A 121,896-nucleotide genomic window follows, 5' to 3' on the forward strand; every position below is an offset into this window, starting at 1 on the left:
ATTTTTAGCGTGTGTGAAAATGCTATGCCTGACCGGGATTCGAACCCGGGACCTCCGGATGAAAGGCCGAGACACTACTACTCAGGCCAAGTTATAGTCTGTCTCGTTGTCTTGTAGGCAAAAACTCCTTTTGGACAATGTCATTACTACCGAAGAAACAAATTAGCATGGTTTTGATTTTTGATTTGCTCATTTTTGCTTCTTTGGGTGGTGGTGAGTTTGATGTATGCCACTCCTTGCTCTGGCGTATCGTTTCTGGTTCGTAGTCAAATATCCAAGATTCATCACCAGTAATAATATTTTTTTAGAAAATCAGATCAGTTTCAATTCTCCTTGGAAGATTCGGCACACTTCCATCCTGTTGTTTTTCTGTTCAATAGCGACGTTTTTTGGGACCAATTTTGCACAAACCTTTTTCATTTCCAATTCGTTTGTCAAAATTTTATGGACTGTGGTATGTTCAAATTCAGTTGTACTGCAATCATTCTGACAGTTAATCGCCGGTCGTACCGTATCAAGTCTCTGATCATTCAACATTATTGTCACTTTTTGACGTTAACGGTATTCCAAAGCGTGGATGCCGGCAACTAATTACCAGCCATCTGAAAATGCTTTAAACCACCTAAAAGCTTGGGCTTCTGACAAAGCGTCATCTTCATACGCCCTTTTCAATTTTGAAAAAGTTTCAGTAGCATTCTCACTGAGTTTAACATAAAACTTGATTGCACAACGTTGCTCATAATTATTATCACTCATTTTTGTAACGCAAAACAAGAACTCGTTTCACAAAAACTTTGTTTACGTCTCACGTGGCAAAAATAGACAAAAAATATTAATACCTAATATAAATCAATGTGTATATATATATATATATATATATGTCGGAGAATAAAGTACAGTGGAGTATCTTCCGACAAAACGATGAGAATATTCTTTAGAATATCTGTATTTTTAGTAGTTTTAAGAAATGTACTATTACTTGTAATATTTTGTAGAATAAGGTTTAAATTGTTTTATTGCGGTAGGCTTAGGCCTAGGTAGGCACATGGTTGTCAACGTAGTCGGGATCCCAGGACGATAGGGGTATCATAAAATTAATAAGGAAAAGGAAATATGCAGTAGGTATATTATTTGAGAATATTGAGAAAGGGTAGTCTTGCTTTGGAACCCAGATCGAACAGACGTCCTGGTGATCGCGAATTCGTTATTTCCCTGAGCCTCGGTCTATCGCAAGTTGTTTTAATATTATTTGAATTCTAAATTAAATTAATCTTATATTATAATTCGTGTACTACTGAGTTATTGATAAGTGATAATCATCATTTGTAATTATTTCATTGTACGAGTTATCTACTCATTTTTATTAATTGAACTTTATTATAATCTTATATATTCTCCACTTGTAATAATAGAAATGAGTGAAACACAAAACGTTGAATCCCTGACAAATCTCCTCGCCTCTCCGACATATATATATACATATATTTGTTTCTTTCATTAATCACTCATTAAAATGACTATTAGGATAAGTATTCTATGTATAAATTAGTTTTTTTGGAATATAACACTTTTTTTTATATCAATACTTCCATATAAAAAAATTCTACATTTGAATTTGAGTGAGAATTCAGTTATTTTAACTAGTAAATATTGCATATTTTTTTAAAGAAAAAAATTGGCTTCTCCATACCTGATGACTTAGTAATTAGAAGACGTTAGATAGTAACTGATATTGTACCGGTCAGAACATATAAACATTTTTTTATGTTTAGTTCGTGCCCGCGCGCGCACACACACACAAACAAACACAGAGTACATTCTATAAGATACTTTTAGTTTCTTGTTTTTATTTAATTTCGTTTCGTTTTTTGTTGATTTAATAATTAATAATTTTTTTTAAATTTCCATAAAATACTTGAAAAATATTTTGCCTGTAGTAAATTTAACTTAACAAAATATTAGACGGTTGCTGAATATGACAGAATATTTGGTTTTTTTTATCGAGTGAGATGTAGATAGATTTAAATTTCTATATTTCCTATTTGTCATGAAATAATTACATTTTTATTTTCAGTAAAGCATATATGCATATGTTTATGCATATGTGTATATATATCTGTGAGAAGATGATCTGAAAATCAGGATGATTTTGTTGAAGTGTATGAAAGTCTTTGACATTTTGAAACTCGTTACTATATTCAATCAATGTATGAACTTCCGCACAGGTTGCCTTGAAAATTTTTGCAGAGTCAGAAGACGGAGTAGCAACTGAATTGCAGGAAATAGTATCAACCCTCGTACACTTCCGAACCTCTGTAAAGCCCTAAAATGCTACAAGAATATTGATTGCCTTTGCATTTTTATATCAAATTCCTATAGGAATTGAGAAGAAACTCCTTTTAAAAGTCCAAAATAAATAAACTGAATTATTAAGAGTAAAATGAAATTTTATTTTATTTCCATAAATTTTGATACTCTAATCATTTTTTTTTTTTTTTGAAAAATATTCTAGGTAAAATATTAAATAAACAATTATATAAACATTATTAAATTTTCTTTTGATTAATTTTAATAATATCTATATAAAATAATTCTTTACCTGAAAGTTTTTGAATCAGTTATCAACTGAAATATACTTGTGCGAATCTTCCCGAGAGGCAAGATTTGAGCGACTAATTTTCATCGCACCATTGAGGTGCCGGGTTATCAAATGAATGTATAAATTTTTATATAATTAGATAATGTATATTTTAATATTTAGCTCATTGTTTTATTATTGTTATTTAATATTCGACATATCAAATGATTTAACTTCAATGTTCGTATTAACTTTATGTAACGTTATATGAATATTACTTAATCATTTCTAAATTGCTCTATTACGTGTTTAAGTTGACTCGTTAAAGATTATATTTTAATTAACTAGACAATATGTTCTTAAGATAAAGAGTAACAGTTAAGAAGAAGAAGCGATTTAATTATAGCAAACCAATTAGATAAGAAGAAATTACGTCTATTATTCCATGATCGAATACTAAAACTTAGAAAAATAAAACCATTCTATTTTTTAATAACTATTATTTTCTTAGAACAGTCGTCAAATGACTATTTTGAAGTATATGATTTATAAGCCCTCGTCTCAGATCATTTGAGAAATATAATCCAGATTTAAATATGTACTTAAAAGTGATATTTTTGTATTATTTTCTTACTGTAATTTTTTATTTTCTAGTGTTTTTCATAGAAAATAATATAACATTATTTTCCTCATCATTCTGATTACAGTATTTATGTATAAAATTATCATAATGTAAGTGTGGTACGTTGGCTTAACTGTATTAAAACAAATAATTACAAATTCATTATACAGATAATACAAAACTAATTAACAATTAGATACAGGAACCCAAAAGTAATTTCTGTAATTCTAAAAAAAAATGTAATAAATAGTTTTTTTCAAATTCATCGCAATATTTAAAAATTAAATATTTCAACTAATTCTGTTGACACTATTTTCATATTTTTATACATTTATGCGAATTAATTCAATAAAAAGAACATTCCGAATAGTATGTTTATTTTTAAGCATAACATATTTTCTGAACGTTTAGAATTATATTTTTATACGAATTTTAAAACTTGATTAATGGTTGCTGTTTTGGTAGTGATTAGCATATTTACCTGCTTTTAGATAAGCTAATTTCATGTTCAATTCCGGGTAAATACTGGTATTCTTTTCTATTTTTATTTTCAGTAAAGCATAAATGTATACATATACGTTCATGCATGTGTCTATATATATATATATATATATATATATATCTGTGACATTTTGTTACCCATTTCGTCTTCACCATTAAAATACCTGAACATTGTGTGGTTAAATTGTAGCAATCTAATTGTCTTAAAGATTAAATTGTAACACTACTGTGATTTTTAGTCCTGAAACAAAAAATTCCCCAGCTATTGGTAAGTACCTACGGTTTCTATCATTTATTTTTTACAATTAATTTTTTAATATTTTTATAATGTTACTAACTTTTTTTATTCTATTAAAGTTACGTTTAAATTTGTTTTATTTTTCGAATTGATCAGAGGAATAATTTTTTAACATAATACAACAGAATCGATTGTTTCCATAATGATTTTTCAAATTATTCTATTTTATAAAGTAATAGTTTTATCATCTATTATCTTACAATTTAAATATGAATTTTTAAACCTATTGTCATAAACATTACTAAATCTTAATATTATTAGTATTTGCGTTTGATTTTTCATTAAAATTGCTCGCTCGTGTACAAAAACATACTTGTATAATTTTTTTTCTAAACATCACAAAGAAAATTGGATAATTTAAAAAAAAAATAAACAGGATATTAAAATTATTATTAAACAATTTTTTTGGGCGGGAGAGAATTTTATACATAGCTCATTAAAGAAAATTCATATTTTAGATTATGCAATGCAATAAAATCGTATATAACAGTACTGTTTACTTTGATCAAAAGGTACACTGATAACTAATAATAGATTTTGTGTCATTATTATTACAGTTATGTTTACTATTACTATGATTATTAATAATACCAAATTGTTCTATTATTTTCAATTTCAATTCAAGCGATGTAAACGAAAATCCATTAACATTTAAAATAGACTGTACATCAAACAGGACGTTGAATAAATTGCATACCTTACCCCTTACAGTAAAAAAAATTATTATTTATGTAATTTTTTTATCAACTTTTCGAAGAAAAGTACGTTAATATGTTCGGTCGCACGGTGAGAGTTGGAGGTGAAGATTAATTTTCTTTACGTTTAGAGGTATGAGGATTATGAAAATACCATTTACTTAAAATATATTTTCCTTTTATATAAAATTACTTGCATAGGCCTACGTGTAGAATTTGTGCCTCGAAAATCTCCAAAACTACTTGATCAATCCACTGAGATTTAGATATGCTGTAGTAGTGTATCTGAAGTTGTGCATGTGAGAATTTGATGAAAATCGCTTGAATCATTCTTGAGTTGCGCTCAATTTAAGGTTGACAACAGACAACATAATCTCAATTTGATTTGTAGTGGTTTATTTTTCATACGCGCTTATGCAGTGAATCACAGTGGTGAGGGAGTTGAAACTGGATGCTTGTGTGTGGGGTCTACTCGTTAATCAAACGTATGTAGTTCGTTGTAATTTGAAGATCAGTGCTTTTTTGACTGCGAAATAATGAGGGCGTCGGAAACGAAAAGTTGCTCTTGTACAAAACTGCACAAGGGCTTTATAGATTCAATAATGAAAATTATTATACACAAAATTGATTTAATTGGAAATGAAAAGCAATCAAATTCATTGACTACTTTAAAGCCCAAAAAAATTATCGGTTTACATGTTTTTTTTTAATGTTTATATTGAATTTTAATTATTGGATCTTATTAAGTTTTCTCTGCATTAAAAATATAGTAAAGTTTTGTAATTAGTTTATTTCTCTCATGTTAAGAATTTTTGTATAATGTAAATTTTTTTTAGGTTATCCTTTATTTTATTTTAATTACACAAAGCTCCTTCGGGTATCGATACTTATCTGCTACCAAAAAGAAGACCATAAAAAAAAATAACAGTTTATTTTATCTAAATTTGATTTCTTTTTTAATCTTTTATTCCTATAGTCTTTATTAAATTTCATCCTCTCCAAGAAAAAATAGTAATAACTTTCTTGCAAGATTGTAAAAGAATCCTTATTTGAAATTTAAAAATATTTCTTATAAAAGTGGCTCAAAATTTTACTTCTATATTGATCGTTTGAAATTTATCACTAAAAATGCTTCCTCACCTAACAAATCATGAAAAATTCTGTTACCAAAAAGATGACAAACTTCTCTTTTCTGTCTCAAATTAAAAGATCCGCTGGATCGCGATCCAATCCATTGGACTAGTCGAGGTAGACCTCAACTATGGCCGACTAGATCACCTGATATGAATCCCTTGGATTTCTTCTTGTAGAGATATATGAAAGCGTTTGTGTATGCACAAAAATCAGCAAATGCTAATGAAATTTTAGAAAAAATCACGTTGGCCATTGAATAAATCAAAAAGAACCCAAGAGTGCTAGAAATTTTATCTCATCTATAACTCGCCGTGCTGAAATGTTTTCAGGTGGATGGCGATCGCGGGTTGGTCCAGTGGATCCCATCGGGTTGGTCTAGAGGTGAACGCGATATCGCGAATCAACTGATTTCAAAGTCGAGAGTTCTAAGGTTCAAATCCTAGTAAAGGCAGTTACTTTTATACTGACCTGTGTACTAGATCGTGGATACCGGTGTTCTTTGGTGGTTGGGTTTCAATTAACCACACGTCTCAGGAATGGTTGACGTGCGACTATACAAGATTTAATCTACATTCATACATGTAATCTTCATTCATCCTCTAAAGTAATACCTTATGGTGGTTTGGAGGCTAAACAGAAAAAGAGAGAGGTGGATAGCACACATTTTGAAAAGTTGATTTAATATAAGAATAACTTATGCTATTTTATTTGGTTTTAGAAGTTTAGTTCGTTTTTATACATAGAAAGCTGTTTGTTTTAGTCTAAAATTATATTTAAGTATTTTTCATGTAGGTACTTAATGTTCTGTGTTAAAGAATTCAATATTTTCTTGCATTATTATTTATTTTTTATTCACTTGATTTACATAATTTTTTCAAACTTAAATTCTCTATCAATTTAACGAATAATTTTTATTTTTTTTTTGACAATTTAACAAAGTTATTTTACGCCAAACCTTAAAAATTGTGATTTCCAACTCAATTTTTTTGTTTATTACACTCTGTTACGTAGAAAATAAAGGCGATTCAGTTCAGGGATCCATTTTTAAAAATTTTTCATGTCAAAAACCATAAGAAGCCACTAAAATTGTGTTTAATTTACCTTTCCAGAATTTCAGTAAGGCTTCATTTCAGTGGAGGAGCAGAAATAGGGGTGAAATCTTTCATTAGCCGTAACTCACTAACGGAGCATTTTCAGATCTATGTTTATATAAACTTTTTTTCATTATTTTGATAAGAGAAATACGCCTATGATGTTTAACAGAATACTTCTTTTGTGCGCGCGTGTGTTTAAATATCAATTTAAAAGTAATACTGTTCTGATTTATATAAAAATGATTGTAATAAATAATAATAATATTATTATTTATTTATTTATTACAGCAATAGCCATGATACTCTGTGTTAACTATATAATGAGGTAGCTCAGAGTATATAATGCTGGCAATTTTTTTATTCAACAACCAGTACATGTACAATCGGCTCCTTAAGTGGAACCATAAGTAAGTCGCTTGATAAGAAGCACATGATAAGAGCTTCTTAAGGAACTCCCACAATAAGTAAATCATAATAATAGTTATCAGTAATCTTAAAGTCCATCAGAAAAAATAATTCTTCCAACACTTCATCGTCCACAAAAACAAATTATTAATAAATAAAAATAATATAACTAGATTTGGCGTTGTGATTTATCAAACTGTCATGCAGTAGCTACTAAGTCAAGCACATGGAGATGTTTCAACCATCGGACGTCTCTGCTGTTATCAAGTAGATCGATTGCTAAGTAGTTAACAAAGTTATGGATAATGTGATTTTCAAGTCGTTTCTGGTACTTAACACTGCGCTGCTTCACAACCTCACGAACCGTCGGAAGCTGTAGAACTTCGTAAATTTCATCATTTCTTGTGAATCATGGTGCATCTGCAATTGCTCTCGTTACTTTGTTTTGGAAGCGTTGTATAATACCTATCTTACTGTTACTTGCTGTTCCCCGCAACACCACACCATAAGTCCAGATTGGTTGTAGGATAAACCTGTAAATCAGAACTTTATTGGATAACGTGAAGCCTGAGTTTCTCTGTAGTAGCCAATTCTGGCAATTTAACAATAATTACAAACATTTAGATTATATACAACGATAGAACTTGTCTTATTTTACACGAAATTGAAATTTAAAAAATAATCATCGAAAAGTCCGATTCAGATGATTTAAAGTACCATGAAATTGTTTCCATTGCTTGCCGTATGAATCACTAGTTAAATTTAACTTTTACGTAAAACAATATAGGCTCTAACTAAGCATACCATGAATTCATCGCATCCAAAACTCTACTTATATAATTTCATACGTATAAAATCATTTGCATCCATTTCTTATACCATTCCAATTTTTAATTGATCATCTTCCGTAACATAATACGCGGAAAATTAAATCTATGAACATTACACGTCTTTAAAAAATCAAGCTAATATGTATTCACATAACCCGCCAGGTTGCTCTAGTGGAGAACGCGTCTTCCTAAATCAGCTGATTTAGAAGTCGATAGTTCCAGCGTTCAAGTCCTAGTAAAGTCAGTTATTTTTATACGGATTTGAATACTAGATCGCGGATACCGGTGTTCTTTGTTGATTGAGTTTCAATTGACCACAAATCTCAGGAATGGTCGAACTGAGACTGTACACGACTACACTTCATTTACACTCATGTATATCATCCTCATTCATCCTCTGAAGTATTATTTGAACGGTAATTAGGAGGCTAAACAGGCAAAAGAAAGAGAATATTCACATAAAAGAGAATATTCACATATAATATTCAAGAGAATATTCACATATAAGAGAGTATTCACATAAAAAACAGTAAAAGAACTAAACGTGAAGATAATAACTGGGTTGCTAAAATCATTGAGACGGGACCATATGTTAATATTAATGGGTCCGTTTCTTGTTTCATTTTTGTGAACAAAACGGTTTATTAGTATTTTAACAATAAATTTTTGAGTTTAGAGGAGAAATGAAAGCTAATTATCTCTGTAAAAAAATATGCAGTCTTAAATTTTAAGTAACATTCATATTTTTCTGACAATTTCTTATTTTACAATTAATAACCTTTCTTTGTTATAAGCGTGCGTACAGATTAGCGTCAATAAAAATTTGTAGGTAGTAAGTTTTTAAGAAAAGTTTAGGGCATTATTTTATGATTGGCTAAAAAAGAGGTTTTTATTTCATTAATCTTTGTTTCTCTTTAATTTTAATTGTTTTTTTTTTTTCAAGTAGAATGTTTTCCAAATATTAACCTTAAAACAGTCTGTAATGTAGAATTGACAAACTGATGTATCAGATAAAATTGGAAGATGTTCTAGGATATGAACAAAATATATTTAGGTTGAAGTTAGGTTAATTGTTGTTTTCGAGTTTTTCAGTTAGCTTTTTAGTTAGTTCAAATGGTGGTTGCATTGTTAGCATGGTATAGTTAGAACAATCAGAAGTATACAGAATTATCTTTATCTTCATAGAATGAGATGGTTATCAATGGTTGAAATAGAAATAGGTAAGTGTAAGGAAAATATTTCTATAACTCCAGACGTTGTACAAAAGTGGAGATATAACTAAACCTTGCGGTACATCAGCCCTAAAGAGATAAATGGAATGTATATCGAAATATAAACGGAATAGTTTTAGAATAAAAATTTTGAAATAGTTTTAGAAAACAATAAAGACAAAAATGTTAAAAAAGCCTGATTTCATTTTTTGTAAAGAAACCTTAGTGTCATAAATACACCATCGAATTCTTGGTTTGTGTCCTTAAATTCGCCGTTTTATATAACATTTTCTTTAAATGTAGAATAATATAATCAAGTATCCTGAATGCTCCTGATGTACCGTGGACAAGTATCCCGGTTAGGCACTTTCACACACGCTACAAATCATTCATCTCATTCTCTGAAGCAATACGTAATGGTGGTCCGGAGGTTAAAAAAAAGTATCCTGATGTACCGTGTACATGGAATGCTCAGCCCTAAATTTAAATCGATGAAGGGGCACAAAAAGATTTTAAATAATAGAAATAATTCCAAGGAAGAAAATTCAGTTTATTCAAATCTTATTTGTCTTACTACTGATGTTAATCATTATTTAATGAAAATTTTTATATTTTCAGATATTTTATAATATTAATTTGACAACTTTTTTAAAATATATTGCGGTCACTCGGTGTAGTAGCTTCTCATTAACTGATTCCATATTTTATTCTTAGTACATCTGGAATTTTTATTTAACATTCATTCTGTCATCCAAAAACCAATTTACAAATTGATACCGGTTTGCAGTGATTAAGTTAATACATAAATAAATAAATGGTGATATTATTTTATCATTATAAGTACATACACGTGAAAATTGTTTTAGAGAAAATATAAAATTACCGTATATAAAGAGAAAAACAGTAGTTCCGGTAATAAAATCAATGACATTTAAAAATTATTATTTTTCCTAGAATGAAAAATAACTCAACAGTATTTGACAACCTTGTAGGATATATTACTGATTAAGTTCCCTTTATATAAAGGCCAGTACGATACATGAGTTAATAAATCATTGGAATTCAAATCATAACAGCTTTTGTTCAACAACTAACAAGTAGGCTTTATTACTTTAACACTACGAGGCGATATGCATTTTGTTTTTGAACATTTTATTTGTAACTCTACACTTATGCTCACTATTTTAAAATAAATTATTTCTAAACTATTTTCTTAATTTAAAGTACGATTTTATTATGTAACTTCCTACTAAGAAATTAATTTCATAAAAATAAAGCTTTCAGAAAGTATAAAATAGGTAATAAAATGTAATAAATTTCTAAAATTTTTAACAAAAAAAGCGTTATTAAATTACATTAATTTTTACTTAAAATTTTTAAGAAAATGTGCCTAAATTTCTAATCATTTCATAATTTTGAGCAGACATAAAGACACATTTCGTTATGTCTAATGAAAGGTAAAACCCCATTTTTATATATTAAAATCAAAAATAAACTTTCCTTCTCTCAGCATTACCCTGCTTAACTCTGTATGATTTATTTTTATTTCTTAGCCACCCATCAATACCATCCCCTAAACATAGCCATCAAATCTGCTCAAGAATGAATAATGTTTAAAAAAACAGTAATATTTTTCCCCCTTCACTAACAGGAACATGTATTACGAACAATTTACTCAGCAGGAGATGTTATGAGTCATTCGTAACAGTGATAATACTCAATCGCAAAAACTAGAAAAATATTAAAATCGAATATTCATATTTAACTAAACCAACGTAAGTTGGTTACATCACACTTATTATTGTAAGGTTTTATATACAAAATTTGCAGCTTTTTCTATTATTCATGAAAGAACGTAAAACAGAAAAAGTTTTATTGTATTATTTATATTTGTGAATAGATAAATACTCTTTCTTCGCTCGTAGAAACTTAAATTTTTAAGTTTCCCTTTTGTTTATCTTTTGAACTTTGTAGCACCAGAAAAATATTCTGGCTACAAATTAATATGCAATTTATATATCTAAGTTAATTCGAATCGATTCTTGGACGAGTGTATAGACGACTATCTCAGTTTTATTCTTTAAAAGATGATTTTTTTTTTTTGTTGTTTCGATCACTTTTGGAACATAAGAAACATAACACTGAGAAATTCATTCCTCAATTTTAGCTTTTTAAGAAACTTTAAAATAAAAATCCTGTGTTTTTTGTTCTTTTTACTTATTCGTAAAATTGCTTCATTTTCTTCTGCGCCAAATTTTACTTTTCCTTCTAATATATTAGAAATATTCTCGGAGATTCGAAAATTCAAGCTTATCTTTCAGTTCTTTTACAGGCGGTTAAAAAAAGTGCAATTTTTTTCAGGTGTACTTAGCGTTAATTACAAATAAAACTTTACATTATATTCTGAATATTTTATCAAAAATCATACTGAAACTATAAAATTTACCTTTTATTCATCTTCAAATTTTTAAAAATTTAAAGAAAGAACCATGTTATGGGTTTATAGAATGTTGAAACTATCATTTCTGAGAATAGTTTCAAGCTCCTATCGCAACTGGATTAGAACGTCAATGTACATCATAAAATGTAACTTTAGTTTCGTTTAACCTCTATGATTGGTTTAAAGGTAAATTCGTAACCTTACAATAAATATAACAGTGGAAATTTTTAAAGTAAATATTTCAGTATTGCATCTCAAGCGAGGAAAATTAAAATTCGGTTCCCCCTCTACTGGTGGGTGAGGAAATAAAATATCGTTAACGATACTTGCTGTGTAAGGAAAATTTCCCCGTCTGCTTTCAAACTCTTCAGGTGTCAGCACTCTCTTTAATTAACTTCTTAGGAAAAATTTGCGCATATTAATTCTTTTTTTACCCTTCCTAAAGAATCCTCTTAAGAATAACTTTGCCAAATTTTAACATTCTAACTTTTCGGAAAATGGGAGAATTAGCAATCAAGTGAGTATTAAGTACGATATCCAGAATGTTCCAGGATGTATCTGTTAAACGTTACAGGCCCATTCCTCTGATTAAAATAATAATATTCTAGATGGGTCCAGAAATGCATTGTTTTTGAGTGACAAATAGCAAAATATTTTGATTTCTGTTCTAAAATTTGCCAATAATTTTAAATAAAAATAGGTGGAAAGTTTTTCATTAGCTAAAACTTGAAACAAAGCGTTTCGGTACGGTATGAACATTTTTTCATTATTTAATCAAATACACTTTTAAAGTTCCTTCTGGAACACTTTTTGTATGCACGTATATGTATACATATATATAGCACTGTGCATACGTATGCACAGTGCTTTCAAAACCTTCCTACGAATTAGATTATTTATTTTGTCATGAAACAAAAAAATTGTATTTGAAGAGTTGTAATACTGTATTGAAAAAGATTCATTTTTTGGATTGTAAGTTTTGAATTTGAATTTTCTTTTTTAAATTAAGGAAAATTTTACGCGTATATATCTTAAAATGTAGCTCAAAATATTTGCCCCTTTATTCCGATATTCATTTCAATATTTATTTATAAATTATTTATTTATTTATTTATTTATTCATTTCAAGTTCATATTATTATTAACAGAATATTTTTTAAAATAATCGTTTAAGTATATTTAAAAAGAGATATTTACATGTCATTTAAGTTTTTTTTTCTGATGGATGACTTTAGTAAAGCAGCTTATAAAAAAAGATTTCTATTCCGGTATTCAGTAAAGATAGGAAATATTTTATCCTATTGAATCATGTATTTTAACAACACAGTTACTACAGTACGTATGCATTTTCATCATTTTCATTAAAAACAGGATGGCAAAAGCATTGTGAATGAATGAAGAGTACCCATTAAAACTGCTGCTGGCAATTGCAATCTCGACTCACGTAGGCTATGTGTAGAATATATTACATACCTCCTACTTGTGTGTAATCGTGTTTCGCTGTCTAGCACTTTAAATCTACTATAATCGTTTTTTATTATAAAAATTTCATTATTTTAAACCAATAATTTTCTTTTAGATAATAATTTGAAAATTATTTCATATGTTTTTATTTTTTATTTTATAGGTTGTTTTTTTTAATATGTATGTAGACCAAGTAAATTACGTATACATGCTCTATTAAAATATATAATTCAATGAGATGAAAATAACTTTATTTTTCTTTACTTTAACAAACTAAATCCTCGTAAAACAAAGATAAAACAAAAACCGAATGAAAAGTGTCATGTAACTTGTAATTTTTTCATAATGAAAGAGAAAATTCCAGTTCAATTCAAAATTATTTCAATTTAACAGAAACGCACATACATTTTAAAACAATTTTCCCTCTTTTTTATTTCATTGTATTCAGAAGTTCAGTAGTAATTCAAAGTTAGTTATTTTTATAAAATAAAGTTTTCTTGAATTTAATAAGATCATTTATTATTATAAGTAAAATTAAAATAATTAAATCTGGTTGAAATAACAAATAAAGCGTCGATCGATGAACATAAGAAAGTTTTAAAGTAGAATAAAACAGGTGGAAAAATTATAAAATAATAAGCTAAAAGAAATATTTATAAAAAAAATGTTTAGATGAAAAGATGAATTATATAAGCGTAAGAAATGTATAAAGAAACGAAAACGAAGCCATAAGAAAGTCGACGATCCCCGCATTAAAACATTACCAGAAATAAAAAAAAAGCAAAATAAACATATACTGTGTCAGAGAATGAAACCATCTGGACAGTTTTCTTTAACCTTTCTTTGAATATAAAAACACTTTTTTTTATACATTTTCTTAGAATAAATTTAGAATTCATTCAAACAGAAAAAATATTAAACAAAAATTAATACATCGAAAATTATAAAATAATATGCTTTTCTTACCCAGTATTTATTTTATAAATTTTACACACCTACAGTAAAGTTTTATATATTTTTTTTAATCAACGAAATATAAATGTTATAATAATTTTTTTTAAGTTAGAATTATAGGTATTTAATTCCTTATCTTGAATTTTAATTATGAAACATGTTTAATATCTTTGTCCTCGTATAATTAAAGTTTTCATTTGGGAAAGCTACCACCGCCAACTTTTCCCACTTCTCTTAACCAGTATAACCACAAATTTTTCTTCTAGGATTACTTACTTAAGCCGGATAAACCTTGCTTTTAGAGTCCAAATATTTCTTTCTACCATAGAATTACTTTTTATTATTCTTGATTATATGAATCTCTAGGTCGAGTTTACTCCAGACATGATACCACAGCTAACGAAGATTTTTAGTAGAATAATAACTAATCTTAATGAAACACATAATATTAATTATCTTGTCAAACAAAGGTATATCTGAATTACAGCTTTGTCACACACACACACACACACACACACACACACACACACACACACACACACACACACACACACACACACACACACACACACACACACACACACACACACACACGCGCACACACACACACACACACACACACACACACACACACAGCGAGAGAGAGAGAGAGAGAGATACTCGTATATATATTTACTCATTTTATTTATCTTCTAAAAATCCTTGTTAGCAAATAATTGCTAGAATTTTGTCCTCTCAATTGATTTTCGCTCTCTCTCTCTCTTAAGAAAGTTCATTGTTTTATTGTAGTATTTTATTTTTATAACACAATATTTGTTTATTACTTCTCTAAAAATAAAACGAATTGAGAGTATGAAATACTATTACTATTAGAAGTATTTTCATTGTTTTAGGTATTTTGAAACTGATTTGCAATTTTTATTACTATATTATTAAATTTTAACATGAAACTACGGCTGTAAATTCTTTGAAATCAAAAATATTTTAAATTGACCGATCGTATAAAGAGAAATTAAGCGTTAAGGACAACTTAAAATGTGGAACGAGAGTAGAGATTATTTAAAAATATAAAATGATTGATTGATTCGTATCTGAGGTCTCTTGATATATAGTGCAGCTTTTTTTGGTTTTGAGCAGGTAAACTACTGCGTCTCTTATTTTTGTACATATAGGTTATTACATTTATGGATTGCTACGACAAATTTTTTTATTAATTAAAAGATAACTCCCGTTAGATTGCTTTAAGATTGTGTATTCTAGTAATATAACAACACTTGTACTCTTTTAAAGGTCACATATGATTGAGTATTTTTAGAAACTTTGTGATTATATTAGTTAATATGTTTATTTAAAAGTTATTATGTACTGAAAATGAATGAAAATATAGAAATTTGAATATTAAAAGATATCTTGATATTACAAAAAAAGGGAACAATGCGACGAAGGCTGCTAAAAAATTTTTAATGTTTATGGAGATGATGCAGTATCAGTACGTGTGGCACAAAACTAGTTCCAACGTTTTCAAACTTGAAATGTTTATGTTGTTAATGATGCCCTTCACTCTGGTCGGCCAATGACTGAAAAATTCGATGATGGCAAAAATTGATCAATACTGGCAGATTATCAGTAACGAACTAAAAATCGACCAAAAACCAGTTTTAAATTATTTGATAAAGGTTGGAAAGAAAAAGCTCAATGTTTGGGTGTCGTATTATTTAATAATGAAGAATTTAATCGATCGAATTTTCATCTGCGAATCATTGCTAAAACGAAACGAAATCGAACCATTTTTGAAACAGCTCATTTTATGTGATGAAAATAGATTTTCCGATAATAATATACGGAAAAGATAGTGGTCGAAGCAAGATGAAGTTCGACAAACGGTAGAAAACCCGGAATTGACGTCAAGAAAGGCGATGCTCTGTGTTTGTGATGGGTAGAGGAGGGATAGGAAAGGAATTACTTAATATGAGCTGCTGCCGTCCTGTCAAACGACTGAGTCTAACCTTTATTTACAACAACTGGTAAGATGAACCCCAGCAATCATAAATAAAGTGACCAAAATTGATCGAAGGAAAGGTGTCGTTTTTCACCACAACAACGCCTGAGATCGTACATACTTGGTTACTCATCAAAAATTGAGAAAACCTAACTGGGAGGTTTTGATGTATCCGCCATATAAACCATATTGATCGTTTATTGACGGTTTTTTATATTTTTTTCGGTTTTACATAACTGTCTTAACGGGCTAAAAAATTTGGTTTTAAAAAACCTGTCAAAATCACTTATCACAGTTTTTCATCCAGAAACACAGAAATTCTACAGTGACGGGATAATGATTTTAGATTAAAAGTGGCAGAAGATGGTCGATCAAAATGGCACATATTGGGTTTAATAAACTTCAGTTGAAATTTAAAAAAATCTTTTTTTACTCTTTCACTTTAAACTACGAAGAAACTTTTTAACCCAACCCATATTTAGTATTTCAATATATATATATATATATATATATATATATATATATATATATATATATATATGTGTGTGTGTGTGTGTGTGTGTGTTGTAATAACGTACGCATTTTGTTTTTATTTTTTTCTAGTTTTAAAAAATTATGATTTATAATTTGATTAATTAAATTTTAACAAAAATTGTGTACATAATTTTGAAAACTAATCAACTGTAACTAATTTTTTTCCTTTTTTAACAGATTTCAATAAAAGGAGGAAAATATGTTTCTTTATATGTTCGTTTGAGCCTTAAAATTTACCAAAAGGATGGATTTTAATAATTTTATTTTAATATTTCATTAGAAATTAAGTGATTTTAATGTAATTTTTTCCTGATAACCTAAATAGAAAATGTATTAAATAAAAAATTACATTATCTGTAAAGGCCATTTTTAAATATCTTCTGTTTTTCCCCTCATTTTTGCTTGGTATTGGACATATAATTTAGTAATTAACATCATTTTAATATTCAAAATATTTTTTGAAAAAAAGTAGTTGGAAAAGTTTAAATAAAATAATAATTCGTATTCCTGTACTCTAGAGAGTGCTTGTTCACTCTTGATAACAGTCTATTTATGCTGTTTCTCCACATTCATATTTTTATCAAGATACAGAGGTTTCCCTCTTTCGCGTAGCTTTGTTGTCACACACAGACCTATCATAATTTAAATGAAAATAAAACTAAAAACTTTTAAAAAAATACAACAAACTTCAAAAACTTTACTAAAAAAAAATAAAAAATAGCAATATTTATTCAATTAATTTTTCAAGCATGGTACCGCTGATATGTTAAATGAATAAATTATTGTAATCCACCTTACCATCACGTTGATATGTACTCTAGATCTTTCGGCCTACCCGGAAGCCTTCATCAGGCATTAAAATTATTATACTAATAGAACCGTCCCGGTTCTATCTGTATAAGCTTCACTCTTAGCCAAATAAATTGACTTTTTATAATTCAGGAACAGTATCAAAACCAGTTGCGACCATTCTCTTGGACAGTAGTCGCGACATATAATTATTTCATTGTTTTGTGACATATGATTATCTCGTATTTTTGGATAATAAATTTTTATTTTGTGTGAGAAGATTGATAAATAATTTTTTTTTTGTGTTTTGATTGTGTTATATAATTTATTATGAAGCCCATTATTATGTCCGAAGTAGTGGACTTTGGACATTATTTGTTATGGCATTCACTTGATAGCTTGTGTTTCGCGTATGGCATATACGCTCTCTATTTTCGGTAACCCGATGCCTGGACAATAGTACTTGTGCCTACAAGTCATACAGCCAATCACCATACGCCTCGATTGCTCTACTCATGCGTTTTATATGTATATATATACATATACTTAAATATGCGAAAACTATGAGTTATACTCGTGTACATATATATATGCGCACCTAATCACACACACACAAACTAATGTGTTATAATAATATGTTTTGATAATAATTAATATTATCAAAAGTTTTGATAATATTAATGTACGAAAAAACTTGAATTGTACTCGTACGTACAAAACTGTCTCTAATTTACTTTTTTTTAAATGGAATAAACCCTCTTCTTAAAAAAAAAAAAAGAAAAAACATTATGCAATGATGTCACTGCTTAATCCACCAAATAAACGCTCTATTTTTCTTGGTTTAATTTAATTAAAACTGATTAAAATTGTAAACTATTATAACAATTTTTATAAAGTATTTCACAATCCATCGCACTAACTCTATATTTGTAATGAAAAATATCGTGCATCCCATATCCATTAGCAATATTACAAATAAAAAAAAAAAAATTTAATTAATTGACCTACCTTACATCCTGTGTAACTCCCTCGGGTTAAATTCAAAAGCAATCGATACAAAAGCTTTTACAGAATAAAAATATCTATAAGTATTCAAATAATACATTAAAATTTTTACGTTTTAAATAAAGAATTCAATCTAACCCATACCACTTATAACAGAGTAAAATAAAAAAATATATTTATTTGTTAAAGATTCTTGATATTCATCCAACACACAAGCAGTTAATGTTTAAAGTTGTTCATTAACTCTTAGTGAGGTTCGTTGAAAAGTATAACTTCTGTTATACAGTTTATATTGTTTTAAATTGTTAACTTGGTATATTTATACCGATTTTAAGTTATTAATCAAAATTATCACGAAAATATGAATTAATTAATGTAATGAAAGTACATTTATTTAACGTTACAATTTTCGCTATTATTTATTTTTTATCTAAACTTAGTATGATTGCTGTAAGAAGTTATAATTTCAACCTCAGTCATCAATTATAAAATATTGATAACAGTTAACTTATTTTCAGTACTTATTAATAAAAATTACTTTGTAGTAACTAATACATTTTTTTTATCTTTTATTTTATAATTACAATAATTTTTAATATATCTTATTCAACTTATACTTTTTTTTTAATTTCTTACGGAATTTTCATAGGACGTAATGGAACAATTTACTATTTTAATTAAAACAAATTTGTAAATAATTTAGTGATCTTTTCAAAGAAAAGTATTCGGAATGGTCTGATTCAAGTAGACTACTTATATATATATAAACAACCTCTAATTTACTGATTGATAAGATTCCGATATTAAAATGCCAATCATAAATATTTCATGCAAAAATAAACAAGAAAAGGATACAAAATTACAACTTGTATTATTAAGTAGTTTAGTTTTGATGACTCCTGATTCGTGAACTGTTGCAGATTACTGGATGGTGAAAGCAATTGAAGTTTTGTGGTGGGAGAGAAGCCTAAACCACATCATCATGGGCATACTGTCCTACACTTTATATATGATCTCGTTACTGGAAGGAAAATTTAGTACTATCCCACCACACTAAACGACTTACTGTAAACAACAAATATTACAACTGAATTAGTCAGACAATTAATAAAATATTGTAGCATGACAGGAGAGCAACAGATGTCGTCAATTGAAACAGCTGCATCAACACAGTAAACATTAATACCTTACCCCTTCGTAGCTTATTTGGTGAATCATAAATCGCAGCAGACAGTAAACATGCATGCGCTCACACACACATATTTATATATATATTATATTTTCAGAACTGTCTGTGTGTGCATGTGTGCACTCGTGTTTACTTCTATTTTTATATAAGTAATATAAATTGCTACCTTGTTACAGAACAATGTTAACAGGAATATGTTGCGCTTTGTAGCTAATTTTCTGAGTAAACGGACGATCCGTGTTAGAGATAAGGAAGTAATTTCAAAGGTCTTCGAAATTAAAAACGGAGTCCCACAGGAATCTATCCTAAGTGTAATGTTCTTCTTGGCTATTAATGGGGTGGCTGATGTGATCACACTGCCAGTTAAGGAATGTATCTCCGCCGATGATATCACTATCACCTGCAGATGTAAGGAAATTGGAACTACTAGGGAAATAATGTAGAATTCGTTGAACTCTGTGCACGATGGGCACAATGTAGTGGTTTCAAATTGTAGGTATCAAGTTTAAATTTATTGTTTTCTCTAGGCAACCAGTCCGACACAAAGACATGATGAGATTACAATTAAGTGAAAACGAGATAAAGGGAAAAAACGAGTTAAGCTTCTTAGTGTCACTTTTGATGAGAAACTGATCTTTTTGAGCCACATTAAGTACCCTAAGACTAAATGTCTAAGGAGAATGAATGTCCTTAAACTCATTTCATATTGCAACTGGGGTGCGGATAAATCCATCACCCTGAACACGCATTGTTCTTTCGAAGCTAGAATACGGGTTATTATATAATTCTGCGAAAGAGATAATCAAGGGCATACTTGACCCTTTGCACAACACCTGCATCCGCATGTCAGTAGGGGCGTTCGCCACTTCTCCTATACCAAGCTTACTGGTGGAATCTGATGAACTCCCATTGAGGAAACACATGAAGAAATACCAGACTATCAAACATGCGATCAAATACTCACGGCAAATGACCAGACACGCTCGCACTTCAGTACTTGAAAGAAGGACGCAGTCTTTCAGGCTCAGGCTGGTTCACTATCTCCAAAAACTAGATCTGCCTGCCCCGAAGATCCTTGGAAAGGAAATAGGATGCGGCGTCCCTTGGTTACGCGCATCTTCAGAGATCATATGCTTACCATCTGGAAGTCGTAAACGGGGCTCACGTTTCCAGTCGACTAGAGACCAATTTAAAAAATGGCTAAGAAGTACAATAGGTACACTCTCATATATACAGACGGCTCTGTCTCGGCCGACTAATGTGGCTGTTCTATTGAACTTCCTTACACTGAGATATTATATAAGCTTAATGCCTGTTCCTCTGCGTTCTTTTCCGAGCCCTTTGCAATTTACTCCGCCTTAAAATTTATCAAAACCCGTAGTGACGACAGCTTTCTAGTAATTACCGACTCTAGGAATACTTGAGAGCTTTAGCTGCAGACGTTCTGAATCCATCGTCCAGATTACTCATGATATCCTTTCAAGGATAAATAAGACTGCGGTATTGGAATGAGTCCCTGGCAATTGTGTCATCCTCGGAAACGAACGGGCTGATGCAGCTGCCAAGAAAATGGCAATAAATGGACTCCAAGTACAATCGACATGTGAGAGAGACTTCATAAGATCTGTCCGTGTAAAATTGCGAATTCAGTGGAATAAGTTCTGACTGCTGAGTTCTCCCACGGCATTCCGTAACATCCGGGAAAGTTTGCTTGAGAATCCTCTTTCTCTGAGCAACAGAAGAGACCAAGTCATCAACTCGGCTAAGGATTGGACATACCAGGCTTACCCAAGCTCATCTATTTGGTTCTCCTCAGCAGATCTATGAGGTGTGTAAGGTCAAACGGATCGTGCACCATCTGCTCTTTGATTGCCTAATCTTTGGAACCATCCGAAAAAACATACACTTGGGTTCAGATATGAAATCTCTACTAAACCGGAAAGAAGGTATAAAACGTCTGTTGCGGTTCCTCTCCTTCAGCGGAATGATTACAATTTACTGGGTTTTTTTCTGATCTATGTAATTTAATTTGTGTTTGTAGTTACTTGTATTTGTTTATTCTTTATTGTTTCTGTTCCTTTATTGTTTAGTTTTGTTATTTATGATCATTCAGTGTTATTTTAGTCGTTAATGACTGTAATTGTTGATGCGACTGTAAATAATAGCATTAAACAATTTAAAACAATAATAAAATTACTTATTTTTAATGACTTATTTTTTATATAAGTAATTTTTTAACTGATGACATCGTTCATAATAATATAACTTACTGATTTCTTTAAGTATAGTTCAGTTGATTATTGTTAGACTATTACAGCAGAGAGAGATAGTTCTGATCTTGAGAGTATAATGTAAAATCAACCTACGTGTTTGATTTATCTACCTAATAATGTTTTAATGGAAATATTTCAATTTCAATGAGCAATTCGTTTTGTGTTTGTTTTTTTCATAACTACAATGAGAAGTAAGGAATCTTTATTAATTAATTAATCTTTATATTATTCTAATTAACTGGATAATATTGTTAAAACTCAGTACAGTTTTAAATGGGTTCTATTGAATCTATTTACTGATGTAGTTTGTCAGCTGGTATATAATATAATCCAGATTTCATAATTTTATACATCGATATAGTTCTGAAATCATTTATCATAAATTAAAAAATAAAATTTATGTCTCACGGTGGTTTAAAATTTAAATGGAAAGATTTTAAGATGACTACAGCATAATTTATATTTGAATGTGAAATTTATAAAAAAAATTTCCCTGTAACGTTAAGTATCTTTTCTGATACATAAAGAATTTCTCTGATACATTTTCTTCAGAGTCTGTCAATTGGAGTGCTAAATGCCGTTGAATGTGGTGCCAATGATTATAATAATTGTTGTTATGATGTATCGAAAGTGTGTGCAATTTAAATTTTTGTTTATTTTTTGTTGTTATTGGGTAAGATTTTCGTAATATTGATGTTTGAGCATATATGGTGTTATGGCCTTTGCAAAACCTTTGTAGTATGTTTTAGAGCGAGTATAAACTGTAGATGCATAGGTGATGAATTAAAACAAGGCCTTGTTGCTTATTGAATTGTTATTTAATTGCTTGTCGTCTTGACATTTCGATAGTAAATAATTAAACATTTAATATATAACGTTACACATATAATTAAACTTAATAACGTATAAGAATACTAATAAACAAAGCGTTTATTCGAACATGTCTGACTGAATGTACAACATGACCGCTCTGGGTCAGATTCTGGCACCGAATGAATACTGGTCGCTACATCACAATAATCACTCTTTGCGGTATTATGACGTAGGACTCGCTAGTAGCAGCACCCAACGGCAAAAGCGGAACATATATAGTTTATTTTAATGAACTGATTTGCAAAAGTTAATTCAGCGTTGATATTAATTGTTTATACGAGTATGTTTTCTCAGTATGATATGAAAAGCTACATCCTGTTTTTCCTATATGTATATAGAACAACTATAAGCATATATCTTTATATATAAATATTTCTTGTATGCGTATGTATGTCACTGAACTCCTCCTAAATGGCTGGACCGATTTTGATGAAATTTTTTGTGTGTTCAAGGGGATTCGAGAATGATTTAGATTCACAATTTGGTCCACTGGAAAATGTTTTTTTAATTAATTTTTTATTTATAAGTAGTTATTGATTTTGCGATGGTTAAGGTTCATAATTAAATCCGGTAGGCAGCGCTGCGATCGCGTTTTAGAATTTTTTTAATTTTTGGCATATCAGTCAGAACCGGTAGTTGGTGGTGCGATCGGATTCTAGGAAATTTTTTTATTTTGTTGCTTTTTCGCATATCAGTTACTTGCGTCGTAGCTTAATGTTGTTATTATATTAAAATTCATATTTTTAACAGTCTACTGTGTTTAGAGAGTAGTTTGAATTAAATCCGATAGGTAGTGCTGTTCTGACAATTGGATTAATTTACAGTCTGACTTTTATAGTGATGGTTAAATTTTATGAAGTTCCGTAATGTTTTGTAAGTTTCTTAATGTTGAGTATTAATTGTAATGATTTTGCAGCCACAACCCTTTTCGTTAAAAAATTATTTGCCACCGAATACTGTGATTAGAGAGTGGTGTGAATTAAATCCGATAGGTAGTGCTGTTGTTTTGCCATTTGGATTTATTTACCTACTGACTTTTGTAAAGTGAAAGGTTACATTTTGTGAAGTTCCTAATGTTCATTGTTTTTAAGGTTTTATGAAACTTTCAATTGTGTTCATTTAATTTTTATATATACTCAAATCTAGCAATAGCGAAGCATTCCCGAGTCTGCTAGAATTGCACGCTTATTGAGAATATTATTTATTTAAATAACGTTTTAAAGTGTAATTAAAAAATATACATTGTGCAAATTTTTAAGATGCAGTATTGACTTGAGTATTTTACATGATTTTTCATGAATTTTAATGATGTATACACCTGCATTCAATAACAATAAACTTAACCTACAAATTTAAATTGTCAGTTCTCATTTGATTCTATGCAACTTATGAAGTATTGAACGGCTCTTTGAAAATAAAAATGTCAGTTTGTGAAATAAATTATAACAATTATAAAATTAAAATATAATTTACGTATAATAATTATAGTTTAAATATATTTAAAAAATTGAAGTTATAATTTTTGTAGCTGATTAATTTTATAAAAAATTTTATAAAATTGTTTTTAATTTACAATTATTATTATCATTTACAAATACTAACGGTACCACAATACTAAATGCTCCAAGCGGCAGTTTCTGAAATAACGTAACATAGTGAGAAAACTAGCAGAAGCGCAAGTTTTTCGAAAATTACATTGGAACTCTTACATTAACAACCGTTAATATTTATCAAGAAAAAAAATTTTGTATGCAAAGACAAGAATTATATTGGTCACTTTTTGAAATTATTAATGAAAATTTTTTGGGATAATAAAATTAATAGCCTCTTTTTGATTGATTTAATTAATTTCTAAGGCAAAATAGATTATATTATAATACCAAGATAAAATCTTAACAAATGAAATTTTATTTAGTTTATTTATTTTACGTAACAGAAATGAAATTGAATTAAATGTAAAAGCTTAGTTGTTACCACAATGGAAAGGTTTTTTTTATTTATTTGGTTTTTATATGAATTTTTATCACAATGAAACTTCAGGAATTGTTTTTTATTTAACGAAGAATGAAATAGGATTTTAAACGCACGAATAATTTCAACGTCTTTCCGATATAGGTCAGCCGCTCATAAAACCAGCTGTAAAAGGCATAGAATTGCGTAAAAAGGCTTTACGAATTTTAGAGTTTTTTACCGATGCAGTAATCTAAAGAAAGAAAAAAGTCACAGCTACAACGATAACAAAATACACTGAACCGAGGTTTGACCTACAAATAAAATGCCAGATACTGTTTTTTCTACAACTGTAAATTTTCAGTATTATTACTTTAGCGTTTCCCTTTGGAAAATAAAATAAATAATAAATAATGAACTTAAGTTTTAATAATATTTTACTTTATATACTACAACAATTAATTGTTCGCTACCTTAAAATAACATTCATAGTAATTAATTATATATTTAATATGTAATCAATTAATGTAGTCTTCCTTAATTAATTATCCGATCTCTTGGTAAATTTTTCATTACGATCAGATCAGTTTAGTGTTTAGCAGTATAAAAGTTGTAAAATAAAAGTAGATTTATAAATAAAGCATAAACTATCCACTACTTTCATCGAATTAAAACCTGCTGATTCTACAACACCTGGAAATGTCTTAAAGAGTGTAGTATCTTGGGAATTAAATGATTTTAAAGTAAGGATAAATACCAACAGTCGAGGCCAAGTTTGATAAAACAGATAATTTTGGTAAGTCAGCTGGATTTAGTTTTCATTTGGATGGGCAATTGCAATATACTGTTGACATAAAGTTTTTTTAGAAGTGAATATTTAAAATATTAAATATTTTAAAATTGTCAATGCCATGCTATTCGATCAATAAACCATTTACAGTAATTACTTTAAAATAAGTTTCACTTGCATATTTATTTTATTTAATTATTAAACAATTTTCTAAAAACGAAATAAAAATCAAACAAACACCAGATGAATGAAAGAAAAAAAATAATTAACTAACATGAAAACATAATTTGGTGCTAGAGGAGAATAGAATAAGTCCCATGATGCGCTATAATTACAAACGAAAAAATTCTTAGAACAAAAAACCTTTAAAAAGACAATAAAGAAAAGGAAAAATCAGTTTTGGGGAAACTTCACCATCGCAGATTCTTTTGTTTCCTCCCCGCAATCTAAGAAAAATAGTGGTCACCGTTTTGAAATCGAAATTATTATAAAGTATCATTCCGCCTAAAGCCTAAGAACCGTACTGCAAAATTTCATAAAAATGGTAAAATATGTTAGATTGTAATTGCATCACAAATGGGCGAAATACCAAAAGATCAAGTTAGAATGTGAAAATCTTTCTTTACTTAAACCAATTTAACTGAAAATTAATTTTGAGATGTAAAGTAAAAAAATATCTTCTAAATGAAGAAGCATATTATCCTAAAACATTTTGTTAGTATTGATAAATTACTATAATATTCAACCACTCATAAATGTCAATATTATATAATGATATAAAAATCAGCATTGTATAACTTTGGTGATCTAAGGAAGCCAATTTTCTTCTTTTTTTTGAGTGGCTTTAGCTTATAGCATTTATCTTTTTTTATTCACAACCATTAATTTCTAGGATGCTGCGAATTGATGAAATTCTTATAATCAAAATTTTTTTCTTTGCCTCTCATCTATTTAAAATAAGTGTATTAGATATATTTTGAATAACAATTTTATATGAAATTCTTTTAAACTGTTTTCAAATAATGATTTTATACCCATAAATTGTAGCAGCTTTAATTTAAGGTTAATTTTCACTTAAAAAATATTATAACAATTTTTCCCCTATTGAATAATACGTAAAGGTTTAGTTTTTATTTATATACATATTTAACATTTTCACAACTAATATCTTATTAAATCCAACAGAGTAAAATTAATTTTCTTTTATCATTGCTATAGAAGATGTAAAGATTTTCTTGGATTCTTGCTATCTAACTTCCCAGTAGTAACCCAATTTTTTATTACTTCCTTATACGAAGTAAAGGAAGTGTTGTGATTGCAAATATTTTCGGTTTTCAGATTTCAACGGAAATATCCATTTTGACGATCCCTGAATCCATTTTGACAGTTTTGCCGTGACGTCTGTACGAATGTATCTCGCATAACTCAAAAATGATTAGCCGTAGGATGTTGAAATTTTGGAAATAGGACTGTTGTAACATCTAGTTGTGTACCACCCCTTTTGATTGCAATCACCAAACCAAAACTATCCAAAAAAGCTCAAAATCCAAAAAATTTAATTTTGGACTTTTTCTTAACTTCAGTAATAAGTTCTCACTGAGATCTTTTCAACGATATATTATAAGTGGCACTTATTCTCAATGGTTCCAGAGTTATAGCAAAATCAAATTTTAATTAATGATATATTTGGATCTTACAAAAGGAAGGCACATCGGTTTGAATCAGACTTCATCTCCTTTTTTTAAATTTAAATATGTTGATTTATTAATAATTATTAACCTCTCATTGTAAAAAATTTTTACGATAAATATAATTCAATAATAACAATAAAAAAAAAAAAAATGAAAAAAATATCAGAAGTTATTAATGAAATAAAATTTTATGTACTTTTCATTTAAAAAAAAAAAAATGTGTATATGTAATTTAATAGGCGTACAAGGATATGAGATGTCCACATCAGATTTTTGTCCTACAGTTTTAATCTCACACTCTTTTTAATAAGTCACAAATTAAAAAAAAAAAAAAAAACAGTATAAATGTAACTTAAAATCACTGTAAATATACTTTTTGTTTAGGAAAAATTAGTATCGAATTTAATACTTTACACAATATCAGAATTAATTAATTCATTCTCTTTCTCTCCTCTCAACTGTGTGTGTGTGTGTGTGTGTGTGTGTGTGTGTGTGTGTGTGTGTGTGTGTGTGTGTGTCTGTGTGTGTGTATGTGTGTGTGTGTGTGTGTGTGTGTGTGTGTGTGTGTGTGTGTGTGTGTCTATGTATGTGTGTGTGTGTGTGTGTTTTATAATGCTAGTTGAAAACCCTCAAACAGACACTAAATCATTCGTGTATCTTAGTATTATGGGATTTTACCTTTCAAAATACCTTATTTATTATTCTATTTTGATGTATGCTAGTTAATATACTTTGGGAATAAGTTTTTATGTTCCTTTTTATATTAAACTTTGAATGGACTGGATAAATGAAAAGAAAAAATGTCATACCTATGTTTGGAATTGAACACCGAACCAAATTAACCAGTCAGTTGTTATTGTACATTAGTTGAAATTAATTTAGCCTACTAGCAGCTAACAACAAAGCTTTGATAATATTAGAGTGCTATACTTGTATTGGTAAGTGACTGACTATTCTTAAAATAGCAAGCAACTTACCGAAAAATTCATAAAAATTGGAAAATGTGTTTGAATGTTTACTATTTCATAAACATATAAAAAACATAAACGAAATATCAAAACATCAAGTTAAAACAGGTATATGTCGAATGCAATATCTCTTTACAAACACGCTTACCAATAGATATTATTTATGAAACACTAATCAAGTGGTAACAACTTATTGAGACAGTAAACTGTATTCCTTAATATTTGTTGGATCTGCAACATCTGGAACAACTATCTCAAGAAATAACAACCTGAAAAGTGAAGAAGTAAAGACAAAATGTCAACAGTTGAAGCTACATTCAATAAACCGTTTCATGTAGAACAAAAATTACGAATGCTGATTGATGCGTAATTTATTGAATTCTGTTGTATTTAATTAGTGTCTAACAACCATAGCATTCGTTGCTATTAGATTTAAATAAAAACAAAAAATCGTATTTTCCGTACGAGTAATGAATAGAACTCTCTCATCGAAGTATATGTTACAAATTAATGACGTATTTTCACAAGATAAAATAATATGCTACAGAATTAACAACTTCCACCTCACTTTCTAACTAATAATAATCATTAGTAAGGTTCACAGATGAAGAGAATTGGCGAATTTAATATTACTATAAAAGGCATAAAAAATTTACTTGGATTTACTGCTACGTACCTTGCCAGTAGTAACCTTAATGTTTTTAATTTTTTTTACAAATTTAATCTCACTGACTCTTTTAATATATGTCATAAATTAATAAAAATAGAAAAATAAAACTTAAAATCATTGTAAATATACTTTTTCACAATAGGAAAGATTAATATCGAATTGAGTAATACTTAACATTCATTCATTTTCTCTCTCTCTCTCTCTCTCTCTCTCTCTCTCTCTCTCCCTGTTAATCTCTCTTTGTGTGGGTGTGTGTGTTTTTTTATAACGCCAGATGAAACCCTTCAAAACACCTTCCTAAGTACCAAATTTAGGCAAAAATTTTCAGGGAAGATCACAGCTTGACATCTTTTTCTAGCCAATGAATCAGAATCCCACATTCCTCATTTTCAACCCAGAGAGATTATTGGTTAACTCTCCTGATACTTCTGTTTGTTCCAAATGCCTTATATCTAAATTATTCTTCTGAAATCATTGATAACATTTCATCTCTAGATAAATTCAATTTTTTCTCACTTATCATCACTTTAAGACAGTGTGATTTTAATTTTTTTTTTTTTTTTTTTTTCCTAAAAGGAGCTCTATAATTTACCGAAAACATTTGCGAGACTTTAATAATTCTATACAGTTTTTAGTTCTATAATTTTGTTTAATAAAATAATCTTTGAATGGAATAAAATCTTTTTTTAAATCTAAACCGCAATATTTGGTCTTTCCATTCAAACACCATTTATAGTATATGTAAAATCTAAAGGCAGGTCCTCCCTCCAAGCTGACTCTACTTCCCTCCGCTTCGTCACTTTCATAACCTGGCATGCGTAACACGTGCTACTGGTTACAACAAAAGTAATGGGTACGTACTATTAAAAAATTATTTTCGTAAATAACAACGCCACGTCAAAGAAAATCGTAACATTATACCCTATAATAAATAAAGAACTCATTTTATATACTCTGTATCGTGTCATTGTTACTGTTTATTTATAACAAAACCTTATTTTAACATATTGAAGAAAAAAAACATATTGTTTCATGAAATTAATAAATTGCTTCATATACATCTTTAAAAAAATATTATGCATAAATAATTTTATTTTTAATAACAAATTATCAGAATATATTTCGTTACTATAATAGTGACGTCAGAATTAGATACATGTCATTGCAAATTAATTGATGTGACTTTTGGGATATACTACTATGGCTTCTGGTGTGAGTAGAAGTCGGTGAGTGATGTAAAGAGCAGTAGAGGGGATGGCATAGATTACTACTGACCCGCCTTCAGATATTTCATAGGCTGTAGCTAGATACATTTAATATAACTATATAACATATAAATACGTCGCCAATTTTAATACATAGTCAATATGCGTGTGACAGTCTATATATGCGCTGCCAATTACTTTCCTTTTATTATTATTATTCATAAACTTTACACTGTTGTAAATCTAATTATTGGTCAGAGACGTTTTCAATTAGATGCTAATGATTAAATAACTGGACGGAACGGAACGCAAGGGCGGCAGGAGTTTATTATTTCTCCTTACTGATCGCAGAACCTGGACAAAGTCCCTTGCTGCTGTATCTTTCTGTTATCGGGTGGGTTATTGGTTATTTAGTGGCGGTTATAATTTTTTCATGTTTTATTTATGGACACATTTTGTGATTTGCGTTCCTATCCTATAGACCAGTGTGAAATGATTTACTGGGGCTGATCGTGGGAGACTAAGCGTGTTTGAGTCTCGTACTCCCGGCGTAATTCCCCTACAGTCTGTCCGTTTAAGTCCTTTCGGTGCTAGCGCCTTTCGAGTTAGCAGGAATACGCCTACCGGGGCCTTTGTTTTTAGAGGAAGCAATACTCTCCCTTCTCCGGAAGGAGTCGCATGTGCTGGTTGAAGTAAATTGTAAGTTTGGAAAGGATGGTGAGTAGTTGTTAAGCAGAATTTTAGAACTTCTTCTTCTTTTCTGGCTGCCCTTCGTGCTGCTTCTCTGCTGGGCTCTTTTACCGGACTCCGTGGCGTTGAGTCAAATAACTGTAACATGAGAATTTTGATATATATTATAGCTAGCAGCATTTTACATTTTTTTTAATTTATTTGAATCTTCTACAAAACATTTCTATTAACACTTGATATTAGCAAAGCTTATTCTTACACTTATAATATTTACCAATAATTTCAGTTTTTTAAAAGTACAGTAAACTGACATTTTTAAAAAATATCTGTTAATTTAAAAAAAGGATTGTCCTTAACCATATAAAAAAGAGATTGCAATGTCTCTTGGTCATTAAAAACAATACTGTCTCAGATAATCATACATAATTTTTTAGTAATATTTCTTTTCATCTTTTTAAAATTATTTGTAAGCATCAATTGCATTAGTTATATGAAAGCAAATAAATGAAAGGACTTATGGCCATTAAAAACAAATACTGTCGTAGATAATCATCATAAATAATTTTTCAGTTGTAGTATTTTTTTCATCTATTTAAAATTATTTATATTCATGTTATTCACTTATTAATAATAATATTAAACTTAGTTTTTATTAGTTCTAAGTTTTTTTTTATATAAAAACTTAGTTTGTACATGTTTAATGAATAAAAAAAAAATATTACGGTTCATTTTGTTTTATTTTTTTTTACGAGAGTTTTAGAAAATAAACTATAGGTTGGTCCTCAAGTTAAGTGGAGTATAATGCCAGGTAAAGAAATACAAGAATACTGCACGGAAATATACAAATACGAAGATCGTAAAACGTCTTCTGGGCACAGCAATGAAACCCCTACATAAATCTTCTCGCTGCTTCTTTTATGAGACTTGTGACATTTCCCGGGAATAAGGAGACAAGTATTGGCAACAGAACTACTTCAAACAGGATGCATAAAAAACGCGTTGAAATTTGAATGTTCACTTTTGTTATTTCTAACTACATAATTTTCTAGCTGAAATTGCAAAACGGATCTGATTTTCAGAATGATGAAATCGTATCGTGTAAATATTTTGTCTGTTGAATGTGTAATTATTTAAAATTATTTGATTTTGTTCTCCTACTAACTTTGCGATTAAATAAAATTTTGTTACGTTTTAATAACACTGTTAAAATTTTAATTTAGATATTTAATTATTTAAAAATATAATGAAAATTATTATACAATTTAATCTGGAATGAGAAAGGAAAATATTGTTCTCGTGTAAAAAATTACCCGTTAAAATATTTATACTTTTTGACTCAAGAGACCCTGAAATGTCGAGATCCGACAAAAAACTGCTTACAAGAAATTATGTGTGTGTGCGCGTTTATACTTGATATGATTGTCTGTATTTCGTTTAAAATCTCAGTAACGGGTTGACGTAGAAACTTAAAATGTGGTAGGATGATCTCTGTGTCTATTCATACCTATATCTCTACTAATTCATTTTTTTTTTTATCCTTTGAGGAAATGGAAAATTAAAAAAATTCAGTAAAAATCTTCAATGTTTTACCTCAATAAAGGATATCCTATGAAGGATATATTTTGGGTAATTTTATATGTTAACTTTTTATTACATTTTTTTATTCAATAATATTTACTTAAATTTTTTTCCCCATAAAATCATCGCTTTCTAAAAAATATTTTGAATGTTTCAACATCTAAAAACGCTAGATTTTCTTAATATTTTATCATTTAATAATTAATTACTTATGTAAACTAAGTATGTATTAAGATAATATGTATAAGTCTCACTTTGATAAATTTTTCAAACAGACTTGGTTGAGTAACGAAATGCAGTTAAACTTTTATTTTAAAGCAAACTGCTTTAAAGTAGATACTACTTTAAATTTATTAATATAGATTTCACTTGTACATGAGATATTTAACATTAATATATATTTGAAAATATCGTTTTGAATAGAGGAAATAAAGACTAAGGGTAAATAACATAGCTTTCTACTGGTTTTGTGAAGAATGAATGTAATACACAGTGTACTTGACTTTTGATTAGTTTACACGTTATTCCTTAATTTCTTAATATAATTTGTTTTTTCATTAAAAATTTTACGGAAGTAACTTTGTTTCCTCGCTTATTTTATTACCTCTTTGATGTAAGTAATATTTGTGGAAAAACGTTTTTCAGAAATCCCTCTACCCAAATTTATAAATATCAATTTAGCTGGTTGGTTTCCACTAGTCATATAACAATAATTTAATAATTAGTTATTGGTATAAAATATGATTTCTGGGAGCTAAAATATTTATTTAATGAATATTTCTAAAGAAAGGATAACGAAATTTAGTTTCTCGTATTGCTTCTATCTCCGAATTTTGTTATATAAAAATTGGAAATTTAGTAAAATGACTTCTTTCAATAAAAGACAATGATGCCAATAAATTTTTAATTTAAAAATGATTTCTTAATTGGCTCCAAAAAGGTAAGCCATTCGATGCCGCTTTTTTATTATTAACTTTTATACAGAAATTTTATTTTTGCTGGTTAACGCTTTGTTATTTTAACTTGTAACTTTCTACTTATTTTGTGGAAAATTACTTTACGCATTGAACCTGAAATTTTCATCAATTTACATATTTTAAACATTCTTTAATCCATCTTAAGTAATTTTATTGAATTTTAGCGCCTACAAGAAATAAATACATTTTTAACTGTAGAGAATACATTGTGCAGAACCAAAATGTTTGACTACCGAATACGCCTGATCTATTTATTTACCTGAGTTTCCCGTCGCGGTCAATTTTTTTTTTTAATCAAGTATCCAGAGGTAAGTGTAGCCAGTCGCGTCGTACATACAGTAACAATGGCTGTGGCTGTGTTGGTTGGCCTCGCTGTATACCGTCGCAACCCTTAAAAAATAAAAAACCTCGAAAATGCTTTTTAGATATTTATCTAAAAATATCTAAAAACGAGCCCAAGGGTCGTGTGAATATCTCGTTTATTATAGTCGGAAATGAGGAAAATTTGCAATCATCCTTCAAAATCTTTACACATTTCTTTACCGCTTTCAAGATCGAATTTCGAAAAACTTAAAATTTTTTTTAGATATTCATATAGAGATTACAATTACCAAAAATCAAGTTTTATTAACTTCATTTGTTTCCAAGAAATTAAAAAAAAAAAAATAGTAAATTTTACTTTTACTGCATTTTAACCCTTTAAATTCGGAATTTCAAAAAATCTTTCTTAATGTGTACTTACACCATAAGAAGAACACGTATACAGATTTTCATCTATTTATCTTTAGTAAATTTGCTGGTTGTTGATTATGAATCGATCACGTGTTGTTTTATATATAGACTACTACCCTCGTCGCTGCTTCGCACGCGCTAAATGATTACTTGCGTTTCCCCTCGTATTCAGGGGATATTTAGCCGGTCATGGCTCGCTTCACTCGTCTTTTCCGTCTAGTCAGAGGGCTCTGCCCCTTGGACCCCACTTTGTTTATCAAACTCATGTTTGTGAGAATAATAATAATAAATAGAAATTAATACCTGATAAAATAAATCAGTGTATTGCAATTTCTTTAGAGCAACTATTTGGTGAGTACAGGACGGAAACTTTGAGTAATATAAGAATATAGGTTTCAAAAGAATCGGTCTTCATCATAAAAATATAAGTTATAACTGATAACTCGTACGAAGTACCTATTAATAAAAAATGTATTTGCTCGGTTCTTAGCGTTACCTAACAAATACCACTAACAGGTGACCGTACTTTTCTCATTTTTAAAAAATGTTTTAATTACTTTTATTTTATGTTTTTTTTAGTCAAGTAATCGAAGGCAGATACAACCAGACGCGTCACACCCCTAAAAAATGGCTATGTGTTGATTAAGCCGACACACCATACATCGTCACACCCCTTAAAAAGTCGAATTCAAAAAACCAGAAAATTGTTTTTAGATATTTATTTAAAGAGAATCTTCAAGCCCAAATCTACTGAATATCTCGTATAGTATAGTCAAAAATGGGGGAAATTTGCAATCATTATTCAAAATTTGTTTACCTTTCTTCACTCCTTTCAAGATTGAATTACAGAAAATCTATAAATTCATTTTTAGATATTCGCATGAAAATTAAACACACCAAAATTCAAGTTGATATCTTCATTTGTTACCGAGAAATTAAAAAAATAGCCGGGTTTCAAACAAAATTGAAACATCCATTTTAATCCTTTAAAGTCGTAATTTCAAAAAATCTGGAAAATAGTGTTTAGATATTTACATGAAGTTTAGATACACCAAAAATCAAGTTTAAATCTTCATTTGTTACCAGAAATTAAGAAAATAGTAAATTTTATTTTTACTTCATTTTAATCCTTTAAACTCGGAATTTCAAAAAATCCATATTTAGTTAGCACTTCACCATAAGAATAACATTTATAGAAATTTTCATCAAATTTACCTTCAGTAATTTTTGCTGGGTATTAATTAATCAGTCAGTCAGGACAAGTTGCTTTATAAGTACAGATATTGGAAATGTATTTTTCATAAGTTTTAATGAGCGTATTGTAACGATAATATAGTATATTTTTATATCAAACAATACCTATGTCATTACCTAATATGATATGATATACTTCTTGATAATGTCATGTTATAACCATATAATTATGATTTTGTATTTCGATATCAATAATTTGCCATTAGTTTAACAATAGACCCTGATATGTTTCACACTTAGAAAAATGTAAATGACAGAATATATTAAACATGTTTTTGAACTTTATTATTATAAACTAATGTGTGTGTGTGTGTGTGTGTGTGTGTGTGTGTGTTCGTGCGCGCGCGCGCGCAAGTTTTATACATTTGTACAACAGTTATTGTTATATTTCACTATACTTGTTCAATAAGTTTATCGTTCATTATTAACTGTGCTCAGTTTTAAATAAAAAAAAGAAAAGTGAGATTTTCATTTTCTGTTTCCGTCTTTTATCAAAAAAGTTTTGAACAGTAATTTGTTTTTAGCAGTCCAGTGAATTTGTGTAGGAAATTGAAAAATACTGGAAAATTAAAAATCTTCCATCATATCATATCAGATCAACTTTGTTTGCAGATACGAAACAACAATGTAAACTTTAAACTTTCATAATAAACTAATCACGCGCGTGCACACATCGTCTGTGAACGTGTATTCGTAACACAAACATTCGCATTCATATGATATATTTACTTCATAATTTAACTACTAAGGTTTTGCAAGAAATTATTTTAATTAAAATTTTCCTTGTAATTAGAAAATCAATAAATACAGATTATCATGCAGCAGTTCATTCATTGTTTGTAATTTTTTGTTTATTCTAATGAAGGAATTCAATTTGATAATTTTGTTTTTAAGTTGCACTTACGATCGATTCGTTTTACAAAAAGCTGGCTTTCCCGGCTATTGACAATAAAAATTAAAAGTTTTAGAACCAAAAAAAAAAAATATACTTTAGAGGTAGGGAATACATTTTAAGAAAACTTTCTAAAAATTTTCATATATAGGATAGGTTAAGCTTAATAGTTTTGATTAAGTAAAGTTTTCTTTAAATCTAATACCCCTTTTAATAAAAGCTAAAGTAACAATAAGAAAAAGAAAATTTTCTAAGAAACCTTTTTACATTTTAGGTTTGGGATCTACAATTTTAAAAAATTGTAGACGTTTCTTTGATAACTCTGTAAAGCAATGATATAAAGAATAAACTTTCAAAGAATTTTGACCAATATTTAAACCGAAGGGTGAAAGTGTAGAAGAATAAAAATTTATATTTCAATTTTTTAGATTGGTGGTTGAATTTTTGGAAAGAATTTTTGGCTTCTTTATATATGCATTATAGGTATCAAATTCTTTTTAATTGTTTTCTCTAAATTGCTTCTGAAGAAAATCGAAAATGGTTTTTTTCGTGAAATCCTCCTCCTTTACCGAATTTTTTTTAAAAATTAATATACTAATGCCTCATATATAGAAATATTTGAGCCAAATTTGAAGAAAATCAGTTTAATCCTGAGATATACTAAGTTCCAGAGCAGTGCAACACTCACGTACATACAAACATACAAATGGTTTTTTTGTCTAGATGGTTGGACCCCAAAACGTAAAGACTTTAAAAAAAAACCCGTACTTCATTTTTGACATGATCAACATACTTTCCCCTTTAATGCAGATAGTAACAGCATAGCTATAATGACGGGAAAGTAAAAATTAAGTAAATTAATTTGTCTGGCTTTATCTTGCAAATTTATTTGATTAGATTATTTAACTATGCATTTAGAAGTTGTAACTCGCATCATCAAGTTAAATTAATCTTTTTAAATTTAACTGATTACGGAATGATAGCCTTGAAGCATATCATAAAATAATAATTATATAAACTTTCTAGATGGGATTCAAAATAATATTCAATTTTTCTTTTATTGTTATAATAATGCAAATTATATATTTTAATTTCTAAATAGGAAAATCAAAAAACGTAAATCAAAATTGGCAGAACCATTCCCAAGAATAACTACCTCATACCATGCTTAGAAGTAGAAGTCGTCGTCTTCTTCAAGCTTTAGGGTTTTCGACCTTATTTGAGATTAAATAATGTAAACCATTTTCTACCCCATCGCTTTAAACTGCTTTAATTTCTTTTTTTTAGGACGACTGATTTCCATTGTTTCTTATTTCTCTCCTCAGTAAGTTTTTCTTTTGAATTAAATATATTTAGCTGTTGCCGCACCACTTCATTGGAAATTATGTTGGTTGTATAACTGTGTTGACAGATCGAATAAAACGCATCTTTACCGCCTAAAAACGATTTTTATCAGAAGATTTCAAAATGCAAGTCTCATTTAGGGCTCGCTAACAGGTTCCGCAAGATGTTATTAAATGCGTATGTGTTCCTGCGCACTGCCGACTAAAACTCCAAACCTCCACCCCTGCCTACTCATCCTTCCTTGTACAGCTGGTGTGCATTACCTCAGAAAGGGGGGAATACGCCCTCACACACATTCAGACACCACAGACAACAGACAACGACCTCACTTCAAACTAAAATCACACCACACGCTTCATAACATCCAATCATCACTCCAGAATATACCTCACGCCGCACACTCCACACATCACATCACATCAATCAGTCACATCCAATCATCCCCCTAGGCTTTGAGCCGCGCCCCTGTCCAACTCCGTACCCTTCGACGACCCCTTCTTGGCCTACGATTTTCCTCGATCGTGCGAAATTTCGTCATTACCGTACTTATAAATCCGAAAACGGCAGACCAATATTTATCACCATACAGCATAATCCCCATTACTATCTTATAAATTAATCCCCACTACCTTATAGATTTACAGCTACCTTGATGATTTTATAAATTTAATCATTTTTTTCTTACTTTACTTCCTAGGATTCTTTTAACAGACTCACATATTTAACTTCTCAGTTAGTCAACTTTTTAGTTTAATTTTCCAATATCTTTAATTAACTTCTAAATTTTTTATGGTCATTTCCTTGATATTAAGGGAAGCAGATATTACCTTAACAATTGCTTCTGCTAATGGTGATATATATTTATATATATATATATATATATATATATATATATATACATATATATACTGTATATAGAACCTGAAAGTTAATTCAAATCTGAAACATAATATGTTTAAGTTTATAAAATATTTAAGTTTTTAGATTCTAATAAAATTAAGGAATGAAACTGTTGCTATACGTAAATTGAACATCAATATACCAAATCGACCGAATTGCAAGTGATGTTCATACATACAAATGAACTCTTTTTCTGTAAACCAAAAGATTTCTCTCAGAAAAAATTACTCGAGTAGTATTTTTTTAAATTCAGTTGTTTACATTGCTGAAAGCCATTAATAGTCTCTTTTCTGTGAGAAAAAATGCATGTATTCTCAAAGGATCCCAAGAGAGGATGTTTAATCCTCTGTTTTTTTTTAACCTCCGGGACCACCGTTAGGTGTTGCTTCAGAAGATGAGATGAATGATTTTATAGCCTGTGTGAAAATGCCATGCCTGACCGGGGTTCTAACTAGGGACCTGAGGATGAAAGGCCGAGACGCTACCACGGAAGCCGGCGTAAACAATCCTCTGCTTAAACAATGTTATCTCTACATAGTCTAAATAGCTTGTCATCAGATCGAACTTTCTTCTTTCATTTTTTCTACTATCAGTTGTTTTACAAAGCCTTGATAGCAGTGATTCCATTTTGGTGCACATAATTGTGGTCATCTCTTCTTAGTCAAAACCATAAACTAACAAAGAATAATCCATTATGTAGTTTAATGATCAATTAACTATAAATATTACAGTTTCGGTTAGTAATGCTCTTTATTAATTATATTATATTCCGTATGTCTGGTACAACTTTGCTGATCATGGTCCCATAAGTCAACATATAATCAACATTCTTTGTTGATTTACTGGATATACCTGTAATTAAATCTCTAAGTTACATCTTTAGATCGCCATATCCAAATTCCTTGTTAATTAAAATCCAAAAACAGAGTTGTTGGAGAAACAGTAAAAGTAGTAATTAGCATAAAATATAACTGGTTCGGCTGACTTCAAACTACCTTTCTCCACCACGTGAATGCAGGAGTTGTTAATCTCTGCAATACTCTGATATAATCAGTGGTCAGGACTAGTTTGACATGTTTTTAATGGTCAGGGTTCCTCAATTTTTATAGTTTAATTTTTATTAATTCATTTCTACTTTTCCTTGATTTTTCTGACTTATGCAGGAAAAGGGAGGTTGTATTTTACCCTTAATTATCTTCCTGACATTTGTTTTAGAAATTATAGTTCTTATTGTATATTATTCAGTTGTACCTCCCCCCCCCCCAAATTGTTATATTTGATCGTTAAATAGAATTAATAACATTAAAACATTGAATAGCGTATAGTATTGTTAAATTACACGTACGATACTTTTTAAAAAATAATTTACATAAATCAATGAATTATTTTAGTGTTATTTTATTATGTACATATTCATTAAATATTTACTTCTTTTTTTGTAGAAATTCCTACTACATAAAATTATAGAAGAATTTTAAACACAAACTCCTAAAAAAAAAATTAAAAAGGGAAAATTCATCTGCTAGTGATTGTTAAGTTAAAAGTGGGTCCTAATATGTACGGAGAAAAAGAATAAAGCATATACTGTAATAAGTTTTTGGTTGCAAATGAAATGTAATTTTGTAAAGGTCGATGAAAAAAGAGAGAGAAATATGATGCAAACCAGCTAAGCTTGGTTGTTGACTTCCACTGTGACGTCAGGTCTTGTGAATAGCGGATGATTCATAAGAATGGAAAGACTTTTTTATTCATAGGAGGCCGGAATATACACAGATTTAAAACAAGCTGCTCTTTTCATCTCTCCGACCTTTACTCTTACAAAACTGTACTAAATTCATACTATGCTTTGACCATTTCTACTGAAACCATACAAAACTGCAGTCCACACAACCAACCCTTCTTTAAATACAGTAGCCTACGCGAGATAAAATATATGACCTTGCTTGTTTAATTTTTCAGACGTTCATGAATTACTGTGTTTTTTCCTTCTAGTAATGGTTTGACATAGTTCTCCTATTGTTACTTATGTAGAAGCACAAGAATGTATTGTTACATTAAATATACAGAAGCTTCCACCAACTACGCGAATTTTTAAAATTCATTAAAAATGCATTCTGGATTTAGCCAAAACATGTTGTTCATTTTTTATTTTAAAACAGGAAAATAAAAATACCTAAAACAAATAGAAGATATTTTAATTTACTATTTACCTTAAAACACGCTATATATGCCTCGTAAAACTTTTGGTCTTTCCTAATTTACCCTTTATTTATTACATGTTACTTGTATTCATAACGATTTTTATTTAATTTTACAATTTTATATGGCAGTTTTTTTTTATAAGAGCATCTCATACAGTGGAATGAATAAAAATATAAAAACTACTATTTACATCATATTATATAATATAAAAAAGTTCAGTTCTGTGATTTAATCTGTTTATGGAGAATAAAAATGAAAGTAAAATTTTAAAAATTTTAACGAAGTGCATTTAACAAAAAGTAATTTTTAACTCGGTACTTCCTTAATAAAATTTAGTTACAAAATAAAATATTTATTAATATATAAGTAAATAATTATGAATTTCAATACCCAATTAACAAGAAATAATAAAATATTAAAAAATAAGCAGAGAAAAGAAGCTATAATAACCATCAATTTATCTGAGCATTTAAATGTAAATTATTATTGATTACTAGAAAAAGTTGGTTTATTCATAGGCCTGTCTACACATCAGCTTCGATGAAGATACAAAACTAAAGAGAGTAGAATAATAACTATTTTTTAAATTTCGACTCCAAAAGAATTCATAATACGTATCTCGTATGCTCATAATTCGTTTAAAATTGGTGTTGACTTCAAAAAATAGGTTTCAAAGATTGTATTTAATGTATTGGAAAAATTTGTTTTTCCTTCTCAGTGTGATTGTTTTATTTTTCTGGAGTAGGTTCAATTATACAAAAAAAAAGGTTTTATTATCCACTTAAAGCATACGTTATGTATAACACAATTTAAAAGACACGTAAAAACTAAAAAAAAATAACTTATATCGATCGAGCTTTGCTAAAAACATTATAGAGAATTGACATTACAAGCCAAACGAATTTTTGAAGTATTGGAATACACTAATAACATTCATAAAAACTAGTATATTGGAGGAATTTCATATATATATATATATATATATATATATATATATATGTATATATATGCATGTTTATTCCATCATTGCAGCTCGACGGCTGAACCGATTTAGATGTATGATCCCGCGTTGGAATATATATATATATATATATATATACACACATCCTAAATACAATACACTCCTATTTGGGCAGTCGTGTAAATTAAATTATATGTTTGGTATTGTGCTTTACAAAAAAATGTACAATATAAAAGCACTTAATAGTAATAATATTTCAATAGAACTATACAACTCATTTTAATTGAATTTTTTATTTAGTTAAAAACGTTAGTGAAAAAATTGATTTCTACTTTTATTAAGGAATAAATTTCAACTACTAGATGGAAAGCGGACTTAAAATGTGGAAATAGTGAACTGGACAGGCTGGAAAGAATGACCGGTCTTATATAAATTGACAGTTCTGGCTTGAATTCTTGTTTCGCTGTTTAAATATAATTAGCTTAAGCAGTTATCGTGAAAATGACAAATGTCTTTTGGTTACATTCGTCTTTTGGTCATTTTACTGTTATTGAATTAACATCAGAACTGGAGGGAAATGTTAATTCAAAAAAATGGAATTTTGTGAAGCATTCTATATACAAAAAAAAATTGTTCCGTTTTTTTTAATTTAATCGAAGAAAAACTAATTATTATTACTAACAATAGTAATTCAAAGATTTATATTTTATGATTACAAGTTTTGTATTTGTAAGAATTTCTGTTAATAAGAACTACCATGTGACACGATCGAGAACATAATTTAAATCGATATAAATATAATTATTTATTATTATAATTTTCTTAATTACGTCTTTTTTATCATCACAAAATCTATGAATATAATTTTAAATAAGAATATGCTTTCACATTAATTTCTAATAACAGATGTAGCTTTGTAAACAGTACATTCGTATGCTGTGCAGCATTAAATAAGGTCCTCTTCTGAGTATATCAGTTGATATATGAGTATATCAGTGAGTATATGAGTATGTTCTGAGTATATCAGTTTGATTCCATCGTAATTTTGTATTATACTAGAAAACATCCCACTTGAATATTGAAAGTCGAAAGATTGGTGGCGAAGATATAACATTTCCGAGTAATTGTGACATGTTAGATCGAGAGTGTACCTGATGCATCCAAAAGATAGCCTTCAACCTACTAACAAATATCCCGTTTGAATTTTGAAAATCGGAGGATTGTTTGCAGACATATTACGAGTATAAGAAACACTATTATACTCCAAAAACAGCACCCCAGGGGCACCCCGTTTGTTGCCAGTTGAATCTCTGGTGATTATTGTTCTCGCCTCGTACGAAGTACTTGCGTCACTTCATCACTCTAGCCTCACACGCAGTCCCCACGGGAAGCCCATTATTACTAAAGAGAAATGTTTTTCATTTATCTAATATTATTTTATTTAACGTAAATTTAACTCTATTATATTTGTAATATTATTCAATCGATTGATTCGAATCATTCAGTTCAAGCCCAGGTCACACAGTGATACAGACTCACAGTTCACAGTACATTAATTCAATTCATTAAAGTTTGCGCTACAACCGGCAAATCTCCACTACTACATAAATATATATAGCCTATGACACTTCCGGTAACATAAGGATTCCAGTGCGAAGTCATACATCTAAATCGGTTCAGCCGTTGGGCTGCTACGCTGGAACAAAGATACACTCGCACATACACTCAAAGATACATACACTCGCACATTACAATAGTTTTTGAGCTATCGTGTAATTATTTAATATATATTACCTTTTTATTTCAGGTTTTCTAAATATTTTTTTATTTTGAATTACTTTAAATATCAGAGTGATAATATCTGTTAGTATTTTATTATGCTTTAACAGTCTAATAAAATTTAGTAAATAATGAGACAGGAAAATGGAAGCTACTTTCAAATTTTCTTCATATGACTTGCATGTGACCATATATGATTTTTCTTTGTAACATCAAAGTTACGTAGAAAAACTTGTAATGGGGTTATTCTCTACAAAATAAAATATAATAATCAAAATCGATACCTTTGGAAAATATTAAGGCATTCAGAAGAATAATAAATGAAAATTACTAAAAGAAACAATAATAACTGAAAATAATTAAACAAACAGTAAATTCATCCGTTTATTTCGTTTCTTAGAATCAAAAATCGATGGTAAACTAAAAGTAAAATTCAAACTTATCTAGTGTAATATCTGTTTACGCAACTTAAGCAAACAATGAATATAATTTCAGGAATGTTTAATACATGCGTTTGTAGTTCTTAATCTAGCTTCATGATGCCTACTCTTGCTTCCCTGACTACAATTATATTTATCACTAAATCATACTGATAACTTAAGCTCAATTTATACAATATATTTGTTATTAATAATAATCCAAAATTTCAATTAAAATGAAAACCTTCTTAAATCCTGGTTCGAATTGTAATCTGGAATTTACTGCAAAATTATTTTTCATTCCTGTTTTATCCAACAGAAATAAAAAACGGTAATCGTATTCTTGATTCTAACATCTTAATTCTTTTAACCATGGAAAAAAACGTACTTTATAATATTGTTGACTATTAATCAAATCATTTGGATCAACTTTTATTGATTTTTTTGATGAATTTCCAGAAATACAAAAACATTTCTCCCATATCCATCCGTATGTTATCTAGATATCATAAACAGGACCTCTACTTATACCTTTTTTATAATGAGATTATATCTAAGAAAGAATTTTTTATATTCTGAATTTCTTTATTCCTTCTTATATATATAATTTTTTTTTTCTCCGACCAGTTTTCTAGCTTTTTTCAGGTTTAGGTTTAGGTTTATTTATGTGTGTGAGTGTGTGTGTGTATATGTGTGTATGTGTATATGTGTGTATGTGTGTATGTGTATATGTGTGTATGTGTGTATATATATATATATATATATATATATATATATATATATATATATATATATATATATATATATATGTGTGTGTGTGTGTGTGTGTGTGTGTGTGTGTGTGTATGTGTGTGTGTGTGTGTGTGTGTGTGTGTGTGTGTGTGTGTGTGTGTGTGTGTGTGTGTAGGCAAACGTATTTAATGCACCGGCTAGCCAGGCCGACGTAGCTCCAGTGTAAGTATAAATGTACCGGTAAACATATAGTCTGGAACTAACTCTTGACTTAGATCGACCACTCCTGAGACGTGTGGTTAATTGAAACCCAACCACAAAAGAACAGCGGTATCCACAGTCTTACATTCAAATCCATATAAAATCAGCTACCTTTACAAGGACTCAACCCTTAAAACTCTCGACTTATTTCTACATAATAATGAAATATAAAATCGTTTTGATTTTGTTACTTCTGTCTTTTATTAAATTTATTTAAATATATACATTCCGATATTCCCTTATTGAGTAGGGGCAGTAAATATAATGTATTATTTCTTCATATTATGACTACATTTTTTGTTGTTTTAAGGTGACTATCCCGTTTTTCTTATGGTTGTGGGACAAATAGTCATCTGACGTACTACTGGCGGGATAGCGTCATAATCCCTTTGATGAACAGAATGGTGACGACACTTATACACCAGAACGTTTGCATTTCGTTTGGAATGGTATATCTATATGCAAAAGGATGTTTGATTCACATTTAATAGAAAATCACGTAACTTCTCAGTTTCCTGTAGTATCTCTGGCATGGAATGTTTAATAATTTTAAAATAGCTACGCCAATCTCAACCGCCAATTCTTGGGGTGATTGTTCAATCCTTGGCCAATTACAAGGAATAACTTCCATGGTCTTGTCAGGTGACCTACACATGTCTAGTCATCGTACGTGATATATACAACCTGGACTACTAGAACACTGTAAATTTAGTACTGTATAAAAACGTTTTTCGTTAAAAATTCGTGCATTTCTTTTAAAGATAATAGTTGATCATTTTCGTACCAATAATTTAATGGAAAAATATAGTTGTAACTTATTAAAGCTGATAAATTTTAGCTTTTCATTATTTTTTGGAAAAGTTTTTTTTGTTTTCGTTAATTTTTATTTATAATTTTCATTTAATTTATTTTTTCTGACTATTTTTCCCATTTATATTAGATTTTTTTTTTTTAACATAAATTATCAGCTTCTTTAACCGTAGTATTAATTTTACGCTCTCATGCACACACGTGCGTGCATGCACACATATATATACATACATACTCACACTTCACTTACAATCAATCTATTCGTATCTTAAATTTATTTCCCATAGCTCCATTGCTACTGCAGAAATAAAGCTATAAAGGGAAAATATAATAAGCGGCTAAAATTTTGGTTTTCGGATTTTTTGTAAAAGTTAGAGAAATTTCCGTATTTCCATAAATGTATGTACGTTTGTTGACCTGTATTGTGATATCTCCGAACTAGTTCAACATAAATTCCTTGAAAATGGTTCAGAAAGATTTTATTTTTTGGAGATTAATTCTGTTAAATTTAAAAAAAAATTAAAATAGGGTAGGGCGGCAGTTTCCGCAATCTTTATTTTTTTACTCTTTGTATAGTTGTCGTAGAAAATTAAGCTTTAATATGATGAAAGTATTTTTAAATTACTTAAAATTCCAAAGTATTAAGACAATCGAATTTAAGGGTGGGGAATATTTAACATTATTTCTAATTTTCGCTTCATACATTAAAACCTGTTGAAACAAAAAACCAAAAGAATTGAAATTTGGCAAAAATATTTGATTACATGCATTATAGTTTTGGCCAAAACTATAATGTATGTAAAGATTGCATTACAGTACGCATAATCTTTTTAGTAAACTGTAATTTTTTCACCCTAGTTGAATCAGATCGGGGACATCAGTTGTATCAAATCGGGCCAACTTATCAAGTAAATAATTGCACAAATAAATAAACTTTTAAACGCCAAGAAAACGAACTGTGTGGGACCTGTACTTAGAATTTGTCTTTTTTTAAACTTTAATTTTCAAGACTGAAAATCCAATTTTATCTAGTATTAATCTAGACAACATGGGAAATTTTTATAAACAGAAAATGTGTTTCATGGGACCAGATTAAATTTTTTTTCATTTTTTATGATTTCTGATAGCTTATCTGTTTTATAATTTGTGACCGTTATTAAAAATGTTATTTTATGTAGCTGTCGACCAAGATCAAGTGGTACTATCCAAATATTTTTTTTTCTAAAAATGTTATTTTTGTTACGAATTATACTCCAAATACAGTATAGTTTTGATGAATTAAAACCGTCATTTGATCACAACTTGACCTTGATATTTTTTTTACTAAGAATTTTGATTTTTTTTCTCAGTTATATTTTTGTAATATTGCATAATTTTTATGATAAAGTAATTTGATCAAGGAGTCAAATCGAACCCAAATTTTGTTAATTGAATCTTCTAATCTTTTTTTTTGTGCAGTTTTACGCTAAATATTGAGCAATATGTCACTAATTTTTTAAAATGTTATGGCGTATTTGAAATAAAACTCTGTCAGGGAAAATTAAGTAACGCTTTGCCGGTTTTTTTCATTTTTAATCCCTTTTTATTTAAATTTTCTTCATTTAGAGGTATGTTATTAAAAATTATGACTATAAAAATTCCTAAGTAGGATTTTTTTCCTTGAGATTGTGGGCATCGACTACAACGATCATTAGCCCTTGGTCTCAATCAAAAAAAGAAAAAAGTAAAATAATTCTTCATCTTAATAATAAAAACTAGCGACCTAGTCAAAAGACTAGTCAAACAGAACATCCAGAAATAGACTTGTCACAAACATTAAAACCCTAAAAAATACCAGATGACATGGGTGTATAGGGCACATGCCGCTTAAAACATACACCCATGTCTAAAGAAATGTTATCTCTGTCAAAAACTGATGTAATAATCCCGCATTTCTTAAAAACTCATCCTTAATTAAAATTTGTCAAAAATAAAAACTAATTACTTTCATGTTACCTATTGCCTAGGCTTGCCCTTAGACTACCCTTTTGTGCTTTTTCTTCCATCTTCCTGACGGCCTCTATCTCAAATTCCAGGATGTCTGAAGTCACGGAGATGGAGTCTTCCAATCCTCCGCAGTAAATCACGGAGAAAGTTTTGCTGTCGGCATCAAGAGGATACCGGCCAGATAGTGCGGTGAACAACGCATCAGAGTAGAAACTAATGTACTCCCCGCAAAAGTGTGTGGACTGAAATGCTCGCCCTCTCACTTAAAGTTCTCTGAGCTTTCGGGGGCTTCGTTGTTGATCATCCAATATCCTCTTTTTCCAATATTTTTATCTTTTGCCTTCAGTTCCCTGAATGGGGATTTTTCCAATTTGTACTTTTAACTATTCTGAATTCACGTTCTTCACCTTAGTCCTCGGTGAAGAACTCTTTTGTTTGCTCACATCTGTGTCTTCCTTACAGGTTTTGGGCTGTCTTCTCTGGTTGATCATTTATTAAATTTCTCATTAACAGTACACTGAATCATACTGGCTAAAGCGTAAGCTAATTCTACAAACAACTTCGTAAGAAATTCTTTGAGAAATTCTACGCATACTATCCAATTAAGAATAAGCAGAATCATATGACCTAAGAAATAATTTCATCAAACTTACTGTTGCGTATTGGCATACCATCCCACCAAAATTCAGTGATTTTCAACGCTCCATGTGACATTCTCATTCTACGGAGAACTGCCTATATAGTAGAACATTATCACTTTCAGGAAAAGCAACTAAATACCTCTTGTACCTTATTTGCGCACTAATTGGTTTAAATAGTCACAATAATAAGAAATATCGGAATAAATAGTGGAAAGTAACAAATTAATATGTCCTTTTTGTCTAGAAAAAATGATTTGAACGTTGTATTTTAAATAAAAGAAAATAACAGTTTTTTTTTTTTTTTGTCTTCAGTCATTTGACTGGTTTGATGCAGCTCTCCAAGATTCCCTATCTAGTGCTAGTCGTTTCATTTCAGTATACCCTCTACATCCTACATCCCCAACAATTTGTTTTACATACTCCAAACGTGGCCTGCCTATACAATTTTTCCCTTCTACCTGTCCTTCCAATATTAAAGCGACTATTCCAGGATGCCTTAGTATGTGGCCTATAAGTCTGTCTCTTCTTTTAACTATATTTTTCCAAATGCTTCTTTCTTCATCTATTTGCCGCAATACCTCTTCATTTGTCACTTTATCCACCCATCTGATTTTTAACATTCTCCTATAGCACCACATTTCAAAAGCTTCTAATCTTTTCTTCTCAGATACTCCGATTGTCCAAGTTTCACTTCCATATAAAGCGACACTCCAAACATACACTTTCAAAAATCTTTTCCTGAGATTTAAATTAATTTTTGATGTAAACAAATTATATTTCTTACTGAAGGCTCGTTTAGCTTGTGCAATTCGGCATTTTATATCGCTCCTGCTTCGTCCATCTTTAGTAATTTTACTTCCCAAATAACAAAATTCTTCTACCTCCATAATCTTTTCTCTTCCTATTTTCACATTCAGCGGTCCATCTTTGTTATTTCTACTACATTTCATTACTTTTGTTTTGTTCTTGTTTATTTTCATGCGATAGTTCTTGCGTAGGACTTCATCTATGCCGTTCATTGTTTCTTCTAAATCCTTTTTACTCTCGGCTACAATTACTATATCATCAGCAAATCGTAGCATCTTTATCTTTTCACCTTGTACTGTTACTCCGAATCTAAATTGTTCTTTAACATCATTAACTGCTAGTTCTATGTAAAGATTAAAAAGTAACGGAGATAGGGAACATCCTTGTCGGACTCCCTTTCTTATTAGGGCTTCTTTCTTATGTTCTTCAATTGTTATTGTTGCTGTTTGGTTCCTGTACATGTTAGCAATTGTTCTTCTATCTCTGTATTTGAACCCTAATTTTTTTAAAATGCTGAACATTTTATTCCAGTCTACGTTATCGAAAGCCTTTTCTAGGTCTATAAACGCCAAGTATGTTGGTTTGTTTTTCTTTAATCTTCCTTCTACTATTAATCTGAGGCCTATAATTGCTTCCCTTGTCCCTATACTTTTCCTGAAACCAAATTGGTCTTCTCCTAACACTTCTTCCACTCTCCTCTCAATTCTTCTGTATAAAATTCTAGTTAAGATTTTTGATGCATGACTAGTTAAACTAATTGTTCTGTATTCTTCACATTTATCTGCCCCTGCTTTCTTTGGTATCATAACTATAACACTTTTTTTGAAGTCTGATGGAAATTTTCATAATATTACACACCAGTTTGTATAATCTATCAATCGCTTCCTCACCTGCACTGCGCAGTAATTCTACAGGTACTCCGTCTATTCCAGGAGCCTTTCTTCCATTTAAATCTTTTAATGCTCTCTTAAATTCAGATCTCAGTATTGTTTCTCCCATTTCATCCTCCTCAACTTCCTCTTCTTCCTCTATAACACCATTTTCTAATTCATTTCCTCCGTATAACTCTTCAATATATTCCATCTATCTATCGACTTTACCTTTCGTATTATATATTGGTGTACCATCTTTGTTTAACACATTATTAGATTTTAATTTATGTACCCCAAAATTTTCTTTAACTTTCCTGTATGCTCCGTCTATTTTAAAAATGTTCATTTCTCTTTCCACTTCTGAACACTTTTCTTTAATCTACTCTTCTATCGCCAGTTTGCACTTCCTGTTTATAGCATTTCTTAATTGCCGATAGTTCCTTTTACTTTCTTCATCACTAGCATTCTTATATTTTCTACGTTCATCCATCAGCTGCAATATATCGTCTGAAACCCAAGGTTTTCTACCAGTTCTCTTTATTCCGCCTAAATTTGCTTCTGCTGATTTAAGAATTTCCTTTTTAACATTCTCCCATTCTTCTTCTACATTTTCTACCTTATCTTTTTTACTCAGACCTCTTGCGATGTCCTTCTCAAAAATCTTCTTTACCTCCTCTTCGTCAAGCTTCTCTAAATTCCACCGATTCATTTGACACCTTTTCTTCAGGTTTTTAAACCCCAATCTACATTTCATTATCACCAAATTATGGTCGCTATCAATGTCTGCTCCAGGGTAAGTTTTGCAGTCAACGAGTTAATTTCTAAATCTTTGCTTAACCATGATATAATCTATCTGATACCTTCCATAACAAAATAACAGTAATAATTCAAAATTCCCTAAATGTTAGTTTCAATGAAGGTATATTGTAATTAAAAAACTTCATTTTTATTATTAGAAACTGCATGGTCTACACAGATGAAATAAAGATAATTTTATTTTTTCTCATTATTATGTAACACTGGATTGTTACAGCGTAATTATAATCTACCCCGATCTCCAAAGTTTTTTCCATATGAAAATTAAAAATTAATCTATATACCATATTCCGCAGATCCTTATTACATACACGGTAGTAATCTCTTTACATCCTTTCTTTAAATCCCTTATCTTATTTTTTTCAAGACAGGTTGTTTTTAGCCGTAGTCATGTTTTATATAAAACTAAAAATTTTGAAATAAAATGTCATTGATTTTTAAAAAAAATTATCACACTACAGCATAAAAAGTATCGTAATCGTTCTGTTATTATTTAAATTATTGGACTCTGAAATTAGCACCAAATTAAGTGTCACTAAGTTGTTATTATTATTTTGGGGGAGAAGAGAAGTAATGGCATCGGCAAGGGAGTATTGGCTGAAAAACTAGAGAGCTGCCCGTAACATTATTCATTACAAAATTATTAACAATGATTCTAGGGACATGCACAAAGATAGCCAGAGGGGATATCAGTGGTCAATTTTGACAAATTTGCAATTCTTTGTATTTGTTGTTTTTAATCTGTTGCCGACTTAAAAATTCTAATATACAAAAAAAGTAATAAGTGTTGTCTTAATTTTTACTGCGTTTTTGTTGACGTTGGTTTTATTTTTTAAGTTTATTTTTTACAAATATCCTCTTCAGTTAATTAATAATTAATTATTAACAAATTAGTTAATTTTTTTTTTAATTTTATATTCCTCAGCTCTTTTTTTTTTTTAAAGGGTTTGTTCATCATAATTTTTTTAGCAGTAATAATTTAATGTTTAATCTCCTTTCACTTCTTTAAAATCAATTCTAAAAAATCTTTAATATTAGGGAGGATATTCTTACCGGGAACTGAATCCTAGACCACTAATTATACAGAGTGGATTACGTTCATTATTGTTTTAATTCATATTTATAATTTAATATGTATTTTAATAGATTATAAATTATTCACCAAAAATCCTAAACGACCGAAACACTGAATTTTGTACTTAAAAGACAGTAGATAACCAAAAAATAAAATAATGTTATTCAATTAATAGTTTTTAAAGAAAAATAAACTTTTACAGTACAAAAACAAACAAAATAAACGTAGTTTATTTCATGTTATTGGAAAGCGTTAAACATTAATTTTAAGAATCGTAACTCCAGTTCGACAACTAAAGGAACAAACAAACGGTTTTTCTTAGTATAATAAGTGTAGTGTAAGGCACGTGTATTGTTTAAATTCATTTTATTACTGTTCATATTTTTTTATAAACGTTCTTTGTGCACGAAATCGAAATTGGAAACTTGCTGAAAGAAGAGATTTTCTGACACGTAACTTCTAATATTACATTCAATAAATAACATGTGTAATAAACAGCAATACTCTTTATACTGTATAGACGTTTTATAAAATAATTTTTTTTAAGTATCATTATATGTTTCTTAATAAAGTTTTCTTTTAATATAATGTAATTATTTACAGTTTGAATTATTGATGTAAATTAAACACACAATTATAATTACTTTTCATACGTATATGAAGTCAATTTATTTTTCATATTAAAGATTATTGAGTTTTTTATTTTCACTTTCTAATCATGAAACATTCCTTAATAATTATATCTTTATAGTATGGCGTATAGATGTGCTGTGTTTATGATATTAAAACTAAACATTCAAACAAGTATAATAGCAAATCTATATACATAGTGTTTCTAAAATGGTGGGCTGGCTATACTGGTACAACTAATTCTACTTATAAAAACTAAAAAAAAAATATCCTTAGGAAAAATAGTAATTCCTCCTTCGTTCTCCCACTGTCCGCCATTTTTCTATTTTTATATAAAAATTTATATCTCAAGTTCAGAGAGACGAATCACATTAATATTTGGTAAGCATCTTGGTAATAACATGTTTAAATTAGCAAAAAATCACGACAAAAAACCTTCGCAAATTACAAAATGACGGCCATGTTTATTTTTCAATCCGTTATATATCGATAAATATTAGTTTTATCAAAATTTATATTATTTTCTAAAATATTAAGACTTTTATTTTCAACAAAATTATATTTTATTTCTATAAATCGGTTAAAAAATAATCAAATTATAGGAGAAAATTGATGTCGTAATTATGTGTCATAATTATTAGGGCTATTATTGTAAGAAAATTATTACTTAATTTGATACTAATTTACAATACTAGAATTAACAATAAAAAAAAACAATATTTCATCGAATTGAACGTAAAGTAGAGGACATGAAAACAGACACATAATTACATCAATTTTCAGCCACAACTCGGCTATTTGTTAACTGATATTCTAAAATGAAATGTTATTTTATTCAAAATAAAAGGTTTAATATTTTAATATGTAACATAAATTTTTATGAAACTAATATTTATGGAGATACAACGGATTAAAAATAAACATGGCCGCCATTTTGTAAGTTGAAAAGATATTTAATTTCTGATTTTTTGCTAATTTTAAAACTTTATTACCAAGACGCTTACCAAATATTAATCTGATTCGTCTATCCGAACTTGAGATGTAAATTACTAAATAAAAATAGGAAAATGGTGGACAGGGGGAGAAAGAAGGAGAAATTGCCATTTTTTCTAAGGATATTTTTTTTTTAGTTTTACAAGTAGAATCCTAAAAAGTATGGCCAGCCCACCATTTTAGAAACTTTCTGTATAATATTTACATAAGTATAATTACAAATTTCAATATAGCTACAAATTGATATCCAGTTTTTTTTCAGCCATTAGACTCCAGGTGTGGTAGCACGGTATACATTTTGTGGTGATCGCTGTGGGTAGACCTTAATTAGATATTCAACAGTTTGGAGTGGCTCACCACACTTGTGAGTGTGGTTGTGACTGGTTGTGACCAGTCATAGGTGACAAGCCCCATTTGTTAATAAGATAATTGTATATACCATGTCCAATTCTTATGTGATTAAGTCTGTTCCACAATTGTCTTGGCAGACTTAAGCTCACCACTTGCGCATGCACCGCTCAATCCATTGGCAGTCGCAGTTTTCGTCCCATGAGATCTGTCATTGTTGTTTGATATTAAAACCCTTCTCTATAAGCTTTTGGGCCGGCTCCCACGCAGTTTTCCGAGATTTCAAGCCCAAATTAGTTGATCCACCCAGGGACATGTGGTTGTTGGCACTGCATAGATAATCTTTTTCCAGAGAAGTATCAAGACATTCTGGCGCCTGAGATGTGGTGAGGTAGGTTAGACAGTATTGGTAGCCATCTAATTGGTGTAGAGGAGACTGTATCAGTTAATTGTTTATATACCTTTATACAAACGTAGATATCTGTTGAATTATTGCCTTATTAAGACTAAACGAGGTTCTAGGCACTTCACAGTGAAAAAGGGCCCCCACATATAATTACGTAGTCAGGAAAAAGTAAAAATCTAAGGATTCAATTTTTTCAATAATTTTTTTTTAATAATAAACAGAATTAAAATTTAAACTAAAATATGAAACTAATCATAACTTTCATAGAACATCTTTTTTTCTAAATTTTTCTTCGCTAAACTTTTCAATTATATCATCAAACTGAATTTGTCGCAGAATATCTGATTGAACATATAGAAGGCTCAACGTATCTAAAAGCTATTTCCGCATATTTGCTGTTTGAACAGCCTTAATTTTTTTTAAGTGAGAAAGTGAATGCGCTCTGCAGAGAAATGCGTTATCATCAAGGTCAAGAAAATCCGAAGAGCAATTTCAACAATCCAAAAAACATTGACTATATGGTCTTTCATCTCTATCACATAAAGTTTACCATGTGAAAATTGTTGGTTTTCATATCTTGATTTGATATAAAAGTGCATTTTCTTTAGTTCATAATAGAAATCTTCCAGATCATTGGAGTACACATCAATTAAGATAGAAATCGCCTTTTGATAATTTTCTGCAGTTAATGAGAAATCATTAAAAACTGCCAGTTTTTCGAAAATTTCAAAATAAACCCTTTGTCTCCTCTTGATCGTTTTGAAGGGTGTCCAGTAATAACTCAAAAAATTATCTCGAGACGATAATCTGTCTCTGGTTCATTACCGTCATCGGGTTTTACTCTTCGACTGTGCTTCGTGTTTCGGATTAGCATAGTCAATATTAGGCAAGACTTGTTTACCTTTTTCTTCAAAACCATCAAATTTATTTAGTGCTATTTCTCTTAACATTTGGTCTAGTGATTCGTATGAAAGAGCACATGTTTTTAAATTTATTTCTTCGGTTTGTAAAGCCATACTTTTGCGCGAAAACATCCAAAACTGTGTTCCATAAAGTAAACATGAACGCAAATTTGAATGTTTGCAGTCTATCTGCAATGCTCATAGTTTACGTTGTATTCGTTTTTTTGAGATGTATAATCATCTTTCATGTCATCACATGCTTTCTAAAGCCGCTGTTGTTTGAGGAAATCATAAAATGTTTGTATCGCATAACACGTGCCTCCCAGCGTGTCTCGCACAAAAGCTTAACGCTTTCTTTATTGTTGATGGACTTTCTTAAAGCCACCCAACGGTGGGTTGATTGAGAAAAAAGTATGTAATTACTGATCAGTAGAGAAAAAATCGATAACATGGAAGCAACAACTAAAAACAAAATTGAATGTTATACGGTATTTAATTTTTTTTCCAATTCGAATTTCCAAATATCTGGCTCCCTAAAATCTGTTAATTTTCATAATTAATAGATATTTTTTTATTTCTTACTTTTTATTTCAGTTTTTTAACGGCCAGTTTTAATCTCGGAGTTTTTACGACTACATATGTTGGGGATAAATTTTTTTTTCATTTATATAATTTTTTGAATTTACAGATTTTAATTGAAAATAAAAAAATAATTTTTATTCCAATTGTTTTAATTATAATCTTTTACATAATTTTTAATTTAGTAACCTTGAAATCCAAGTACCTTAGGCAGCTGCTTAGTCCTGCCTATTGGTAATGCATCATTGTGTTGAATATAAAAATTATGTGGGCCTAGAATTTTAAAAATAACTTAAAAATTATTATTACTTGTATTTTCTTACATAAAAAAAATTTTGTTAACTGTATTATGACTTTCCCGTTTCATAATCGTAGTAATAAAATGATCCTTATCTGAATAAATCTTTAAAACTAAATAATAAATATACTATTTATTCTAGATTCAGTACAGAATCTTTATAAAAAAAAACTAACATAGATTGTTTATTATTGTAGCTGGAGTTATATAAATGAATAACATATCTTCACAGAAATTTAGTAACAGATAAAATAATTTAAAATCAAAATAAATTGCAGCTCCTCTTTTTATTCAACTGCTATTAATTATAAATAAATTTAGCGATATAATTTTCATAATTATTACTTCCTTGTACGAAGTAAAGGAAGTAATGTGATCGCGAAAAATTTTGATTTTCAGATTTCAACGGAAATATCCGTTTTGACCATCCCTTAATCCATTTTGATTAGTTTCGGCATGACGTCTATACGTACGTATGTAAGTATATGTACGTACGTATCTCCGCATAATTCAAAAACGATTAGCCGTAGGATGTTGAAATTTTGGATTTAGGACTGTTGTAACATCTAGTTGTGCACCTTCCACTTTTGATTGCAATCGACTACCCAAAAGTGTGCAAAAAGCCCAAAATCCAAAAAGATTTTTAATTTTGGACTTTTTCTTAACTGCAGTGTAGTAAGTCCTTATTGAGAGCTTTTCAACGATATATCATAAGTGATACTTATTTTCATTGGTTCCAGAGTTATAACCAAATTAAATTTTAATTAATGAATGGATCTTATAAGGGGAAGGCACATTGATTCGAATCAGACTTCATCTCCTTTTTTTAATTTAAATATAATGATTTATTAATAATTATTAACCTCTTGTAAAAAAAAATTACAATAAATAATAATTCAATTATAACAATAAAAAAAATATGTAAAAATATCAGAAGTTATTAAAAAATAAAATTTTATATACTTTTCATTTAAAAAAAATGTGTTTATGTAATTTAATAGGCATACAAGTAAGTCACGTGGTGTTCACATCAGACTTGATGAAACATCTGATTATTTGTGTTTTTTTTTCATTTTGTTGATGGTTACATAATAATTTAAAAATCATAGTATTAGATAGATATAAGACATAAATGTATTTAAAGACTAATAAAGGGACTTTTACTCTATCCTAATATTTCAGGTAAGATTGTTGAATAAATAATTATATAAATATTTGATATTAATAACTAATATTTTACCAATTGTGTAACTGTCCACTCTATTAAAAAATTGGAGGATTGTATCTCACTTTCAAATGAAATAAGTTTTAATGAAGTGCAGCAAAAAGGAGTGACAGACTTAAAGGCCACATACTAAGGCAACCTGGAATAGTCGCTTTAATATTGGAAGGACAGGTAGAAGGGAAAAATTGTGTAGGCAGGCCACGTTTGGAATATGTAAAACAAATTGTTAGGGATGTAGGATGTAGAGGGTATACTGAAATGAAACAACTAGCACTAGATAGGGAATCTTGGAGAGCTGCATCAAACCAGTCAAATAACTGAAGACAAAAAAAAAAAAACAGGAAAAAATGTGTTTATGTAATTTAATAGGTGTACAAGGAAGTCGTGTGGTATCCTCATCAGATTTTTTTGTTTTCTATTAAACCGATAATTAATCAATCTTATCAAGGTAGTGAAAACATGTGTACTAACAAATACTCCTTGCTTTGTTATACGCATATTGTATTAAAAAATCATACAAGAAATTCTAACTATGTGCACCACTCCACTGTTTCACTCATATTACATTGTACTGCATGTAGATTACATTATCTGCAGAACATCAGAAAAGAATGATGATTGGGAATCATTTTAAATTTTATCACATTATTGTTCAAATCGGGTGGCTAACAATGATTTTAAACTGAACAAACTTAAGCTGATGATTTAATTTTCAGCTTATATTGTCACTGTCAGTATTTTTTAATAATTCTGTTTTACTCCTTATCAATGGTATATATAGTGATATATAGTGGTGTACCTGCATTAAAGTTATGAAAAACAAATGTAATTGAGGAAGTTTATAAATATTATTAGACAAAATATTAAATTAATAACTAAAAAAGAATAGAGTCAAATTCCATATAATTCATTAAATTACAGGCTGTAACATTGTCTAACTGTATAAATTTTTTTTATGAGAATAAAATATTTCAACCGGTATTCATTTTTCAATAGAAATAAATAAATCAGACCATTTATCACTTGAATTAATACATTTCATTTATTTGTTACTTTATTTTTCTCAGTATCAATACTGAGTGAATACTCGGTATCAATTCCATGTTGTGATGTTTGTGAAAATGTTGATGCCATATTACAATTTATTGTGGTTTGAGGCTGCTTTCTTGTTTATATAAGAAAATGATTATAATGTATTAAGTAAATCTTGTAACTTAATAAAATTTTTTTAATTTTCAGATTTATAAAGAAAAGTTTTAAGTTTGTTAATTCAAAGTGCGATTCTTTACTTTACATTTTGATTAATCCTAAGCTCATTTGTTATTAAAGTATACACATTTGTAAGCATATAATTTATATTATACCCATATCACATTGTATATGAATTTTGAATTTTTCCTAGTATAACATTAATATATCCACCTGGACTTCATATATTTATATGTTTATAAACCACCTCACCTATAGAACAGTAATTGAAAGGAATAGTATGTTTAGCTTTAAAGCTTCATAAACTCATCTTGACTTTATATCTCATCCTTCATGGTTTAAACTTCAGTTTACCAGAATCATTTTATATTTATTTATTTACTTTTTATCAAAAAATTTCCTTATTATTTATATGAATTATCATATTATGTATTTATTTTGTTTGACATTCATTGGTGGCTGATTATTAGGGTAATAACAAAATTTATAGAATTAATACATTTCAACAATTTCACTCTAGTTTATACTGAGAGACTAGATACATTTAAAGCATTCTCAGTTTACATAAAACATGTGCATTCCCTTCATGTATATTTCAAAATGAATGAATATAGGACACCGATGTTGGTTAACTTGCTGTTATACATTTACATCTTCTATGTACATATATAAATGTTTATTGTGTCTGTGTTCTAGAGCTCGATCATTCAACTAAATCAAAATTTCATGATGTAACAATTAATAATTTCATCAGCTATATCTTTGCGTATAAAGTGACCAGAAATTGTATGTCTAATGAATGAATTACTCTTAACTTAATAGTTTCATTGTAAACAATATATCAGTTTTCTATAGAAATAAAAAATTATACATTTAATAATGGAAAATAAGTGCATAAAGTGTGATCAATATTAAATAAAATACAAGCCATAAAACTTTATACTTAATCATAAATAATTACAAGTATTGAATTGATTACAGAAAAAAATGTATGATAAAGTACATATAAGTTTATTTACATTTACACACTTCCTTTTTTCACGTTATCTTCTTCTTTTCCTGTATTTCTTTTCTTCTACCCATTAACTTCTACCCACAAGTATCTGTAGATGTTGAAATGGTGAAATCAACATAAAGGTTAAGATTCAAACTACTCATTTAACTGGTATTGCCTTCAATTTCACAGGGATCTCTAGTTTTTCTCCATACCACTATTATTAAAAATAAGTTGTTTAAGTGCTTGTTATTACTAAAATAATAAGATTAACATAAACTATTAAAAAGGAATTACATAACACCTAAACTTAAATTTTAAAATATAGATTTTTATTACAGAACAGAAACATATTTTATATAATGCTATAATATATGGAGGGTTAAGAGTAATTATAGAAGAAGTGCTTTGAAAAATGGAAAAGAGATATGAAATAGCAAAAATTATTAAAGGAAGGACATTAAGAACTTCTATGATCATATTATATGGAGAAAAATACTGAGAGGTTCATAATACAATGGAAAATTAAGAGGAATAAGAACTGTGGTTCAAAAAAGAATGTCCTGATATTGTAATCTGAGAGACTGATATAGCTGTTGTTCAAATGTTGTTTAAAGGTATAGTCGATAAAATGAAAAGTGACTAGTTGATTGTCAAATCTCTGATAGGAAGTGGAATAGAGACATCAATTTTAGTATTAAAACTAATAAAAAAAGTTAATTTTTCTTTTTTATGAAACAACAGAAAATTATGTTTTCCTTCATTCTGTTTTGCAGAACCTTTTTTTACATTATCTTTAACCCCCTCACTCATTTTTAATATCATAGTTATTAGATATCACTATCTTTGTAAAAAAGAAGAAGCTATGAGTAAAAAAAGTGTATGCTATGAAGAAATAGTTTAATTAATTTTATACATCATCTTAACATATTTTTATTAAAACTAATATGTAATTACAATTTAAGAACTTTGTAAGAAGTTATCTCCTATAACACATATAATTTCTTTTTTTTAATATTTTTTAAAATTTTTTTTAAATTTCTTGAGCATTTTCTTTTAATTATTTTACTTCAATAATGATTTAATATAGTGCACTCTTTATACTTATATTTTTTTATTTTTATAATTAGCAAATGACAATTTAGTTATTTTTATTTACACCATTTGTTTATTTGTAGTTTTCAAATTTTTTAATAAATCAACTGTAATAATTTTGTCATTCCAATAGCAGACCACATTCGCTATGAAGTGCAAGTACATTTATTTAAAAAATTATTTTATATATTCCTTCTGCACTGATCAAGATTTTGCCAAGAGAACAATTTATTGAAGAATGGAAAATAATCTAGTTCACTTCTATAATAGGCAGATACACAATTATATTATTACATCTATTTTTTTTATGATCAAATAGATAATAATCTGGAATTTTAATTAATTCCAGATTCTTGCTGGCAATCAGTGTGAGAACTACCTGATTAGAACCAGTATTTGATTGTCAAATCTCTGATAGGAAGTGGAATAGAGACATCAATTTTAGTATTAAAACTAATAAAAAAAGTTATTTTTTCTTTTTTATGAAACAACAGAAAATTATGTTTTCCTTCAATGGATGTCAAGTTACTTGATTCATGATTCAATGTAATCAGTTCACTCCTCCCAACCACTTTTTTAAATTTCTCCATTCTTAACAAATTCTTCCATTAATACTCCCATAATTCGAAAACTCACCATTATCAATTTACAGAATTTGTTTTAAACAATAAAATGAAAAGTTTCTCCATATCCTGCAGTCCTTGATTTTTCCAATAGTTAATCATTGCATTCTATTTCTTTAGAGATTAATTTTATATCTTAAATTATAAACACAATACTACTTTGTAATAGTACTTTGTATAAAAACATTTAAAGAACTTCTTTAGTGATTTTTAGGTATCATTAATAATTTTATAAATATCAAAGCAGATCTTGTAAACATACATAAGTCAGTTCTACAGAATTTTCTTTCAGCACAGTTTGCCTCTCATCAAATCTTTCACTCTGAAAAAATTGTGTTATCTTTCTTATTATTGATGAATAATAAAGCTGCTGCTGCTTTTTATCTTCTCTTCGCGGATTAGCTGAACAAACTTGTTTTGGTAAAATTTTCCATGGTTTTACCAGATCTCTTTTTCCAACTAATTTAAAATGAAAACTTGAATGACATTCTGTTGCTTCATTCATAACATTTATACAAGTATTTAATTTATTTATAGAATAAAGGTATTTTTCATTTAAACTTGAATAGCCACTTTTCTTTTAATGTTTTATAACTTTCTTTGTTTTATAACTATTTTCTAAATTATTTTTTAATTTAATAAGATTTCATGATAATATTAAAAAAACTAGATCAAGAGAATTCAAGATTTTAGCTATTATTTTGAAAATTAATCATGTTTTATCTGTTTGCACATTTTAGTCTTCTTCGGTCTCAAATTTATACCTCCTTTTTGTTGTTTAGTTGATGAAGAACTATCCAGTAGTTGCTATTCAGATAACATATGTACAAAAATATTGTTAAAATTTGTATCATATAAATGTGCATAATTATATCCTATAATTAATAAAAATTGTTCAATTTAATAATTAAATGAAGTAATTGATAAACAAAATTAAAAATTTAATAACAAAAAAAAGCATAAAAATATATTTGACACTGTTAATGCGATGGTGAACTCTTTACTTTAAGAGTGAGTTATAGGGATATAAAGTAAGGTAAGAAAAGACCTGAAATATATAGGCTGTTAGCTGTTGAGGTGACAAGTTTGTCGATGCCTTCCTCCCACAGTTTACTGTTTTCTATTACTCTACTCTCTAAACTTTATCGTTCTTTAAAATTCTTATTCCTATTTTTATTCATTAGATTTATTACATTTACTGCCATACTGGTAGCATTTTCTTTTTCCATTTTTTGATTATAATTAATAATTATCGTTTGGTTTAATAATTACTTTAAGTTTGGAAGAGTAACTCGAGTAATTGTGTCTAAAACCCAAGAAATTTATTTTCTCATGATATTTTTTTAAAATTCACCTAGTGAGTTGAAACAGCTTGTATATTTAATGCATTTTTTTATGGATAGATTATTTTGTTGCTTTGCATTATCTAGCCTGTTCTGTATTATAACTGTGATGTATATAAAGCTACTGAGATACAAAAGGCACCAGTCAAAGTGTATTTTTCCAAAAGTACTTCATTATACAACCATTGCCTACAGTGAACAGAATGAAGGTGTTATTTCAAATATCTTCTTCATTTTTGTGGGGTATATATTGACAATAAATTTGGGTTGATGAAAATGTAAAAAAAACACTTCACTTCCACTTTTCTTAGTAAGCCTGTTATGTAATACTTGTTATACTTGGAAATAGCTATTTTTTTACTTTGTAACAACTTTCAATTCACATCAGGTCTCCTAAAAGGGTATTTTGGTAATGCCATTTTATGTTTTTTTAATTTTAAAAACCCTGCTTATGGTTACTTTTCAATCTTACCACTTTTTAAACCACTTGACAAAATTTTTCAACAATGTGATCAAAATTAATGAGTTAATATAAACAATTTAAAAAAAGAATAGTTTTTTTAATAATTTCCGAAAATTAAAAAATACTTTTTTTACAACTTTTCTATTTAGGTTGGTCTCAAATTTGATTTTTTTTTTAAAATAACTTTCAATAACTTGCTATCTTTAATTAGTGCCAAATTAAAAATCAACATTTAAACAAGTACTAAAATTTTTTTTATTTAAGTTTTAGTCATTTTAATATTTTTTTTTTTTAATTTTATTTCTATTTAAAATATGATTAGTACTAAAGAACTGACTGTGATAAAACATTGCATTTACACAATGGCAAATAAATTTGTATCTTGAAAAAATATGACATCAGGAAATTATATATCATTATCCTGAGCAATTCAATGATTAAAAAAGAATTAAAGATTCATGAAATTTCCTTTGTAGAAAGTGTAACTTTTTTCTTTACCAAAATTATCTGGGGAAAAAACTTTCAATACAACCATGATTGGAATGTCTTCTACAAGATAAAAAAAATATTTTTAATCTATTGATTTAAAGAGCAATAAAAACATGCATGCTGGTCAAATTCAGAAACTTCCCCTTTTTGTTAAAATGTAAGATTTACCATTTTATTCCAATATTTTTTATTAAAAATTTTCCTAAAACTAATATTTATAGTTTTATGCATTAATAAATTTGATTCTATACCTCTTGTTTTTTTCTAGGTGTGAGTAGTTTGAAGTTGACAACATTACATATAGAGAAACACACCGTTAGAGGGAATGACTCATTACTGGAATGCAGATTTGATCTTGAAGGTGAATCATTATATTCAGTAAAATGGTACAAAGATGGCCATGAATTTTTCCGTTACATTCCTCGTGATTATCCATCAATTCAGATCTTCCCAGTTCCAGGTGTTAATATTGATGTAAGTAAATTCTTAAAAAATACTTACTAACAATAATTATATAAGCTTAGAATGTATTTAGCAGGTTTGCAGATTGACAATAATTAAAATATAATTAGCTAACAGATTAAAATATTTGTTATCTGGATAAAATTTTGGTTACATAGATCAGATTTAACATTTATTCTTGATACCCATTAATGCCAGATACTGTAAAGACTAGTCTGAAATGAACTTTTATTATTTATAGTTTCTGCTAAATAGAATTTTCACAATTTAAATTATAAATATAATTCAGACACCAGTACTGTGAAATTATTACAATAATAAAAATAGCTTTTTACCATATTACATATTTTACATAGTTAATATTTGTAAATAATAATCTGTTATATTTTTTACACTTCAGAAAATCAATTTAAAATGTAAAAAGAAAATTTTTTAATGTTTTAAAAATAATAATCCTAAAAAAGAGTAAATTATTTTTAAACCAACATTATAAATACAATTTTCATTAGTAAAGGTAAATTTTCTTGGTTTAGAAAAACAACCCCCAAACAGAAGCAGCCATTCTTAGATTAATTTTTTATCTTTCTTCTACTGTACTTTTTTTATTTTTATTTATTTGGATAAATATTAAAGGAATTATATGAGCTGCTAGCCTGGATGTATGATTCCTTCTAATAGCCAGAGGAACAAGTTCTTCTTTATTGGGATTCAATGAAATAGCAATACTGCTCAGCTTACTGTAACTTTTCAAAGACATTGTTTATTGCCAGGAGGTTGTACAAAACTAATGGTTGAAAAGCCAGCTTATTGTGTTAAGTGTAGCCACTCCCTAAATAGTTTTGTTTTGCTTTATATAAAGATTATATCAATTATATTGTTATGAGAGTCATTCAATAATTAGACACAAATTGCTCTGGAGCTAAAACTCTTAAAAATCAATGTATCATTTTTTTCCACTTGTTAACATAATCTCCAGCAACATTAATATAATTGTCCTATCATTGAATCAGGTTATGTATGTCTGCTGCAAAGAAATCTTTATATTTACATCAGAGCCAATTTAGCACATTTTCTTTGACATTAACACTGCCATAAAATTCTTAGCATGTACATCCTTCTTGAGTGGACCAAACAAGTGGATATCTGATGAGCCAAGTCAGGACACTATGGAGGGATAAGATAGTACTTCCCGATGAAATTTTTCGATGGGTTCTCGAGTTTCCTGAGTTGTGTGAGGCCAGGCATTATCCTGAAGTAGATTAATGCTTTTACACTGAGATCAAGGGTATTTTTTCAACACTGCTGGCTTCACTTTGTTGATAAATACGTTACAGTAGTACGTGTTGTTTATTGTTAGCTGATCTAAAAATAAACAAAATCTGGGCCTTTTGCATCCCAAAAGATTGTCATCATGATTTTTCTTACTGATGGTTGGGTTAGGAATTTTTCTTGATATTTGATCTCATGAGCTTCCCCACTCCATGCTCTGTATTTGAATCCACTTCATAATGATGTCACAGGTTAGAATATTGTGCAAAAAAGCATTACCTTCCTGCTAATATCAGTTTCAGCACTGTGAACATGCAAAGTCTTGTGTCCTTATGGTAATCTATCAACTCTTAGAACCCATCTTCCACTTGTTTTATGGCACTTAAGCTTGTTAGTGATAATGTTATGAACTGCATTGTCACTTACTTTCAATTTTCACTGAAGTTCAACCATTTTAAAATGTTTTACCCATTTATAAAAATGTCTGCAGTTCATAAAACTTTGTCCATATTGTTTGATCATACAAGAGTAAATATTCCACTTTTTCACCTTCAGAAACCAAAATCAGACCACTGCACGCTATTCAACTAATTTGCAAATTTCAAGAGGCCTTGCCATTGTAAAATAAGATTTTGAGATTGTAAACCAAACAATTTTACTCAAATATCTAATCAAAAGTCATCGCAGGGCTACCAATTTACTGTTGTAAAAGTATCATAACTCTCTTACAAACTGTTTTGCCCTCACAGCCATTAGTACCTTTAATTATTGAATGACCTCATATACAGATTACGTTATATTAATAAGAAATACAAGGAAAACTAAGAAAATATTTTTAAGTAATATACAGTCTTTGTTCTATTTGTTTTATTATGTTATACATTCATCTATTTTTATTTGTTTAATTACATGTTGTATATTTGTTATTGTATACAATATTAATTATTTTTATGGTATTGCAGTATTACTATAGTATTAACCCTTAAAGCCTCAAAGTAACGATATATCGTACATAAGTGCTTGTGCTAAAGGTCTCACCCGTACTATATATCGGTATGTAGTTTTTTTGTTCATATATTTCTTTACGTTACTGCTAGATCGCTCATTTAGTATCTTTTCTTAAAGCTTACAATTCGTAGATATCGGTAGTGTAGATTGTTTTCATTTTACGATACGTATTTTAGAGAATAATCGATTTCAAAATTCCGATAATCTCTAATGTAAACAGAAGTTTTTTCCGTGCATTCATGGTTATGTTTTGGTTACTCCGTGCGTTTATAAGGGATTTTTTATAGGTATTATATTATTATTTTATGAAATTAGAGTTTCAATTACAGTGTTAGTTGTAGTTTTAGTTACCGTTATCCGTAAAATATTCAGATTTATTCGTTAGTTCGGTGTTTTTTTTCTACAATGTCTTACCGATGCAGAAATTAATAACTTTTTTGATGATGATACTGATAGCGATTTCGAATTATCTAGTGACAATGGGGCTGAAGAAGACGATGAATTAATCACAAGCGATAGTGATGGGGATTCAGAAGAAGATGAGACGTACAGAAACATCATTGAACCGGAAGATAATGTCCTTCCACATCAATTTTTGGAACTCCCCGGCCCAAAACAAATGCCTAATCCAGGTTCCACACCTATAACCCACCGGGTTGGTCTAGTGGTTAACGCGTCTTCCCAAATCAGCTGATTTGGAAGTCGAGAGTTACAGCGTTCAAGTCCTAGTAAAGCCAGCTATTTTTACACGGACTTGAATACTAGATCGTGGATACCGGTGTTCTTTGGTGGTTGGGTTTTAATTAACCACACATCTCAGGTATTGTCGAACTGAGAATGTACAAGAGTGACGACTACACTTCATTCACACTCATAAATATCATCCTCTGAAGTATTATCTAAACGGTAGTTACCGGGGAGGCTAAACAGGAAAAAGAAAGAAAGGTTCACATCTATAATTTATTTTTATTTATTATTTACACATGCAAATAGAGGTAGGCTGTCTGAACCATACCGAAAATGGAAAAATATTACCATTTCTGTAATGAAAGGTTTTATTTATTAGCTTGCATACTCTATATGGGGATAATTAGAAAACCTACTCTTAAGAGTTAATGGAGTACAGTATCATCACAGGTAACCCCTTGGTTTGGTAAAATGTTTTCAGCGCACCATTTTAGAATTATTTTGAAATTTCAAAGCAAAAATGTTATAAAAGAATGGTAACACAAAAATTTCAATAACTCTGTAAATAATATGAATTTTTAAGTGAATTTTTTTTTTTTAATTTTGTTCACAAATAATTTTAGTTTTTAGAAAAACTGATAGATTAGATATAAATAGCAAGGATTTTTTTCAAATAAAGAAAAAATTCAGTATTTTTTTTTTTAAATGAAAAAAAGTTGAATTTTATTTTTTAAATAATTAATCAAGGGTGTAACAGCATTTTGGATCGCAGAATCACAATCTTCATAGTTTAAGAAGTAATTACAATTTTTTTCATAATTTTATCGTGTATATTGTTATTTCTGTGGCATTTCTACCAAACATCTACTTTTTCTGAAAAACATGCTTGAGGCTTTTAACTAGTACTTACAATATATGCTTGAGGCAGTAAGGGTTAATAATTTATTTACACTTAAAAACACAATGAATATCTTTAACAACTCAATGATAACTGGTATTCTTATAATAATCACTACATAAGGTTTGATGATATTAATCATTAGCTGAAAATTAATAAACCAATTAATTAGTCATAAACCTGCATTATCTACTATTTCTCAGATTGCTTTACAAAACAAAAACAATTATTTTTCAAATATTATTAGAATATTCATGATACTAGCATTAAATCTAAACCAATGTTCATACATTAAATCTAAACCAATGTAAAAGCTATACATATGTTTGTCTTACATCTCCTTACTAAATAGAGTTTTAAAATGTTGTTAAGTATTTTTACTTTACAGCAGTTATCTAGCACACACTCTCTTTAGATATTATAGAAACAAATAATTTACAAAATTACAGTTATTAATTTTGTTTTAATGTGTTTAATTTTTTTGTATCTTTTAGATGAAACATTCTAATGAAAGCCAAGTACTTTTAACTGGTCTTAAACTTCAGTCAAGTGGTCGTTATCGCTGTGAAGTTTCAGCAGAAGCACCTTCATTTCAAACAGTATCTGAACATGGTGATATGGTTACTGTAGGTCAGTTCTAAAGAGTTATTTACTTTTAATTCTTTCAGTTATGTTGCAACTTAATTTATTTTTTAAGTAATTTTCTTAATTTTAAGATAGTAAAATATTTATTGAATTTTAAACCTATTTCTAATAACAGATTTAAATTGATAAATAAAAGGGAAGAAATCATATTTGTGTATGCGTGTGTTTGTATTTATTTATGTTTTATTTTAAATTCTTATGTATTATAATTTAATTTTAATGAGAGCGTGGTCAGATTACAGAAAAGGCAGATAGTGCTTGTTAAGTTAGGAAAGAAAGGTTAGAAATAATTATATTCTTAAATGGGAAACGTTTGATAGTTTCCAACATCTAAGAGAAAAAAAACTTAAATAAAAAATGTCAATTCTACTATCAAATTAAATTTGTTAAAATAATCATTCTAAAAATTGATTTTATAAAGTTAATTTACTTATACAACAGATTGAAGGAAAAATATTTAACATTCTATGAATATTTTTTATTCTAATGTCAAAAGTGTGGGGTTGTACCCTAACCAAATTTTACTGTTATGTATATGGATGAAATAAAAATGAATCTTTCTATGAGCAGTGTTTTTAGAACAAAAAATAAACTATTGTTATGCATCCTGCTGTTTATGTTTTGTTCTAACTTAATCTATTTTAATCAAATGGTAAAATTCCTTAAAAAATCACAAAGGACAAGTTTTAACATTGAGCGTCACAATTATAACTCATTACTATTCATTATTAAGTTCTTTTATAATTGCCATTAGGGAACACCTGTAAGAGACTGTTTATTTCAAAAAGTATAATCTTTTATTTTTTACAATTCGTACCATATGTAACAAATGTTATAATAATTTCACTATAAAAATATTTTAGAATTTTTTTTTAAATTTCATGAAATATTTAACACAACTTTAAAAAGGAACCTCAAATATACATTTCATTATAAAGTTAAAATATTTATTATAATAAACCTCTCTTCTAAGAAATAAAATTATACACTGTTAAATAGCCATTTTTACTCACAAAAGAAGAAAGTTCTCAATCCAATCTGTTGATGTATTTTATATACATTCAAGTCTTACTGCACCTTTTTTCATGTACTGCTATTGAAAAAGCATACTAGTATACAGCCAAATGAATACTAATATTCAAAGTAGTTTTGCTTGAAAATTGTAGAAAATTAGTTGAAAATTCTAAAGTTCATAGTTGAAGTAATGTTAAAGTTGAAATACAAATTACTGCAATCTGGACAGCCTTAGCTTTTAGCTTACATTTGCTTTTAATTTTTTTCATTGTTTCTCAACATTATTTTTCTCACATAGGATTTCTTACCTTAAAATTTCCTCCAAGTGGATTGTCTCATAGAAGTATTTTTTGAAGATGTTCCAATTAAAAAAAATTAAAAAATGTAAAATGAATAACATTTTTTAAATAAATCCTTTAAAAAAAAATATCACTTAAACAGAATAAAAATAATTTTCCTACTCTTCTTTAAACGTTGACTTTAGAAGTGGAACCAAATATAGGTTATTAAGCTGCTATTAATTATTTTTAACTAGGCACCAACTTCTCAAAGTCAAAATTTTTGAATCTTTTTAAAGGTTTTTTTTTAATTTTTAGGGTTTTTGTCAAGGTAATTAATTTTTTTTCAAGATTTATTTTATCTTGAACAATAAAGTTATGACCAATGTTTTAGTTAGTCAGTATCGCATAAAAAATTGTTATAGAAGATATTTAGTAACTTGCATTTCTTTATAAAAAGTATTCATTTTTTACTTAACAAAATTTATTTATCTTCACAAATATATTACTTTTTGAGTATTATTTGTCTTTTTCTAATGCACTTTACCCTTATATTAGAATTTAAGTATATTTTAGTAAAATGGATGACTGTTTAATCAGACAATATCCCCATCAGAACTGATAATATTCAAAACAAAAATACAATATATATACAGAGTTATACACTTTATTTGTCATTAAATATATAAATCATACAGTAAAATATTTTTATAGAAATTTTGAAATCTATTGTAGCCATTTAATGTAAAAATATATAAAATAAGTAATACAAGAATACTGATAAAGAGTAATAGCATGTATTTCTGCTTGTTTTTTTTTTTTTTATTTTTTTTATTGTTTCCTTTCTTTTGGTAAATTTTTTCATGATGAGATGTCAGTAATTCAGACACTAGTTAATCTATAAAATTGATCTAAAAAACCAGTTTGTGTACTATTTATTTCTTGTATTTGTGAGTCCGTGAGGCCTGCATGGACAAGTAGTGTGGTATCATTTGTGGAAACACTTATTACATAAATGGGGATAAAGACTTTTTTCTGTTAAAATACACCCTAATGTACAATTCATTAGTTCTATTTAACATGAAATCGGTATAAATTACTGCATATATTTTGGCTACTGACCATCTAGTGGAATCTCTAGGCAATCTTATGTATACATATTTACAATTAATGGTGATTTCTACATTATTTTTTAATGGTGTTTTAATCAATTGTAATCAGACCTATTTTAAAGAAATTTAGGCAAGAAATGGAACAAGTAGATTTGTGGCGGTCGATAGAACGTGACTTGAATTTACAATATTTTATGAGAATATAGGTCAAAATTCTTGGAGAACTTACTATATGACATCTGTAGATATGATAGAAAGATTTTTATAAAAAGCCTAAGTAGTTTTAAACTAAAAAATAATTTTTACTCTACTGAATAGTCATTTTCCCTTGCCAACAATAAATTAGGTAGTGATGAACTTGTAACTAGTATGAACCTAACCATAAGTTTAAGAATAGATTTAAGTTCAGTACCTGACGTATCCAGTTGCCTATTATCCAGGTAATGGCAGAACTTAAAAAAATATATAATACAATCAAATTTTTACCTAAGATCAGAATTGAAATAAAACATACTGTTTTATAAAATAAAAATTTAATCATTTTTGAAACGAATATAATAAAAATTACAAAATTAAAAGTTTATATTTCTCCCATGAAAAATTATGCTACTTTTTATTATTTTAGTTGAAAGATGATCTCCTCAGGCAAATAGATTCATATTCTGAAGGATGAAACAGTAAATAGAAAATTAAAATTCTCTCCTCTTTGTAGCAGTTACTGTAGTATGTTTATTTAAATATGTGAATACATACCCTAGGCGTATGTGCTTGATAATAACATATTTATAAAGGTAGCCATGCAATGAACATAAATTATTAACTTTTGAAAAGATAAAAAATAAGATTAAATTTTCAATTTTGTTTTTTTATTAAATAATAGCAAAAATAATAAATAATTAAGAAAAATTTGTTATCTTTACAAAAAAAAAAGAAACATTGTACTACTGGACACATCAGAGTAGTACCAGTTGAATGTTTAATATTTTTAAACATAAATAATAAAAAAATAATTTAAAAAATAAGGATTATTAATTTAATTTTTTTGTAAAATATCAGCAAATTTTTTATACATGGTTTGATTACACCTAGTAAATTAAAAAAAAAAAAAGAAAAACCATACCTCATGTATTGCAAACTCTTACTGTACGTTACTTGAAAAAAATACTTCTCTCTTGCATATATTAATTCAATGATAAATAATATTAAAATAAACATATTAATAGGCTGTCAATGCATTTAGATAAATCTGAAATTTCTGTCTTATATAGAAAAATAATGTCTTCATGAGTCTTGTTTCATTCTTGGAGTAGATCTGATAGTTATAAATTATAATAAATGACCTTCTGCAAAAAATTTATGCAGCTTGGGTATGTCATGTCATGAAAGTGATGCAGTCATGATGTTGAAAATTTTAAATATGTGAGAAGAATGGATAAAGAAATCTATCTCAGAACCAAACAGTAGTAAAGGAAAATGTGTAACCCCAGTAAATCAGATTTAACATTTTTTAATAAATTACATTTATTTAGTTAATTATTGCCATCATTATTCTGACCTCCATGGTAGAAGGGTAGCACATCTCAGCCTTTCATTCAGAAGGCCTATTTTCAAACACTACAAAATTTTCATTTTATATCCTCATGCAAAAGCTTCAATCTTGATGTGGTGAATCAATTAATAACAAAAATCTTTTTATAATTGTAGCTTTTAAGTTTTAAATATGAATTATCTATTATATGCTCACTTATTATCCAGTTATTTTATTGTTAGGTCAAGAATAGCACAGTAAACTGTATTTCTTACTACCTGATAGTTACACAACATCTGAAATAATTCAGGGAAAAATATCCTGTAGAATGAAGGGCATGAAGTAAGGATAAAATGGCAACAGCTGAAAATACATTTTTTTAAATATCTCCCATAGATCACTGAACTTAAATAAAACTAGGTGCATTTTCACTACATGCAAAAATTGATAATGATTACAGAACCACTTGAAAATTATTATAATATTATTCATTTATTTATAGAAGTAAATAAAATGTTAAGTAACAAAACATTAATATTGTACTCATTTATTTTTAATTACAACATGCAGGTTAATTCAAAATTACATCTGCACGAGTAATAAACGTTCTATTAACGTGGATGTACATTTTAAAGAAAAACACTTCCAAGAGATATGTAGATGAGAAAGTTACAAAACACTAATCTGTTATGTAATTAGTCTATCATAGACTGCTAGATTTAATCTGTGGTCACAGTCCAGCACTCTTCATAAAAGACATGCTGTATGATGTAACATTAACATTCCAAAATACTCACTGGTTATTCATAAAATTGCACTCTTTATATTTTCATCCAGTACATTATTATTTTAACGTATAGATATACTTTTAAAATCCATTTTCACTTGATACTTTTTTTATATTTTGTGAAATAATAAAATATATTAAAAACTTTCATAACTGGAATAATGTGGGTATGGCTGGTTTTGAGCACAGGAAAATTCCAGAAAAGTTTTAATGATTTTGTTTTAGAATTAATGCACGTGTGCATATTACATAGTGTATAATTGTATGTATTACAGTTGTATAAATAACATACCAATGTATGTTGAATAGCACCCCATTAAAACCAACTTTAGTGAGATTTTCACCATTTAAACCACCCAGAAATATTTATAATTATCATCTAGGTTACTTGCTGAAACAATTTTCCTTCTCCTCCACAATCACAGCAGACACACACCTCTTCCTCACAGATAAAGAAACCAGAAACACATAGTTTCATTTATTTATACTTGAGAGTATTACATTTGTTATACAAGTCGCAATACATATTAAAATACACAGATTACAGTAGTACATTATCTATACAAAAATATATTAATTATTTTATGATTAATAGTAATGGCAACAAAGATTGTTGTATTTCAATATTTTACAGCAAGGTTGACGGATTTTGGGTTTTGCAGGTACTTAAAATTATTTTTTCATCACATAAAGTTTATTAACAGTAGGTGTTCTAACATTAGATTAGCCACAACAGTAACAAAATTTATCTTTATTTTTAATGAAATAACTGTTTCTGTTTTTGTTGATTTGATAGCTGATTTAACATCCTGAACCAGCAGGTTCAGTAGGTTTTAGTCTTCTCAGTTTGCTGAATACGAAACTGTAGTTTCTTAAAAATAAAAACTTATGCTCAGATTTCAGGATTTAACTGTTCATGTACCAACTTGGTAGAAACTGATATAAAGTCTGTAAATGACTGCTTCCCTTGTTTGTGTAGTGAGTTTATCTATACCTTGTACATCTGTAGATTGAGAGCCCCTGACATGAAGTTAATTAAAGCCCAGCAGCAGGTTGGTGGCCAGGAGAAAGTAGTATTAAAGTCATTAAGTGTTTTTGATTTCTTTATCAATGAGAAGAGGTGTCTGGCCTGATTGTGCAGGAGAAGGAAAATTGTTTCAACTAATAACCTAAATGATAATCATAAGTATTTCTAGAAATTAAATTTTTGAAATCTCATTAATGCTAGTTTTTAATGGGGTGCATTAGTGTTAAATTGTATATGGTCTTATCTTAAAATGTGTATTCTTCAAACATGAAAAAGTGTTAATTCTTCACACTACTTCCAACATTAACTGCATATACGTTTAGTACATGTACTGACATTATTAACCATTACATTGTTTGAAGTTTATTGAAATTACTTTCAAAAACTGTTTTAAATCTCTTTATAAAAAAAAATCTGTGTATACTTATAGTTTAAGAGGAAAGCCTTATACCTGAAAAGATATAATTATAAATATTCATTTTATGTCAGTCTAAAGTCAAATGCAGATGCAATATATCTTCACAAGTTAATTCTCTTTTTTAGTATTCCTTCCTTTAAATTTGCTTCCTTGCTCAATTAACTTGTTTCTATACAAATACAGATGTTCTAGATTAAAGCATATTCAAAAGCATGCACACACGCGTGCGTGCACGCATGCATGCTCAACACAAACAAAATTTACTAAAATTACAGCTTTATATATTTATATCTTTTTCTGTATGAATTTATAACAGTAATAGAATTCTATAATCAGAACACTGTGGATTAAGAAAAATTCAATCCAATGTTATACATTTCACAATAATATTTTGATAAAGCATGAATAAGATCATTCTCAAGACAGCATTTCACCACTTTCCTATCATGAGTATGTTTAGAAATTTTATTTGTATTCTACTTCTAATTAAAGGGAAGCATGGCGAGGCCTGAATTTATATATATATATACTGATGTTACAACAAAACCTTGCCCATCATATAAATTGAGTTTCTTAACTTAATTATATATATATAAATATATATTATCATTTATATTGACAACTATTATACACAATAAATTTTTTTTATTTCAAATTTAATACAGAGTAACCTACCAATTCAGTTTGGGTGAATTCAGACTATTTACTCTCCAGGTTTAGAAACCTGATTCAGGTTCTCCATCAAAAATTAGGGGATGTCTTCAGGAAATCTTGATTGAAACATCAGGGCTCTCCAAAGCTGGTTGAATTTTAAAAACTGCATATTTGACACAGAGTATGTATAAGAATAGTACAGAAATATAATGTAGTGTATAATATTGGATAATAGTGTAGAATATATGTTTATAAAGGAGCTCTTGTTCTGTCGATTCATACAATTTGAGAAAGAGAGAGCAAATGAAAAGAGAGGGAGAGAAAGGGAGCGGATGAGAGAGAGGTAGAAACAGAGAAAGAGAAAGAAAATACGCTTATCTAAATTAGGTAGATTACTCAATCGCCCATCCACTTGTTTTATGAATGAAAAAAGTTTAGTAGACAATATAAATAATCTTATACAGTGAGATCTGAAACTGTTTAAAAATAAATACATAATGAGAACACCTCCATAGAAGATAAGTTACTTACCTTTTCAACCAGAAGAGTCTGGGTTTGAATCCTGATCAGGAAGTGTCTTTTTTCATAAACTCCATTTTTTCATAAAATTTCCATTCCATATTCCCATGCCCAAAAATCTTTCAAGCTAATGTGGAGCATTAAACATCACTCCTTAAAATAAGGCACTCTTACAGGATTTATAAGTAAGAATGTTTCAACAAAAAAAATATATTCTAGTACTTTAATTACCTACATATAAAATTTAGCAATAAAGTTTATTTTATTTTTATAGATTGTATAAACTTAATATAAAATTTATATTATGCTTTGTATAGATTGAATAAATACTCATAATCATAATTAATATTTTTATTGCAACTAACAAAATAGATTTTAAAAATATTGTGTAGTAGACTGTAGTTTATAATTTCTAGTATATCTGTTAAATTTTTTTTATATAGTTTAATATGAAAATATTTTTTTTTAATTAAACTAACATGTTCATTAATTGTAATTTTTCTGTGCGTTTAATCAAAATGCTGATATACCATTAACAATTTTTATTACATCTTAGAATAAAGAAACATTAATTTTATTATTTATTACAGTCTTCATCATTGTCAACATTGATTCTTCATCATTGCTAATTTGAATCACATCCTTTATTAATTCTCTGTTAATTATTATTTAATGTACTGGTTCATTAGTGTCATGTTTCAATAATTGTCCGCAAGAGTTATGTGTCAAATTTATTTCTTAAAGTGTATATTTCACTGACTAAAATTATCAATGTGTTCAAATAAACCAGAAGCTGATAATTCCTCATCTAGTTACATATTTTTTTTTTTACAATTTCCACACAATTCTGATCCTACCTTCTGAAGTTTTTTGTTTCTAAATAATAATAAAGTAACATTTCTTGAAAATGGCAGTGACATAATTTAATCTGTAGTATAACAAGGCAACACTATAAATAAAATTGTTTTTGGCCATTTTTTTATACCTTCTTATTAAAACTCTTGTATCTCTAATTAAAACATTTTAAAGTAATTCAATTTTCAATATTAGAATCAGTATTATTTTATAAAATGATTAATATATTATTTCATTTGGCTAAACAACTTATGATTCTAATTTCTATTTTATTAACACCACTTTAATCAGGTCATTATGATTATATATATTACTAAAAAATAATTAATTATACTTAATTATTTTTACTACTTACATATATGATTGAATATTTTTTCAAAATAAATTTTTTATAATTAGTACATTTTTATTTTTAAATAAAGTACTTTTTTAATGGCTGTTCATGTATTATTCCTTAATACAAATAATATTTTTGTATTGCTTGTTTTTTATAATTTAATTTTTAAAATTCATTGAAATAAATTTCCAAATAAATTTTTTCAAATTATTGTGCAGCTCCTTCATTAGTAGTGTTAGTAACCATATCTGTAACACTACTGAAGAAGATAATACACTATAATTGCAATGAAAAAGTCTTTTAGATGTATAATTATGATTTGGAAGTCGAGAGTTCCAGCGTTCAAGTCCTAGTAAAGTCAGTTACATTTACATGGATTTGAATTCTAGATCGTTGATACTACCGATGTTCTTTAATGGTTGGGTTTCAATTAACCACATATCTCAGGAATGGTCAAACTGAGACTGTACAAGATTACACTTCATTTACACTCATACATATCATCCTCATTCATCCTCTGAAGTATTATCTGAAAGGTAATTACTGGAGGCTAAACAGGAAAAGAAAAAAAAGATGTATAATTATGCACATTTTGAAAATAATTTTTTTAATATATTTTTGACATTTTAAATATAAGTCATGATTTTGAAATTAGTTCAATTTTGAATTCGTTTACAATATAAAGTTACTTAATTTCCATCATAATATAATTTTTTTTTAATATGGTAATTAATTAAAAATTGTTTTTACTTGTAATGGTAATGCTAAACACTTCTGAGTCAAAGTCAATTTGAATAATAATGCTATATTCAATTCTGTACTTTTCTAATAAGAAATAATATTCACATTTCAGTTATATAAACAAATTAAAAAGTAAATTGTGTAAAATTAAAATGTTCAAATATTTATGATTTTTAACAGTTAATTAGTAAGTATGGTGTAAAAAAAAGTTTATACAACAAAGTTAAAAGTCCTTGAACTCTTTTCCAATGGGAGTACTTCAGTTCTGAATTCCAGTCTGTTTTGTCATTCATAACTTTGTCTCCTCAAACTTACTTTTTTATGAGCTTTTATAAAACTTTTCTAATGACTTTTCTGTTTTAGTTTAGTTTTATGGTAACAACATTTTTAAGATCATTAATTAATTATTATATCCTAAAATTGTTTCTTAGGGTTGTTTTATTCATCAATTTTTTATGTTGTTTATTTTTAAAAGTTTTACAGAACTATTACCTCTATAAAAAATCTATAGTATTCAGAATACACATTAAATAAAATTCTAAAATGATTTTGTTAATGGAATAATAAAAATTAACCGAAGTTCTATATAAACAAATAAAAGTACACTAGTATTTTATTAGATTAGATTGTTTTCTACAGAAATTCATTCATTAAAATATTTACCAAATTTGCTAAAATTAACATATTTTTGTTAAATCCACCTTCATCAGAGGAATAATTTCAAATAACAATTAAAAATAAAAATTAATAAAAAATAAAAGAAAATATTGTTTCTCTTTGGTCAGATATATAAAAATAGTTGATAAAGTATGTATGATATATTTATATCAAAGTATATAAATATTGTCAATCTCTGTGGCAGTGTAGAACCTTTTAACTATAAGGTTCTGGGTAGAAATCTCAATCAATTTTTTACATTCTTCAATAATTTAATAGTTTCTTAAATGCTATGAAATTCATTTCGCATTATAAAAACATCCCTTTCAGCACGTCGGAAAGCAGAGCTAGATTTCACCGGTGCTCAGTAAGGGATAAAAAATTTTCCACCTTAAAGTTAAGAAAAACTTCAAATTTACTCAATACAACAATGGTTGCATGTGAAAAAATTTCACATGTTTAGCATACAAACCCCATCTTCTTACAACTCCATCAAGTTTTGTTCATCCCTTGCCATAAGGGTTGGTCATATCAAAAATTGTTTCAGACAAAAGTTTTAGGTGATGTTTAGAGGACTAACAACCATTTTAAACCAATTCAATTCTGTGCCTATTAAGGAAGGTATGATTTTTTGCCTTTAAAACCCCCATTTTTTCCACCCCCTGGGACAGTGATTGGTGATATCAAAAAGCTTTACTTAGATAAGGTTTAGGCCCCAACCTTTCTGTAAACATTATTATTAGAATAATTTATTAATACTTTCAAGTACCTACAAGTAGTTAACTTATTATAGTTTCTGATGATGATGATGAGATTGTCAAACAATTAGTTCAAGTGATTAGCTGACTTACTCATCAGCTGGCTTCAATTTTATTTCTTCCATTTCATGTTCATTGTTTAAATTTATACATTGCATATTCCAAGGTTGTAATAATAAAAATAATTAAAAGTGACATCATGAATAGCTCAAAGTTACATACATATAGCTAATTGAAAGAAATAATCTGAAAAAAGATCATTGAAAAAATAATTGAGGCACTATTTTAAATAAAAGAATAAAAATTTACTCCAGTGACTTTTCCAAGTACTATACACCTCCACACAATATGTACAGACTGTTTGTAGTTGACCCCAGATCAAAAGACAAACACAAGCTTTAATCAAATGAAACTTAAGTTGATGTAAAATTCTAACTTTACTTATATTTTGCTGGCTACATTATTTCATCAAAATTTTTTTTTGTAACAATTAATTCACCACAGAAGCTTTTGAAGCTTGTTGTGGCAGTATAAAAATATAAAAATAGAATTTTGTAGCGCATGAAAAATGCCATGCCTGACCAGGATTTGAACCTGGTAATGCAACCCTAGATAAAAGTCCATCACAGATCGACAATTTCAAAATTGGATTTACTTTTTTTTATCACTTTGTGATTCAGATCTGATATGTTGGATATCTTCAATGAATAATTTTTGAAGAATCTCCATTATCACAATTTTTGGCTGTAAATTATTCAAAACTATTTTTATTTTTTTAGTAAAGTGCCTTATTTTCAGTATAATTTCCATAACATAGCCACTTATTTTTTTTAATTTATTACACAGATTTCTGAAAAACAAACTCATTTGTTTGCTCCTAAATAATCATTTATATAACATCTAAATTAAGCTGCAGTGTACAGCATTCACAATTTTTTGTCATTTTCCATACTTATATAATAAATTATATTTCCTTTAAGAAGTTCCATTTTATGAAAATACTTTAATGTTACATGAATGTAAAATGTTTTAATTTATAATATACAGGTGATTTTCTTTTTATAAATGGCCCTGCCCCTATTTTTGACAAAATAATGTTCATCCAAATATAACTAAATATACAAATAAATATTATTTTTATTTATATTTATAATAAATAGCAGTTTCATAAGTACAATAAGTTATGACTTAACACACAATATAAAGAAGTAACCTAAATCATGTTTTATTTATTTTAATTTTGTGGAGTGTTTTAAAAAATAATCTTTCAGAATGGAGTAAAACATTTGTGAATTATTCCAAATTGATCTTATGAGGTTTAATAAGTGTAATATGTTGGAAATTAATATTTAATTAAATATGACAGCCCAATATACACAAGAATTTTGCTTCACACATTAACATAAAAATATGATGTATATAAGGTTGCACTTTAAAATTCCTTTCAGCTTAATAAGTAATTAAACATTTTTTTTTTTGCCAATTTCCACACCACCTTCAAGGTACAGCAAATGGCATGGTTTTTTAGTACTGACCCCTGTAGGCCTAGTGCACTGTTTTTTTATTTGTACAACAATTACATCAACAAAAAAATAAATATATAAATAAAAATTAAATTACACATTAATATACCTGTTAATAGACAGTAATCATTAAATTAAAATGTATAAGTTCTTATATCTATAATCCACTGTTGAACATTAAAAGCAAGTTTTTAATTGAATAAAATTAATTTTTAATAACGCTTACATCACTGTTAACTGATTTATAGAAAAGCAGTTAGTTTACCTAAAAGTTTACAGGTTTTCTCCCCACTGATAATTTCTTCATTATTTTTTTCCTGAATTTACTCTATTTTTAATATTCAGTTTACTCTTTACATAAAAATAAGAGAAAATAAATTAACTAGATAAATAGATAAACCCTGAACAATATCAAGGACAAAGAAAAAATTAATATTTCTGTTTTTCTTGAACTGTTTAGTTTATATTGTTTTCTTGGTTAAAAAATAAGTTTTTCATAAGTATTTTTTGCTGCATTTTTCACTCATGGGTTTATTTCTTATTTAATAATTTTTTTTTATTCTCTAAACTTAAGCAATTTCTCTTCTATCACCTTAAATTTCCCTTTCTTCTTAATTCTTTCATTCTGAAAAACTAAATTGAATCCAGATATTAACATTATATTAATTTTTCACTTATAAAAAAATCATTTAGTCATCAAGCATCATAGTTATGAAGTATGTATGAAATTTTTATTAACACTAAAATTTGTACCTTATAAGATTAATGAAAACTTCAGTTTGTCATAAGATCTCTTAGTCTATTAAGATTTTATGAAATCAAAAAAATGATATAAAACATTCCAAAAAAATGTACATAATTTTGAGTATAAAAGTTTCATCACTGACCCCAAAAGTTTGTATGATCAGCATGTATCAAAGGAAAACAATTTGTAATGTTACTGTCTTTGCCTATAGATTTCTTTTAATTTTATTTACTCATCAAAATGAATTTTAATATTTTGTAATATTACAACTTTCACTGAGTAAATTTTAACTACTTTTTTAAGTTTTCATACCATATCTTCACAGTTCTCATGACTTTCCATTTAACTGATAATAAATTTGTACTTTCAACATCCATATTTTGATATCTAATAATCCCTTTTAGATTAAATACTTTGTTTTCTCTTTTCAACAGATAAAATGACAAAATCATGATAATTTTATGTAAAAAGTCTTGTTTGATGATCCAGAAGTACTCTCTCTAAGTTAATGCTCTTTCTTTTAATCTCCCCTCTATTTCCTGTTCTAACGTTATCTGAAGTTTGGTTCTAGCCACTGAAGTATTGCTCTCTCTCCTTAATGAAATGGTGGAAGAGAATTGGCTCTGGTCATAGCAACACGTACATACTTCATTTCATTGTTATCAGAGATGTATTGTTATCCGTTGCTCTACGAGGGCAGTGCCATGAAGTAGGGAAGACATCTAAGGATTTTTTCCAAGGCAGTGTGTTGGGTCCTCTCGTATGGGTGGTGGAGTTTGACTCTCTTCTGCAGCTGAGGTTGCTCAGGGGGTATCTTGTTGTGGCCTATGCAGACGACAGGCTCAGGAGGTTGAGCTCAGGGCCACTCGAGCATGCAGGGTGCTTGAGCTATGGACTAACACAGGATGACTTTCAGCCTGGAGAAGACCATGATGATGCTCCCCAAAGGCGGTTTGGTGGAGAGTCGGCAAGTTCTAGTCTGATGTCAGGCTGTCGAATAAAGTACGTTTAGATTCAGAAGTACCTCGATGTGTATCTTGAGAAATTTCAGTTCAAGAGGCACCTTCAATACATTGCAAAAAAGGCTTGTTAGTATCTTTTCTGGAATCTGACATGTGGTCAATCCAGATTGGGGTCTCAATTTTAGGACCCTAAGTATCCTGTACAAGGGCGTGTGCGAAGCAATTATGTAGTATGCTGCACCAGTTTCAGTGGATAGGATGAAATTTTGTAGTTATAGAGATATATTATTGAGGACCCAACGACTATTACTGTTGACAGTAACAGGTAGTTATCAGACAATTTCACGGGAGGTGATCTTGGTGATTGCGAGAATGAAATCAATTGATATTCTAGCCCAAACCGGAGCAGTATGTTGCTAGGAAGTTGGATGAGCTGACTTCCGAAAATATTTGGGATATCGAGCAACATGGTTATGATATATATATATTATATATTTATTATTTATAATATCTATTTTATACATATATATAATAAACCCGTGCTCATTGGCCAGCAAGATATGCTCTGCTGTTCAACAGATCTGTGCCAATTCGGCATCAATGTAGTTGATTAGATGCTGATTCAATTATTTAAATAAAAAGCCTTAAATTAATTATGAATAGATGTATTTATTATAGTTTTTTGTTTATGTAACTCATAAATATATCAGTGATGAATAATGAGTTATAACAAGATAATGTGACGATGTCAGATCGTCACATGTGTGTGTGATAATGTGAGCGATGTGCCGAGACTACCAGATTGTAGGACGGAGCCGGCTAATATAGAATGGATGGAGCCAAGTGAACCGCTAGAAATTGTGTGCATCATACGGATCCGATAGAATCGTCAGGAAAAAATAATATAATGATTTTTTTTGTAGTATTAAAATGGAATGTTACAGTAAAAAATATGAAAATAATAATAATAATGCTATAATTGTAAATGAATCTATTATATAATGATTTTTTTTTAACAATGTAAATGATGTTATCACCAATATATTACAGTTAATAACATGATTAGAAATTACAAATAAGTTATATTCATAAATATAATATAAATGTGAAATACAAATATGTAAATTAAATTATAAATGTTAATACAGTATTTATTAGTATGTTAACAATCATATAATAAGAAAATAAATCAAATGAAATTGTAATAAAATGAATGAAAATGATTACATCAGTAAAAAATATTATTTAAATAAACCACTTGAAATTGTTAACAGGTTTAATTTAAGCAGGGCTTAAACCTTTCCCCACCATGACGAATCATAATTGAAAGAATTTTTGTTTGCGGTAGTGGTAGTATGTCATTAAAACTGATGTAGCTCTGTTCTTCGTTTGAATGTTTTGTTAGTGTCTTAAATCTTGATAACGATTACGTTTATTATTATTATCAATATTAATATCGTTATATTTTTAATACTATTTTGATAATCAGGATTTTGTTGTCCTTGTGAATAAGGTAACACATTTAAAATTATATTAATGTTAAGATTGGTTTTTGGTAACCCGATTCCTTTGTTGTGAACTGAAGGTTTTTGTTGGCGTCCGTAGGTTTTTTGTAAAGTCAAATCGTTTGGTTTTTAGGGTGTATAAAAGAGTTTTCTCCTTTCAGGTACCGTATATGTTTGTTTCGATTGAGGAATATTCTCTTGAGATAACTTACACAATCTATTTTGATAAATACTGTCACCTCGTTGCAACAGATAGTTATGATTATCATTGATATTTAAATGAAGTAGTTTATTCTTAGAATAATGTGAATATTGTTATTGTAAAACCGTTTGATCGATATGTTAGGTTGTGGTTTCTCAGTAACAAAATGTCTTTCGATATTCACCTTTGTTGTGTCATCTGGATTTGTTGATGTCCATAACAGCATGAATCATGTTTTTTTAACTTTCCTTCGATTATTTTTTTCTTCATTACATCGCCAACACATGATATGTATGATTGAACTCTACTAATTTTTCTCTGTGACGGATTCTTAGGTAAACAATAAGTATTAATTTCAGACTTATTTCTTTTGAATTTAGGATCATTAATTTTGTCCATATGGATGAGTGTATTGTGTTTCTTAGCACAAATCTTACATCGATTTTTTGAATAACATTGATTAATCTTTATAGAATGGCCTTTCTGCAGACGATTAGAACAACAATTGTCTCCCAAAAAGTCTTCAAGATCATTAATGAACAAATTTAAAAATTCTTTACACTGGTACAAATATTGAATTGAGTTACAGAACAAACATTTATTAAAGTTAAATTTTGAATAAAAACTGACATTATTTTTTTTATATTGTTTGTTAGCAGTTTAGGTAAAGCATTTAGTAAAAGTTTTGTTTGAAGTATTGTAGTGCTTTACTTTGACATTGTTTCCTGTATTCACTTGCATTTTTGAAGTGACTATGTTAATGTTTTCAAGAAGTTGTCATCTCGTGTTGGGAAATTCTATAAAGTCTTTAAAGGTGGGAAACCTTTGATTTGACAATTTCTCATTCCATTGTCTTAAAGTGTTATAATCCAATTTAAGTGTTAGAATGGACCCCGATAAATTCATATGTATTAAGAGGAAGTTGCATTGCGTCAAGTGAATTTACATATGAGGATATTTCATTAATAAATTTGGATAAATTATCTAAGGATTGTCTTTTTATAGAATCTGACCTTATAATCCACTCATCGTTATGAGATGCAATTAAATATTTGTTGTCAAACTGTGATTTTAACAATTCTAGAGCTATTATATAATTTTCATTTGTCAATGGTAAATTTTTAAGGGCTTCATCCCTCAAAGAAGGAAGTAAATAATGTAACTTTTGGATATTAGATAAATCATTTCTATTATGTACTAGATTATGATATATTAAAACAGTGCTGCCACTTAACACATTATCTCTGAATACAGGTATATTAATTGGTTGTAATCCTGTTACAATTAAACAAACTTCTTGATTAATGATTTTTGGCTATTATTTATTAAATGTTGCAATTTGGACTTTTTCATACACAAGTCTACCTCGACTTGTGTATTATCCAATGACAAAACATCATCATCAAATTCCATTTCAATTTCTGATTGAATGGTGTCCTATTTGCTTCACAATTCAAGATTCCTTATTTTAATCTGTAAGGTGAGAATACCACTCTGTGAAGGATCATAATTTTGAGTAAACATGCCAATCCTATTTATAGAAGCCTTTACTGATCCTCTTTGTCTAATTAATTACTCTATTTCCAAAATGGTATTAAATAACTTAAATTAACAATGTGAAATATTAACAAAGTAAATTAGATGTGAGTTGAATCAATCATATTATAATAATGATGAAACATTGTAAATTATACATAAAATAAATTAAAAAATATTATGATAAGTAATGATGTAGATATAATTATTGTGATCCCTGGTCGTATGAAGTTTGCTGTATATGAAAATTTTTGAAAAGTTGCAGATTATATTTGCGATGCTGGACGACCAAGATGATGATTCTTGAAAATTGCATATATTTGCAGTCAGAGGACCAAAAATATATCAAATAACTGCCACCTTGGTGAAGTACCTTGGTTAGATTGAATTATTCATGTTATTCATCTGAATTATTCTTCAGATTAGGTGCTGGTTCAGTTATTTAAATAAAAAGCCTTGAGTTAATTATGAATAGAAATTGTATTTATTATATATAGTTTTTATTTATATAATTCACAAATATATCAGTGGTGAATGATAAGTTATAACAAGATAATGTGAGTCTTCAAGCAATCTACCGAGACTACCAGATTGTAGGGAGGAGCTTGCTTATATAGTGTGGATGGAGCCAAGTGAACTGCTAGGAGCTAGGAGCTGTGTGCATCATACAGAGCCGAGTGAATCGTCAAGAGCTATGTCTCAACATATAGTAGCCACAATCTCCTAATGCAGTATATGCCAAATAAACACCATAGATTTGGCATTAAACTGTGGATGGTGTGCGATGCTGTTTCACATTACTGTTTAAACCTTTTTACTTACAGAGGAGCAAAAGGTTAGTACTTTTTGATAAAGATATTATCAAAAACAAGGTCTTGCATACTCTGTGGTCATGAAGCATTTAGAATTGGCGGGATACCTGAATAAAGAGTACCATCTGTTGGTCGATAAATTTTTTTCTTCTGTAAAACTGGCTAACCATTTATATTCAAAATGTATGATTTTAACTGGAACACTGCAAAGGGACAGAAAATGCAGGAGGTCAGAAAAAATATAATAGAAAAGATTGTATGCTAATATTGGGTTATAGGCAGAAGCAATCACATAAAAAACCAAGTATTTTTACTTTCAACTGATGCAGTAACTTCAAATGAGGAGAGGTTAAAAAAAAAGAGGAACAGAATATTCATTTCAAATAAGCCTAAAATTATAAGAAAATATAATGACTACATGGGAGTGATAGATGTAAGTGATCAAATACTGTACCAGTACCTGGAAGATTGAAAAACCCTTAACTTCTGGAAGAAAATTACATTCAATATATTTGTAAGAATGGTATTAAATGCCTACCATTTGTATGAATACCACAAACTGATTATCTAGACTAAGATTTACGGTAGCATTGGTAGATAAGCTGAGCAGAGAATGGTTGGATAAAAAAGATAACAGATCTACTGATGATAACGACCAAGATGATGTACTTGCTGGTGGTAGTGGTGAGCCTCTATTCATAAATTTTTCAAAAAATTACAAAGTAGAAAAAAAAAGTTGCTGTGTGTGCAATGCAGCCAGTACTAGAATGGTAAGAAAAAGAAAAAAGTCAACATATGTTTACAAAAAATCCAATAAAGAATTGCACACACAATGTTATTCTTTACATAAGTGTTAAAAAAATTTCTGCCTATTTCATTGTATACATTATATTTTATTTAAAAACTACTTATTATTTGTTTGAAAACATAATATTGATAAATTCAGTAGTAAAAGCTATTAGTATAACAGATACAGTGATATAAATGCGATAACTGAAAAATACATTGAATTATTTAAGAAATTTGGAACACTTGGTTATTTTGAAATGCTCATTTATGTAATGTTTGTTTTTGGATGAAAACTATTTTTTTTTAATATACGTTTAACAGAAGTTTGAAAATTTGATTTTTTGTGAGCAAGATCATTTTTTTAGATTAAAATTTTTTAAAGCATGTATGCCTGTATCTATATAGATATTATTATAAAGAATTTTTTTACAAATAAAAGTTTTAAAAATCATGAAAATTGGTTCATAAATAATTTGGATATTAATTTTTTTGTGATGTACAGCAAACTGGCCAAACTAGTGCTGGAATTTTTAGCATAAACTTTAGGACTAATGGCTGGTAGTTTTGGATAGACTTTTACAAGAATAGCAGGACTTGAAAGGGTTAAGATGTAGGATATATATATACGTTGAAGTTAAAAGATTAGTACAAAGGAACAGTGAATGGAAGTCATAATAAGATTAGTTAAATGATTGATGACCCAAAAAAGTTTTACTACTGTAATTTCTGGGGAGAGTAGAACAGTAATAAAATAAGTAAGAGAAAATTCTATTTTTTTTTTTTTTTTCTTAAATAAAGAGAATGTTTGAAAAAATTATGATTCAATTTGCTTAAATGGAAATTCATCGGTTTTTATGAAATTAAAATAAGATTCTTTCCGAATTATATCAAAACCATGATTATATGAGGTTTATGTGGTCTATTCATGATAAACTTTCTTAGATGTACAATATGATTCTTGCAATAAATTAATTCTCTACAATTAATTCAGTACTACATCTAGCAAAAATGGAAAAATGTGTAACAAACCATTCTTTTCGGGTTGTTGAGGAGCAGGGATGACACAGAGGCCAAGGCCATTATCCTGTTTCAGAGGGGTGGTAAAACTACTCTACAAAATGTAATCAGATTCTTTTCATTTCATGTAGTACTAACTTCCAAGTAATCCATGCAGTAAAGGATTGAATTTTCCACTTACTTTTTATTAATTAACGTACTGCCTGATACAGTAAAATAAAATTAAGCTTAACATTTACTTGAAAAGTACATATAAAATTAAACTGTGTCATCCTACCTAGTTGAAATGCAGGAATTATGTTAGTTTTTCTGAGATACCAGAATGTAACACAAAATTCACAACTGTTCCAGAAAATTTAGGACATGTGGTCACCATGGTAATAAATCGCAACATTCATAAATCATGCCTCCATTTAAGTAAGAATATAACAAGTGAACAACACTTCATTTAATTTATTACCACGCAATAAAAACCAGTATAATTAATATCAAAACTAATTCAAATTATTAACACATACAGTATTAAAAATCACCTGTGATTCAATGAACATACCTTGTTTATTTCTCAGTTGGCTTAACATCTCTCAGTTAATACATTTTTTCAGGTTTTACTAAAGCTGGACCCACAACATTCTTCTTTTCTACAGTTAGTCTTTTGGCTCTTTTTTAACATAATGATTCTTTCTATCTGTGCTGTCCACTTACACAAGAAGCAACAAAATTTAGTACACCCAAGTTTTAAACCAAGTAACAATGCTATTTTTTTCAGGTCTCCATAAATGTTTCTCGTATTGAATCACATCCAACACAAGTTTCATAATTTCATATGACTCCTTCATGTAAACTGCATGAGCTAAAGGGATTGATGGGATAATATTTAACATTTTCAACATGAACACGGACTGCTTTCAAACTGCACTTTGAGGAGTCTACAAAAAAATACCATCCATCAGGATGGTGCATATGTCCCAAAGCTTCTAGTAAAGTTTCCACATCATTGCAGTAAAGTAACCCTTCGTACTAGAAAAAGAAACAATCAAATTCCTACTGCCTGTCATGGAAAGTACTTATTTTAATATTGTGTTGTAAGAGATTCCATCCTTTCAGTTGTGAAGCAAGAATTTCTGTTCGATTCTTGGATAATTTGGATCAAGAATGAGAATGAGAAATTGGAAACTGTGGACTATGAAGTACTTGTGTTACATGAATTGTAACAAGTATGAGGAGCTCAAGACCCTGTCCTGATCATGTACCTTACATCTAAAATGTTTTTTTTTTTTTTTTGTCTTCAGTCAATTGACTGGTTTGATGCAGCTCTCCAAGATTCCCTATCTAGTGCTAGTCGTTTCATTTCAGTATACCCTCTACATCCTACATCCCCAACAATTTGTTTTACATACTCCAAACGTGGCCTGCCTACACAATTTTTCCCTTCTACCTGTCCTTCCAATATTAAAGCGACTATTCCAGGATGCCTTAGTATGTGGCCTATAAGTCTGTCTCTTCTTTTAACTATATTCTTCCAAATGCTTCTTTCTTCATCTATTTGCCGCAATACCTCTTCATTTGTCACTTTATCCACCCATCTGATTTTTAACATTCTCCTATAGCACCACATTTCAAAAGCTTCTAATCTTTTCTTCTCAGATACTCCGATTGTCCAAGTTTCACTTCCATATAAAGCGACACTCCAAACATACACTTTCAAAAATCTTTTCCTGAGATTTAAATTAATTTTTGATGTAAACAAATTATATTTCTTACTGAAGGCTCGTTTAGCTTGTGCTATTCGGCATTTTATATCGCTCCTGCTTCGTCCATCTTTAGTAATTTTACTTCCCAAATAACAAAATTCTTCTACCTCCATAATCTTTTCTCCTCCTATTTTCACATTCAGCGGTCCATCTTTGTTATTTCTACTACATTTCATTACTTTTGTTTTGTTCTTGTTTATTTTCATGCGATAGTTCTTGCGTAGGACTTCATCTATGCCGTTCATTGTTTCTTCTAAATCCTTTTTACTCTCGGCTAGAATTACTATATCATCAGCAAATCGTAGCATCTTTATCTTTTCACCTTGTACTGTTACTCCGAATCTAAATTGTTCTTTAACATCATTAACTGCTAGTTCCATGTAAAGATTAAAAAGTAACGGAGATAGGGAACATCCTTGTCGGACTCCCTTTCTTATTAGGGCTTCTTTCTTATGTTCTTCAATTGTTATTGTTGCTGTTTGGTTCCTGTACATGTTAGCAATTGTTCTTCTATCTCTGTATTTGAACCCTAATTTTTTTAAAATGCTGAACATTTTATTCCAATCTACGTTATCGAAAGCCTTTTCTAGGTCTATAAACGCCAAGTATGTTGGTTTGTTTTTCTTTAATCTTCCTTCTACTATTAATCTGAGGCCTAAAATTGCTTCCCTTGTCCCTATACTTTTCCTGAAACCAAATTGGTCTTCTCCTAACACTTCTTCCACTCTCCTCTCAATTCTTCTGTATAAAATTCTAGTTAAGATTTTTGATGCATGACTAGTTAAACTAATTGTTCTGTATTCTTCACATTTATCTGCCCCTGCTTTCTTTGGTATCATAACTATAACACTTTTTTTGAAGTCTGACGGAAATTCCCCTTTTTCATAAATATTACACACCAGTTTGTATAATCTATCAATCGCTTCCTCACCTGCACTGCGCAGTAATTCTACAGGTATTCGGTCTATTCCAGGAGCCTTTCTGCCATTTAAATCTTTTAATGCTCTCTTAAATTCAGATCTCAGTATTGTTTCTCCCATTTCATCCTCCTCAACTTCCTCTTCTTCCTCTATAACACCATTTTCTAATTCATTTCCTCCGTATAACTCTTCAATATATTCCACCCATCTATCGACTTTACCTTTCGTATTATATATTGGTGTACCATCTTTGTTTAACACATTATTAGATTTTAATTTATGTACCCCAAAATTTTCCTTAACTTTCCTGTATGCTCCGTCAATTTTACCAATGTTCATTTCTCTTTCCACTTCTGAACACTTTTCTTTAATCCACTCTTCTTTCGCCAGTTTGCATTTCCTATTTATAGCATTTCTTAATTGCCGATAGTTCCTTTTACTTTCTTCATCATTAGCATTCTTATATTTTCTACGTTCATCCATCAGCTGCAATATATCGTCTGAAACCCAAGGTTTTCTACCAGTTCTCTTTATTCCGCCTAAGTTTGCTTCTGCTGATTTAAGAATTTCCTTTTTAACATTCTCCCATTCTTCTTCTACATTTTCTACCATATCTTTTTTACTCAGACCTCTTGCGATGTCCTCCTCAAAAATCTTCTTTACCTCCTCTTCCTCAAGCTTCTCTAAATTCCACCGATTCATCTGACAACTTTTCTTCAGGTTTTTAAACCCCAATCTACATTTCATTATCACCAAATTATGGTCGCTATCAATGTCTGCTCCAGGGTAAGTTTTGCAGTCAACGAGTTGATTTCTAAATCTTTGCTTAACCATGATATAATCTATCTGATACCTTCCAGTATCGCCTGGCTTTTTCCAAGTGTATATTCTTCTATTATGATTTTTAAATTGGGTGTTGGCAATTACTAAATTATACTTCGTGCAAAACTCTATAAGTCGGTCCCCTCTTTCATTCCTTTTGCCCAGCCCGTATTCACCCACTATATTTCCTTCCTTGCCTTTTCCAATGCTTGCATTCCAATCTCCAACTATTATTAAATTTTCATCTCCCTTTACGTGTTTAATTGCTTCATCAATCTCTTCGTATACACACTCTACCTCATCATCATCATGGGCGCTTGTAGGCATATAAACGTTAACAATCGTTGTCGGTTTAGGTTTTGATTTTATCCTTATTACAATGATTCTATCGCTATGCGTTTTGAAATACTCCACTCTCCTCCCTATCTTCTTGTTCATCACGAAACCTACTCCTGCCTGCCCATTATTTGACGCTGAGTTAATTACTCTAAAATCACCTGACCAAAAGTCGCCTTCCTCTTCCCACCGAACCTCACTAATTCCTACTATATCCACATTCACCCTATCCATTTCCCTTTTTAAATTTTCTAGCCTACCAACCTTTTTTAAGCTTCTAACATTCCACGCTCCGACTCGTAGAATGTTATTTCTTAATTTTCTGGTGACCCCTTCCTTAGTAGTCCCCACCCGGAGATCCGAACGGGGGACTATTTTACCTCCGGAATATTTTACCAAGGAAGGCGCCTCCATTGTTGCTATGTGAAAATGCAGAGAGCCACATTTTCTTGGAAAAAAAGCAGCTGTAGTTTTCCATTGCTTTCAGCTGCGCAGTACTCAGAGGACTGAGTGATGTTGATACGGCCGTTTAAGTCATTGTGACTCACGCCCCTAACAACTACTGAAAGAGCTGCTGCCCTCTTTCAGGAATCATTCCTTAGTCTGGCTCTCAACAGATACCTCTCCGATATGGTTGCACCTTCGGTCCAGCTACTCTGTATCCCTGAGCACTGAAGCCCCCTCACCAACGGCAAGTTGGTAGTAGTTCATAGGATTTTTTTATCAGTGGAGTTATTTCTTTTCTGAGATTTTAATCTTACTCGCCACAAGTCTAGCAGAAACCATCTGGATGGTTATTGCAACTGCATGGCATTTTTATTAAAAAGTTCACTGCATTACCCTTACAAACATGTATTACAAAACTTTATTTACACATTGATGTAGAATATACACTGACTTTACAGGAAAAAATAAAATCACAAATTGGAAGGAAAAATAACTGCACCACCAAATGTTTTACACACGAGAGCTCATACTTAACTGATCTAGTTGAAATTTTTCTTAGCCAGCATGATACATTGTTTATTGTTTACAGTATTACATCCATTACTAAGTCACCAAAACAAAATTCATATATGCTGCGCAATGTGTGACTGAGTTACATTAAATTTAGAAAAAATTATGACATGAATTATATATGTAACATTTGTAATTACTGTTTATCGTTTTAATTACTGTTTAAATAATAATAATATTATTTTTCTTGGCTGTTTATCAACTCAAATTAATAATCTATGTAACAACTTAATTGCCGTAATAAATAAAATAATATATTGCACTTGTATTGTTCACACACATGTACATGCTGGAAAATAGGAAGGGCAATTGCAAAAAAATCTGAGGCTGATAGGGAAATCATGACTTCATGTTTGGAATCAGCACCCAAAAATACATAAAATTCAGCAAATAATTGACCATGTAACAAAATCATTATTGACCAGTTTTATTTAAAAGAATAACGAAAAGAAAATTTCAAAGATTTTGAAGTTCTATATAAAGCCAGCCTCATTTTCACTAAAACATAATTTATTTTTTTGTTTATGAAGGAATGCAACATTTGAGATTAAAATATTCATAATAATTTACTAACCGGAAATTTATTTACAGCTTTACCAACTGAAGGACCTGTTATAACAGGAGGTCGACCTCGTTATCAAGTAGGTGATTGGGTTCATGTTAATTGTACATCAGGTTCTTCTAAGCCACCTGCTCATCTTACGTGGTTCATCAATGGTGACCAAGTAAGATTTATTTATAATATACTTTTTCTCATATTATATTTTCTACTAATTTTAAATTTTCATAAATTAGGTTTCATTTTCTTTTTTTCAAGAAAAGTGAATAAGACTTAATTTTGAAAAAAAAAACATACTTAATGTCTAAGAATTTTTTACTTTGATTTAAAAGAATGATAAAAGTAAGGGCCATGTTAAAACATACTAATTCAAGCCAAAACAAGTATATTTGCAAAAAAAGAAAAATATATATATATTTTTTTTTAATTGCAAAGCATATATATATATATATTTTTGCTTTGCAAAAAAATTAAGAATGTTGGTATCATACTTATGTTTAAAAGTTAGAAAGAAATTTTTTAAATTATTTTTATGGAACATAATTTACAACAGTAACACAAACCACAGATAAACCAAATAATAAAGAATAAACTTCGTGTACAGCATGATAAAACATGACAAAAAATAAATAAAAGTACAAATAATAATTACAAAAATCATCATATAATTAATAATTGTTATAATTGCAAAAGTAGAGTGGATAAGTAACAAATTGTAAAAGTACAAAAAAAAGTATATTCTCAGATAATTTTTATTAACACCTGAAATGATTTTAAATGTTAATTTTGATAATTAAGTATGGATTTTTAGCACATCTTTTTTTTATTTTATAATTCATTTTTTTTGTGACACCACTTGATCAAGGTTTTGCCATAGTTTATCTTGATTTATGTAGAAAATGTTAGTTCCTTTCTTTTATCAGTGGTCTAGCTGACCTACCAATATTTGATGTGATCTAGATAATGAAGCATAATGTACTAATCAGAACATTCAGTATAAATGAATTCAAGCTCTACCCTTTTCATTCTTCTGTATTTTACTTGATACTGTTCCAAGTTTCATGAGGATATGTTGAAGCTGTTTTTTAACAAAAATTTCATCTCTAGGTCTTGATACTTCTCAATCAGTCTATTAAAATTTTTCATATTTCAGTTCTATGAAAATTTATCTCTGCTACCTGAAATTTGATCTCAGTTCTTATTCTCAGTTTTCATGTTATTAAAATTTAAATTTATAAACCTTAAATTTATTGTCAGTCAAACCTCAAAATAAATCTTAAATTTAGTTGTCATAATTGAAATTGTTTTTTACAGAAAAAAAAAAATGAAGGTAAAGTTTTATTTTGCTTGAGTTTATTTTTTTCATAGTTAATTTTGCTCTATTTTCACATTGAAAAATAAACTCAGTTTATGAATCTTGTCATGATTGATATTTATGTTGCCATCCTCTGAATTAATAAAAGGTGTAGATTGTTTGATTTCATATTGTTTGCACACCACATACTTTTTAATTTATTTTCTTTAATATTTATATTTTTTTGTAATTAGCATGATCATCTTGCTATTTTCTATGTTTATTGAATACACATATCACTTTTCCAAATACTGAACCATCTTTCTTTTGTTGTCTATCTTATGATCAATGTTTTATACTAAAATTTTTTTAAATATTTTCAAGTTAAACCACATGCTAAAAGAGGTAGAGCTTAAAAATTGTATATTAACTCTTCACCGAATGAATCTTGATACAGATTGATTCAAAGAAACGGGAAATTTTGAAAGTTGTGTTGGTAGCCGTGGGCGATTGGTACCACTTGATAAGTGGCGCCAACCTCTCTAACCTAACCTGCCATTTAGTTGTCATGGATCCTTGGAGTGGTGCGCAACGTGCATTTGCTATCAAAGCATTTTACAAAAACAATGACAATGTGGAGGGAGCGCGTAGAGAATTTCGCCATCGTTTTAATCTGGGATGGCACGACCGTGTTCCATCAGCACATGCAATTAAAACATGGATATATAATTTTGAGGAAACTGGTTCGGCAATGAAAAAGAAACCTCCAGGCCATGAGCGAACCGTCCGTACACCACAGAATGTTCAAGCTTTACAAGATGCTGTCACACGAAGTCCACATCGGTCAATCCGTCATCTCTCAGCATCTTTAAAATTGCATAGTTCAAGTGTTCGAAGAATGTTAGTGAAGGACTTGCAATACCATCCATACAAGTTACAGATCATCCAGGAACTGAAACCAAATGATGCAGTTGTGCGAGCACAATTCTGTAATGTAATGCTTCAGAAGATAAATGATAACGAAGAGTTTGTTCACGAACTGTGGATGTCAGACGAAGCGCATTTCCACCTCAGTGAATTTGTTAACAAGCAAAATTTCAGCTACTGGGCACAAGAAAATCCTACGCAGCTACACCAGCGTCCGTTGCACAGCCAGAAAGTGACCATGTGGTGTGCTATGTCATCTTACAGTGTTATAGGCCCTTATTTTTTTGAGGATGACAACGGTCTTGCGATTACAGTGACGTCGGCTCGTTTCGTAGCCATGCTTGAAACCTTTGTTGTGGAACAACAAAAGAGATTTCCACCAATTTTTAACACAGCCTGGTTTCAACAAGACGGAGGAACGTCACATACTGCACGAATATCGATGGCAGCTGTATGCCAATTGTTTGGACAACGTGTCATTTCACGAAATGGTGACATTAGATGGCCTTCCAGATCACCTGATCTCTCAGCTTGCGATTACTTTTTGTGGGATCACCTTAATAGTAAAGTGTTCCACAGTAGACCTGCTACAACGGAAGAACTGAAGGCAAAGATCCGAGAAGCAATTGCGGAAATTCCAGTTGAGATGTTACGTCAAACCATGAACAATTTAACGAAGAGACTTTGTGAGTGTTTATGTAGAAGAGGTCACGTGGAAGATGTCATCTTTAAAAAATAAACTAAAATGTATGTATTCTAAAATGGCAACATTTGTACAATACATGAAATAAAATTCATTTTCTAACAAAATTTTTTATTAACGTTATTTAATCTTTTTAATTTCCTGTTTCTTTGAATCACTCTGTACAATCAAAAACTTAATATCTGACAGATATATGGAGAAAAATTATCTTTTATTGTCTAATATTAAGATTTTTATAAAATAACTCTTTTGTTAGGCAGACTAATAAATATAATAATGAAAAATGACAAAATAAACACCTAAAGTAGATTTCAGTCAAGTTATCCATGTAAACAAACTTTTGCATTGATTTGTATTGGACTAACTGTTAATTTATATAAAAATAAAGTATCCACTTACCAATATTTGTGAATATTGACTATCCAAGTGCTTTCGGATTATTCCTCTATCAACAGGTATAACAGTTGTAAACATCTTGCTGACAAGACGTGTTTCTTTAAGCTTGTATTTATTTTAACTATTGACATTCAACTGTTATGAACATAATAATTTTATTTTTTTTTCCTCTCATTTTAATTCCCATTTATAAAAATTTATATGCACTACTACAAACTCATAATTAATCAGTAATCTCTGATGACTGAGGAATAAACCAAAAGCGCTTGGTTAGTCAATATTCACAATTGTTGGTAAGTGCATACTTTGTTTTTATATAAATTGTATAATTCTAGTGGTGCCAGATATTAAGAAAATTCAGCAGTTAGTTATCTGTTTAGAATAATGAATCCTAAAATAAAGTTATATTTACTACTCAAGGATGACAATTAATTGCTTGGAAATATTTTATATCCTAAACCATTCCGCCTAAGTTCATTATGTTTATTGGAATCTTATTAAACTTTTATTTAAACTCTGGTAATTAACTTTTTTACAATGATAAAATATTTTATTATTATTAAAAATATACTACTTATAATAGACGTACTACGTACAATAGAAGAGAACATAACACAATTTTTCTTATTTTATATTATTTTTTTTTTTTTTTATATTTGTAGTTTTCTATAAATATTAATACAGTAGTACCTCTGTGCCTACATGTACATTGTTTTCATCGGTATATTATTCAAGATAGTTATCATTAAAAAGAAACTTTTTAAAAAAGTTTTTCTACTTCACTTTCTCACATTTAACATGGTTATTATCAGTACTATCAATATATTGTGTTAAAATACTAATTATCATCTGAGAGTTAAATCCTCTAAAAAAAAGGCCAGAAATGTTATAAGATCAATGATGAGCCTTATTAGAAATTATAGTAAAATAATTTTTTGTGTTATATATATATATTGAATTTTGAAATGACATATTATTAAGTACAGTAATTAAAGGTTGGGACTGGTAAACTAAAACTAGAGAAATTGGCTTAGTGAATAAAAATAAGTAAAATCTTTTACTTGTTGTTTTTCAAGTAATCACTGAAGAAATTGAGAATAAAAAATAAGTATTTACTGATAATGTTGACTGTACTTGACTTCTGCCAGTACTTACTTGCAACTCCAGTATTCACTTATAATTACCAGTGGATACTTGCGGTATTCAGTACTTACTTGAAATTGTGAGAATACATATCAATATTTTTCAGTATTTGCGTGCTTATATTTCAGGTTGGTCCTGTGCTGACTTAAAACTCTTTTTTAAACAGATATGGCAGCTTTTATGAAAATGTGTGAGTGTAAAGCGTACAAACAGCGACGAGAAATATGTCCAAGTAAATACAAACAGTTACTTCGCTTTGTCAAACAATCTGTAGCGGTTTTAGCGCAGACATTTTTAGATTAAAGTAATGAAACAAGAGTGGATAAATTTTCCTAAAACTGTGGAAGAAGTTAATGAAGCGCAAGAAAAGTGGTTATCGTGCTTTAAAATTCCTACTGTTATAGGCGCTTTGGATTGCACTCACATACAAATTACAAAACCATCAAAATTAGGAGATTTCTATATAAATAGGAAAGGTTATCCAAACATTAATGTACAGGCAACCTGCAACGCTACAGAAAGATTCGTAAGTGCAGATGTATCATGGCCTGTAAGTACGCATGACAGTAGGATATGGAGAAGCTCAGCCCATAAAGTTCTATCTGCCCATATGGGATCAGTGTGTATCTTGGGAACTTTGTTCCCAAAGTTGTTGATGCTTGTGTAAGCATTTAAATGATAATTATGAAATGGAATTTATAGAAAATTAATTAACAGAGGAAGCACTATATTACAAAGAAGAAGATGGGGAAATAACTCTGAGATGGAGAGGGCAGTAAAAATGAAAAGAAATTACTGACATACTTGCACTTGCTGATGATAATTAAAATGTAAAGATAACTAATAAACCTTATTTTATTCCTTAAATCCCTACCCCCTAAAAAAAGTAAAAAATAACAATAATAAAATAAACGATTACAGTGAAAAAAAAAAAACATTAAATACCAATTCATAATTTTTTGTGGTGAACAAATGCACACATACAAAATCAAGTTGTGGTTACAACTGGATTTTGGCACTTGCTTGAACTAACCCGGGTGGATTAGGTCAATCGTTGGGGACTACGCCCTACCTTACAACTTTGAACGTGCATGCTACCTGTGAGTGCGGTTTGCAAGCACATTATTTTTTGACTGTGCTGTAACAAATGCTCAGTCCCAAAACTCACACGCATTCTTTTTTTAATATGTTTTTGTTTATTTTTCTTTCTTTTTTTTATCTATTTATTTTATTTATAATTTTAAAAGGAAAGAATAGGGAAGGTATAAAAAAGTTTATTAGTCTACTTATTTATTGAAAAATTACAAATTTCATTCGGCTGATAAACTGTAGAATAAGATTGACATAGTTCCTGTTCTACTGATGGCTCTTGCTTTTTCTCCGACTAGTTCAAAAATGTCATTTTACGTTCTTCGTTTTTCATCTGCAGTTCGATCAACTTAAGTTGTTTTAGTAGCACTTAACTTCAAACCTTCTTCAGTCTTGAAGTTTTGGGTTTTTCTCTTTATGATATATTTGACGAGTCCAGAAGTGGAAAAATCATTGCTACTTGATTCAGTAGAGACATCAAAGTCTATATCTTTTGATGTACCAACACATACTTCACCAGGAACTTTAAGGGTTAGTGGGTTATTTTGGAACTTCATTTCAATAAATTCATTTTCCCAGTCACACAAACTGATTTTTCTGTTGCCTGTAGCAGTTTTATCAGTCTTTTTTTTCAGCTCTGTTTTTGTATTATTAATGATTTTAAGTTTCTCTGTAGTTGCTTTTTGTCCAGTTTTTTCTCATATTTTAACAATATTAAATTCCATACTTTTCCTTTAGCTGATACTATTTTTGGCGTCATTGATCTGCTTAAAACCACTCTATTGTTTTTAAGAAGACTAACTAAACATTTTCTACTGTGTTCATTTTTTATACCAGAAATAGGCTCCTCAAACTGAGTTTCATCATCACCACGCTCAAAAATGTCATCACTGCACGCTTCCATGGCTAGATGTTACACACGAAATGCTACCAAGATCCATAACTATGAATGTTTAACAATTGTTTAAAATATAAAAAGTTGTAACAGGCATGATTCAACTTGTTTGATAGCAAATACATGCATACTATGATGTTATTCAATCAGTGTTTACTTATGTTGCAGCAAGTAAATACTGTTTATTGCCAGTACTCACTGACTCCACTAAGTGTTAACTTGTCAGTAATAGTAAATGTTTATTCTCATCAAAATCAGTACTTACTTTTTCATTTCAGACCTTACTTTACTTAATAAGTACTCTTTTATAAGTACTTACTGATTTTTATTCACTTCACTCATTCTCTACATAACACAGTTTGGAATTAGTTTTAGTCACTTGGCATGACTCAAAACACAGGAACTATTTAATATAAACTTAAGTCAGTATGTTGAAAATGAGAAGCTAGGCAGTTGGGACTTGTCTTCAGTTTGGTAGGGCAATATAAAACAGCTTGATTATTAGAGTTAATCATATGACAATTGATGGCTCAGACGAATAACTGAGTAAGCATTCATTTCATGAATGAAATCAAAATTTAAAAAATGCATGTTAAAAAAACAGGTTAAAGATGATCTGATGGTTTTTTCTTATTGTCTTCATTTAGGGGTTGAGATGAAGAGAAACTAAGTCATAATATTTTATAGTTATTTATTTAATTATTTTTCTGTTTGATAAATTTGTGATAATAGCAAGTGATGAATATAACACAGAAATGAGTATTCATTGAAGCATTTAGTGTAGTGAATAAATTATCTGATTTTTTTTTAATCGGTTAATTTTAAGGATTCAGAATATTAATTAATATAAGTTTTAAGGTAGAATTCATGATTTTTCTTCTTGTAGGTAAACAGTTCATTTTTACGAGGTCCATACAAAGTAGCATCAGAGGAGGAAGGTCTTGAAAGAGCAATATTAGGATTAGAATTTCAAGTAGAGCAAAGACATTTCAAAAATGGTGATTTAAAACTTAAATGTCTTGCTACAATTGCCACCATATACTGGAATTCAAATGAAGAGAGTGTTGAAGGTGAAAAACCACAACGTGCTCCTGTACTTGAAGTTAAAGACACTGGACATAATTCCCGTGCTGATAGAGTTCAAGGTAAACTAAAATCAAATTGTAAAAAAACCATCATTAATATTATTTTAATGATTTTTATAATAATGCAGCAGAAATTCATAATTTGTTATATTTAGAACCAGAAACAATTAACAGTTAATGAAATAGGAGACTTAATTTTAAGACTATTAAAATTCAGTAAACTTGAAAATTGACACTATAATGTATTACTCTACAGGTAGTATTTATTGGTTTATAGTATTAAAGTGCATAGTCCTAATTCATTAATTATGATTTTATTATTTAAGTCATTTGAGAATACTTTCTAAGCACAAAATAAAAACAATCTCATCTAACCGATTTATTTAACATTACTTCTGAACTTTATTTTGGACTACATACTTTCACAGCTTAATGTAAACTTTCTACATCACCAATATATATATATATGTGTGCGTGTGTGTTAAATATAGTTTTATTGAGGTTTAACATAAATTTACAATTTATATAAAAAGCTTTTCAAATCCATGAAATCATCATAAGCTATAAAATACTGTCAGGTAGTGTGTTATGATTGTATAAGTAAAAGCTTATGATTGTAATAAGTAAAAACTGATAATGCTGTCGTGATAGCTAACAGACAACAATGTTTTACGTGTTAAAATAATGTGTTAGATAATGTATGATAAATTAAATGAGGTAAAGTTTTCACAAGCAAAGTGAAAACTAATATTTGTCATTAACTGTCAGTAATAGTTGATTGATTGTGACAATTATTACATATCGTCAGTTGTTTACTTGGCTTATATCTCTACTCAAGAAAGGGCCGTATAATTAGTTCTGAAAATATAGTCTAGAAAAAACAATTTTTGCATAACTTTAAATACCCACATTTATCCATATAATCCCTGGCAGCATATAAGACCCTGCACACTACTTTTAAGATTGATAAAGAAAAAAATTTTTTCATTCGATACATTTCATTCTAATATTTTTTTTATAGAATAAAGAACTAATAACAGACATAACATATTAACCCTTAAGGCCATATGGTACCCCGTAACTCGACAATGTTAATTTCTCAAATTTCATGTTCCTTTTTCTCAGCTCCCAAAAGGCCTACAAAAATGAGCTTTTGCACAGACCTTTCTGGGCCCTTTATAAAACTGAGATATTTTAAATGGATTTCTTGGAAACTTCTTTTCAAAAAATTGTTCTCCCTGACGTCTGTTTTCAATTGCCATATTTTGCCAAAATATAATTTTTAATTTATTTTCTAACTGGAATTTCTTGCTATAAAAAAATTAGTAGGTACATCATCTACACCGTATAAAACTACTGTAAAAATTTCATTCACCTGCCTTCAACCATTTTTTAGAAAAAGGAACATAAGTAAAGAATTTCTAAAAATATGGAAAAATGCATATTAATATTATAACATAATACTTTTTCACTTACCATAATACTAGAACTGCATCATAGAAAGCATCATCGATTTTCTTCTTCATCAGCAGCTTTTCTTTTCACCTTTTCTTCTTCTTATACAAATCTTCTGCTTCTTTATAAGCATCTTTCAGATGTCAGTCATCAAATCCCTTACAGACCCTTACCATGTTTACTTCTGGATTTAATCCAAATGCTTCTATAATTTTAATACGTTCAGCATTCCCATAATTAAAACTTATAACTCCACATGACAATACTGTCAAGCCAACAGATACTGCCTTGGGAATGCGTGACCACACAATATGATTGAAAGCCTCGTTTGGATTTTGTGTGGGTCCATCCAAACATTTTACTAATAAATCTGGATCAGCTAAACTTTTGAATGTTGGCTTAATTACTTCACCTATTGCCTTTGGTAAAGGGTTTATGTGAACATAGTTTTCATTATTAATTTTACATTTATTATATACTTGCACCAAGTGCATCTCCAGTGGGATGAGATATTTGCACCAGTTGCACCTCCAGTGAGACAGAGGTTGTGTACTGGCTTTTCATCCATTGAAGTCCAGTGAAAATAAATAGTCCAAACAGTTCGCTTCATTTGGTCTGCACTGGAACAATTATGTCATATGGCATTACCATAGTAAAACTGTAACTTATTTATTTCCTTGTCTGTCACTACCTTTGCCAGACATTTTTTTTCCATCAGACAGTAAAATATTTTTATTACGTGTTGTCTGTAATACTGAAGCAAAGCCCTTACTATCACCATCTCCTAAATATTTTAGGTACTTCACCCCGTAATTTGTCAGGGACTGAGTAAAAATCTTTACTGCACCCACAGCCTCCATTTCACCACTTATGTGTGAATAATTTTTGGTGCAATTGCTACTTTCAAGATATTTTATTTTTTAGTATTTTCATTTTTACAATTAATGCAGTCTCTGCAATATTTGCTAAGTATTTCTAAATTTATCACCTCCCAGTGTCAAGTCTGGTGGCAGTAATAATACCATTCAGGCTCTTGAACCCTTGCTTTTGCCATATGCCATAGCACTACAGCCAAATCACTGGAACCTTCATTGGTTTCCACAGCCTACATCACTGTTAATTTCATTGATTCATTTGCCAATTGTTCAGTTACAGACTTAAGCAAGTGATAAAATTTTAGAAACTTAGAGGCGGAGGTAAGTTCATAACCATGCACAATATCTGTCAGGATGTTTGCACTTTACCAATGGTATATAGGCCATAAACAAACTGAGTATAATTTTCATATGAGCCAGTAATTTTTTTTTACTGAAATATTGTGTGTACAAACAGCATATTCAACATGAATTTTTGAAGCTAAGCCTGGTCTTACTTTGGTATTTTCTTATGCAATAAAACACTGTTACAATATCTGTACTTGGCACCTAAATTAATCAATGAAGTCAGCTGATTTATGTTTATAATTAACCTTTATATAACCTTCATGCAGTTTATTATTGTTTATTTCAGTATTTGAATAAATACTACTGATTGTGGTTAGTTTCTTTTCAGAAGTGGTACATAAAATAGAAGATTCTAAACTTTCACTTTCAGATCTAGCATCGGATACACATAACCTAACACTAGGTCCTGGTTCATTGCAAAACATATTTACATGATTTCTTCCTCCTTTACCCTTGCTTTTTACAAAAAGTGTTTGTCGAAGGAAATAAAAAAAATAATTATTGCTGCAAAATCACAGACATGCATTAACTGATGTGAAAAAATAAAAACAAAAATGACAAAATTCTGACAATACTTCAGAACTGTGATAATACTTAAAAAGGCGGCTTGACAAGGTTGCCAACTCATACAACAAAATATGCATACAGTTTAAAAAAAAAAAAGTGAAAATCTATACAAAAATTCCTAAGTTATGCAACTTTTCGTGAATGTTCCTTAGGAAAGAAAACATGTGCAGGCTTTTTTCTTAAATTAGATGAAATAAGAATGAAATTTAGTAAATGGACTATCGATTATAATATAGTATCAATCTCTCCAGAAAACTCTGCTCTTTCATTTGGCAGTAAAAACAAAAAAATGAAAAAAATTATTTTTCATGGTACCACGTGACCTTAATGTACAAAGTGGTGTCGTATCTGACAGCTTCACCAATTTTGCTCTACTAAAGTGCTATCTGCTATCTATTGTCACATCATCATAATAAGCTTCAGTACCTTTCCTTGTACTCTTTCTCTAGTGGCAGATGCAGGTATTATAATAAAATTCATCATTGTTTTCATGTTGTATCTGTTTTTTGTACAACCTTTCATGGTCACAGTCATACGACTATGACATATCACTGGCTGGTAAAATAATTTTTTGTGAATACCATTTTTGTTTTATTTTTGATCATTTTTCCTATTTGTGAATCAGTATTTTCTTTTAAACTGAAAAGTAATTTGGGTTAATTAAAGACATTTTAAGAGAATTTGAGCTCCAGAAAGAGGAAGAATTTGAACTTGGTGAGGGTATAGATTTTTCATGTAGTGAATGTGAGGACAATGTGGTGTCGAATGACTGTAACGTTGATGTTTCCAATGTTGATGATGATCTTATGATAAAACATGCTAATTACTCTTAAAAGATTAAATAAATGCTACTTTTAAGATAGTTTATTTCCAAATTCTTGAGTGTACATTTCAAATATAAAATTTAATGATATATTTAAACAAATATAATCGTTCATGCAGTAATAATCACACAATCATTAAAATGATTTGAATAAGACCCACACCCCAAAATTTTAAACAGGAAATCATGAAAAATGCTGCAGGGATTATGAGAATAAATATGGTAATTTTATCAGTTAATTTTTAATTTTTAAAATCACGTAATAAATTATCTACTGAATGACTGAAAGAAGTTTAATATGATCTATTGTACCTTAAATTGCATTTTTTTTAAAAATAAATTGATTAAATTACTTCATCATTAAACAGTTTTAATTAGTATATATGAAGTACTTAATTACTTAAAATGTATCATTTTTATGTGTTTAAATCTATTTATATAATTAAATTTATTTGGGAAATAGTACAGCAACTAGTTGAGCAATAATATTACTAATAATGAATAGCATGTTTTAATCCATCTTACAATATTAAAATTTTTTAACTAATGGAATTCTCTCAAGTCCGTCTAATTAGATATATTATTTTTGCTTGAAGAAGGATAAAGGCAGTTTGACATTGTACTAGTATATTATTCACAAAGTGCAGTAGCACTTCCTATGTCATCTTCTCCATGGAGATAACCAATATGCTTTATAGGATTTGATCACTGGGTAAATTTAACCTTTAACTAAATATAGTGTTGCATTCTCATTTTAAATATTTAAAATTATTTAACCCTAGAAGTAATTTTTCTCATAAATGCCTGTAAATTATTTTCTGATTTTATACAGTTCTTGGTTTATTTTATAACTTAGTTTATGCAAAAATAGTAATTTATGAACAAATAGTTTATTTTAAAGACATGCTGAATTGAATTTTAACTCCTTTAACTCTAGATCTTAATGTCACTACTTTACAAATTAATTAATTTTTACTTTATTAAAAGCAATTAATTATTAGTGAATCACCACAATTTATAAAAAGATAATTTTGTAATATTTTTGTTTGATTTTCAGCCTCAACAGGAGCTGGTGAAACAATAATACCTTCCAGTGGTTTATTAACAATCATTTTCATTAAATTCATCAGTCCATTTCTCATTGAAACGAGGTAGCAGCTTGTCACATTATGCAATTCTGCAGTCTACAATTATTAGATCTCATATTGTGTGCAGTATGTTAAAAAAAATAATCAAATTTAAATGAGAAAAAACTTATATACTGTTTTTAATGTAAATTGACTGAATATAATAGGTGTATTTTCACATCATACATATGTATTTATTTGTATATGTATGTATGTGTATTTGTGAACTTTTTCTGTCTTTTGAGTGCTTACTAGACTTCCATTTATCTATCCATTTCTTTGTTTTTGTTGTTTTTTTTCAAGACTTATCTTTATCATTTTTGATTAAGAATATTATATGTTTAAAAAGTGGTTAAAAAATTTGCATATTATTTCAAATTTCATTTCTAAAAGTGAATTGAAACTTTATGATTAATAGGTCACACCATTTTGTTTTAACATTTAATAACAATGAATTTATTCTTGTATTTTCATACTGCATGTAAAATAATTGTCATAATTTATATTATCCTTTCCATTCTGAAAACCTTTTTAGTAATTTCTTCACATCTTTTTAATGTTCTTTGTCTTATGTCTACTTAATAACAGAAAAATAATTTTAAAAAATATTTTCCATCTATTTTCAATAAAAAGTGATCAGCACAGTTGTGCTGATTAGGTTTTATTTACAAAATAAGGAAAGATTCTAACCAGCATGATTGTGCTGGTTAGGGTTATACTGAGTAAAATTGAGTATATGTTAAAAAATTATATCTTACTTTAATTTATAAAACAGTCGCACAGTGAAATAAAAAATACTTAATCAATAAAAATAATTATAGTAGTAATGTATTACTGGATATTTAATGATATTAAAAAAGTAATTTTGATAAAAAATCGTCTGATTAACAAAAATTAACTTTCAGAATAAAATATAAATCAAAAATTAAAATTCAGTTCACATAGAATACAAATTTAAAAAAAATTAATTGCAAAATAACATTCTCACAAAAAGCCAATTAATAATGAAAATTAATATAATTGCCATCTGTTTTATTTGAAAACAAAAAAAAAAGTTTGTTTTAAAAATCAAAAATTGTAAATGATAGCCTAGTAAAGGAGATCGTATAACCCAAATAAAACACATTTTAACTTTTTATGGAAAGCTTTAAAACAGTTTTGGTTTTTAAGAAAACAGAGGTATACATTTTACTTTTCACACCGAGTTTTTGTTCTGCTTTGTAATTTTCCAACCTGTAAATTCTTGGAGATTTAATATAATCTACAGTTTGGAAGTGGTCATACCATCATACCTTTGTAATTACAGGGAACTGGAGCAGATAGGTTGTAATAGACCATTATTCAGGTGGAGGACCAGCTTCATCAGTGTCTGAATTTTCGGTATTTCTTCTAAGCCAATCAGGGCTTGCCAGCAGTGCTTCAGCAAGCTGAAGTCGAAACTTTAAAAGATCCATTATATCTTTACGTCAAAGTTTATTTTTCTTGGCAGATTCTTTGTGCTGCAGCTAGCTGTAAACAGTTGCCAGATCAATGAAATGCAAAATTACTTGCCCAATGGATGGGCAAGTAATAGTAATATATCTTTTTTTTTGTTTTTTTGACTGTCACTGAATTTTTTCTTGAAGTTCAACATCACTACATATTGAAGCCATTAGAACATTTTGACCTTCCATTCAACAATTCCAATTTTTTCATCAGATCTGACATGCTGTATGGACTTGCCTCTTTTCAATTTTGAATTTTACTGTTGTTAGAATTTAACTTGCCCTCTTGCTCTATTTCCTATGATTGTTCCAGTTGCCTCTACGCCCAAGTCAGACAGTTTTTCAAGTATTGTGGAAAATAAAATGGTATTGTGGAAAATCTGTCAAAATAAACAAAACTTCCAACTGGAATACTCTCCACTGAGTGCAACACAACAGATGGCCCATGACCTAATTCTTTATTTGTTAAAGGAGTGAGTATGCCTTGATAGATCTCAAAATCTAATACTATCCCTGTGGCAATTGTAATCATGTAATTTTTTAAATCAACAGGACATGGTTTATTTTTAATAAATTTCCTAATTGAGCACTTTCCAGAAAAGGGGTTCATTTGCTCAATTGAAAAATTAACTTTATTACGAGGAATAGAAAGACACATATTTCTGACACTGTTAATAACAGGCTGACCTTTGCATAACTTTTTTTTTTCAGACTCTTGTGGAACATTAACTATATCCAAAAAATATAAATTCATTCTTAAAGCTAGAAACCTATCCCGCAACATGTTCTCAGCTAAGAATGCCAAAGCATAGCCTTGCTACCAATACATTGTTACCCTTAGACATGCAGTATCACCCATTATTAGATTAATGCCAAAGAATTTTTTTAATTCCACACTATTAGTTTATAGGTATTTTCCCTTAGTTGCAATTGATTACATGTTTATGTATTTTATATTTATGTTTATGTATTTCATCATCATTAAGTGCCACTACCACGTTGAATCCGAAGAGGTAGTATCTCATGGAGGAGTGGTATCGAGGGGGTGGTCTGCTCTATGTTCTCATCATCAAATAAATCACTATGTTCTCAGTTCAGATTTATCTGAACTGTGTTCCAATATTTAGAGAAATGCATCTTTTGAAATCACACGTAATGAAATAACCATCTGAAGAAAAAAAAGGTATTCTATAATGCAGTAAGAATATTTTAGTGCGTGTAAAAATAATTTTTCACAAAAAACCAGATCACTATAAAATATTTACCTAATATTGAACTTATTTATCAATTTTACCAAATTACGGCATATATGTATTTCAAAACATATTGAGAATAAGTATTTCAATGTTTCAGTAAAATACACTACTAGCCATTAAATAAATAAGACATAATTATTAGCGATAACTAAAATTCGGTTAGATTAGTAACTATGACAGATAGGCTAAACTAATATCCTCTCAGATAAATAAATAATTACATGTATTTAGCAATTTATAAAGTATCGTCAATTAAATTATGAATTTTTTTCATTATTAAGTGTTATGTAATCTGCAGCTCTAACCTGTATAGCCCTAACCAGCACGAAAATGCTGGTCATAATTTCAAGCAAAATAATTTCTTCCAATTGCAAGAAATCAATTTGGTTACTTTAGATAGTTTAAGTAAGGTTTTTTTTAAGATAAAAATATTATTATAAACATTTAAAACATGTTAAATATTTTTAAATTGTATTACTTACCATGGCTGTTAACGAGTCTTCTGACTTGACAACAGACTAAGACATTGTACTCTAGCGACAATTAGTTAAAGTATTGACAGATTGGTTATAGAAAGAATAACCCGCACAACCATTGTGAGTCGTTTGACCTTTGAAAAATAAGTAAATATTTTTAGTAACCTGCACAAATGTGCTGGTCAGGTTGGAAAGGGATAATTTAAGTATATTCATTCTGTTCTTACTTACATTAAGTCTGTATAATGTAGCTATACTTTATGTAAAAATTTTATAAATATTTTAGTATCCATATATGTGTCATTAACATTTTCTTTCTAAAATCACAAATTCATTTACATATTTAACATCTGTATATGTTATATTTATTATGTAATTTAATAGTGTTGATTTAAATCTAGTAATTGTCAAATAATAAAATATAAACATTACAATTGATTATCGCTACTACATAATGTTGCATTAAAGGATTATTCATCAATTTGTAGAAACTCATTGAAAATCTATAAATTAAACTATCACATAAACTAAATAAGAAATTAAGTTGACCATAGTCCATTTTTTAAAATAAATTATGGGTCTGCTAACTTGATGTCAAATAGGCGAGACTACATAAAATAACTAATTAGAATTGTACAGTAAATGAGATCTAATGTGATGAGAATTAGATATTGTCTACCAATAATTGAACCATATAATTTGTTTTATCAATGAAATTTTATTTTTTTTAAATAAATTGAGGTTTTGTTAATATGACATCAAGAAAAGCAAATTTGTATGCATATTATCTCTCAAAACTTGCATTTTAATTCTAGTAATTCTATATGGTCACAAAATCTTTACATTATTTATTTATTACACTAAAATGGTCCAATAAAATATATTTTCCCCCTTGTAAGACCTCGTACTATAAGTAAATAAAAAAAAATAACACATTTGATATTATAATACTGAAATTAGTAATGTAGAATACACTCAAAAATAAAACATTATCTTTTTATTAAAATGAAAAAAAAAAAATACCTTAATTTTTTTATTAATTAATAAAACAATCTGAGACTTCCAAATGCTGCCAAATTAATAACAAAAGAAGGAAGAATATAAAAATTCTTATATAGTTGATCAACTTTTCTGAGCATTTTAACATAAATTGTTGTAATTACCAGTAAAATTATCCACTTATGTGTTTCATAATTCTATGATGTTAAGGAGAAAACATAAATCTAAATTCCTGTTAATAAAATAGTTTTTGTATTCTGCTTTTGATTGTTGAAATGTGAAAGTTTTATCTACACAAAAGTCTTCATCATTTAACATTTAATTGGCTATTTATCAATTTATATAATAAAGACAAAAAATGTATTTGTCTTCTATAATTAAGGCTTTAAATTCATAAAAGCTTTATAAATTACCATAATTAATTTCTCAACTGATCTCAATAATTAAAGCAAAAACTAAAAGATATCAGAAATTTCCTCTTACTGTTTTAATCCGTTACTCATAAATCTCATAAAAATTTAATATATTTCAACTCCTTATATAGTGGAGGCTATTCTAGTCTAGACTGGATCAAATAATAATAATTTAAATTTAAAATTTTGATATTTAAAATTATAAAACATTCTCAATTAGTGCATTCGCTCACTGTTGTATTATAAACAGTACCATTAAAAGTTAGATTTCAGTCAAGAGTTGTCTTTAGGTATCTTATTTGGCCAATTAATTCTAAAGTGTTTACATATATGCCAAATACTGCTAAAACTTTGATTTACATTTGCATACCTTAAAAAGAACTTTTTAGAAGCTGATCTCTCAAAAATTCTATTCAAATAAGAATAAAAAATCATAAGATTCATAATTCGTGGAAAATACATGAATACCATCATCCTGACCTCTGTAGGGGAAGACACCCACCCATCTTGGGATGATCCCAGTGGCCATACCACTCCCTCCATTCCTAGTCCTATGGGCTTTACCAGAGGTCATCTTTTAGACTCTCTAAATCTTGATAACACCACACATTCATCAGTTTGGCCTCATTTGGGATACCACTGGTGCCTTTCCATCAGTGTATTTATACTAGCTACTTTCACTTTCGTATCGCATCTGAGAGTATTTTATACTAGTTTCATTATCTTACTGTAAATTATCAAACAATAGTGGGTAAATTTAAATTTTATCTTAAAATTTTATCAGTACACTAGAATACATTGAATTCTTCAGAAGAAAATCCATCAAATTAAACAAATTGTTAATATTTTCTTAAATATGATTGTAGAAATTAAAGTAATTTTTAATCACCAATTATATCAAAAACTAATATTTCTCATTTTTTTGAAAAAATAAAAATCTTGCTAATTCTGTTTATAGAAATCAACCTGTTTTTTTGTATAAAGTATTCTGTGATGCTAATAAAATTTATTATTGTTGATCATTTTGTAATGAGTCCCTTCTGTTTATTTAAATTACTGACAAGTAAGGAATAAGATTTTCAAATATGTTTGTTGGAATTGATAACAATGAGATCAGTCTAAAATAGTTAAAGGAACCCTTTCATTTTAATGATATAATCTTTGAAAATTTGCGCAAGTCACAAAACATCTTAATTAAGACAGGTATTAAAAATAGTATGATTTAATAGTTAATAATATAAGTAGAACCTTTAAATAAATATAGCCCTTCATAACAGCCAATATTTATTTACTTTTTATTCTTTATTATAAAAATAATAACAAAAACATGAGATAAAATTTTAAATAATAGTCTTTAAGCAATGTAACTTGAAGTTATTTAAAAGTAATAAAAATTACTATTAACTTATTTTAATAAAAATAGTTAAAAACTATAATCTTGAAAAACAAAAAAAAAGTATATATAATTCTTAAAAACAGGCAAATAACTCCTTCAACATCTAATGCCAGTCATTTCATTTCGGTATACCACCCCCTATATCCTACATCCCTAACATTTTTTTTTTTACATATTCCAGACTTTGCCTACCTGCACAATTTTTCCCATCTACATGTCCCTCCAATATTAAAGTGATTATTCCAAGATTCCTTAATATGTGGCCGACAAGTTTGTCTCTTCTTTTAACTATTTTTTTCCAAATGCTTCTTTCTTCAACTTGCCACAACTCCTCTTTATTTGTCGCTTTGTCCACCCATCTGATTTTTAACATTCTCCTATAGCACATTTCAAAAGCTTCTAACCTTTTCTTCTCAGGTACTCCAATCGTTCAAGTTCCACTTCCATATAAAGCTAAACTCCAAATATGAACTTTCAAAAATGTTTTCCTGATGTTTAAATTAATTTTTGATGTAAGCAAATTATATTTTTAACTGAAATCTCATTTCGCCTGTGCTGTTCAGCATTTTATATCGTTCCTCCTTCACCTATCTTTAGTAATTCTGCTTTCCAAATAACAAAATTCTTCTACCTCCATAATCTTTACTCTTCTTATTCTTATATTCAGTGGTCCATCTACATATTATTCATAGGAGAACTCTTGACTTTTAAAACATATTTTTTAACCAAAATATAATGAAATCCATTTTACCAGAAACATTTGAAATATAACAGGTTCTAAATGTAATATGATAATTATTTTTCTCTCTCTACACCCAGAAAAGTTTTATTAAAAAAATGAATAATACACAGTAGAAAATATTTAGTGAATGATGCAATAATATTCTAGTAACAAGTTTCAATAAAACTGGTAGTATCAGAATAAAGTTTCTTACTTTTTGTAACACATTGGAAATTATTCAGACCCACCAGGTTGGTCTAGTAGTGAACTTGTCATCACAAATCAGCTGATTTCAAAGTCTAGCATATTAAGGTTCAAATCCTAGTAAAGGCAATTACTTTTATATGGATTTGAATACTAGATCATGGGTACTCTAGTGTTCTTTGGTGGTTGGGTTTCAATTAACCACACATCTCAGGAATGGTTGACACAAAACTGCACTTCATTGACATTCATACATATCCTCATTCATCCTCTGGAAGTAATATCTTATGGTAGTACTGGAGGCTAAACAGAAAAATAGAGAGAAATTATTCGGATTAATCAGGATAAAACCCTCATAATTTTTAATGTATTCAATACATGTGCACTTTTAATTTTTTATTTCAGTGTCTGCTCATGCCAATTTGAAAGTATTCAAATACTTAGCCATATCAAGACTTATATTTTTACCTAAATTTGTAGTTATGCTAAATTTCAGATTATACTGAACTTCAGCTCTGTGCATTTTCTACATACAGCTGAAGCCTTCAGTCTCACTTAGTTTAAAAAAATATACTATTTCATCATTAGGTTTATTCAAATTAAAATTAGATTCCGAACTATACAGTTTCAAAAAATCTAAATACATAAAATAAAAAAATTAATTTGTTTTTCTGATCATTATTTTTAATTTTAAAGTTGACACAAATGATAAATTGAATGATAGATGATGTCTATCCGCATTCACAATTGGATTATCATCTTTGTAATTATAACTCCTTTAAGATTAAAGCAAGATTTTAGTGTTTTATTTTCAAATTACTGCATACTTATATTATTCTTTCAGTTAAATGCAATGTGCTTGCAAGAAATTTGACAGTTAAGCACATAATATTGTATTTCACTTGTACAAACTGCTATCTAACTCATCCTTTCCTCTCTTACCAATTATCAGTATGTTATACATAATAATATCATCAGTTACCCAATAATGAACTTTAAACACATTCGTTTTTTCAAAGAATGTTTAATAATAATGAACACAATTGCTACACTTTGTAGCAATTAATTTTTTTTTGTAAATCATTATTTACCTATAATTTTATATCTTTAAGTAAATGAATTATTTATTAATAATTAATGGATTATTATATTATAATTAATTAGTAATGAATTATTATATTAAAACTAATAATAATAACTATTCCACCAGCAAAAATTTAGTAATATTTTCATTCAAATGCAATTCAAATTTTAATTAGAAAAATATTTCAAAGCAACATCGTATATTTAAAAATAATCAATTCTAGTAAAACTATTTTTAATTTACTAGTGTAAGAAAAAAAATTCCTTTATAACCTGTTAATCAGAAAGTACTGTTATCCTTGTTTAATAATATTTTATTTGAAAATTGTCCTAACTTTTTGTACTCCTAATACAAAATTAAGTCTTTAACTTTTAAAAATATTCACACAAATCTAAAGAAAAACTGGAAGTTTATTTTTGTTATTACTTGTCTAATATCTATATATATTTATACAGCTATTTTATTAAGTGTGAAGCAGAGGAAATGCATGTTTTTTCACTATTGAATAACTTTGGTTGTTTTAATTATAGAAAAAAGGTTTTACATTAAATAATTTATATTTTTATTGCATTTTTGAAATCAACGTACCTGAATTAGGTTCGGAAAATGTCAGAAAGGATGTCATCTTACTGACATTTCCTCTCTTTAAAGTTCTGCATGGCTTTCTCCAAAATTTCATTCTACATAGCTTAATTTCTTGATAAATGGAAATTTTCAGGTCTTTTGATTGTGTGTGCCTTGTTCACATACACTCTTGATATCAGGTAGCCTCACAAAAGGAAGTCATAAATCAATAGATTGGGAGAACATGGAGGCCAAGAAACATCGCCGAATCATGAAATGACATGTTCAGAAAACATTTGTCAAACCACTTTAATCGTTGCTCTTTCCATGAGAGCTGCAGCACCATCCTATTGGAACCACATTTCTCTCATGACACACTCAGTTCACCTGACACCTTTCTAGTTCTGGATGCAGGAAGTTGTTTGATATGTCAATGTAACATGCTGATGTCACTGTAACTGTGATTCCCCCTCTTCAAAAATTAAGGACTAACAATCCCTATCTTGGAGACACTGCATCACACTGTTATTTTGAGCTGTGAAGAGGTCTTTGGTCTAGTTCACATGGGTTCTCCAACGCCCAGTATCAACAGTTTTGTACAATAACATAACCATCCAGATGGAAATGAGCTTTATCACTCATCATATTAGGGCATTAGCATATTCCGCAAGGAATATGCTAACGCCCTAATAATGACCTTATCAGGAAGAATAAGTTATGAGAATTAAATTAAAAAATTTTGACTATAAAATATTTATAAAAAAAAATTCTTGTTTACTTACTGATTTTTATTTTTCCTCTTTTTTTCTTTGTTATGCACTTTCCCAGAAATCTCTGCTTCGTCAGAAGAAATGAATTTATACATTTTTTAATTAAAAGATTAAAATTAGAGAGCTACGTTTACCATCTCGTCACTGATAACTCTAAAGACAGTAAACATACATCTCTATATTTTAATTTTTAAGTATTCTTTTTTAATTCTACAATTTTATATTCATACATCTGACAAAGCAGAGATCACTGTGAAAGCACTCAACACAGAGAAAAAGAGAAAAAAGTATTAGTAAAAAGCAGTGAGTAAGTGAGAATTTTTTTTTAAAAATAAAATGCAGTTTACTAAACTATTTATTAACATTAGAGATTTTGGCTATAAGGAAGGAAAAATATGCTACCAAAGCATGCAGATGATCTAGAAAGGAGAAGTTGATGTTTTTGTTATTTGAGCGTAATTATTTAACCTTGTAGTGTTAAAATATTCTGGTTTAAATAGATTGGTTAAAAGAGCTTAAAAAGTGAAGAGTTGAAAAAATTGTTCAGAAGGCAACAGCCTTTAATTGTTTTATCAACGTGAATAAAATATCCATCTAGTACAGTGATAAGCATGCTTTTCTCTGAATCAAAATTTAAAAATTCTAGTTTTAATCCTTAATATAAAGGTCTTGTATTTCTATAATGTAATTTAATTTTCACTATCCATACACAAACCTCAAAGATTCTATAAAAAATTAACTTTATTATATTTTTTTTAATCAGAATAATTCTTTGTCTTGAAACCTTCAGAAAAATAATTGTGTAAAAGCCATAAATACAGATAATTATTTGTCAAAAAACAATTTTATTCTATTCAAATCCAGAATATATGACAAGTAGAAATTTACATTATTTAATTAAGATCTGATGCATGCAAACCAAATAACTTTATACAAAATGATTAATTATTTAAGCTCATATTCTGTCAGTTAAAGTTTTTAAAGGTTTACCAAGTAAAATCATTATATTAAAACCTGTGTCGGAAGTGTAAATACTTAAAAGTAACAATTGTTTAAAATAATGCAGCAACTATAAAAAAAAATCATTAGTCATTTAAATGCACTAAAGAAAACAGAATTTTTACTGGGTCTTTCCCACCCTTTATATGGCAATAAAGTGCTGTTTAACTGAAGTAATCTGTTTGTTATTATTGTGCTTTTACAATAGTTCTGAAAGACTTGTAAAAAAGTATTACAGAAAAGTGTTTATATAATTTTGTTTAAAACTAAATTATAACTGTTGAGAATATATAGTTAAATAATTACAATAACTACTACACATGTAATTTACATAATTATATATTAAAACTTTTATATTTTTTTTAATTTTGTGGATAGTAACAAAAAAACTTTATTTCAGTGTTAATATTTGTAAAATTATTTATAATATGTTAGCTCTATGGTTTTTTTAATAATAATTATTAAAAAAATTATAAATTTAATGTATATATAAAAAAATTCTAGGTGTAGTATTTATAAATTAAATTTATTGAATTTGTTGTACATAAATCATATTAATACATTTATTACTTATATAATTTATTATAAATAAGTATAGTAAACTGTAACTATTACTGTTATAGATATTATCCTAAAAACAAAAAAAAAACAAAAAACAAAAAGTGTAAATATTAATTAAGCATATTATATTTTTATGAATATATTGATATGGTTATTTCAAATGTTACTCAGTTTTTGTAAGTCCTAATGTTATGCTTAGTCCTATTCCATTATTACATTTTGCACATAAAATAAAAGATAAAGCTAAGGAATTATTAATAGCTACTGATTATTCCCTAGCTAATGTCTCCCAGTTTTGCTAAAACATTATTAGCTTATAGTTAATCTTTAGTATCTTTGCATAGTAAAAGGTTCAGAAACCTTTTACTAGATAATCAAATAATATATAAATAACTTGTGTTATGTATGTTAATTTGATATGTTGTTTATGTAGTAGTATGCTTTTAAAAATCATAACATAAAATAATGTTGATACCTTGGTCTCTATGTGTTACATATAAAATTTGAATATTGTGAGATTGTCTTTGTACATGTCCTGTTTATGTAAAATCCAAATTTTGATTCTGTATGTCATGCTTATATGTGTACCTTATATCAGTATCAGTACATATTCCACCTACACAACAAATGCAGCATTAACTGAATATATTACTTCTGTTCACACTAATGGGATTTCCTTACCGTTTTAAGACTGCATATTAATAAGAGCACCAATAATTCTACTACAAAAGGCACTTCAATTAACTCCAAAAGATCTTTTAGAAGAACAATTTCTGCACAATTTGAAAGCGAGTCATTTAAAACTTTAAAGTTATCATATTCTTTCATGCTTTTCAAAGAATAAACTACATTATTTTCATGGTTACAACTTAGTTATGCTGTATTTTGGCATATTTAAAGCCTTCTAATGTGGAGATTGTATCAAATTTACAATTGTTACATGTTTTATAGTAATATTAATTTTAATATCTGAATGCCAAAGTTATGAAAAGGAAATTACTTTTTTCCTCAAATATGGTGAACATACATTATTGGAATTCATAACATGTTGGAAATCTTATTATTGCATGTTAATAGAGACCGGAGACCTAAAACCTAAGACCTAACTAAACAGTAGTTACTTTTACATGCACAAAGCAGTAACCTAACCTTTACATTTTCGGGTATTTTGGTGAGTTTTATCAAGAAATACCAAACTGGAGAAGAACACTTTCAAGACTGATTAGTTATTCTTCTATTAACTCCATTATCCGCAGCTTGTTTCCTAGCTAATTTATAAATAAAATTATATTTAATCACTTTTTTTACATAACACACTGCCTTCCATGAGAAGGATCAGTACTCTTCAAGTCAACTATATACAAAGACCATTCATGTCTTAACAGTGATTTCTCAAACACGTACATGAACGTTATTCATGACATGTTTTTCAAAGAATGGAAACTAATGCTTATCATTAGCAGTTTATAGGAAATAACAAGAAATAGGTGAAAACAGATACTGTTTTTATATATCTGTGCAGAGTTACTATACTAAGTATTTTTTTCTTTTCTGCCCTATGGGAACTGTTTTCATTTTACATTGTAGTGGCCATTATATTAAGCCTGGCCCAAACATTATTTTTAGAATGCAAATTTGACATTAAGCAAGGACTTACAAAATAATTAATACTACTAAAAAAAAATTAAATCTTTAAAAAAGTTAACTGTAATATAAATTTAAAATTGGTGTTAAAACACAATAATACTGTACATAGCACTAGATGTATTATACAAAAGTTAAATAAAATCCTCATTTAGGCCATTCAATTTTGTGTGTATTTTAAGTTTTATTACCAATGACTATTACTTTTGTATTTAAAAAACTGAATTTCCTAGTCAGTAATAATAATAATTTTCATTGAGCGTATAACAATTATTTTATTTTAAATAAGAGTGCAGTTTTACATACTTTAAAAAATAGACCTAATTTAATTTAAATCTATAAACAGTAGCAAAAAATATGCTGGAAGAAACGATCATTGTACTTTAAGTATTATTTTTATGCTGAAACTTTGCTTTTTGTATGTATGTATTATGTACGTTATTAATTTATAAATATTCTTACTGATGAACTCAAGAAGTTTTTACATAAAACCATGTTTATCTTCCTTTGTCATGTTCACCTTCCTGGTTTAACCAAAAAATATATAATTTTTTACTTACCATAAAAAATAAATAAATTGATTATCATCATGAAATATTTTGAAATTCAGTATATGTCTTAAGAGAGTTTGCTCACCAAACCAATAAACTGAATGTGAAAGAAAAGTAATTGAACTGTGACTATTAAATAATGTATTACCAGCTGAAGTAAATGAATTAAAATTTTTCCTTACAAAATCCTACAGACATCACTAGATTTTAAACTTTTCCTTTTTTAGATATAACATCACTTAAATTCCAGTAACTCTATTTTAAATTTTTTTAAATGTCACTTATTAATGATAATAAAATGGAGTAAAGTAAATTAATTTATTAATCTTCAACTAATTTTCAGTTATATTTTTGCCATATGTTTTATCACCAAGTTATACTAATTCAGATGATGGCAATCTTACATAAAAAATAACGTTAGGAAAATTTTAAACACAGTTGCTAAATATCATATGTGACCTGAAAAGCTAAAAAAAATGTTGAAAAAGCTTTATTTCTTTAATATTCAGATCATATAAAATTTAGTTCATATAAAATTTTAAAGATTGAACAGACTACTTTGAAACCTACTCCAGTAATTTTTAATTAGGTCACAAACAAATATATCAATAAGAATGCTCCAGATTTATAATGCTGTAATGCCATAATCAGAAAAAAAAATCAAAATAAAATAAATAAATATAAAAAAATGAAGATAAAAAGTTTACTTGACACCCCAACAAAATTTGACGCTCCTTCATTATATGGTCGTTTATCATCATGAGGTCTGTAGCACCGTCCCATGTGCTCGGTTAGTGCCCCACCTAATTTATTTTAAATAGTAAATTAATATTATAAATTTTATACAAATTGTATATTTTATGTCAATTAGATGAGATTAGGGATCAAAGCAAGCGCTATTGGTTAGATAACATCGTTTCCCTATACTGCTTCGCACGATATCCACTTAACCTAACCTTTAAATATGTACACATAAAAAGTATGTTTCAAAATATATTGGAAGTTTTAAAGCTATGTAACATTTCTCAAGTTTCACGTATATTGATTAGTAATATGCATGAAATGAAAGAGCAACTCAAAGTTTTGCTAAAACTCATAAACTGTTTCCTGTACTTTCCACTTGAAAGCACTAGTAGCAAAGATTGGGAATCTGGAACAGATTTGTGTGTTTTGCAGTTTGCAAAGTGTGAATTTATAATTACCAGTTAACATGCATTCTGATTGAATTTCCGTTGTGAAACCACTGGCTGTGGTTTCAACCACATGCGAATGAACTATCTTGGTATGCTACAAATATGGCTCTTTCTCAACTAGAATACGAACCACAGATCTTTATTTGGTAACAAGATGGTCCGCAAGATGATATGGGACCATGGGGCTTGTTTGCCGTGGCCTCCATGTTCACTGGATCTGACCATGTGCAATTTTTTTTCTTTTGATGTTTAAAAAGATTAAGCATTTGTGTCATTGTTGACCTACCCGACTTAAAACACAGGATTGAAGCAGCTGTCGCATCAATTACTAAAGAATTGCTGATTAAAGTATGGGATGAACTGACCTATTGGCTGGATATATGACAAATGGTGCTCACATTGAGCACTTACAGGAAAAACTGAGTCGCTCTTTCGTTTCATATATAAATTATCCATGTAAGTAAAACTTAATAAATATTACATAACTTTAAAACTCCGATATTCATTTTGAAACACACTTGGGTGACTGTAAGATGGGATCAACTAAGAAACTGTAAATAATAGACCTTTTTTTCTTTTTCTGTTTAGCCTCCAGAACCACCATAAGGTATTATTTCAAAGGATGAATGAGGATGATGTGTATGAATGTAAATGAAGTGTAGTCTTGTGCAATCTCAGGTTGAACATTCCTGAGATGTGTGGTTAATTGAAACCCAACCACCAAAGAATACCGGCATCCACAATCTAGTATTAAAATCTGTATAAAAGTAATAACTGCCTTTAATAGGATTTGAACCTTAGAAGTCTCGACTTCAAAATCAGCTGATTTACAATTACAAGTTAATCACTAGACCAGCCTGGTGGGCTGACAGGAGACCTACAATGTCAACGCTACAGGAGAGAAGGGAGCAGGACAAATGGACCAAGATAATTGGGTATTTGCACAGAAAATCTAAGAGCCACAAAAGAGATTTTTAATGTAATGTAGAAGGTCAAGAAAGGAAATCCAAGAATGAAATGGTTTGATTTTGTAATCTGCAACCTGTTCCAATAAAAATTGAATAAGGTAAAGCAATTAATTGATGATTTTTTACTGCTTACAGTCATTTACTTATTCATACTTGAAGTGCTGTCTGGTAGATATATAAATCCTTATTTTCATTCTCTAAAAATATTATGCTAATATTCTATGTACTGAATTTGTGGCAACATTA

The 121,896-nt window shown here is 28.7% G+C and overlaps 1 protein-coding gene across 1 annotated transcript; it reads left to right on the forward strand.

Annotated features, from left to right (window-relative positions):
* Positions 1 to 9,343: 9,343 nt before the first annotated feature.
* On the forward strand, positions 9,344 to 106,445 carry LOC142326864 (kin of IRRE-like protein 3). The gene is made up of 6 exons (XM_075369597.1): positions 9,344 to 9,377; positions 63,756 to 63,961; positions 68,306 to 68,441; positions 93,673 to 93,806; positions 100,974 to 101,232; positions 106,298 to 106,445. The coding sequence occupies exons 1-6, from the start codon at positions 9,344 to 9,346 to the stop codon at positions 106,393 to 106,395; spliced, it is 867 nt and encodes a 288-aa protein (XP_075225712.1). The 3' UTR covers positions 106,396 to 106,445.
* The last annotated feature ends 15,451 nt before the right edge of the window (positions 106,446 to 121,896 follow it).

The sequence above is a fragment of the Lycorma delicatula genome, chromosome 6 (assembly GCF_047948215.1).
Source record: "Lycorma delicatula isolate Av1 chromosome 6, ASM4794821v1, whole genome shotgun sequence".
Taxonomy (NCBI): domain Eukaryota; kingdom Metazoa; phylum Arthropoda; class Insecta; order Hemiptera; family Fulgoridae; genus Lycorma; species Lycorma delicatula.

Bases quoted from the DNA above. Each gene is read 5' to 3' on its own strand.
- LOC142326864 (XM_075369597.1), top strand. From the start codon at position 9,344: ATGAGATGGTTATCAATGGTTGAAATAGAAATAG. The intron at 9,378-63,755 runs GTAAGTGTAAGG...GTTTTTTTCTAG, and splicing joins AATGGTTGAAATAGAAATAG to GTGTGAGTAGTTTGAAGTTG. The intron at 93,807-100,973 runs GTAAGATTTATT...TTCTTCTTGTAG, and splicing joins GGTTCATCAATGGTGACCAA to GTAAACAGTTCATTTTTACG.